This window comes from Drosophila serrata, unplaced genomic scaffold (genome assembly GCF_035046125.1).
Source record: "Drosophila serrata isolate PLE 108 unplaced genomic scaffold, ASM3504612v1 contig_292, whole genome shotgun sequence".
Lineage (NCBI taxonomy): Eukaryota > Metazoa > Arthropoda > Insecta > Diptera > Drosophilidae > Drosophila > Drosophila serrata.
The window spans coordinates 52,792-196,970 of record NW_028257190.1 but is presented as its reverse complement, the minus strand read 5'-3'; the positions used below and the strand labels follow the sequence as shown (position 1 = coordinate 196,970).

General features: G+C 34.3%; 2 protein-coding genes across 5 annotated transcripts; one reads left to right on the top strand and one right to left on the bottom strand.

The window, feature by feature from the left end:
- Positions 1 to 13,747: 13,747 nt before the first annotated feature.
- On the bottom strand, positions 13,748 to 14,869 carry LOC110178030 (uncharacterized). Its single transcript, XM_020945046.2, has 2 exons — positions 14,683 to 14,869; positions 13,748 to 14,621 (listed from the first exon to the last, which is right to left on the bottom strand). The coding sequence occupies exon 2, from the start codon at positions 14,613 to 14,615 to the stop codon at positions 13,851 to 13,853; it is 765 nt and encodes a 254-aa protein (XP_020800705.2). The 5' UTR covers positions 14,616 to 14,621; positions 14,683 to 14,869; the 3' UTR covers positions 13,748 to 13,850.
- Positions 14,870 to 55,181: 40,312 nt separating this feature from the next.
- ct (homeobox protein, cut) lies at positions 55,182 to 138,155 on the top strand. 4 transcript variants are annotated; one of them, XM_086836644.1, is made up of 7 exons: positions 55,182 to 56,891; positions 103,948 to 105,207; positions 121,217 to 121,767; positions 121,858 to 122,042; positions 123,814 to 124,824; positions 133,672 to 134,143; positions 134,243 to 138,155. In XM_086836644.1, exons 1-7 carry the CDS (start codon positions 56,769 to 56,771, stop codon positions 137,724 to 137,726), a joined length of 7,086 nt encoding a protein of 2,361 aa, XP_086692770.1. In that variant the 5' UTR covers positions 55,182 to 56,768; the 3' UTR covers positions 137,727 to 138,155. The 4 variants fall into 4 exon arrangements, with proteins under 4 accessions (XP_086692770.1, XP_086692768.1, XP_086692769.1 ...); XM_086836642.1 differs by having other exon boundaries at positions 123,259 to 124,824; XM_086836643.1 differs by having other exon boundaries at positions 121,855 to 122,042.
- The last annotated feature ends 6,024 nt before the right edge of the window (positions 138,156 to 144,179 follow it).

Genomic DNA, 144,179 nt, shown 5'->3' with positions numbered 1-144,179 from the left:
TTTTGGTGTGGGTGATTTAGTGTTAAATAAAAACTTTTAAATTGCCATTTGATCGTTTGTTTAGCGACAATAATGTCGTCGTTTTCCCGTTGTCATTCCACCAGGGTTCCTTGCCTTCAATTGAATGTGCGCCCTGGGTCCTGTGACAGGTTTATAGGTCGCTTTTTCCCTGTCTTAAGAGAATATATATATATATATATACACAAATATATATATATATACTATATAGAGAAAAGGGGTGAAGTCTCCTTGGCGAGGGCGTCGTGACAATGACATTGTTTCGCTGACAGTTGTAGCAAATTTATTGAAAAGGTGTTCCCCGGTTATCGAAATTTTCTTCGTTCCTTTTCTCTCTCTCTCTCTCTCTCTGACATCTTAACAAAAAAAAAAAAAAAAAAAAAAAAAAAAATTTATTGATATGTTGAAATTGCTTCTTTGCCCATAAAAAGTTTGACAGCTCCATTTTTTGCTGGCTTCATTGTTGTAAATTTGACAGCAATTGTTTTGTTTGACAGTTTGTCGTCTCCAGCAAAATGATGATGTCAATATGCAAAGCAGTTCTTTGCGAGGGTGATGTGTGGTATCCCGTCTCCACATCCCAATCCCAATCCCAATCAAAGGGTTTTTCTTTCCGATTCAAACTGAATGCATGAATGAATGAATGAGTGAGTGAATGAATGACTCCAGTCTCTTTTGAATGGGTTATTGGTGAGCTGACAGCGGGCGTTGATGGTTTTGCAGAAGGTTTTTGCATAAATTCCATAGTCATCTTTTTTTTTATATTTTGTAAAGAATGGGTAAGGAATTTATAGCTATTAAGGGGTATTATTAGATATTTATGAATTAAGACAGTCAATAAGGTTAATAAAGTGGGTGGAGAGTGAATTTTTGGGTATGTTTAAGTCTTGATAATATACTCATTATGATATATATGATGTATTAAAAGGCAGATTAATTATTAATTATTATATTATTATGATATCTATGTAATATTTTCTGCATTAAAAAGCAGATTCTTTCTTTTAAGAAATTAGTTAAATAATTTATCATAGCTTTTTAATAATAGTAATATTACAATTCTCTAGAATTTCGCTTCTTGAACTACATTCTTTTTATTTTTTTAGAAGCAAAAGTACTTCATTTTTCTCCAACAATTTTGTAGACTGTTTCTATTCTATTTTTTAAAATTTATATAGATTGTTACAGTTGCCAATGAACTTTCCACTATTTGCCATTGAACTTGGCCCAAGTTTGAGGCTAGCTCTGCAATTTAAGTTCCTTCAATTCCACCATTTTTCCCGGCCACAATTTTCCACAATATTTATGTATGAGCCAGTCAGTCGAGCGACATAGAGAGACGTAGAAGAGGTGTATTCTTTATGAGACTGTTTCGTTTTTCGCTTAATCGCACTAGAAAATCTCTAGAAAAGAAGATGGCTTAGATGGTAGAAAAATACATAGAAGGCAAAAAAAAAAAAGAAAAAAACGCGGCGAGCGTTCAACTTGAAAATATGCCAAAAGACAATTGGTTGTTCGGTTCTTCGGTTGTTTGGCTCTTTGGAACGCTAAGGGCACGGCCCAGTCACCAGTCTTCGTGGAGAGTCTTCTTAGCCAAGTCTAAAGTCTTCGTCTTCGTCTTCGTCTTTGGTGTTGTCTTCTTCAATGCCAAGCGAAGCGTGAACACTATTAGAGGGCATGGTCTGCGGGACGCAGGTGGGCAGGCATTTATTAATAATTACCACACAGAGATGGGAAAGAGAGTAAAAAAAATAGTACATAGTAGGAAATTTATTTGTTATTTATCTTTTTGGCATTATGCATGAATGGCAATAAAAAATACACGAACGTGTATATATAGTTTTATTCCAACAAAAACAAAAATATAATGAAGAGTAGGTTTGAGTTGAAGTTGGAGTTTGAGTAACATTAAAGCCAGTTCTTAGTTCTCAGTTCTCAGGTGTACGAGTCTTCTTTGATAGGGGAGTTCGTTGGTTCGTTCGGTCAATAGATTTAGATCACTTTGCTGGGGAAGAGGGACAGACACAAAGACTCATAAAAATAATGAGCTGGGCACGACGACGACGACGACGACGACGACGACGACGACGACGACGACGACGACGACGACGACGACGACGACGACGACGACGACGACGACGACGACTACGAACTATGACTGTGGCAATGGCGACAATCATGATGTAGATGATGTTGGTATGGCGATAGTGCGTAACGAGAGTATAAGGCATTTTGAAAGGGAACAAATAATGTTTTTATGTATATGGATTTATCAAGAAAGTCTCTTTTTGTAAATATACATTTCCAACAATCTATATTTTTCAACAATTCCACAACAAATGTAAGGTGTTGTTGTTGAACTTAACAAAAAAATTATAAAGATAAAAAGGGAAGAAGGATTTACAGAAAATGATTTTGGTTAGACATAGTTGGAATATATTTCTTACATTTCCAACAATGTACATATTTCAACAATACAACAACAAACCGAAATTATTGTTATTGAACTTAACAAAAAGGCAGAGTATAAAGAGAGAACTAGAATACAAAATTAAGAAAGAGTAACAGATAAAAAGAATATAATAAGGCATAGTTGGAATATATCTATTACCTTTATAGCAATGTAGATTTTTCAACAATTCAACAACTAATGTAATTCATAAGTAATATAAATTGTGAAGCCTTCAAAAGTGTAGTCTTTCAACTCAAACAAAGGCAGAAAATAAGAAGAAATACGTAAAGAGTATAGATCTTCCTCTACCACTGTCATAAAGATTCCTCCCTTTTAAGAAAACCCTAAAACATTATGGCTATGAAACCCTGGTTACCAGAACCTTTGCCAAATATGGGGGCCAGTCTCCAATTCAGATTTTGATTATGATTATGATTACGATTGCGATGATAATGTATGTACCTTGGTCTCGACTCTAAACGATGCTAATCTTATTGACTTTCGTAACTGCCCCCAAACCACATGTCAGAATCTTCTCCTCCGTCAGCAGAGCTTCCATTTATAGTACTTTTTCTTATCGTTGGCAAACAATGAAATAATTTCTGATTCCGAAATGTGAAGTGCTATTATTGTTTAGCCATTCCGCCTTATTTACTCAACTATTTGTGTGTGTGTTTATATTTATATTCATATATATACTATATCTTTAAGGGGAGAAGGAACCGAAACCCAAACTGAAAACGAAATCACAAACTATTCTTGGAAAATTGGCCTCATGGCTTTGGCATGCTGCGGTTTGCCTGATGAAACCTAAGCTGTAAGCTACAACTGAACCCAGTTTTTCTTCTCGCTTCATATCTTATCTTAAAAAAAAAAAAGAAAAACAGACCAAATAAACCTCGGGAGTACAGAGAAGCCTTGATGATAAGTTTCCAAAAAAACAAATGAATTTCGTTGGAGATGGATATGGGAGAGAGAGAATGTGGCTTATCAGACCCTGAGTGTGTGTGTGTGTGTGCACACCTCCTCCCTGCCTCTGGGTGTATGTGTGTACTTTGGGATCGCATTGTTTCATTGTCGGGAAACTATTTTTGGTATTTGCACAAGATCAACAGGTGCCATTGCCAAGCGACAGCGTCAGCATCCCGAAAAAATGAAAACCAAGTGGTGAAGTGGAAGAAAAAATGGGAGCGAATGTGGTGCAATCATCTCTGATTATATATAGAAGACTAAGAGATCCTCTGTCTAGCTGGGAATATATATTATATCATTATATCAATATGATATATGCCTTTTGAGATATCTACTTTTGATAGCAAAGCTGTAACAGAGTTAGTCACAGGTTTGTCATGCCTAAAAGAAATGATTTTCTTAACTTTTAAGCAAAAAGCATCAATAATTAGATCTAGCCAGGATTCAGATTATAATTTCCATTATAAATTCCTTAATTTTAAGCCACATTACATCTACTTTGGGATTTAGGAATTTCTAGACTATATCTTAAAGCTTTGTATTGAAGAGAGCGCATGGCTTGAACATCTTAGTTCTTAGTTATTCGGCTTTTAAGAACTTTAAATTGATAATCGTAATTTAAAAAATGCCTATGTCAGCCAATAAATCATTAATTTTAAATCGGAAAACGGATTTCTTTAGGTGAAACAATCTGCATGTTCAGTTTAAAATGTAAAAAATTTTTAATTTTTTTTTATTTTTTTTTAAATTAAAATTTCTTAAAATTTGTTAAAAAATTTTCGAAAAAATTTTATTCAAGCTGCATGTCTAGATGAACTCGTATCTTAATGCTGATCAAGAATATATATGGTTTATAGGGTCGGAAATGATTCCTTCAATAGTTTTCGAGTTTCCTACTCAAGTAAAAGGTATTATGAAGGGTTATTTTTTTCTTTAAAAATTTCCGATCGTTCCTATAGGAACTATATATATATATATATATATATATATGTATATGTATATATATAGTCCACCGATTCGCCATGGTCCGATATATATACCAGTAAAATTTTATAGAAGAATAACTCCATAGTTTCATTGAAATAGCTCCAAAACAAATCTCGCACATCTGTGCTTATAATTCCCAACTGGTTCAAACATCCCCGGAACGAAGTGCCTGCTGCTGCCAAGTATCAGCCATGTGTTGTGTTACAAAAGTTGCAAGTCATTGTTTATTAGTGTTCAAAGTTAGTCACTGATCATAAATACATACTTAATGGTCATAGTTACTTAATGCTCATAGATATTTACTGATCATAGTTATCTACTGATCATAGTTACTTAATGTTCATTGATACTTACTGATCACAGATAATTACTGATCATTGTTAGTTATTGGTCATAAATATTTACTGTTCATTGATACTCTTTGATCATTATTATTTACTGATCATAATTATTTACTGATCATAGTTATCTACTGATCAAAGTCAACTTCTAACTCAAGTTATAATACCCTGCAAGGGTATATCAAAAAATCCCCAAATAAATCTCTTAAAGTACATACACAATCTTTTGTCGATTAACAAAAATAGGAACAACAAACAGTCAGTTTATAATTTTGCTTTTAAGGAAATACACTCTAGCAACACCTCTCCGGAGACGACGACCATCTCCCATGGGCCGTTGCATTCGAGAAATTTCAATAATTGCGGCTCATTAAAAGTGTTCGGATATAATGGCAGCCCCAAAAACAAACACACAACGTCTAACACTTCCGATTATGAAATTTCGTTCGTTTTTCGTTGACAAAATGAGAGGAGAGAGGTAATCACAATCACAAAGAAAAACATGGAAATATCTATAATGTAATTACGGGCCGGATCGAGGTGACTGCAAAAGCGATCGTAGAAAATGCCAACCGGCAAAAGTAACAAGTAACGAAGAAGACGCACAGCACAGCACAGCAACTACGACTCATTAAAACAATTTTAAAAAATAATACAAAATAATTACAATAAATTATGATTACGCTTGACAGTGACAGTGGGTACAGTGGCTTAACTTACTACAAGATACAACACTCTGGGTGGTGACGAATAGTACCCAGTAATGGTTATAGGTTTGAGATTGAACAGCGGAGAGTGAGGACAGCAGAACAGGGTATAGAGTTGAGTATGGAGTACCGAATAGACCGAAAACCGGAGACCATAGTCCAAAGACCAGACCAAAAGATCCAAGACGATGACGATGACGACGACACCCGGGAATCACTCAAGTGTGGCCAAAAAGTTCGTTGTTCATTTGCGCTCGACTTCGGCTTCATTATGCTGAGCTAAATTTAATGGTAATCAAAGGGTATATTAAGCAGAAGATATAACAAACAAAAAATAATAGGAAAATAGGAAGAAATCTAAGGAACACAAAGAACCTCTTGGAATACTAAAGAACTTAGCCAAAATTAAAATATCATAATGCCTTTCAAAAAAACTATTAAAACAAAAATTTAAAAAAAAAATTACAAATAAATAGGTAAACAAAATTTTAAATAATTAATGATTAGTTAATTAATTTTAATGATTAAATAATTAAATGATCCAAAAATTCAAATTCTAATTAAATTCAAAAAATGTCTGAATATTTTTGATTAATATCTACATTTCTGTAGTTCCTTAAAATGTATACAGATTTAATACATTTCTTCAAAAATATTCAACGTTTCATCCAATTTTCTTTAGTCATGAAAATATTTTTTAAAACCAAAAAAAAAATCATTAAAATTCTTATAATTCTAAATATAGTTTTAATTTTTATATAATTTCTAAAAAAAAAAATACAACAGGTTCAAAAATTACCGAAACCTTTCTCAAAACGTTTTGAAATGTGTTTTAAAATTACATATTCAATACTAAAAAAATTTTAAAAATTAAATAACGTCTAATAAAACTTTCAAAAATTTTTTACATTCCAAAATAAAATCAAGAAAATTCTAAAACTGTCAGGAAATTTTAAAGAAAATGTATATAAAAATGTTTCAAATTTCACTTAAAACCTTTTAGAAATTTCATAAGTTTTCAAAAATATATTTTAAAAATTCTCTAATTTGTAATTGTATTTCAAAAATGTTAACTTTTGAAAAAACCCAACTAAAGGGCATTAGTTATTCGAAATCTTTGTTAGTTTTTTTTGTGGTGGAACCCCCCCAGACAGTGTCCAGTGATGGGTTACTGTCATTGCTCTTGCCATGTGTGTGTGTTGTGTTGTGTTGTGTTGTGTGTATTACTGTGTGTGCACTTCACCTCTTCGCCTTAATTCAATTCAATTTGGCCACAGAAAATAATTACAAACTGTCCAGGCTAACGCGCAGCGTGTGAGCCAAGGTAAAAATAGTGGCGCCGCCCAACGCTGATGACATGTAACCAAGGGCCAAGGGCAAGATGGTGGGGGGAGGGAGTGAGGGGAGTGAGGGGGCTCCCTGGACTCCCCCAAGACACCTTAAAGCCAGAGGTGAGGGGGGAGAATTTATCAAAAGGCCATTAAAATCAAATTGAGGCGCAGACAAGCGACAAACAAGTCCAAATAAATGGAGATTGAGATGAAGATGCCAGAGAGGAGATGGAGATGGTCCAGGAGGAGATGGAGGAGGATATAGAGATATATATATGTATCTGGAGAGGGAGGAGATGTGTCGAATGGTGATGGACTGATGGTTGGATGATAGACATATGTGTATTGGAACATACATCAAGACGACTCTCGATGCATTTTTCCCTGGCGACATAAAAATCCAACGTTGAAATCGTTAAAAATGCATCATCATCAATTTTTGATGCATATTTAATGTAACAAGAGGCTCGCGCGGAGTATCTTTGTATCTTCTGATCTCTGGATGGGGTGACACTGAGCAAAAAAATATGTAATATATATAAGTAAACATAGAATTAAACAAGCTTAAGGATTTTTAAAATATTTTACAGATAAAGATACTATTTATAGTAACATGGGAACATTATATAGCATAAGTAAAGTATTTATATTTGTTATTTAACAACAAAAGATTCTCTTAATAGTTAGATCTTTCTTTCACATTTATTTAAACTTTTAATTAAAATTTATTTTAATTTAATATTTATTAAATTTCAGTTTAATTTACTTCAGTGTAACTTAGTGTCTTTCCCTTTTAACTGCTTTAAGTGCAGCATAAAAATTGATTTACTTCCTAGCTTTGGTCCCCATCGTCGGCCAGACGAAAGGCAATATAATATATAGTATATATTTTTTTGGGGGGGGGGCATTTTTTATATATACTCTATATATCGATGGATCGGTCTGGTCTCAATTATATGGCTCAATTAGAGGTGTTAAATCGGTCCCGGATATCCTAGCCCAATTATCGGCACTCCTTTGTACCTGTTTCACTTCACAGAGAGGTTAACCTCAGTTCTAATCGTTGGTTAAACACAACAAATGCCCACGAAAATGAGTATGTGAAATTTCACAGGCAAACATTGAGAGGAGTATCTACTATCCTGTTCCGGGAATCCTGTTTGAATTTTAAGGAATCTCGGTATCCTTAGATCCTCGGCACTTGTTCTCTCTCTTTTTCTGTCGGTTTGAAAAGTTCTTTGGTTTAACCGACAGCTCTGGTTCATTTCAATATTTGCCTGTGAACCCTTCGGTGGTTTCCGATTTAGAAAAATATATATTAAAATATATATATAGAGAAATAGAAAAATCGAGTTAAATTGTGGAAACTTTCATAAATTAGTCATTGAACTTGCGGAAATGTTGGCGTGAAAATAAAACAAAAATCGTAATAATAATAAGCTAAATGTGAGCATAACAAAGAAGACCAGTGAAGCTAATTTTTTTATAGTGTGAATCTAGTTCAAAATAAACAAAAAAAACAAGGCTTTAAACTAAAACAATATACGCATCGAAAGCCGAAAGTCTACGCTTTAATAACTTTCAAATTTAGGAACTTGAGGGTTTCGCTACTGGAGTTTGTGTGGGGAGTTTTGATTTGTTCATTAGTTAAATATAATTTTAAAATAATAAATTATAATATATACTACATTTTATACAGCATATTAAATAACTATATAAATATTTATATATATTTTTTAATACCTTTTTTAATATGTATTTATTTGCTTAATTATTTTTTCTTCGAATTATTATTGGTTATCATCCTAAATAAAAGGATTATATAGAGAAGTTTTTATTAAAAATGTATACAAAATATATAACAATATAATGTAATATTATATTATATTATATTATATTATATTATATTATATTATATTATATTATATTATATTATATTATATTATATTATATTATATTATATTATATTATATTATATTATATTATATTATATTATATTATATTATATTATATTATAATATATTATATTATAAATATTTTTTTGTATTATCAAAATAATTATCACAGATAAATTTCTAACAATTCCCCATTAATTTGGAACTATATTTTTAACAGATTTTAAGTAAAAACTATCAAAAAAATTGAATATATTTCTTAAAGAATAGAATTTAAATAGAATCTCTTTGAATTATATTTCTAAAATTTACCCATACTATAACCCTATTAAAATCTATATATTTTCCAACCCAAAAGATATTATATATGTTAGTATATCTCTTTCTATAATCTCCCCGCACTTGATGATCTTCAATGGCATATGAATAATTATTATTAACCCCTGTCTTGTCAGGAATCTCTCAGCCAGAAACCCACACCAAACTCATAATTTTCCACCCCGTCCGATTTTCCACTATTTTTTTTCCCTCCCAAACTGAAACTCTTGAGATTCCCAAAATGCCCTCAACTCACCTTCCCAAAGTTCAACTTCAACTGGGCCAAAAAGCCACCCACCTGGCAAATGGTCGGCGCACCGAAAAAATATTTAATTTATGCAAAACAGCGGCTATAACCTGGATATATCTTACATATATATATATGTGGGATTATGTGTGGTTCAGGTTGAGCTGCGGGCGGAGGCATTTCCATTTCCACTTCCATTTCCATATCCATTTCCCAGGGGCCACGCTAATTAGCCAAAAACAAAAAACCCCCCAAAAAAAGAAGTAGGAAAAACTATAACTAACAATGAGCATAAAATTTTTGAAAAATGTTTTCATTTCTTTTACATTCTTTCTCTATTTTTTTTTTGTGGATATATATATATATGTATATATGTATATATATGTTTTTTGTTAACTCATATTAGAGGCATTCGTCCAGAAAACGAAATTCAAAAATGGCGCACACTTGAAAATAAAAAAAAGGGGCAGGTGGAAGCAAAGGTGAGCAGAGTTGCAGATAAGACAAGTTTGGGCATGGAGACGCTTGGCTGACTGACTGAATGATTGAGGGAGTGATGGAATGATGGAATGATGGAATGATTGAATGACAAGTGAGTCTAGGAATCAAGCAAAGAGCCGCGACTGTACGAGTCTTGGAACTTGACTTATTTTTGGGCTACTTTTGGGTTTCTTTTTGGAGCTCTTTTTGGGGTCTATTTTTTAAGGTCTATTTTTTCTGGCAGTGCTGTGATCCATGACCATGGCGCCATTTTTATGATTTGCCAAAAAAATAAACAAAATAGACACAACAAATAAACACAAAACTTTCTTTCTGCGTGAAAATCAAAGCGGCGATCAAAGTTCGCCCTGAAAATAAAAGTTGGAAAGTTTTTTTTATAAAATTTATTTGCATTTCTTTTTGTGGCCACAATTAAAGGGTACAAAGTGTAATGCTAATTTGTTTAAATTAAGTCAAGGAAATTTTTAGACAATTAAATGAAGTAAAGAAATATACAAACTAATTAAATAACTATTTTAATGTTTAAAATAAACAAATGTAATGCCTAAGAAAGGCCTAAGAAGTTTGTTAAAGAGATTATTTTAATAAAAAAAAACCCTATGTCCTATGTTTCTTTAAATAATTTTAATAATTTCTTTAAAAAAATTATTTAAATTACTTAAAATAATTTTAATAATTTCTGAAAATAATTTAATTAAATTTCTTAAAATAATTTTAATAATTTCTGAAAATAATTAAATTAAATTTCTTAAAATAATTTTAATAATTTCTTAAAACAAATAAGTGATAAAAATGTACCTTCTCCGTGTATTATTTAAATTTTTCAATTCCGAATTGAAGTTAATTTATTCTTTGATATTTAAAAATCTAGGACTTGCCCAAAGATAATAATTTAACAATTTAAGTTTCATAATTTTATTTATTAAGTTATTTAGGTTAATAGGTATATAATATTTTAGAAAAAAATCAATATATAAAGTATATTTTCTCTTAAATATATGTTAATTTATAATATATATTATAACTAATATTTTCTCTTAAATATATGTTAATTTATTATAAAATTATATATATTATAAATTATATTTTCTCTTAAATATATGTTAATTTATTATATATTTTCCAGAATAAAATATTGAGGATATTGGTGTCATAAATTAACCTTTAACAATTCCTCAGTAACTCAGACTTAAAATATTTTTTGAATATAATTTATAACTAGAATATAAATAGAAACAATATATATTTTTAAGAGAAATATAGCTTAACAAATTCGTAGTGCTGTATATATTTAACATAAATTTAATTAGTTCTATTTTAATACACTTTAGTTTATAAAATAACCCCAAAAGGATATTATTTCAAGAAATTCAAATAATATAATATATAATATAAATATAAATAATATATATTTTTTAGAGAAATATAGCTTAACAAATTCGTAGAGCTTTAAATATTTAAGCATATATTATATAAGAAGTGCTATTTAGTTTTCAAAATACCCCCAAAAGCATATCATTTCCAGAATTTCAAGAGGAACCCTTGCCCTGGGCCTTTCTGGGCTTTTCCCTTCTTCATTCACTTTTCCCAGCTTAACCGATTTTCCTGGCAGTATTTTTCCCCCCCTGGAATACCATAGATGCTCCATAGTTGTCACTTGTTTAAAAATAGCGCCATGATCGCATATAAATTATAATTGAAATTATCCAAACAAGTGGCAAGTGGCAGGCACTGTGGCGGCGCACGGCGGCTGTTTGTTGATGACTTGATTTGAAATCTGAAGTGATATTTTAGGAATGGGAATGCCTGTATAGAGGGGGTGGGGTGGTGTGTGTCTAGTGTGTGTGTGGTGTGTGTGTGGTGTGTGTCTTATCCACCCTCGGCTATATAGAGCTAAAGGCTGATGGCGGTGGGCATGTTAAATGTCATTTAATAGTTGACAGTTGCACACTGCAAATACTGCAAATAGTGCAATGAATATTGCAGTTTATTTTCTTTTTTTTTCTATTATTTGTATTTCGCTTTTTATATTGCAGTACGCGCTATCATCTAGCTAGAAAATTTATGTGTAGGTGGTTTTAAATTTATGCGGTCGACGTTGTCGTTGTCGCGTTGTCGTGTTTGTCGGCGAGACGCCAAAACAAGACGCGAAAAATTCTTTAGAATTTGGTTCGTTTTTGCTTTAATAAAAGTAAATTTTATTGCTTACACTAAAAATGCATTGCATTGCATTGCATTGCATCAGGCTAATGCTCTCGCAGATGCAGATACACACATTCAGATACACAATATATGGCAAGAGATACATTCTCATTTGGATGCCGCCGGTACAGTACAGATACAGATACAGATACGAATTGAAGACATCCTGTGGGTTGGCGGGAAACATCCGCTTATTTATTTGAGTTACCACATAATATTTAATCAAGTGAAGGAAATATTTTACATACATATTTAGCTATATTTTACATGAATTTCATTTGTTTATAAATATTAACACAAGAGAAAATTAGTTCTAGGTAAAAGGGATGAATAAATAATAATAAAAACTAAGAGAAAATAATATAAATATGAATACTACAACAAATATTTGATTAAATGTTGGAAATATATTAAAAAAAATATTATAATAAACTTTTATTTATAATAACACATAATTTATTTGAATTTCATTAGTAAATAAATATTAACACAAGGAATTATTATGTATTAATATATATAATATATAATAATGAATGAATGTTTAATATTATATAAATTATATTTAATTTTATTTATTCATTTTTTTTAATACATAATTATTCCTTGTGATAATGTTTATTAACTAATTAATAGAAAGTTACATATATAGAAATACTACATAAATTATTCTATGATATGTGAAAAATATATTACAACGATCACTAGGAATTAATACAATATAATATAGATAATAATATATATGTATTAAAAGACATTCATTCATTCATTCATTTCATTCACCGTTTTGCATTTTCCTCTATTTTTAACGATCGTAATCTATATGATATATTAGTTCGATTTTCATAAGATTTCACCAAAAAATCTAGATTATTATATAATTGATATATATTAAATTTAATGTAAATCTGTTGAAAATTGGAAAAGTTATAAATATTTTTCTTAAAATCGTCCGATTGTTCCAATGTCAGCTATATATATATGTATGTATGTATGTATATATATATTCAACCGATTCGCCATGCCCCGACTTATATATTAGTAAAATTATATAGAAGAAGAACTCCATAGTTTTCTTCAAATAGCTTGCTCTTTGTTCCAAAACAAATCTCGCACATCTGTGCTTATGATTCCCAACTGGTTCAAACATCCCCGGAACGAAGTGACTGCTGCTGGCCTAGTCTCAGACATGTGTTGTGTTACAAAAGTTGCAAGTCATTGTTTACAAGTGTTCAAAGTTAGTAACTGATCATACATACATACTGATCATAGATAGTTAATGATCATAGTTACTTAATGTTCAGAGTTACTTAGTGATCATAGATAATTACTAATCATAGATAATTACTGATCATTGTTATTTATTGGTCATAGATACTTAATGTTCAGTGTTACTTACTGATCAGAGTTAATTTCTGATCATAGTTAATTACTGATCATAGTTACTTAATGATCATTGATACTTATTGGATCATAGTTACTTATTTGTCATAGATACTTACTGTTCAGAGTTACTTACACCTCATAGGTAATATATACCAAGTGTTAAATAGGCTACGTACATGTCTAGAAAATATTAGAAGGATCCCTTCTTAAAATATAACAGTATGGCTCTATAAATTTTAATAAAAAAATTTAAATACTCATAGTAGGCCAAGGAGAAAAAAGTCTAAAAAGTCTAAAAAGTCTAAAAAGTCTAAAAAATATAAAATACGACGAATTCTTAAAATTAGCAACTGAAAATTGAAATGCTATTAAATCAAATCAAATTTCGATGCATTTTTGTCAACAATTAAATGTATATTGTCGAGAAGGCTTTGGGGAATACATCAAATTTAAAATGTCGATGAAGTCGATATTGTCCGTAGTTCCAGAAGACCCTTCACTTCTTATCGGTTTCAGTTTCGTCTTTCGTGGAGGACGAAGAAGCTTGGGTTTTTCCAGCCTTTTGCTCCTTTTCCAGTGCAGCCTTCAGCAGTTCGTTGTCCTTGAGATACAATTGTTTCCTCAATTCCAGATAGTCTTGAGTGATGGCATCCGATTTGGCCTTCTCGGCGATTAGCTCTGTCCTGAGACTTATAAATGCATTGGCCAATTTGAGAGGATCACTTTCTTGAGCCATCAGTTGCTCATTGTTGGTATTCTGGGGAATTTTCACAAAAGGCATACACTTGATGGTCACCGCCGATTTGGCTTTCTTGTAGATAACCAATTCCTTCAGCTCCTTGGCACACTGTGTCCTTCGCAATTTCCGCTGATCCAGTTCACTGCGCTTTGGATTTGATGGAATTTTCCGAGTTGAAGCCGCCGTCTCAGCCGCCGTCGGGCTCCTGTGTTCTTCGGGGATAAGTATGAGGCTTTTTATATCCTCCTCAGGGAGGAGGCGGAGGGGGCAGGAGGCCCGAACGGCGGCTGAGACTTTGGTGTAATCATTCACATTCTTGGAGTAACTGGGTACAGCTGGACGAATGTTCTTCACTTGCTTCCTATCCTTATCAATCCCGTCCTTGGAAGCATCATCCGTGGACGTGGTGGCCTTGGAATCACCGCCAATCTTCTTGGAAAAACGGGGGAAATCCCGTCCCACATGAAGCTGGCGGCGGGCAAAGATTGTGATCAAAGGAACGGATTCGGTAAACGACTTCATGGTGATCTATAAGAAAAAAAAACCCTTCATTACTTCTATTGATTTACAAATTTTGTTAAAATATTACCAAAAAAAATTAAACAAATACACACACGCGGTTAAGAGAGCGTAAAAAAAACAACTTGTATTGAAAAAAAACTGGAAAACTTGAAAAAACAATACTAGAAATTTTTATTTCACTTTTTTATCACACGAAAAATTTAGAGAGCAAAGTTGTTAACTGTTCGAAAGGCTTGAATAGAATGATTCCTAGCTGCTGGAATGCTTAAGCAGGTAAACTTAAATGTGACATTTAGACCAAGTTAAATTTCCAAAGCATACTGGGATGTACTTTTTTTTTGCATTTCAAAATCAAATTTTCCAAAGCACGCCATGTGAGCATTATTTTCCATCCCCCCCCCCCCCAGCTATGGAAAGATATTATGCACATTATTCATTATTCCCTGAACGACTTCATCAACAGGAAACGACAAGGAACTATAACATATTCGATGAAAAATTAGATTTACGTTTTGCATAAAAACCACCCAAGCACCACCCACCACCACCCCCTCCTGGAAAATTCATATAATAAAAATAAAAATACAGAGAGAGAGAGAACAGTTACAAGTCGCAGTCGCATTTTGATTGATTTGAATGTTACGTTGAGTGCGCAGCTCAGAGTTGGATATATAGGGATGTATATGTATATATGTGACTGATGATTGATGGACTTGCCAGTATCACCTCGCCCTGCACATGCTACTATATATCCTTATATCCAAATATTCCAAAAGAAAAGCGAAGAAGAAATACATTTCCAAAGAGTGAGTGAGAGAAAGTGAGGTGGAAAAAAAAATAAAAGTAATTTCCAGGGTCTGACAGGCGTATGTCAAATTCGACGACATGCGAATTTTAATAAACAACAAATTGGCAAAAGAAGAAAATATTCGGAAATATAAGAAATAAACACATATAGAAGAAGGTCACGACCAGCAGATACCCGGTAGAAGTTAGGGAAAGAAAGGATATGCAAAAATAGTTAAGAAATTTGAAGAAAATAAAAGAAATACCTTTAATAAAGGGTAGAACTACTCAGAATTAAATTATTATATAGATAATATATATAGATAATAATACATAGAAATATATTTATTTAAATATATTTATAATGTATGTTGCCTAGATATATATTATCTATATATTATTTTAATTCTGAGTAGTTTTACCCTATATTAAAGGTAGATATATATTATCTATATATTATTTTACTTCTGAGTAGTAGGTATTTAAATATACTTATTTATAATGTGTAATAATAGTGTGTAATTATTTTAATTATTTATTTTTATATATTTTAACTATATTCTTTATAAACAACCAAATAAGTAATAGAACAAAACGTTTAGAAATAGTAGAAATACGAATTAAAAAGACTTTAAGACGTTTAAATAAAATTTACATATTAAATAATTCAGCTTTCCAAAGTTATTTATATATATTATAATCATATAATATATACAATTATTAAAATATTTATTACATTATATATTAATATAAATATAATTTTATAATATATATATCTTTTAGCTTTAAAGGCCATATCAAATATCTCCATTATAAGAACTTTAAATAATAATTTAACCATATTATTTTTATGGAGAAATCAAGAAAATATGGAAAAATAAGAACTCTAAATCATTATTTACCCTTTTTTATTTTTATGGAAAAATCACACATTTAAAAACCCAAAAGTCAGCCAAAAATGAATTAATTTTAAATCGGAAAACAGTTTTATTTTTGTAATTTTTCGGCTAAATCTGCATATTCAGTTTAAAATTTTTTAAAATTCAAATTTTTGATGATATTTTTTTTACAATTTTAATGATAAAAATATCGAAAAAAATTTAAAAAAATGTTTCCCTTCAAAACATGGCCAGATCGATTTGGCTTTTTATGCTGATCAAAAATATACACGATTTATAGGGTCGGAAATGACAGTTTCACTAAGTTTTAAGCTTCTGACTAAAGATGAAATACCATTTTTTAATCGATATTAACAATATTTTTATATGACATTTTTTTCGACAAATCAAAATGTTAAAAACGCATAACTAAGTCAAAAATGCATTAATTTTAATTCGGAAAGCTGTTCTATGCTAGTTTTTGTTAGGTTAATAAATCTGCAAACTTATTTTCAAAATTAAATAAATTTAAATTTTTATCTTTTTTTTTTTAACTTTTAATGATGTAAAAATAACGATAAATTTTTGAAAAAAAATTTAAAATTTTATTTTTCTTCCGAAAATGGCTAAAAAGATTCCCCTGTTGATGCTGATTAAGAATATATATGATTTATATGGTCGGAAATTGATTCTTCACAAGTTATAAGCTTCTGGCTAAAATTAAACGTTAAATATTTAATGTAATGTTTTTCTGTAGTTTAAATTCTAAATTTCAAGGCTTACCTTGTAATTTTGATAGAATATGAAGCCTAATTTAATTTTTGCCATGTATTATAAAGGATTTTTCTTCACTGTGTTTCAAGGGTTTACGATTTTTAATGGTTCAATGTGGTATTTTTTTATAGTTAGAAATTCGATTATAATATTTTTGATATAAAATTGATCAGCATACTAGTGTCGCTTTAAGTTTTCCTTCTTCCTTATAAAATCCAAGAATATAGTATGTTCTTGCCCGGATATATCTTTCCCTGTTATTGATAAGCCTCTCTTCGATACCCACGGAAGTTGACATTAAACCAGAGAAGAGACCCAAACACCAGAGAAAAGTAAACATCAAGAAGAAAGGTCTGCAAATGGAGATTAAAAAATAAATAAAAACAAAATGAAATGGAATAGAGAGTTGGGGAGAGATAGGAAAGACATTCACCAAGAGAGAGAGACGAGAGACGAGAGACGAGAGACTTGAAACTGAAGACTGAAGACTGTAGACTGAAGACTGTAGATTCAAGACCGGAGACCCCAACATCCACCTTTTAATTGTGGTACAAAAAAATGGAGTAATGACATTTCGGGGGGCCCTCGGAAGTTGGCATTTTGACTTAGTATTATGTACTATTATTGTTATTATTTTTAGTTACCCGTAGCGGTGGTCTTTTGGACAAACAGAAAGTTGCCTTGCATGCCGCTGACATTTCTTTTTTTTTTGTATTTGTTGTTTTTCTTATGTTTTCCTTGTCTTTTCATATATATAACATATTTTCCAACTTGAGCTCCCACTCTGAGCTCTGAGCTCTGAGATCTTTCTACGCAACCACATCCGGCCCTTTGGCCAGACTTTGGGGAGTGAGTCTTGGATTTTGCTTTTGGTTTTTTTTGTTTTTTGAGTTCTCCTTCTCAGTTTGAATTGCAGTTTATTCTTCTTATTATTTTTTGGAGTTTTCCGCTCCCACATGGTAAAAGTTCACTGGGTCAACACAGGTGAGGGAGGAGAGGAAATCACATTCAGAACATTGCATTTTCCAACTTTTCTTTTTTTGAATGGAAATTTTTTTGTTTTTCGGTCATTCATTTGGCACTTTTGCCAAAGGAATCGTGGGAAAAGTGTGAACTTTGGTGGGCTAAAGCCAAGTAAAGGGGTTTTTGTATATGAAAAATATCAAAAAATAAATTTTAAGAAATATTTCATAACCTAAATATTGATATATTTTGGAATTTATTAATTTCAGGGGGAAAGGATTTTTTAAAAAGAATATATGATAATGAAATTAAAAGAAATTAATGAAAGTAAATAAACCAAATAAATTGTTGGTTTAAGATAGTGAATTTTTAATACAAAATATACATTAAGCCCTAAATTATTTTATTTATTTAACATCATGTATTTTTTCATTAATTTCTAGCCTTTAAAACTCTAAGTAAATACCCCCTTTAAACAAAATATTTGCTACACGAAATCAAAACAATCAATTTACAGGTAATTTCGAAATTAATAATCACATTTCCGACTCGACAATATTCGTGACTATAATGCTTTCAATAATCAAGTATTTATTGAATACAAAAATAGTTCAAATAAATTGAAAGCTGTTAATTTAAGGGGAAATACCTCAAATAACACCTCAATAAAAACCAAATTACAGGAAAAGCTGGAAAAGAAATACACACGCATTTTCCTGGGATCATGTCGCATCTTTCCCGGTTTAATTTTAATTTTTTTTTTTGTTTTTTGGTTCCCATCGCAAATTACCTAGCACGATGGGAATCCCCCCCGAATACTGATCCCAAAACCCCCACAAAATACCGACTTCGTGCGTGTAAAGTTTTGCTTTTGTCGCGGCATTGTGTTTCGAAAGTCGCTTAACTGACAATTTAAGCGAAAAGATGGATAGAAATAAAAAAATATATAAAACGCGATATCTCGCACGCAACACAAGTATTTTCCAGGTAAATCCGGTACTCTATCTATCTCTATATAAAATATATGTTTATAAATATATATATATATATATATATATATATATATATATTAAAAAGAAGGCGGTAAGCAAAGGATTCAATATAGAAATTAATGTTGAACCGCCTTGCAAATGAATTACGATAAGCAGCAGGCGGCCACCCACCAAAAAAAGAAAATAAAGAAAAAATGAAAAACAACAGGGATAAACACGGCAAGTCCTGCGGGGATTTTCCACCAGCCAAAAGGGGCGAAAAATTGCACCAAAAATTAATAAGAAGGAGTTGCTATATATCGAAAAAGAAAGAAAGAAAAAAAAAGAAACAGGAAAAGCTAAGAAATTTCAACTTGGGTAACAAAATCTTTGGCGGAAAATCAGAAAAGAAAAGTAGAAGGCCTAGGACACTTGCAGGATGAGCTACAATGGAAATTTTAAGGAAATGCTAATTTAATAATGGTGAAAATTATATTATTTATTGGAAAAATTAAACAATTATTAAAGCAAGAAGTAAAGCACATAAAATAACCATAAAGATATTTTTTTTTTAATATTTAAACCAAGATTAAATAAGAAATAGCCCTACAAAATATAAATATAATACAATTATTGAGCTTAAATATGTAAAATATATTTTTATTTCAATAGTGAGTCAAATTTTAAAACAAGAAAAAAATCCTCAAGAAAACGCCCCTAAAGATATTTTATAAATTATTTCAATTCAAAATTAAGTAAAATTTTAAAACAAGAAAAAAATCCTGAAGAAACCCCTTTAAAGAAATTTTTTTTAATTATTTCAATTCAATTCAATTCAAATTTTTTTTTAAATTATTTCAATTCAATTTAATTCAAAATTAAGTAAAATTTTAAAACAAGAAAAAAATCTTCAAGAAACCCCCCCAAAGATATTTTTTATAAATTATTTCAATTCAAAATAAGCTAATAATGACCCTAGAAAATATTTAATTATAAAAGAATGTAAAAGAATTTCCGAAATAATACTAATATGCATAAATAAAGATAAAATATATATCTTTTAAATATAATATAAATTATATAATACATATATTTAATTTAATTTTATATTTAAAACCCAAATTCCTTCAACACTTCCTTTTAAGCTCCATTTAACTTCTTTTTACTTCAGTAAAAACATCTTTTCTTATCTTAAAAAAAAATATATATATATATATACCCGCTATTATTCGATTACAGGAGTCGGTAAAAAAATGTATTGAAAGTTTATGAAAAATAACAAAGGAGTGAGAGAACAACAACAATAAAAAATACAAATAAAGAAAAAGGAAAAACCGAACCGAACGGAAAAATAAACCAAAACACAGCACAACAATTGCTGGTCGGTGTCGGTTGTGGCTTTCTTTCTATTCTTTACCTTTCTCTTTTTTTTTTCTTGTACTTATTTTTCCCTTTTTATTCTTTTTTTTTTTGGTTTTTTTTAACTACAGCAACAGACGGTGTAGGGTTAAGAGGGCTGGGATGGGGTTAAGACGGCGGCGTCAACATTTGCTGGGCGGCATATTGCAGCCTTTGATTCCTTTTCATTTACTTTTCTTCGCTTTTCTTTCCGATTTCATTTTTTTTCTTCTGGCTCAAAGGATACCCAAGTTAAAAAAAAAATATATACTGGTAAGGGAAGGAAATTTTATTGTTACACCAGAAAAATAACAACAAATTGAAGGGGGTGGTGATGGGGGGCTTTAGGGGGTTAAGCCACCGACTGCAGGGCGTCGCATTTTGGCTGCGTTTCCGTTTCCGTCGAAGACGAAGACGAAGGCATATCGAAGGCGATTACTTGGAGGGGGGGCAAAAAAAATATATAAAATAAAAGGGAAATTATAATAAACTTTCTTTCTTTTTTTCCCCCTAATTTTTCTTCTATATATATATCCTTTTTTGTGCTGGTCAAACGGCAGCTGGCGGCAGATTGTTAGTCTTGTTTAAGAATCGCTGTTTACATTTTTAATAATGCAAAAAGCAAAAATCGAAAGGCAACAAAAAACGTGCAGCAAAAAAAAAATCAAAATTAAACATTGAACATTGAGGCGAGAGGGAAAAAAATGCCAGGAAAAATCAGGAAAACACACGGAAAAAAAATGTGTTATTGAAGGGAAATATAATTTCAGTGCTTAAAAATGAGTTTTATGAAGAACAAATATTAAACACCCCAAATATTAATAAAAACCATGGCTTAAAAAATATTATAAAACAAAATAGAAAATTTATAGAAATAGGAATAGCAACCAAACTAAATTTTTTTTATTTAGTATTTTAATTATAAAATAGAATTGAAATTCGATCGATTTGCATTCTTTGAATCTGTAATTATGCATAAATTTATATGACAATTTTTACGACAAATCAAAGTTTAAAAAACTCATAACTAAGCCAAAAAAGCATTAATTTTAATTCGGAAAGCGGCAGTATGTTAATTTTTAGCAGGTTAACAAAACTGCTTACTTCATTTAAAATGTAAAAAATTAAAATTTTTATCAATATTTTTTGACAATTTTAATCCCTTAAAATATTTGTAAAATTTGGAAAAAATTTAATTTTTTTCAGACATAGCTAAATCCACTCGCCTGTTGATGCTGATCAAGAATATATATGATTTATAGGGTCGGAAATGGCTCCTTCACATTTTACAAGCTTTAAAAACAAAAAATGTTGCTAAATACTATATTCTTGTTTTGTCAGTAATTTCTTACCATTTTCTTTATATTTTTTATTTGTTATTACAAATTGTTTCCTATTTTTTCTGGTGTAAAAAAGGCTCAATAAGCTTTTAGAAAAATTGGCCTACCCTCCTCTTTAACGTCCCCCCTTTGCAAATCCTTCCAGCAACTAATGATTGAAGTCTCTTCAAGCCCAAAAAAATAAAAACCAAACCCAAACCCCTCCCTCTCTAGTCATAGCTGCTTTTTTTACAATTTTTATTACCCAATTTCTGCGAGTCAAATTAAAAATTAATTATATACAGCAACAACAACAAAAGGGTACTGAATTATAGCAACAACAAAATATATATAGAGCTATATATACATATAAATGTATATAAAAATCAAGTACAGCAATCTTTTTTGATTTCTTGACGACGTTTTTTCTGTGTTGATTTCTCGTTGAGTTTCTTCATCGCCATTATGATTATTGTTGTTGTTTTTGTTCGAAAATAATTCAATTAAATGACGCCACAGGGAGGGGGGAGGGGATAATGCCAGTTAAAACGTACGACGCAATTAAAAACTTCCTGATTAAAGCCCCAAAAAAAGCAAAAAAAAAATAACACACAAAAAACGAAAGCAACAAAATAATGAGACATCGCCGAAACAACAGAAACAGAAACAGAAACCGAATCTGTATCTGAATCCGTATCCAAAATCCGAATCTAAAGATCACAAAGCACTCGCATCATATATACATATATATAAATTAAGCATGATGAGTAAGTGAATGTGAATTTGTGACTTTATTTGAATTTGAATTTATGACACAAACCCCAATCCCGCATTTCGAATCCACATGACATGACAGTAGCCAAGTATTCAAGCTACTTAATAATCCCAAAGTGCAACTATATAACTTAATTAAACTGAAAAGAAGTAAGTAGACAAATAATTGAGGAAATATATACCATAGATTGGAGATTAGAGATAATAAATACAAAAAAATGACAGTTTAATACATATTATATACTAAAATAAAATACAAGTGGTGTAGATTTTAAATAGAATTTTCGATGTAATTTAATTATATAAAAACATTTAACCTGTGGTTAAGTATGAGAAGAAAATATATCAAAGAAAATTAAATAATAGCATTTCAATAAAAATTTTTAAAAGGTACAAAAATATAGAGACAAATAAATTGTAACCTTCGGTTTTAAATACTCACATTTAAACTTCTCTTTAACACCAGGATTTACATTTCTTAACCTTAAGATACTTAAACTTATGAAAAATAATCTAGATTATTAAATTTTTCTTAAAGGTAACTGACAATTTTCCTAATAATTTTAAATATTTCTGAAAACCGAATTTAAATAAGAAGAACACTTAACCTCCGGTTAAAAATATGTATAAATTACATTGAGGATCAGCGAAAAAGCGGCCTAAATTCCTTATTTTAAAAGGAAAAACAACAGAGTTTCCTGACTGATTTAAACTAAGGGTTAAATTTAATATCTGAATTATTTAAATTAACACCATATATACGTTTTGGGTAAAAATTAGAATAAAAGTGTCTATAATTTACTTTAAAAGAACTCTATTAAAACATGGCTAACCTACTAAATAACCTCCCTAACTTCAATTTTAAACAAATAAATGTAACCTTCAGTGTGTGGAATTTGTTACAAATATAATTATATTATATCTATCTTATTCTCATTATTGTAAATACAATTCTCTATAACTCTATCTTAACTATTTTAAGCCATAAACTAATTTCCTAAACGAAATCCCATACAATACCACTTTGTATTTTCCTCTGAGGCAACATTTTCCGTCAAATTAATCATTTAGCTGGTAATGCAATAACAATAAAATATTATTATTATTAACAACCAACCCACCAACCAACCAGTTTGCCCCCGGCGACTATTATTATTATTATTATTGTTGAAAAAAAAAAGTTGTGACAAAAGTACAGTCCCCCAGTACTTACTTATGTATGTGCACTCACACTGTTTTGTCTCAGTGCCTCAAGTCATGACAATAAAGCAAATAAGAGTGGAAAAAAGTCACCAGTTTATGACAGCAATTAAGTAATTTTTTAAACACTCTCCGCCACTTGGCCAATAGCAGTAGCAGCCAGGCCCAAAAAAAGTACCAAAAAAACCCAGTCCCAAGTAAAAAAATATAAAAACAAATATGGATCTCGTATCTCTCTTTCTCTGTGTGTGTTTGTGTGTCTTACTTAGGCAACAGCATAAAGCAACAAAAGATTGTCATAAAACTGCCAAAAATATACGTTAATTACCTTTTAAAGGTTTTTCAAATTAAACTCGTTAAAATATGAGCGATTCCCTCCGTCTCACTCGCTCTTTCACCGTTCGAATAAAAAAAAAAAAGATCGAGACGAGACGAGCACTTTGAATCCCCCCTTTAAAGTTTAAGGTTTTCTCGTCATATATATAACGTGTGAAGTTAATTAAACCCGTGTACAAGTTTATTACAAAATATGATTTTAGTTCACACACAACCAAAAGTTAAAGACACAAAGTTAAAGCCAAAGGCAAAGTCAGGGCCCTGACTCATCACAGACTTTATTTTTTCTTGGCTTTCTCGTTCTGTGTTTGTGTTTTTTTGGGGACTTGAACCATGGATTCTACATTTTGTTACGGGAATTCTTTGGAATTCTCTCTCTTTTTTTTCTGAAGGCGGTGGGAAAATTTCTGGCTTTGGTGAAAGAACCAGAAAGTATTCATAAATGTGCCATAATTATTATAAATAGCAACAAGAGATATTGTTTAACTTTCTGGTACATTTAATATAAAGCTAGGAATTTTTTTTAAGGGGTAAACATTTATTGAAACCCTTTTAAATAAAAGTATTTATTCATAGAAAAACAAAAATATTTGATTTTTTAATAATTTATTTTATTAACTATTCAAATTGCATACTGAAACCTTTCTGTTTTTAGTTTCACAACTAATTATATATATATTTAATGTACAAAAAATAGTAAATTAATAAATAAAGGGATCAATGGAAAATATTATAGTTATTCTTTCTTATAAAAAATATTAATCCCAGCCATTTAAAACGAAACATTTGTTCGTAGGAAATCCTTAACCAAGTTTGTGACTTAAAAGATTTTTAATCTTGCCAAAAATTTTAGAATTTAAAAGTCTTTTGACTATTAGTAAATTAAAAACTAATAGAGAATTCCATATAAAATGATAAACATACTTTTCTGATCAAGAAAATACTTTATTTTTGTATTAAGAATTAAAAAAAGTAAAGGAATATAATCACATTTTCTTCAGAAAACTTTAGCCAAATGCTGTTTAAGCCATATGAGAAAATACATATTAAATATTGTTATTATTTAATAATTATTTTCAATATTCTACAATATATAACATTATTATTAATACTATTTAATCAATAAATTATATCCTACCCCTGACCTTAAAGCTGCATAAAACAATAAAGCCATAAATATAAACTCAAAGTAAAAAGAGAGTTAAAAACTTGCAGGAGAAGAAATAACAAAAAAACTCTGAAAAGGATACAAAACACACACACTCATACACACATGACATATGCACACCAGCGTTATTAATAAATGAATTGCATGTTAACAATAAAAGTTAAGAGCGTGGCCAAAATGGAGCAAATGGGAATGAAAAGCAGGTGAAAGCCCGTGAAAACGTGAAAATGACGTCGACTAAGGGTACAAAATACATATGCATATATGCATATATATATATATACATATATATAAATATATATGTACTTGTACTTGTTACCGGGTTCCGTTCAGTTTTCGGTTTCGGCTATCGGGTTAAAGCCACAGCGAATAGTTGGTAATAATAATGAACGAGAAGGCCAGAAATGAAACGAATGGAAACGCTTGGCTTTTGCCTTTTCCCTCGGCACACGAAAAAGACGAAAAAAAGAAGTAGATTAATATCTCCCTCGAGTCCTTTTAGTCAAGTTTATACCCATATATACATATATAGGTAGACATATATATATAAATATATATAGAGATATATATGGAGTATGGGTTCGCTTTGCATATGAATTGTATGCGCTTCACATGTTTCGGGATATGGGTAAAAATTTGTGTCTCCCGGGTTCCTAAATTCATCCATTGGGTATTTTGTTTATATAATTCCATGGGATACATATCTACAGGATATATATCAACAGGATAAATAGTTATATGCTGCCAATAAGGAGATGAAGCCATCAGTTACAATTGATCTAAGTTTTCGGAAATGTTTTAAAAGGGAATATAGTAAAAATTTGAAAAATATCAAAAATATATCAAATATATCGATTAATTAGTTTAAAATGATCGTTTTAGCTAATATCGAAAAAGCAAGATATTTCTAAAATAACTGTTTAGCTTATATACATCTATCATATTGTTTCTTAACGTTTTATTAACTTAAATCCAACAATTTTTAATTCTAGTAATGCTCTTAGCAATCGATTATCATAATAATCGCTTTAAAAAGTTATCGTAGTGTTATTTTATGTTTTATGATTACCCTAAGGTTTCTGATTATTAGAAAATATGTATACACTTTATTTTTATATGTATATCTAGTTATTTCCCTTAAATGAAACCCACTGTGCATTTGTTGTTACCAAAAAATTGTTGAACTTCTTAAACAAAGGCTAACGAATGAGTTCTCACATGCAATATATTGTGTGAGGTGGCCAACATCGACTTTCGTCATCTATTGGCTTTATATGCAAACACGACACACTCACACACACTCCAGAAAATGTAAATATATATACGATATATATAGAGTCAACTATTATCGCCACTAAAGGGCAGTAACAGTGGCTTTAAGAGTTTTTGGGAGGGTTTTTTTGGTAGAATTATTATAAGAAATAAGAAAAATAAGAAATATATATAGAAATCGATAGTGTAAAGATAAGAAATGAGAACATATTTATGGAAATCGATAGTCTAAAGATATCGATAGATATCATATATAGATATTTTGTTATTTCATATATACCCTAAATTTCGATATATCAAAGTTTATTTATATTTTTGATATAATAAGAGGCTTTATCTTTCGATATATGTATATACCTTAGGCTTACCTTATGTAATCAAGAGTTAAAGGGGTTTATTATGATTAATTTTTATTTATTTAACTATTATATTATATGTATATTATATTATTAAAATTATTGTTGAACTATTTATTATATATTTTATATTATTTATTATAATATATAATATATATATTTTTATTATATATGTTATATTATTATTATAATTATTTAGAAACCCCCTCCTAAAACCCGCCACTGATCCAAACAACCAAAAGAAGAGTTTAAGGAGTTTATTATGATTAATTTTTATTAATTGAACTAATATATTATATTATTAAAATTATAGCTTTTTATTTATATATATATATAAAAAAATTTTTTTTTATATATTTATTATATCATTTATTTATATAAATTATTTTCAAACCCCCTCCTAAAACCCGCCCCTGATCCAACCAAAAAAACGAAAGAACGAAACTAACAACAACTATAACCTACAAAGGAAAAAAGTTTCACAAAAGCCATCGTTGTCGTTGTCGTTGACTTTATTCCTTATTCGTTATTCGTTTTAAATGAAAATTAATTTATGCGAATCGATAAGACGTCGGTGGTGGCAGAAGGGGAAGGTGGGGGGAGTGTGGGGGAGAGGGAGGGGTATCCATTGGGCCAAGTTATTTAGAGTCGTCGTTAGTTTAGGCGCCTCGATCATTTGCTTGGGCCAGAAACGACATTTAATTTCAGGACTCCCAAGGCTCGCAGGACTTGCAGGACTCTCAGGACTTGCAGGACCTGTCAACCCTTCAACCCCTATGCGACCTGCCGCCAGTGTGCGTGTCCACTTTCCATCCCCCATCCCCCATCCCCCATCCCCCATCCCCCTCCTCCTTGGACTAACAATTTTTTGGTTAGTCACTGGTCAGTCGAATGGTTAATTGAAGTCATTTTTCCTGGCCCTTAACCGGGGGGGGATTGGGTAGGGGGAGTCATGTGCATTTTATTATTGAAAGGTGATAACGGACAGAGTCCAGGGGTGGCTGCTAACCAGAAGTGTTAAACGGGGTTAAGTTCCAGTTAGGGGGGGGTTTGTGAGACTCATGTCTGGGCATACCAAAATCGGGCTATTAATTGGGGGGTGCTTAGGTGGGTTAAAGCCAAGTCAATCGGTCAGTTTTTTTAGGGAATTGTCTTTGGGATTTTGATTAGAGGGTGAATTTAACTTAATTTGATAATAAAAATAGTGATTATATGAATATTATTTCAATACATACTTTTCTCTTTACTGATTCCATAAAAAAGATATCGAGTTTAGTTGTCAAGTATTAATTTAATAATGTATACAAATATATTTTTATTTTGTAGATAGATAGATATAAAGATAAGTAGAAAGATAAATTAAAAGATAAATAGATAAATATAAAGATACATAGATTGATAGAAAGATACATAGATTGATAGATAGAAAGATAGATAGAAGGATAGATAGAAAAATTTATAGACGGAAAGATAGATAGATAGAAAGATAGATAGAAGGATAGATAGATGGAAAGATAGATAGATAGATAGATAAATAGATACATGGATAGATAGATAGATAGGTATATCGATACAGGAAAGATACATAGATAAATAGATAAACGAATCATTAGATCGATAGATTGGTATTGTTTTCAGTACATTCAAATAGTTTTACTAAATAGATATAGATGAAATAAGATAATAAAGATATTATTTATATATTGTTTCATTAATTTTTTAATAATTAAATTATTTATGTTCTTGTTTCCCATATAAACAAAAATAATAATAATAATAGTTTAATAATAAATTGAGTGTTTTTATTAAAAAAGCAATCACTATTATTGTTTTATAATAATTTAATAGCAAAAGCATAAAATTTTATCCCATTAAATATTTTCTTTTAAAAAAACATATTATTTTAAATATTTTAAACTATTTATTCTACAATAAAATTGTAATTTGTATAACTAAAATTCTTGTCCATTCTCAACTTTACCTAAAAAAAAAAGAAACGAACCAAAATTCGCGAGTATGTTGCTCTCCAATTAGAAAAGTAAAATAGTACATTTTGTGCCGCTTCCAATTGGTATTGAAGTGGAGTTTGAGAACCTTTGGGGCTACCATTAAAAATGTAAATACAATGAAATTGAACCGTAATATCTTAAGAGCTCTTAAAAATTGGAAGAACTTCCATTAATACTTCTTACTCTCTTCTCTTGTCATCATTGCCATTTTTCAATATGTCGATCAGAAGAGCGGAAAGAGAGAGAGTGTCGCTCTCTGGATCGCGCTCCACTTCCCGTTAAATGGCATTACCGTTTAATTTGCCGCATTCCAAAAAGTGACCACCATTCCCTTTTGCATTTTGCATTCGCTTTTGTTTTGTTCGGACGGAAAACGTGCAGCTCTGTCGGAAAAAAGTGCCTAAAGCGGGAAAACGGTCGGAAAAATCGACGAAAATTGCGGATTCTATTAACCGCCGTGAAAAACTAACTTTTGGATGGGTGAGCAACTCGATCAATGTGCGAAAAACCGAATTAAAAGCCGGTAAATCAATCGACGTTCGATTTTAGTCGTGTGTGTTTGTGTGTTTTGTTTTTTTTTTTAAGCCTAAGAAGAAAAAGAATATTCATGTGAAAAGGAAGATAGAAAAAGTTTTAGAGTTGCCAATAAGTGCCGCAATATACCTCTTCCTTCCGGGTTTTGTATTTATTTCATTTATTTATTTAACTTGATTATTTTATTTAATTATTTATTATTATTATTATTAATTTTTTCTTTCAGCTTTTACCGTTTCTGAGAGGGAGAGGGAGAGAAGCAAATCAAAGCACTCTCGCCTCTTGGATTTACCGCAAGAACAACAACAGCAACAATAACAAGAGAGTGAGTACAGATGAGCCATTGTATTTTTCTTGTCTCCTTTTTCGTTACTGCTTTTTACCGTTAGGTTATAGGTTTCTGAAATTGACCTTGAAAATTTAACGTAAACAAAAGAGACGTAACTGTTATCTTTTTCGCTCTTACGTGAAGTATGCAGATCCTAGAATGCGATCCACATTTGTGGATCGTAAGTCTTTAGCGGGGTTTGTTTTGATTGCTTTTGGATGGTAAAGAAAATGGAAATTATTTGGAAATAGAAATGGGAATAATTCAAATTAAAAATTCTTTATTAATAATTTATTTTTAATTACTATTTTTATGTCTCTTTTTATAAATTATTTAGATAAATACAAATTTAGTTAAATATATCCTTGCAGAATATTATATTTTTAGTCAGAAGCTTGTAACCCAATGATGGAGTCGTTTCCGACCCTATAAATCATATATATTCTTGATCAGCATTAACAGCCGAGTCGATATAGCCATGTTTTGGAGGGTACAAAATGTAAAAAAAATTTTTCCAAGTTTTTATCATTAAGATTGTAAAAAAAATATAATCAAAAATTTGAATTTTAAAAATTTTTCAACTGAGTATGCAGATTTATTAACCTAATAAAAACTAGCATAAAACAGCTTTCCGAATTAAAATTAATGCATCTTTGGCTGAGTTATGAGTTTTTAAAACATTGTTCATTGAACAAAATTGATTGTTTCAAAAAGTACAACATTTTAAGCTTGGTTACGATTACCTATTCGATCCTATAATTCAATTACAAACTGCAAGGTTTTTTGGCTTCCCTTAATTAGTTTACTTTCTTATATTAATTTGATTTTATTGGTTCCTAACAATAATAATATTTTATAAATTTTTTAAATAAAAATATAATATATAATATAATATTTAATAATAAAAATATCTCTTTATACTATATATGTATATCTGAACTTTAGTTATATTTACATTTTTTTTCTTACAAAAATTGAATCTTTTTCCAAGACTTTGTAGGCTTTCCTGCTTGTCAACATTTTGGGACATAAACAATTATCGCGATTTTGGCACGTTGATCGCTATATAGTAACCTACCTATGTCTGCACGTTGGCCCCGAAAAAATCAATATCTGAACGATCCCAAAAAAAATAAAGCCAGAAAAATCGGTGAGGAAGAATACCGACACGTGCCTCCCTCCCACTGAAAGCTCGCTCGAGTTCTGCGTAGAGATTTCCATCTTCATGGTTTTCCCAGGGCGATGCGATCCGACAGTGCATCTCACATAAGTCATAAGGGAATAGGGAATATGGGGAAAGGGAAAGGGGGAATATGGGGAAAGGGAGGTAGATAGGGGAAGTGGACTTAATAAAAATTATTACACCTTTATGGGTGATCACGTACGCGGAGGAGAGAGCGAACCATAAATTCAACGGCTAGAAGAGGCTGATGACAGATAAGCAAAGACCGGAGGAGAAGTCAAGAACAAGCCTCCGCTCCATGGTTTTTTTTCCCTTAATTACAAATAGCGATATATATACATATATGCCAGTTTATATAGTTTATATATAAATGGATATATGTGCATGGTATTGTGTCACGTAATGAAAATCCTCCCCAAATGGCATATGTCGGGGGAAAACACGGCAGTAATAACGTAATAAATATTCAAATTACACCTATTCCTTCTCCATTTGAGCGGCCATTTCTTTTTCGAATTTCCATTTTTCCACCTGGCCCTTTTTTTTAGCCAACAACCAAACGTCAACATTAACACAACTAAATGTATATATCAAGCGACTTTCCCCACCTCCTATATAAATATATATGTATATAAATACGTATTCGAAATAGCCACAGACCACCGATAAATGCACAGCAAATAAAATCTATATATTAATCTGTGGATTTATTGCGTATTACAATTAAATTTGAAGAAAATATCTATTTACCAATGAAAAGGCAAAGTCCGATACATAAATTTATATTTTAGATGTGGAATAAATTAATTATCTGCAAAAAAAGGGCTTAATCTTACTTTTAGCTATTATTGTAGAAAATAAATACTGAAAATATTACAATTAGTGATATTTATCGATAAATTTGTTGAACTTCGATATTTTAACATTAATTGTGTTATTTTTTGATATTTTAACAATAAATGTGAGATGATTTGTTAATAAAAAATACAACGCATCACAGTTTATAATACTTTTGCTAAGAAATTGATATTGAATATTTTTGAAAATTGTTGAATATAATATTTATCGATATTTTATCGATAAATGTATTACATTTCGATAATTAAGCATTAATTTTATTATTTTTTGTATATATTAATAATAAATACGATATGAGTGGCTCATAAAAAATGCAATACGTCACAGTTTATGATAATTTTGCTAAGAAATTGATATTGAATATTTTTGAAAATTGTTGAATATAATATTTATCGATAGATAAACTATACTGATATTTATTTCCAGTGCAAAAAAGCCGCTGAGGCGAGGCTCTCCAAAAGGTCGCGCGGTATTGGTAAAAAGTAAGCTATATGGCACATTTATAGTTGCATTATGCTAATCAAATGACACCCAATGGTGGCATATCGAGTGTTGGACTGACCCCTGGGCCTTTGTTCCATGGGCCCCTGGCTCCGAATTCTGGGGGTTGCTGTTGCTCTCTCAGGGTCTCTCCCTCTCCGTCCCTCCTCCTCTAGGTCGCATTTATTTTGACATTCAAGTTAATAGATCGGTTTTGGCCATAAATTAGCATTTTATATAGGCATACATAGGTGTGTATGGTTAACATAAGCCAGCTATATATATATATGTAGATTCGTGTGTGAGTGGTCAAGTGTGGCGATTCTCGGTGGCGGGTTTTCCTAAGGGTAAAAAATACCTTATATAAGGTATATCCCAAAACTTATCGGGGGGGAAAGTTGTTAACTCTGCTCTGGATATACGATAATTAGGTGGAAATCGAGCAAGCCACACGAGCTTCCAATTAGCCTTTAACGGGCGAGTCTTTAAAGGTTATTAATATATGTTTTAGTTGGGGTTTGTGAGATGATTATTTAATTTAGGAGAACAAATATTAGCTAAGAATATCTTGTAATAAAAATGTGGGGCTATTTATTTAAACATGTGCATTTTAAGCTTAAAATATATATATTCGAAGAAGTTTTACACTTTTGACTTAATTAAATATCTTTAATTCATAAAAAATGTATATACTTAAGTCATGTTGAAAATACATTTTATTTATGCGATTATTCTAAACGAATTTAAATTAGCATTTATAGCTAAAAATGTATGAAATTAAAATATATTTTGTATTTTTTACTTGATTAAATATCCTAAAATAGATCAAAAAAAGAAAAAAGAATTTGTCGATAGTTTTATATGAATATTTTAAGTTTAAAAAACTCGTAAGTCAAAAATCCATTAATTTAAATTCGGAAAGCTTTCCTATGTTAGTTTTTAGTAGCTTTATAAATCTACATACTTAATTAAAATTTAAAAAAATTCAGATTTTTGACAATTTTAATGATTGATAATTATGATTGATTTTTTAGATAGCAAGATCGACTCGATCGATCAAGAATATATGTGATTTATGGGGTCGGAAATGAGTCCTTCACTTAGTTTTAAGCTTCTGACTTAAAATATAATACCATTTTTTAATCGATATTAAATATGTATATTTTTTTATGCAAATTTTACGACAAACCAAAATTTAAAAAACGCATAACTAAGTCAAAAATGCATTAATTTTAATTCGGAAAGCGGTTCTATGCTAGTTTTTAGTAGGTTAATAAATCTGCATACTCAATTTGAAACTTAAAAAAATTTAAATTTTTATCAATTTTTGAAATTTTTATTAATGTGAAATTAAGGAAAAAATTATGACAAAAATTTGTACATTTTATTTTTCTGCCAAAGATAGCTAGATCGATTCGGCTGATGATGCTGATCAAGAATATATATGATTTATAGGGTCGGAAATGACTCCTTCACTGCATTTCAAGCTACTGAAATTATAATACCTTGCAAGGATATAAAAATGTGCTTCAAGCTTAGGTTTAATGTCTTAGAATATTTTGTATATTTATTTTTATTTATATATTTATTAGAAGCATAAAAATATAAATTTCACATTAAAAACTAACTTATTTAAATATATTGTATGTCTTTCATTTGATTAAACATCTAAAATACCTAGGATAATGTATTCCAAAACATGAAAAATAATTAACATGTTTTCTTTGTTATTGTTTAAAATTATATTTTGAAATCTTTTCTTGGTCAAAAAACATAAATACATTTAAAAAGTATAATTTCAAATTATTTAACATCTGAAATACATTTAAATTTTAGGCTAAGAATCTATTTTGTGTATATCTTTAACATATCTAAAAGCTCGAAAATACGTTTTACAAGTCCAATAAGTCATATCATATTATTATATATCCATTTTTAACACCCAAGCACTCATGAAATATTAAATTATTATGCCTAGAGCAGAACCTAAAGTCTATAGACATATTTTTTTAATCTCAAAATATGACCATCAAGTGGCATTTCTTTATTGCATTTCAGCTGCTGTGTGGGATTTACATAAGAAACAAACTGACGAAGGGAACATGTTATATATATTCTTTAAAAATGTTATAGGAAGGAAACAGAATGCGAACAGGGATCAATCAATAGAAGTTTCGGTTATGTAAATGATCCATTTCCATTTCCATTCTGGATTTCCATCTGGAAATACGTGAAATATCGACTCGACCTTAGACTTTCGAGCCTGCATTTATAATTATGAGAAAATCGCACTCATCATCGATCCAGGCACATCACACACATCTGCACCCATTACTCTGGCAAAATATATATTTTTATAAATCAAAAAAAAAAAAAAAAATACCTTTGCTGCTGCTGAACATAAATAATATCCGCCGTAAGCATTGATATGCAAATGATTCCCGGGGCATCGGAAGTGTATTGAAATCGGAATCAAGAGGCAGGGGAATAAGATCGAGATTTGAGATTCGAGATCGAGATGGAGAATCCACCCTTACGAAAAAAGGAAGTACCTGGCCTTCCCTCAAGATTATGATTATGCAAATGAATGTACCGATTTATCAAGGGGTGAAATTTTATATCCTTTCGACCAGAGAAAGGTTCTGTAGACCTTGGCGATTTGCGTAAATTTGCCAAAATCAAATTGATTGTTCGCATTGTGCGATTTGCGACAATTTCGAGTGGCATTTTGTGGTAATTGATATCGGCTTCAAAACCCAACACTAATGCCAAAAGCAAAACCCTTTCTTTTTTCCAATGTGTGCGAAATTATTTGAAGAATGGTAAAGTTGGCAAAACACCGAGCTAAGTGCAGATATATAGGTTTTTTTTTTTGCCAAAAGGGGGTGAAAGTGTCAGTCTAACCCTTTTCGGCAATTTGCAAGGATTTTCCCTGATTTCCCAGCTAGGGGAAAAACAGTATTATATCATGTAATGAGATCAACTTGGCATCGTTTAGCTGGCATTGTGATATATACGGATCACTCAGCATGTGCCAAAATGTTATAGATCCATAGATCCCGCTGGGATTGTGTCATTTTAGCAGTTAATCTGATTTTTACCATTTGATTTTTAGAGATCTTTTGTAGTTGATGAGGAATTTATGGGTTTTACTTGGTTATTTTGTGTGAAGGAATGTAACTTTCAAGATAGTATATAGATTTTAATGTTTTTCTACTTTAAATATGAATTTTTATTATTTTATTTTGATATTTATTACTATATACTCATAAATCGTGCTTTAAAATTAGTTAGAACATTGTATATAGGTTATATTAAAGATATGATATAATATGATATGATATGATAGGATATGATATAATATGATATAAAATAAAATAATATGATATAATATAATTTGATATAATATATGATATGATATGATATAATATGATATGATATGAAATGATATCATACATGATATATTTCCTACAAATAATAGCATTATTATATAAAATCATATATATACAAATTTAGGTTGTTAAACTTATTAAAATCCTCTTAATTTATTAACTTAAACTGGGAAAACAAACTCTTTAGATTAAACCTATATTACCTTAAGTCTCTTCAAGCTCATTTAATAGTTTATATCTCTTGGTATCTATCTCAGATCTACAGGTATTTTTATTATTTATTTAATTTCTCTGCATATGTTGGCCTGGTCTTAAGCTATTTTATGGCCATTTCCATCCATAATGACAATTGCGGCATGTACTTTTTGATATTCATACAAAGTTATCTCTCTCTTTCTCTGTGCAATTCCCACTTTATCTACGCTTTCATCTATATTTCACCGATGAGGCTAAGGAATGCCTACCCAGTATTATTATTCCCAGTAATCACACACACTACCGGATACTACTCTATTATTTATTTCTCTAGGGTTTACCTTTATTTTTTACTCTATTTTTTTACTCTATTTCTTTCCTTTTTTTATGACCGCTCTAGTTGCATCCATAACCAATCTGGTTTCCCGGCAGATCAAGATCCAAGATCCAAGATCAACAACTGTCGATGGTGTACTCTTGGCAAAAGAACGTGTGTGAATTTTTCGTTGTTGTAGCTTTTATTGAGTGTATCTATGAGATACATGTGGGGTGAGGGGAGGAGGTTTGAATTTAAGAGGGGGAAACCCCCGGGTTCACGTAAGCTTTTGTGGTCGCAACTGTTTTGTCTATTGTTCTAGACAACTCCGACTGTTGCACGAAAATTAATTTCCAACGGCAAGTGCAATGGTTCTACGGCAGGCATACAAGTGCACTCAAAAAAAAAATATATATATATAAATAAAATATACTTTTTAAATTACTAATAATGCTTGAAAAATCTTAGGTTTTTCTAGAAGCTTTAGGTTTTTTTATTTAAAATATTATTGAGATACTTTTGCTAAGTTCTCTAATTTGTGTTTCAGTTTTACATCGTTTATTGTTGAAATATAAATTGTAGGAATAATTTTTGGAAATTTATATTTATGCTAAAAAGTAATCTAAAATACATTTTTTCTTTATATACAATTTGCTCTAAAAGAAAATGTATAAAAAATTTTTGTTGGAATTATATTCACCAACGATTCTTATGCATCTTTAAGATTTTACATATTACATTTATAGTTAATTTAAATTTTATTAATTTTATTATGAGATTTTTATATATATTATATATTTTTCTCTGTGTATTTTAAGGGGGTGCTATGGCCAGAGGGGGGCCACTGGTGGGGAACTTTGGATTGGCGGAGGGCATTGCAGATTTGCCAGGCACTGATAAAAACCAGACGTTAAGGCTTGAAAAGGTCGACGTTTGTGGCTATTGTTGTTGTTGTTCTTGTTGCTACTGCTATTGTTGTTATTGTTGTTGGTGTTTTTCTAGTTGTTGTTGTTGTTGTTAGCTGGCATGGCTAAAATGCACCGTTATGCGAACACAGTGTGTGCACTGCACTTGCCTAGCTTGGCCTGGTCTGGCCGCGTATCTATGAGATACAAATACAAATACCAAAATACCGCGGCAAGTTTACATATGCCAGAGCCACGCCCACCTTCCTCCCCCTTTCCCCCCGCCCCCATCTTTCCTTTTTGGCCAATGTTATTTAGTAGTTAATAATGAGCATGTTGCCGCTGTCGCTGTTTGTTTTTCGCCTTTTCCCTTGATTTTATTTGGGTTTTTTTGTGTTCTTGTTTGTTTTGTTTTTGCTAAATACAGGTTATCTGTGGGGTATGCTGGACTTTTAAGGTATTTGTTGTGGAATTTTGTTGCTTTTTCTAAGGTTTACTTATAGTTTCGGTAAAAAGAAAGTGCTAAAAAAGAAAAAGAGTTTAAAGTTAATATAAATATATACAATATGTATTTATACCTTTGCAGGGTATTATAATTTTAGTTAGAAGCTTATAACGCTTTAAGGAGTCATTTGCGACCCTATAAATCATATATATTCTTGATCAGCATGAAAAGGCAAATCGATCTAGACATGTTCAGTTAACATTTTTTTTTTTCGAAAAATTTTTCATATTTTTGTCGGCATTTTTTCATTGTTTCAAATTTTAAAAATTGTCAAAATTTGAAATTGTGTTAAATTGAAAATTGAGTATGCAGTTTTGTTAACCTAATAAAAACTAACATAGAACAACTTTCTGAATTGAAATTTATGCATTTTTGGCTGACTTATCAGTTTTTTAGACTTTGATTTGCGTAAGAAATTGTTTAAAAAAATATAGATAAATATGAATTAAAAAATGGTAATATGATTTTAGTCAGAAGCCTCAAACACTGTGAAAGAATCATTTCCGACCCTATAAATCATATATATTCTTGATCAGCATGAACAGACGAATCGATCTAGCCTTATTTTATAGAACTTTTTTTTTCGTTTTTTTTTCATTTTTTTTTGTTAATTTTGAATGTTGAAAAATTGATAAAAAGTGCATTTTTTTTTTATTTGAAATTGAGTATGCAGTTGTGTTAACCTAATAAAAACTAACATAGAACAGCTTTCCGAATCGAAATTAATGCTTTTTTGGCTAAGTTATGAGTTATTTAAATTAAGATTTTGGTGTTTTATTTATAACCTATAATTTTCATATTTCTGAAAGAAAACAAGTTCATATGTGGCTTTAAAGTTTGTTATTTTTATTCCTACTTCTTACATTGACTTTTCTTTAGCTTACCAAACAGTTTTCCTACCCTTTTTCCCTAATAACTTTCTCTGTGTCAAGGGGTATCCTTTTGTAGGGAACACATTCCTTAAACCAAAGTCACGCACTTGTTGCCCTGCGTTTTTGCAGGCATATCGATGCGTGTATCCTGCCACTGCTGCTGTTGCTGTTGCACCTTTCCCCATCCATATTTTTTCCGTGTGTTTATATATCCTGCTTGATATTCGCTGGCAGAGTCCTGGCACAACCTCAGCCTGTCCTGGCATAATGTCTGCCTGTGCCTCTACATGTGCGTTCTACTCGAGGAACAAGGAACTCAAGGACAGGCCGCTTCTCACGGATGAGGAGGCTCTCTCCTTCGTTCTCCTGTGAATGGTTATGCAAATTTGGAGCCACCGCCGATACCCTACATATACATATACATATATAATGGTCGTAATGGGAACGCGTCCTGGCAATGGGAATTCCCACAGATAAAGTCGGGTTTTTGGAAAGTCTGGCGGGGCATTGATTGGCTCACGCACTTGTTGTTGGCCATTAATCAATAGCCTCAACGAGCTGACATGGGGCTTCTTATGCTAATGTCCTTTGGATTCAAGGACCCAGCAACAAACCCAGGCTTTTCTCATTCTCTCATTCTTTTTGTTTGCTAAATGCCAGAAAATGCCAATAAATCACATACATGTACAGAGAACGAGAACGAGAACGACTGCGGTTCCCTACACTTCACTTGTCAGCGGCATCATTAATAATCCTTTTACTTGCGCCATAGCCTACTACTTGCGGGGAAAAGTCGGTGGAAAAACCAGAGAAAATCGTAAGGTAAATGATGCAAATAAACAAATGTCATATGCGCTGCGCATCTGCAGAACAACCGAAACCCTTTTTTTTATTATTTTCTTGCTGTCAACCTCAAAAATGTCATTAGGCCCAAGACGTGCTCTGCTTTCTCTGAACAGTCACAGTGAGAGCCTTTCACATATGCTCGATTCGTGTAATTCGATTCGAAAAGGACTTTCGCTCACATTCCTTGATTCGGAATTAATGCAAATTAATGATGCCCAGAGAGTGTCCCAGTGTGTCCTGTTTGAAATCAAATCGTTTTTCTTCCGGCTTGCAAATAGTTTTTTAATGATTTCTCTGTTGTAACATATATATATATATATTTTTTTTTTAAGTTGAAAACTGGATCTAAATAATAGAGGAAAAATGTTAGGGAAATGTCTTGGGAAGTCATTTCTTAAAGAACTCAATTTAGTAATATTTTCTGTTATAAGTTATGCATTATTTCCTTAGTCAATAATTTTATCTAAATTTTAGAACATCATGTTAATAAAAATCTCCGTAAAAACCTTGGCTTGATAATAGTTTTGTAAGTAGTTTTGTGTTTTTGGAAATCACTTCTTTAAGAACTCAATTTAGCAACAATTCTTTCATAAGTTATGTACTATTTCTTAAGCTGAAAAAAATAGATCTTAATTTTAGAACATCTTTAAAAAAAAAAACAATGTGAAAGCCTTATTTATTTATTTATTTCATATTTTGGTAATAGTTTTGTAAACAAATTATGTTATTTGAAGTGACTTCTTTAAGAACTCAAATTAGTAAGATTTTTTTTCATAAGATTTTAGCTGAATAAACAATACAATTCAGCTAAGAACTGGATCTAAATTTTAGAACACTCTTTAAAAGACCTTTCTATGAAGCCTATGGTAAATAATTTATTTACTAATTTATCAGCATTTAATTTGATTTCAATTGATCTAAATATTATAAACATTGATTGAAATTGATCTAAATTGATCTAAACATCTTCAAAAACCTTGAAAAATGTCTCTCAAGTTTTCTACCACTTGAAAATTAATAATCCCCAGCATTTGCCTCACCTGGCAACAAGCAAAAAAATAAAATTAGATACTTGAACCGAACTCGTGTGCCCCCGAGTGGCACTTTAGAGTGATGGAAACCGAAACAATCAAATCTAAATTATTATATAAGCCATATAAATGGGAATTAACAGAAGCCGCGAGACTCCATATAAATATAAACATATATATATAGTTTCAAACTGACAAAACTGACAATCAAGGTGGGCCAAAAGGGGGAAATACTGCTGGCTGAGAGAGACAATTTCAAGAAGCCCCATTAACCTCAATTAGTGACTTGGCTAAACAATGGCTAGGCCATGTATCTGTATCTCGAAACATTCGAAACACTTGAAAACTCGAAGTTGCTAATTAAAATAATGTCAATAAAAATTGTTGTCCATTATAGAGTCTATGCCGAAAACCGAAAATTGCATCCGAATGTTGGCCGGAGGCGGGAGGGGCGAAGCCCGAGCGATTGCCAAACGCTGAGAGGGCCAAAAGTCGAATAACCAAAAAAATGAGTGAAAAACAACTACAAAAATACATAGCAAAAAAAAAACGTAGAAAAAAAAGAGAAGCAGAAAATAATCACAAGTTGGCCATAAAAGTCAAACTCAAAGTACAAAGCAAGCCATAAACGAAAAACGAAAGATGAAAACAATAAGTCAAGGAGTTAGCATATTTACTCACACGACGCGTCGGTACAATAGTATAGTACAGTGCGTTTCATGATGGGCAGAATGATGTAAAAAAATATATTTGTAACTTTGAAGAAGTCTGGGTAAAGTTGAGATGTATTTCAAGGGTTTAGATGTGTCCAAAAAGTTATAGAAAATCAGTAAAGGAATTAACTCATAAGATATATGTGTATAGGTTTTATTACGTTAAGAAAAATATAAAGCTGAAAAACGATATTATTTATTTTATATAATAAAGTATTTATTAGACTCTTTTATCTATTTTTATAATATGATTTTTATTAAATTTAAAATACCTTAAAAATCCCTGATACCCAAACTATATTTTAGGGAAAAATATATTAAAGAATCTAACACAATATAATGCTTAAGATCTTGCATACCTTTATTTTATGCGAAATCTATCAAAAAAGATCAATTAATTATATACTAAAAATTCTCTAATATTTGTTTATGATATAAATTTACCGAAAATGTTAATTTCCAGCATTATTAACACAGTTTAACAAAGTTTTTCTTTAACGATTTAAAATCAAAAATGAAAACATTAAAGGATGTTCAATTCCAGCTTTATTAACACACTTTAAAGGAGTTTTTCTTTAACGATTTTAAACCATAAATAAAAATTTTAAAGGAAGTACCTTAAGAACCAAAACTAAAGCTCCAAAAAGCCTTCATCTTCATAAATATTTAACCATATTTATTACTATATATTTATATTTTATATAATTTTAATTATTTATTTATCTGTTGTATATAGATATTTATATTATTTATTTTAAATATGTAATATATTTATATTTATATATTTAATTTACTTTATATTTCTTATACAACACAAATCCCCCGTTCTTAACCTTTTGAAACCCAATGTACCCCTCAGCTTCGCATCGTATATAAACTGAAACAATCGAACGGGAAAATATTCCCACAAATTTCGTAAGCTTAAAAAAAAAAAACAAAAAAATAAAAAAACAGAAGAAAAAACGCAGAAAAAGAGTCTGCAATTGTGGGGACGCTGGCAGAGAGCTAATTATTAGTTAACTTCTATCTTTAAGATACGCGGCCCCAGGTCGCAGGCATTGCTTAATAGACCAGAACACACTGATGGCTCTCCTCCATTGTCATAACACGTTTCCGTGCAGTTTGTCGCTTACTTTGCTTTTGTATCTCATGGATGCACAAAAAAAACCGACACACACTCATCCAATAGTACAATTCATTGGCTTTCCCAGCCCCTGTCAAAGGCATGATTTTCACATGTATCTATTAGATACGTTTGTATCTGGCCTTTTTTTTTGCTTCTCTATTTATTATTATTAGCTTTTGCAGGCGAGCGTCAATGCGTAGCCAACGACACAGTTTACTCCGCCAACCCGACACGCCCACCTTTCGGACAAATTACAGGGTATCCATATAATAATCATTTGATTCCCAAGAAAGTTTTCACTGTGGGAACCCAGCAATTTTTTAATCATATTCGGTCTTGATCTTGAGCTATTTTGATTTAAATATATATTATATATGTATAATATTAAATAACAAGTTAGGCTTGGGGTATTTATTTATTATTATTTCGAAACTTGAAAATTGAACAGCTTGCCGAAAGTATCCTCTCAGCGATCATCCTTCGAACGAAGGGAAAATTTGCATATTTCCACTGATAGCAGGACACACAGAGATATTTTTCAGCTGCTGGAGTGCACAGTGGGACAAAAGCAGTGAATATAGGGAGAGAAAAGTTGAACGAAATTTAAGGAGTAATTTTTGTGACAAATCAAAGGTTAAAAATTTCATAACTAAGCCAAAAAATCATATATCTTAATTCAGAAAGCAGTTTTATGTTAGTTTTTAGTGGGTTAATAAATCTGCATACTTAATTTAAAACGTAAAAAAATTAAAAATTTTTTCATTTTTTTTTTTGACAATTTTAATAACAAAAAAAATTGTTGAAAAATTAAAAAAAATGTTTTCCCTTGTATGATGGCTAGATCGATTCTGTTTTTGATGCTGATCAAGAATATATATGATTTATGTGGTCGGAAATGACTCCTTCATATCGAAATAAGCTTCTGACTAAAATTTTAATACCCTGTAAGGATATAATTAACTAAGACATGAGCATATAAAAAGAGAAAGAAACTAAATATATTTTAAATATTTGTTTAACAATTATAATGCAGAAATAACTCTTAACAATTCTAGAAGATTCTAAAAGTGAACATAAATCTAAATTTATTCTTAAATAAAAACTAAAAGCAAGATAGAATTTATTACAAATGTTTCATGTTTACTTTGGGACACAGAAACCCTTTACATATTCTAATATTAAAGTAATTTTCAATATTTATATAAATAAACAAAATTTTATAATACAATATTTAAATATAACAATAATAATTATGATACCACTGTTCCTGGGATACAAATCAAAAAATCAGGGGGTTGAGTCTGCTCATTAGGAAAAGGTCAAAGCTGGGTTGAAAAAATCAAACATTTGTGCATTTGTGATGTTCCCGCAGGAATCCGCCGCTATCTGGTAATATCTGTTAATATCTGTAATGTATCTGCGATTGGTAATTGCACATATATATATATACATTGTATATAATATATTGTATATATTGTTAAATGTTTCGCTTGGTCTTTGGGGCATATGCGAGAGTCATAAATCTGATTCGAAGTTTTCAAGTACTCTTGATGATGAGCTATGCTTTTTCTATGCAAATTTTTTTAAGGGGTGTGCAGAGGGGTCATTTTTTGCGCTTTAATTGAAATGCAAATGCAAATGCAAAAAGGAGCAAAAGATTTGTGGCTACTGTGGCCATAAGATCACGCTTTGGCACAGCACAAAACAAAAAAATTCAACAAAACACGATCAAAGGCAAAGGAAATCCTAAACCGCTGACGTCGGTTCTATATCTCTATCTGTATCTATTGCCTCTGCATCTGAATCTCTATTCTTGTTATATTATTACTATTTATTTTGTATTTTTTGTTGTCCCAGGTATCGGTGTCCATTGGACGTAATTAGAACGAAAAGCTCGAAAAAGATGCGAAATGCATCTGGCGGATTCCAATTAAAGAGGCGCTTACCCAGGCATGGCAGGAATATTACCAAAGCGTAATATGAGCCTTAGACAACCAAAGCACTAAAAGAAATAACTAACAAAGTTGAAATATTAATCAAAGAATTTTTGAAAAATTTTAAAACAATTTTCTAGGGATTTTCTAGATATATTTTTGAGGGTTAAACTATATACAATGATATCTAAGTACTTTTTGGGAGATATACCTTTTTTTCAAACACTTTTTATTCATTTTACATAAATATTTGTAAAGAATAGATATTTTCTGGACATATTTGTGAAGGTTTTTTAAGTTTTTTACTATATACTATGATATCTAAGTACTTTCTGGGTAACTTTGTCTTTTTGCAAAGACTTTTTATTAATTTTACATAAATATTTGTAAAGAATAGAGATTTTCTGGATATTTTTGTGAGGGTTTTTTAAGTTTTTTACCATATACTATGATATCTAAGTACTTTTTGGGAGATATTCCTTTTTTCCAAACCCTTTTTATTTATTTTACTTAAATATTTATATAAAATTATAGCTAATATTTACTTATTATTTATTTTAAATGATTTACTTTTCTTTCTTTTGACAGGAAATATATTTTTCTATATATTTTTTTTGTCTTCTGCCTCGTGATCAACATTCGAATCGGGATCAAGCAACGTTGCCGATTTTCGTTTGGCTATCGAAACTTGAGGCAGCTGGCCCAAAGATCGGGACTGGATATATATCTGCACCCCTTCCTTCTTGCACCCTAAAAACACCCCGCCACACCGCCGCCTGATTATTATAATTTAAGCCCGAAAGAAAACCGAACGAAGAAAAGGGGACAAGGAAATTGTTTGTGTTCCTAGGAAGTGGGATGGATGGTTTCCAGGAGGAGTCCGGCTTCCTCTCTGTCCTCTGTCAATATGCAAATTAGCACGAGCCGAATCCGATTCCAAATACGAAATATATATACATATATATATAAATATATATATCTACAATATCCAGTAACCAAAAGCGGTGAGTACTGTACAACACTCGGGGCACCCTTTCGATTTCCTTAAAGAGGCAAAGAAAAAAAAACCCTCAAGTAAGTCCAAGTTTCTTCCCTGAGTAATGAGCAAAAAGGTGTTTAATTGTCCGGGACAGGGGATGGGGAGGCAGAAGGCAGCTGGAGATCGGCAACAATATTACAAAATAAATTAAAATAAAATTGAAAAGGAACGAAAATGAAAATGAAAATATAAAAGCCAACCAAGAGGTGTCAAATTTTTGTGAAACGCAACAGAATACATATTTGTAATAATTTTTTAATTCAAATATTGGGAAAATTTTGGGTAAAATTAGGAAAATATATATATATAATTTAGAAAAAATATATAATAATATATATTTTACATATCTCAAAAAATATTTAACATAAATATTTAAGGTTTTATATGAACTTTTTGAGGGTTTTAAGAAGTTTAGTATATTTATTTTATTTATATACACATATATATGAACAGAATAAAGTCAGGAAATAAATAGAAAGAAATCAGAAATCAGAATATATATTTTACAGGTCTCAAAAAATATTGAACATACATATTTTATGTTTTATATAAACTTTTAAAGGGTTTTATAATTTTAGTATGCAATTTGGCAACTTTTCAAACCTCCATAATATATATAACACTTATATCTGTACAGAAAAAAGTCTGGAAATAAATAGAAAATCATAACCTATATATATTTCAATATATTTATTACTATATCCAAGTTACTGATGAATAAATAATTTAAGTGTTCTCTATGGCACTCTTTCGAGACTGTAAAGTATATAAGATGGAATTTAATGAATATATTTGTAAGCTAGTCTGCAAAAAGTCAAGAAATAAATATAAAAATAAATAATCTCCATAATTTTTAACACATCTGCAACTTTGTACGAGATAAACATAAAGAAACTCAGGTGTATTTGATTAAAAATCAAATATTTATCAATATTTTTATATGACCATTTTTTTCGACAAATCAAGGCTTAAAAAACTCATAACTAAGCCAAAAAAGCATTAATTTTAATTTGGAAAGCTGTTCTATGCTAGTTTTTTATAGGTCAAAAAATGTGCATACTAAATTAAATTTTTTTTTAATTCCAATTTTTTTCAATTTTTGAATTTTTTTAATTCATGTAAAATCAACCACAAAAAATTGGGAAAAAATTTTCAAATTTTATTTTTCTGCCAAATATAGCTAGATCGATTTGGCTGATGATGCTGATCAAGAATATATATGATTTATGGGGTCAGAAATGATTCCTTCACTTAGTTTTAAGCTTCTGACTGAAGGTCCATTACCATTTTTATACCGATATTAACAATATTTTTATATGAAATTTTTCGACAAATCAAAATTTAAAAATCTCATAACTAAGCCAAAAATGCATTAATTTTAGTTCCGATGGCAGTTCTATGCTAGTTTGTGTTACGTTAATAAATCTGCATACCAAATTTAAGATATTTTTTAACTTTAATTTTTTTCAATTTTTGAAATTTTAAATGATGTAAAATTAACGATAAAATTATGCAAAAAATTTTCAAATTTTTGTTGTCTGCCAAAAATAGCTAGATCGATTCGGCTGATGATGCTGATCAAGAATATATATGATTTATGGGGTCAGAAATGATTCCTTCACTTAGTTTTAAGCTTCTAACTTAAATTAAGATACCCTGCTTAAGAATTAAAGATACTTATAGATACATTTTCAAGTTTCTTACAAGGACCTACTATCTATTACTTTTCCTACTTAAAATCAATATTCACTCGAAAGGCAATGCAATTCAACAACAACAACCCCCCATTTTGAAGAGCAACAAACTGTTGCATTTCGGATTTAATTTGCATCGTTCGCGAATCGTTTATCTATTACGCAATTACCGCGGCGCAACAATTGCCGCCTGTTGCTCCTTTTTTTTTTGTTGTTGTACTCTCGGGGGTTACCCCTTTTCCTTTTTTTTTATTTTGCGAGAAGGAAACCCTTGTGCGAAAAATTCGCATTGCTAAATTTGGTGTAATTTTTTGTTGTTGCAAAAACCACCAAAACAATGCAACAACAACAACAACAACAATGGCACGCACCGTGTCTTTGGGAAAACGCACCCCACTTTTTTTGGTGGCAAGGTTCACCCCTTTTTTCCAGCAAACCCCCCTCCTCTCCCCCTCTCTCCCTGACACTGAAGTTTGGCCTTGCAACAAACAACACACTCACACGCACACACATTGCAACACCTTGACATCCCTTACACCCGCTCACCCCCTTTTGCGCTTTCTCCTCTCCCCTCTCTTGATGTGTGTGTGTGTGTGTGTGTGTGCAATTATCGCGCGTTTATTGCGAAACAATGCGAAACACACGATGGAAGCAACAACAATTACAACAGCAACAACAACAAAGGTCCAGTTGTATCAAACTGTTGCTGCCTCTTCCTTGGACTATGCACTGCAAAAAAAATATATACATATATATATATATATATTTATATAAATAAATAATTTTCCCTAAGAAAAAAAGCTGAATTGGGAAGGCCAATGTTTGTGTACTCTTTCCGTTTGCAAATTGTTTAAAAAAATTGGTTATAATTAACTGCATTAATAAGAAAAAAAAAAAAAAAAAAATCAATTCAATTAAAAATCAAATGAAACAAAAAAAAAAACCTTTTGAAAGACAAAATTTCATTAATTTTAAATCAGAAAAACATTTTTATGTTGGATTTTAATACATAATACATTTGAATTTAAATAAATTTTATTTATCCGAGTTTTTATTTATGCTCAATATATTCTTGATTTTAAATGCAATTTTAATTTATGCTTTTGAATACACAATATAATCTTGATTTTAAATGTAATTTTAATGTATACTCTTACAAAATATATATGAACTTTAAAGAAATCTATTTGATTTTTAATAATATTTATATATATTTTAAATATTTTGGGCTTATTTTCATTTATATCTCTATACTTTAAATAAAAATTCTTCTTTTAAAGCATTTGTTGCTAATTGATTTTCAATATTTAATAAATATTAATAAATACAACAATTTTTGAATGAAAATTCTTGTGAATTTTGAAAAGTTTAATAAGAAGGCTAGATTAACTCGTCTACTGATACTGATCAAGAATATATATATGATTTTTAGGGTCGGAAAAGACTTTTTTAATGCATTTCAAGTTTCTCACAACAATTTTAATAACCTTTGCAAGGATATAAAAAGGATACTTAGACTCCCTGCAGAAATAGTTCCTAAACACCAAAAAAATGACACTAACTTATAGTTTATATTAGTTATTTATATTATTTATTATTATATTTATTCCCTACTCTACATTATTTAAATGCACTTGGTCTTTCAATTTCGATATATATATACATATATATATATTTATATATGGTTTATTCTGGCTTCTGTTTTAATTTTTTGGCACAAAGGTCAAAGGGCAAACGATGTCCTGCGGCGCTGCTGACGCCGGCTGTGGCGTCTCCTGAAATTGCTGTCAATTTTGCATTGTTTACTTTTTGGGAAAGGGAAAGCCAGAAATTTTTTGGTTTTCGTTTTTTTTTTGTTTTTTGTATTGTGTGATTTTTTTCATGTTTACGTCTAATTAGCAGTAATTAACGCATTAAATGGGCGTGTGTATGGTGTTTTTCTTTTTTATTTTTTTTTTTGGAAGTGAGAGAGTGAAAGTGTTTTTTGGCAGACCCTTAAATAATTATAGAAATGTGTGTGAAACAAACAAGAAAAATAAATAGGTAACAACAATTAGAAAATAACAAAAGAATAAATGTGAGAAAATAAAGCAAGAAACATTTTAAATAATTAAATAAATAATTAAAACATAAACAAAAGCTAACAAATGCATTGAAACAAGTAGACAAAAATTTATGTAAGTTTATTTTTGATTTATAAAGAATAAAAATTAAATAAAACAAGGAAGCTATGAAAAACCGAAATATCTATAATTCTTACATGGAAAAACTTTCATAACTCAGCCAAAAATTTCTTAAATTTAATTCGGAAAGCAGTTTTGTGTTAGTTTTTAATAGGTTATCAAATATATGTACTTAATTAAAAATGTTAAAATTTTCAATTAAAAAAATTTTTTTTGACAAATTTTAACCCCTAAATTTTTTTTTTAAAAGTTCAAAAAAAAGGTTTTTACCAAATATAGTTAGATTGATTCGGCTGCTAATGCTGATCAAGAATATATATGATTTATAGGGTCGGAAATGACTCCTTCACTGCATTTAAGACTTCTGACTGAAATTTGAATACCCTGTAATGGCAAAACGTAAGAATTAACCAATGCATTAGATAACTAATTAAGTATTTGAGCAAATAATATTTTATTAATAGTTTTTAAGCTAAAAACCCACCAATAACCAATATTTAGTTTAGAAATTTTTAGTTTCGAAATCGAAATGGTAAGATATATAAAAAATGCAAATATTAAATTAATCAAAACTTAAAAATTAACCAATTAATCCATTAAATACAATTTTATTTAAAATTTAATTGGTTTAGAAGCTAAAAAACTGACAAAATACAAATCAAATCAAGCGAAATGATTCGTTTCGAAGTCAAAACTCGAAACAAATCAAATCAATTTGCGTCACACACACACACACACACACGCAAGCACGCACACACAAACACATGCTGAGGCAGCCAACCAAAAACAACGCTAATATGACACTTTAACAGTTAGGCGGTCGACGCTCACACACACACACGCAACACTAATAATAAAAAATCATAATTTCAATCAGCGACAATAACAACAACAACAACAACAACAACAAAAACAACAACAGTAGCGAGTCAAATAAAAACAACAATGAGAAGAGCGAGCGAGCGAGGAAGAGCAAGAAGTAGAAGTGGAAGATGAAGAAGAAGAAGGGGCAGGAGCAGCAACAGCATCAACTCATCGGCACCTGCATATCGCTCGCTCGCTTGCACCTATGCACTCGGCTTTCTGGGTGGGGGGGGAGGGGCGACAGAGCCTCAACGCTGTCGGCAGTGCAGTCAACGCAGCAGCAGAGCGCCCGAAAAGAAATAAAACAAAAAATAAATAAAAGTAAAGCAGCCAGGCAGCAGCAGCAGCACACGAAAAACAACAGCAACAAAAAAAAATAAATAAATATCACTCAAAAATGCCGAAGAGAGAGCGCTTGCGCGCGCACAGAGATAGCGGCGGTGAGAGGGAGAGAGAGAGCGAGAGTGGGCGAGGAGGAGAAGAGTGTGTGTTGGGGAGTGAGTGAGTGAGCGAGCGAGCGAGAGAGGGAGACAGAGTGCGCGCCCGACAGAGAGGGAAAAAAGTAAACTTGAAAGCCAAAGAAAAATCAAAGCCAAAAGCTGTTCGGAAAAAAAACCGATATGAAGAAAACAAAAAGCGAAGAAGATGATGAAGAAGAAGAAGAGGCGTTCAATGGCGTTTGGTGTGAGCGAGAGGGAGTGACATTAAACGCGCTTGTTAGTTTATATTCCCCTCCCTCTCTAAATCTATTACACTTGATTTTTTTTTAATTATTTATATTGATTTGTATTTTAGTTAATTTTATTTATCTGCATTTTTATTTATGCTCAATCAATTTTTGATTTTAAATGTAATTATAATTTATATATATATTTTTTTTTAATATTTGATCTTTGTTTTGTTTAGGTTTTAATAATTTCCATATTTATTTTAAATATTTTTGGTTTATTTTTAACTAAAATTTCTTATTTTAAAGCAATTATTTGCTTATAACCTTTCAATTTGGTTTTAAATTTCTAGTATTATTTAGTATTTCAAATTTCTTGTTTTAAATTAAGCATTTATTTGATTTATTATTATTATTTGTATACCCTTTAGATTAAGAATGTAAAATGAAGTTTAGTGAAAATTATATTTAAATATTAATTATGTAAACAAACCTTTTCTCAAAGAGTGCTAGAAAACCTTTGGGAAAAGATTTTCTTTCTAATTTATTTTATTTTAAAAATTAATATCCTGAGGTATACTTTTAATGTGAAATTATTTATAATCCTAACGTATACTTTTCATATTTTTCTAAAAAGAAAGGAAGCCTTTGAATTTGTTTAGAGTTTTTATTGTTTGTGTATATTTTGTTGTTCAAATTATTTAATTTCAATTGAACTAATTTTGTTTGCTTAAATTTCTTAACAAAACAATCAAATTCCCAATAAAAAAATATATTTAAAAATAATGTTATAAAGTATTTAAATATTGAGATTAATAGATAATATTAAATATAAATTATGAATAAAAAATAAATTGAATGGAATACTATTTTATTTCGAATATTTAAATCTTTTAAATATATACTAAATATTAAATATATTAATATTCAGATTATTTGACTTTAAATTATTAGTATGTCTAAAATATAGATGATAAATAAGCTATAATTATTTAATAATATTAAGCAATTGAGGTATAAAAAACTAAAATTACTGGACAAATTTGCTCCAATTAAATAATATTTAAATAATCTTCATTGATAAAAACATTTGCCATAAAGTTTTCTTAAAACTTGACTTATTTTCCTTAAATTATTGATATATTTGTAACTAATACATAACTAACGAAAAAAAAAACTAGAAACCAAACACATCCTTACAACTACTACAACAACTCCAACAACTACAATTACAACAACAAACTACAACAACAACAACAGATGCTGCGTCTCTTTTTCCGATGAATGATGTTGCGACGACCCTCCTCTGTCGCAGCGCAGGTAGCTGCGGGCAGCGGCCGAGGCAGAGCGCCAAACACACACACACACATATACTCATGTGTGTGGGGGCCAGCGCGTGTGTGTTTGTCGTTGTTGTTGTTGTTGTTATTGCTGTTGCTGTCCATTGACGTTGTCGTCGTCGTCGTCTGTTTTTCTGCCTTGCCTTCTTCCTTGCTTTGCTTTTTGCTCGCCAATCAAATGGGGCGGGGCTTAAATCGTTTGCTTCGCTTTTTTTTTGTGTGTGTGTGTGTGGGGGTTTTTTTTTTTTATTTCCCTCGCCTGTGTCTGTCTTGCTCTGCCTCTGCTTCGGCTGGCGTCGCCGTCGCCTGGTTTCTTCTTTGACTTTTTTTGTGACACTTGTGAGCGCGCTCGTACATGTGCGTGTGTGTGTGTGTGTGTGTGTGCTTTGGATTTGGTTTTGGTTTTTATTACGGGAATTATCGAAAATTGAGAGCGACTTGTGTCATTTGTGAGTGATTTTCTTGGTTGAGTGAAGTGAGAGCTTTATTTTTTTTTGTGGTGTTGCTGAGAGAGGGGTGGAGTGGGTAGCGAAGGGGAATCGAGTGTTAAGGAAACTGAGTAAAGGAAGAAATTCGAATATTTAATGCAAGTTTTTGAAGATTTTTTGGATTAAGTAAATATTTTTATATGAATTATATGAAAATTAAAAGAGTTTAATGAAACTAAATAAATAAATTGATCAATTTTGGCATCTGCCATATTTTATAGAATTTAGTTAATTGTATTAAACATATTTTTCTCGTAAATTTAACAGTTATTTTCTTTAATTATTAAGGGTTTTTGGTATATTCTTCATTTTTAATTTAATTTCTTCTAAATATTTGAATATTTCAATAAACAGTTGATATAAATTTCCAATTTTCCCGCTTTGCAACTCAACAAGTTCGAAAACGTTTCGAAAATCGTTTCGAACTTGCTGCGCGCCCCTGCTCACGCTTGCAACTGCAACTCAAACGGGGGAGAGACACAGTGTGAGGCACATAGAGAGCGAGAGAGAGAGCGCGCCAGTGTGAGTTGCGTGAGAGAGTGAGTGGAGTGCCTAAGCATTGAGTGGTTTTCTTTATTATGTTTTTTTTTTTGTTGCTTCGGTTCTCGGTTTTTGCGCCTGCATTTTTATCCAGTTGGAATTTTGCTGGTTGGCCGACACTTGTCCTGGCATTTCAAGGCATTCCAATTGCAGTCCATTGATTGTCAATCGGTGCGAGCGAGAGGGAATTGCATAGATTTTTTTATTTTTAAAATTTTAGTTTCACAAAAATTAGTTGTTTTTAATTAATGCTGTAAATATTTAAAGATTCTTATATGCATTTTATTTAATTTAATTTCGTTGTTGACTAAAAAGTTGCCTAAAAGAAGTGTTTTTATTTTTAATGATTCATATTTTTGACTTTTAAAATATATCTAAAATATTAATTTATTTTATAGTATTACTTTTAGAGGGTTAAGGGGTAGTGGGGCTTAAGGGTTAAGGGGATTTTTCCAGCGACGTCGACAGAGAGCATCGTTTTATTTTTTTTTTATATATATATTTTTTGTCTTCGTGTAGGTGACTGCTGCCCTTTCTCTCGGCCCTCGGTTTTTCGGCCCTCGGCCCTCGGCTCTCCCGTTATTTTCGTTATTTTTCACACTGCCGACGACGACAAAGTCCCCGAGCAGATTTAACCCCCAACCGGTCCCCGACCTCCCCCTAGACCCATACATTTCCTCCTCCTTCTCCCCCCCCCCCCAACAATTTTCTCAGATTTTCTCTCAGACTGCAGCAACGCATTCTGCGACTGCGACTTTGGTTCTCCAGTTCTCCAGTTCTCCAGTCTCCATCTCCGACTTAGGTTTAAGCCATAACCATAGCCCCCATTCCTTTAACCCTCCCCCTCACCCCCAATGGGTTAAGGTTGGCTGTAGGGGGTTAAGACTGCGTCTGCCTTGCACTTTGGCGGCGCTTCGATACAATTTGAACTTTTCTTTATGCGAAAATCCCACAACGGCAACGGCAACGGGACTATTTAATATTCCAAAGGATATTTACAAAGGATAATAAGCGCAGCAAAAAAAGTTTACAAATTTCAAAATTTAAGGTGCAGCCAAAGGAGGTAAGAGATTAAGAGTGTGGGAAATTGATTTTTTTGAGGAAGAAAAATGGATGGGAATTTTCAAAACAAAAGATCATAAAATATATATAAAGAAATATTACCATGAAGAGGGGAAAGTATAATTGTATCAAGGTAAACAGATTTACCTTTGTCCGTCTGTCCGTCTGTCTGTTTGTCCGTTTGTCCGTCATTCTGTTTGTCCGTTGGTCTATACTAATTCCTATATCTCAGAGACTTTAAGAACTAAAGTTACTAATGTAGAAGTTTATATTGTTAAAGATTTTATATTACTTGTTTAAATAATAATAATAAATGAATTTATAAATAACGCTGCATAGGGCTTTCCTCGAAGGTATTTTCGTCAATAAACTGTTACGATTACTAAAAGAAAATTAACACATAAAAACACACTTTACTTTTAATCCTTGTTTTCAATAAAAATGGGAAAAAATAACTAAACAAGTTCTTAGACATATTTATAAATTTAAACGCGTCCTGGTTTAACCCTTTAGTGGATCAAACACTTTAAAAAATACAACAAATAAATAAAAATATAATTATAAGTAAAGATTAGAAAGAAAAAAATTAAAGAGTTCATAAGGCTGGCTTTAACCTCTCAAGAAACGAAAACCCCTAAAAATAAATATAAAAAAATAACATAATACAAAATAAATTAAATTAAATTAAGGACACAAAATAAAACCCAAATCCAAACTTTATAAAACTTTCAAAATTTGCAATTCCAAACACGAGATATAATTCCCGAATCACCGAAATCCCCCAAGCACTCCCCTTCGAAAAGCCGCAGCACACAGGAAAAAAAACCGCTCAATTTGCGGCTCAATTTTTAGACCCCCCCCCCTCTCATAAGTTGTTCCCAATAAGAAAAAAGGCGAGCGTGCGAGCGAGTGCGAATGCGAGTACCTTGAATGAATGAATTTCAATACATGCAACTCTGACAGCGGCGGCGCAGAAAAATACTCAAAAAAAAAACCGAAAAAAAGAAGCAGAATATAAAAAAAAAAAATACAAACAAATGGGGAAAAATAAGAAACGAGCTGGGAAAAATCAAAATCTATTGAAGAAATCTAAAGCAGTGGCAGCGCCGCTGAGAAATTGAGTGAGTCTTTTTTCCCCTGATGGCGCCCCCCTCCTTACTCTCTCGCACACTCACTCATTCGCTCGCTCTCTCACTCTGCCTCTCTCTCACTCGCTCCTGCTCTGACTCTGGGCGCTCGTGTTGGCTTCGGCTCGGCTTGTCGGCAGCAGAACCATCGAGCAACAGCAGCAGCAACAGCAGCAGCAGCAGCAGCAGCGCAGCAAGCGAGTGAGCGAGCGAGCGAGGGAGCCAGTGTATGAGTGCGTGTGTGCGTGTGTGTGTGTGTGTGAGGCAGCAGCAGCAAACGCCGTTGTGCAGGGTTGTCGGCGCTTCGTTAGGGTTCGATTTGTTCAGTCATCAACAGCATTCGTGACTGAACACGTCGCCCCGTGTGAGAGACGAGACGAGACACGAGACGAGACGAGACGAGACGTCCGAGAGTTCGAGCCCCAGAGCCAGAGCCAGAGCCAGAGCTAGAGCCCCCCAAAAAAGAAAGAAAAAGAAGGCCCAGAGATTTGAGAAATAATAATATCGCACACGCCGCTTAGCCGCCTACTTCTTCGCGCTCTCCTTCCTTACTTACTTCCTATAACCTGCCCGTTATTTTCCCGGTAGTATTGTGTGTGGTGTGCGCTGCGTATGGTGTGTGTTCTTGGCGCGGCTGAGTGTGTGCGATGTGTGTGCGACGCGATTTGTGTGTTAGTTTCTTCGCGGTGTGATCACCAATAAAACAAAAATCATAAATATAATCAATAATCAATTATAATCGCTAATTATAATTAATTAAATCCAAGAAATTCCTCCGAAACACAGAAATCACGAAAAATTATAATAAATAAATAAATAAAAGAAACAAAGAAAGAAAAGGACACAAGGAATGAACGCTTTTCGCTGCATTTTTTTTCAAGTGATTTTTTGTTGTTAAAACCGAAAAATGTGCGCGTGTATTGGTGACAAGTGTAAACAACAACAACAACAACAACAACAACAACCTCAGCAACAGCAACAACAAATGCGACCAGCTGAAACATGTGCAAAATAAGCAACAACTACAACATAAACATCATCAACAACAACAACAACATCGATGGCTTGAAATTCACACACAACTACAACCACATCATCAACAACAACAACACCCATCACCATTCAACAACAACAACAAATCCCAATCCAACAACACATTCAACAACAACAACAACGATAACTCCAAAACCAAATCAAACTCCAACAACAAATCAAAAACCACACCTTTAATTCAACAATAACAACAACAACAACAAAGGCAGAAGAATTCTATAAAAAAGAATTAATACAAGTTAAAAAAAAAAAGGAAAAAGGAAATTGGCTTATTTATGTATTTTATGAATTTTTTTGGGCACGTAAAAGCAACAGTAACAAATAGAATACTTAAGGTGTAAATGTGATGACAAAACAGTGACAAAGAAACCACTAACAAACGAAAAGCTAAAACTATAACTAAAACCAAAACTAAAACGAAACTAACTTCCAAAAAAAAAAGAAAAAGAACAAAGTACAGAGATCAAAACTAAAACTAAAATCGAAAACTAACAAGCAAAAGCAGGAAGGAGTGTGTGTTTTAACCAAATGCCAGGCCTTAGCCAATCGAATATTGGCAATAATATTATTGGCTAAAAAACAAAACAACAACAACAAGATACAACAACAATCAACAACAACAACAACAACAACAAACTGACTGAGAAGAAAACTGAAGAAAGCAAAGCCCACGAATGCAGCCAACATTGCCACAAGCCGCTGGGACAGCCGATATGGATCTGACGGCTGTTCAATCAATCAACGATTGGTTTTTCAAAAAGGAGCAAATTTATTTATTGGCACAATTTTGGCAACAGGTAAGCAAAGCATCCAACAAAAACACCCAAAATGTGTTCTCCAATGGAAAGAAAGCAAAACTACACAATATTTTTGTGGATAACTCACAACCCAAAGTGGCACTCCGCATGCCAGAAAATCTTGGAATTTTTCCCCCGATGTCTTCTTTGGCATTTAACAGGGCGGGGTTTTCGTCTCTTGGTGAATTTTAAATGAATGAAATGCTCAGTGTTTATAAACAAAACAACAGAGAAATATATCTATATATATATATGATCTGATTGTAAGGGAAACCCATAAAGTGCTTATAAGAAGTTGTGTGGGAAAAGTTAAAGTGAACTTAATTAGAAAGGTGACATGTTATTTTATGAAAGGAAAGAAATCTAAATAAAGTGATTTATGAATTTATTAACAAGTGCAAAGAATATAAATTATAAATCAATTTTCAAATGTATATTTATTTTGTAAAAGAAATAAATGTGCTTTTGTTATGGAAAAGGTAAAACTAATTTAGGGAACTTAAGAAGGTTTTTCTTGGACAGAAAGTTTGTTAAACAAATTTTCAAGTGATTTTATTTACAAGTGAAAATATTTGAAAATTAAATCAAAGTGATTCTTATTTATATCTGGAAGCATTTTAAAACAAATGTCTAAATGTGTATTTATTTTATAAAAGAAATAAATATATATTGTTTAGGAAAGAATGAAATAGTAAATTTTTATGCAACATAAAAAAGCCTTAATAAATTAAGAACCTTTAATAAATTATAACAAAAATAATTAAAGAAATAAATAGGAAATTAAATATTAGTTTCTCAATTTTATAGATTTATATAAGAGGTTTTATAAATTAGAAAAATGTTACAACGAAAGTCCTGCTGGTGTTTTGTTATAAATTAAATATAAACTTACACCTTTAAGTAATAGTTTCTTAAACTATTTACAATTCTTTGCAAGAGCTTTTTATTTATTAACCAAATAAATAAATTGTTAATTGATACAATAACTTGAATGTGTATTAAAAATAAATACATATTCCCAAATCCTAATGTTTACTAATTAAACATTAATTCCCAACCTGAAATCAAGCCTTAAAAATGCTTGAAATCTGTTCAAAACTAGAGCTAATGTTATTTCCCTAAAAAATAGATATATATATATATTTATATATTCAGTGCGATCTTATATCCAACTCCCACAACTGACAAAAACAATAACACCACCACCCCCTTACCCCCTTTCGACCCGCCCCCACGGTAACTGCTTAACTTAACTTTAGTTAAGTTAACTAATTGAGTTTGCGTGTCTACGGCAAATGTGTTTTTATTGTTGCTGCTGGAGGAGCACCTCCCCTCTCCCTCTTTCTCCCATTATTGTTGTCTAATTTCTTGTTGTTAATTTATTTATTATTGATTTTTGCACAAAATTTGTTTACAAAACAAAAGGAGAAGTAAAAAAATGCAAAGTGCAACAAGCAAAATAGTAAATGAACAATTTATTGCTTGAATAACTGAGATAGGAAAAGCTATAGACAAGATCTGAGTCAGACAGAGGAGTGGGTGGAGGAGGAGTAGGTGGTGTGGGAGGAGGAGGAGGTGGAGGTGCTGGAAAAATCAGGCGGTAGGCGGCAGGGGGTTTTTCCCCTCCAGACGACGCTGCAAAAATTTCTTTGGCCAAATGCCAGACTCTCAACAAATAAGGCGGCAAAATAACATTAAAAAAACCAAACAAAAAATATATATATATATAGAAAGCCAGACCAGACATGGAAATATCAACTCATATCTATATAGTCTATATATATATATAGCAAGTTAATTAGGTTGCATTGCCTAAGCATTTTTAATTGGAGTTTTTCTTCTTCGATTGATCCTGAAAAGACACACAGAGAAGGGTGGAAAATCAAGGTGGAAAAATGCATTAGTTTTTTTGCCGTCGGTAAAATGCAAGCCATTTTTGATGCACCTATAAAATTAATAAAACTAAGCAAGAACTGGTATAAAGATATACATATATATATATATATATATCTCTTGTTATTCCCAACAAAAGTCAAAAAGCAAAAAGCCGCAGAACTCGTTAGGATGGTTAAAGATATATGAGGTTCTTCTCCTCCTTTTATATTTTTTTAGATTTATAATAAATACTCGCTAACGATCGTTTGAAGAGACCCCTTTCGACTTTTGATCGATTGCAATCAATGAATCAATATTTGAGCTTTTGACTCTCCTTGTTCCATAAATACTTTCTTGTAGCATATATTTTTATGAATTTGGCAAACCAAAAATAGAAGTTTATTAAGTAAACTAAAGAAATACAAAGCCGCAGACGCCGTCTACAGCTGTCCAAATGAGTGTCGATGAAATGAAATACTTTCTTGGCTTATTTATTTATTTACTTGGAACGAGAAAAAGAACAACAATACACAAAAAAAATTGACACAAATCGAAATCGAAATGTGCTTGATTAACATAAAGTTTTCTTTTCCCTTATTTTTTAACCATTAAATATAGAACGAAGTAAGAAAAAAAACTGAATTTCCGTATAGACCATCAGGTAATGCAATCTATAAACTTGACCCATTAACATCGAACCAAGTTTTTTGTTTCTTATTTTCTTTTTTGGCTTCTATAATTACTAGAAGTATGATTTTTGCTGATCTCAGGGATGGGGAAAACTGGAAAATGGAAAGAAAACAAAACAAAGCTAATTGCCAAATGCATTTGCTGACAAAAACAAAAAACAAAAAAAAAAAAATGATGATAGAAATTCGAGTTTTGGGTTTTAATTTTTTGACGCTTTGGGTTCCGTTTTAATCGAATTGAAACCGGTTATATAGGGTAGGCCACCACCAGATGCAGATGCACAGATACAAAGATACATAGATACGGATACGGAGCATTGATAGTTTATAGGGTATAAAGTTTATAATTTTTTTTTTGTTGTAATTTCAAAGATGGCGTCGCCGAAAATGAGCAGCCTGTGGACACAAAAAAAAAGGGGTTGTGTGTCTCTCGCTCTAAGCCCTTAAATACATAGAGCATAGATACAAAGATACAAATGTACTGACTGAGATACTGAGATACATAGATACGGATCGGCGTGTGTCGTATAATTTTTGAGCGTTTTAAGTGCACAGAGCACCCCCCAAGCTAATGAGTCACACACACAATAATAATATTATATATATATATAAATCGAAAAATATACAATATAAAGGGGTTAAATATTAAGAATCACAGACCAAAGACCCAGAGACAACTCGAAGTGAATTCAACCAACCACCCACACACTCAGATACAAATACACATATTTCAGTCAGTTCAATCGTTCGATCGCTGGAAAGATATGTTAATATAATTAAATTAATTTGTCAGCACGGAAATTAAAACACAACAGAAGCAGCAGCAGCAGCAGCAGACCGAAATATCCGCAGCGCCTAGTAGTCATAGCTGCGCTGTATCTTTGTATCTCTGGCAAAAGTATCTATAACAACGCGACGAAACGAGACGAATTCGAAATGAAAATCGAACAATTAAAAGCTTGTGGGGGTGGAATGAGATGCCCGATCTATCGCTGAACTCGAACTCGATCCGGAGCCACGCAACACACAACTAATATAATGTGAAATAAAAAATCATTTGGAAATTATTATTAAAAATTGAGTTCATGAACTGTGTGAGAGTCCGAGTGTGTGTGTGTGTGTGTGTCTGTTGATCAATTTTTATTATGATCATTGGTCGTTTCCCCTCCACACATTTTCCGGTTTTTATATGGCATTAATTATGAATAGCCATTGAAGCTAATTGAAGTCCTCCAGCTAACTTGGGTTAACTAATCATCGAAACGCAATTCAAAACTGTAATTAGGTGATTTTTTTCCAATAACCGGGAGAGTGACCTCAAAGAACTTGAAATCAATTGATTATAATTTTTATACAACTTCAAATTTTCATTAGTTTTTCAATAATTTTGTTCAGAAAATCATGAGATATGTATACCAAATATTGTTGAGTTTAAGCTGTTTTTAACTATAGTTACCAAAGAATAACCTCAAGTAACTCAGCTTGTAGACATCAAGTAGAGCTGAAACTTTACATACTTATTATAAATTATATAAAATGTAAATATACTAAAGTATTTGTAAAAGATACTGATCCCAAAGCCTTCATATCTGCTATTATATTATAGTATTCCACAGAAACCTCAAGTAACTTAGCTTGTAGCTGTCAAATCGAGCTGAAACTCTTCATAATTATTATAAATAATATAAAATGTTAATATACTAGAGTATTTGTAAAAGAAAGTCATCCTTAAGTTTTCATATCTGCTATTATATTATAGTATTCCGCAGAAACCTCAAGTAACTCAGCTTTTAGACATCAAATCGAGCTGAAATTTTGCATACTTTTCGTAAATAACCTAATCTATGAATATATATGAGTATTTGGGGGGAAAATCTTCTGAGCAACCTCATGTAACTCAGCCTGGAGCCATCAAATCCAGCTGAAACTTCACACTTTCGTAGACCGGGGGAACGACGAGAGTCTAACACTAATTGAGCATAAATATCATAAATGCTAAATGCGCTTTGCGTGGTGTGCATCAATTGTCATTGCATCATTAATTCCGCATCTAGACATCAGCCTTCCTTCGTCTTCGTCTTCATCTGTCTCACAAAAGCCAGCCTGGCGATGCCAAAAAATTGAAGAAGCGGCAAAAGAAAAGATTCGACGGCTTTTGTGTACAACTTAATAACAACTAATTGTCTTTTTATATGCATATATATACAATCATATATATATTTGTGTACACGGGAGGGATATAGGAAAAGTAAAGTAAGATGAAAAAAAAAGGGGTACAGGAAACCTGTCTTGAAAATCTCTCTTTGTGAACGCGCTGGTACCTCTTTCATCTTTCAGTTGTCAGTAATTTGTGCAGCTCAATATATCAGTCGATATCTTATGAGTTTTTAATTTCAGGTTTCTCATGTGCGCCATCAATGGCAGTCAACGTTTTTTCCACTTCCCCCTCTCTTGGTGTCCATCAATTTGATTTCCTTTTTGCTTGAAAAGGACAAATCGTTAAGGGGCGAAGCACAGTCGAAGAAACTCTGAGGATATTGAATAAAATATCATTTTGTGCACGCCCCTTTTTCGAGAACCAAACTGACCGAACTGATGTGATGTGATGTGATGATGATGAGTTTCAAGTCTAGAGAGGAGCAGGAGCTGCTCCTTGGGGTTTTCTTTTTCTTCTTTGTTTTATATTGGCAACATTTTGTGTGGTGATCGATATGCTGAATGTCTTAAAAAAAAAAAAAAATGTAAAAATATAAAAAGCAGGCTAAAGCTAAGGCTAATGACCAACGCCTGGGGAGTAGGACATTAAAAAGGAATCATCATTATTGGCAGTCAGGAGGGGATAAAGGATCGGGATACCGATGCTCCTCCATTAGCCTTTTTTGATCTTGTAGCTGAATTCTTTTTAACTCAAAAAATTTTTTTTTTGCCAAGTTACATTTACAGTTTTACAGCATATATATTCCGTTTCTTTATTATTATTATTTTTTTTATTGATGCCTTAATTAAGTTGTTGGCTTTTGCGCCCACACGCCACAACGCCCCCAAAAAAGAAAAAAAGAAGGAAAAGACGGCTCTTCAATATGCATTCCGTCTGCCGTCTGGCATGGTTCTTTATGTATTTTTTTTTTTTTATTATTTTTGGCACGACATGAAAATTAGTTTAGAATTTAATTCGCTTTGACTTTTGAGTGCTTGTTACCATTTGCAAACCATTCGCAGTCGCGCTTCTCTTCCCCCCCTATGCCTTCTGCCTTTTGCAGTTTTATGTTTAATTTGATGTTATTGAAATATTTGATGTGGCATAACTTTTGCTGCCGCTGCTGCTGAATGTGTGTTTACCTATGTGTAGAATCTAGATTCAAGCTAAATCAACAACATACATATAGTTTTCAATTCCCCCGTCTCATTCTCAGTCATTCAGTTCTTTTTTCCTGCGAATTCGACAGACGCTCGATTGAGCTTTATAGTTGCACAAAAAAAATAAAACACGAAATCACTTTTTGTTTATATAATTAATTATGAGAAATTTGTAACCAAAAGATTCCGGTATTGGATTTTTGCTTGAAAAATCTTTATTATTATAAAATTTTAACAACTTAAGCGACTGATTTTTGGTATACATATATTGTTATAAACCCTAAAAGTTGGTGTTAATTTTTCATAAAAATCCATAGAGATTTGAGGGTTAATTTTGAGTATGTTATAGGGTTTTTTCATTTGTGATATTTGTAACTAGTTGAAGTTTTTATAAAAAATTTTCTCTGGTTAACCTAAGCGAATTAATTTCATTTGTTAGAGTTATAGAAAGTTTCCCTATGATTTGCATGATATATGTGGACATATAGCGAGGGTTGACTATAATCCCTTTTCGAAGGTTTAAAGGAGAACCGGTCCCGGGTTGCATCTTGTCGATTAATTCTCTCTCACTCTCTCTGTGGGATTTCTCGGGTTCAAGAATTGGGGAATCTTTGTCGCTGCTGTTTGACCCTTTCGCCTGGGTGGTTGCTCTTTTTCCCCTCCTGCCGTGAGACAGTGAGAGATTGAGAGCTGGAGGAAGGGTTGATCCTGGGGTGGGATTGGATTGGATTGGATTGGCTTCGGCCCTATTCCCTGTCCCCTGTCCTCTGTCCTCTGTCCTCTGTCCCTGGGCTAGTTTTGTCAATTGTCGGGCCTGTTTCGCTATAATTTATCAGTTGGTATGCAAATGAGTTTGATTTATTCAATGAGCTGAGCAGAATAATTCCACAAAAAAATTGAGAAAAAAACGAATCAAATGAAATTTTATATGCCGACCCTTCTGCGTTTCTATATTCTCTATATAGTGTAGTTTTATGGACAGCTGGGTTTTAATTCTTGATTTTTTTTGGGTATATTTTTTTGGTTCAATTTTTTGGGTACATTTTTTTTGGTTAAATTTTTTTTGGGTAAATTTTTAGTGTGCATTTTTTGTGTGTAATTTTATGGGTACAATTTTTTTGGGTATAATTTTTTGGGTAGCATTTTATGAGTATAATTTTTTGGGGCTACTTTTATGGGTATAATTTTTAATGCATATTATTTGAGTATTCTTTTTAGAGTATATTTTGTAATGCATATTTTTTGTGTATAATTTTTTTCCTCATATATTTAGTGTGGATATTTTAAAGTATATTTTTTTGAGTATTAGTTTTAAAGTATATTTGTTTTAGTATATCATTTAGTGTTCATTTTTTCAGTATCATTTATGGAGTATAACTTTTTCAGTAAATATTTTAAACTAAATTTTATTAGAGCATATTTTTCAGTTCACATTTTTTAGAACATATTTTTTATGTACATACATATATATTTTTTTGTGCATATTTTGTCTTTCTGTTATGAGTTTTTTGCATTTTCTAGCCTGTGCAGCAGTTGCCACAAAATGCTGCGCCTCATTGCAAGGCAACAGACGTAAAAATATATATACATATGTATGTTTTTTACAAAACAAAAAATGGGAAGAGAAGAAAAACTGAGGGAATATATATCTGCGGCATATGGAAGATATGGGAGATCCCGATCCCGATTCCGATCCCGATCCCGATCCCGATCCCGTTCTCGAGTAAAATAAAAACACATTTATGCGTTTTATCTCCGGGGCCCCCACTCAATCATAAAGCATTGGCAGGCGTAAATCAAATCAAGTAAAGGAACGCTCAGCCTTGCTGCATGTTGCACGCACACAGACAATGATTAAGTAGGCAAAATACCCTTTCCTTTCCAGTCCCTCGTTCCAGTGTTCATTCGTTCATTCGTTCGTTTTTTTATGTTTTTAATTATTGCCGCACGGTGGCTGAGAAAAACACAGTGACAAACAATGCGCACATGTGGCTGCTTCTCTGGGCTCCTCTTCCCCTATATTTAGATTCTTTTTCTTGTCGGGGCTCCCTTTTACTTCTTCCTATATGTATATATAGTATTGTATAGTATAGTTTAGTTTAGTATAGTTTATATATTGATCACACGATTTTTTGTAACTCTTCCTCTTTATTTTTTGGCTGCCACCATATCGTTTTTCATCTCTGTGTGGTTTTTTCCTGTGAAATGCAACTTGAACGATTGATAGAAGCAGATACTTGAGAAATAACTCAAGAGTTCGATTTTAAGATCTTTTTGCTGTGATAATAATAACGCCCCCGGAAAAATTCTGATTTCAAGCTTCTTTACAACTCTCAGAACAGACTTTTGAGCTGGGAAGAATAGAGAAGACTGGAAAAAGATTGGAAAAGACTCTGGACCCCCTTCTTTTATTTTTTTTTTGCTGCTGACGCGGCTTTTCTCAAGCTGTGCCAGAAGATCATCTTCAGTTTCAGTTTTTCTTGTTGTTGTGTCCAAAATAATGCTTAAACATATGAATTATTATATAGATCAGAGCTGCAAATGTACAAAAGAACAATGACAGGGGGGGCAGATCACTAGAAAGCACTGAGAAAATTTTTGGAATAGAGAAAGATTCATGGATTATGCAAGTAAAGTAAAAATTATATAATTATATAATTTATATAAACAAATATTTTTGGAAGCATACAAGCTAAATTTAAAAGATTAAACCTACTGGAAAATATATTTTTGGACAATGGAAGTAAAATATTTATAACATTATAAAATTTATATAAACAAATATATTATATTATTATTTTTGGGAGCATACAAGTTTAATTTAAAAGATTAAAAACTACTGGAAAATGTATAATTTTTAACTTAAAGAATAGTATAACAAAAGTTAAGAAAATTCAAAACCCAAAAGGAGTTGCTTCTACTTGTGCTTGCTTGGCACTATAATTCTCAAGTGAGGTTTTGGCATCAGGAAATTTTTGAGTTAGTTATACCTAATAACTACTTAATTAACTACTGAAAAATTGTTGTATTTTGACCTAAAAAATTATATTAAAGTAAGTAAATATTATATAATTTTTTTAAATAATTTTTTGGCTAATTAAAAAATGCTTTTAAAGCTCTTTCAAAAATGTTTCTTTCAGTGTCTCACAGCAGTACCAGTAGCAATGACAGCTCTTCTTGTGAATATTTGTTGGTGCTTGTGTTTTACTAAATACTTTGTCTGTTTAGATACACACTCTAGCACACACTCGTACACACTCACACACACTTACACACACTCAGCTTGGCAGCTAGCGATCAATGTGATCAATCGTGCTTCAATTTTTCTTCTCTTCTTGTTTTTTTTTTGTTTTCTTGAAAGAAGAAAGAGATTTTGTACGCTGGCTGCTGTTTTTGTCAGCGGAAATCTTTTGTGCCACTCTACAAGAGATATATATATATACACAGATATATATATATGTGGCCTCAAGTGGTCTTTGGCTTCTTGTTGTTGTATTATTAGCTAGTTTGGTTTCTTCTTTTTGGAAAAAAAAAGAACAAAAAACATAAAAGAATGTGGGATTCTCCTCCAACAAGTGGCAGTTGAACGGTTGCTAAGTAGCTTGGATAATGGCATAGCGTAATGTGTGCCCTACTATATCCGATATATATCCCTCGCAATAATTGAGTGTCAATTATACACACAGCACACACACTGAGTGTGTGTGTGTCGTGTCAGCTGTTGAAAATATTAGACAAAAATTATGAGCGTAAATATTATGCATTTTCATTGATGATTTGGTTTTTGGTTTTTCTCTATTTTTCCGGTAGGGGCGTGAAACAGTTTTCTTTTTAATGTGATGGGGGGGGAAGAAAAGGAAAAACATTTTCATATATTAATTTATGAGTTTTTTTTTTTGGTAGGGAGAAAATGTTGGGGTTTTGAGGGGTAAATTTTTTGGAAAGAGCTACGAAATATTTAAAAAGAAATATAAAGGAAAGAAAAAGGGAAACAACTAAGGGCTTGAATTTATACTAATTTTAAGCTTTTTAAAGATCTTTCAAGAATATTTGAGCTTCTTATAATTTAGTTATAATTTTAAGTCTACAAATTGTAATCATCTCAGTTTGTTACTAATTTTTTGTTGTTCCCCAAAGAATTCCCTAAGAACAAGGAACCCAAAAAAGCACACAATTTCCATATAAATATACTTAATATATATATAGAGTAGATGCATAAAATCAAATTGCACTTGTTGGCAGCCATCGTCGTCGTCATTGGGGAAAATGAAGAGGCTAATAAAAAATTTTCGCTGCTTGGCCATATCGAACGACATAAAAACTGATCGACAACGACAAAAATATAAACTCTCGGTGGCTGCGCTTTCTGTATAATGTACATATATATATATATATATATATATGTATATATATCTGGGGGATCGGGAATCGGTATCGGGTATGGGGTATTGGGGTATCGGGGTATCGGGGAGGAGTGTTGTTGTAAATTTTAATGATCTGTCATTTCGATTTATTTTATTTTCTTTCAACCGAAAAACCCGAACGATATACACAACACACAGAGACAGAGAGAGAAGAGCACGTCAGCTGCATATTAAATTAAAAGGTATTATATTGTACTAAATATATATATATGTACATCAATTTATATATATGTATGTATATAGCTCTCGATTTCAAAGAGAAACAGAGAGGAACGAGAGCATTTTGGGGACATGACACATGACAAAGTGTGGATCATCTGATCAGCTTCGAACTTTTTGATAAAAATATCCAACACACATCAATAGAATTTGAAATTTTCGGTTTTCGGTTTTCGGTTTTCGGTTTCGAGTTCTTTCCAACAATTTGGCATAGTTTCTTCCATGGTGGGAACCAGAAGAAGCCAATTCTTTTAATTCTTCGATGATGGGAACTAGAGCGCATTGCATTGCTTTGTTCTGTCTTCAGTCTGAGTGTGTGTCTCGTTTCTATAATTTTTTTTTTCTGGTTTCTATATACATTCTACATTTAATTTATTTGTTTTTTTGATTTCACAATATTTCGATTGGGCCAAGCAAATAAATTTTCAAACACCTCGCCTAATAATAATTTCCTCTCTTTTTTTTTACTGAAAATTTATTGAAAGTCTTTTCTGAACCGAAACAAAGGAAAGCAAAGTTTGTCATAAAATTTTATAACTTTTTCGCTATATATATTGTATCTATATCTATATCTATAAGTACCTAGCTATATAGTATATATATCTGTATTCAGCGCCATAGTCTAGAATATCAGTTGTGACAATTTATGGTGATTGCCAATACTATATATGCAGCGTGGGCGTTGGCCCATTGTTATGTTTTTAGGGGATTAGTTTTGCCACTGTTAATTTGTTAAAATTTATTTCAAATAGTTTTTTCCTTGTGTCTTTTTTCTTTATTTTCCCCGGGTGAAGTAACACCGAAGGGGGGAAAGGGAAGTGTTCGTTCTTTGACTTAATGGCCATGTCCATGATAGTTTTGCTCATTTGGCTGCGGTATCGGGGCATCCATAAATATTTAAGAGGTCATAAAAGCAAAAGAACCCGAACCCATCTCCCTTTTTACACCCCCTCCGTCTCATAATTGGCAAGCACTGATAAGCACATCCATATATAAATATATATATATATATATAACTCGTATTCCCTTTAATTATGATATAATGTTTTTTTTTGGGGGGTTCCAAAAACTTTGCCCGCTTAATTGCCAAACATTTTTGGCATCCGTTTAAGAGTCGGGGTGTTTTTTTTGGGTAAATTTCTATTGAATCCTCTTGTAAGTGCATGGTGTGTGTTTATTTATTTATTTATTATGATTTTTCGCTTCGAGTAAACCGTTTATGAAGCCATAATTTCTGTCATATCATGCTCTTGGCCCAGATCGGTGGCTTATGATAAGCCAAACTTCCATAAAACCAACAATACGGAGAGGGTCAAACTCTGATGAATCTTAAGTGGCCGCCGAAGGGTCTTTTGAGTGTTTAATTTGATTTTTTTCGGTTAGTATTTTTTCTTTTCGGCCGAATTCATAGGGTTTTAGGTTAATAGTTTGATAGTTTTTATTGTTTGTTCAACAAGTTAAATTTAACTAGATTTAATTATTAAAATCAAGGATTTGCTCTGAGGTTTAGTGTGGCCAATAGCCTTGTTGTAGCAGTCAATGTGACCAGGTTTTGAAGCTTGCTTTTTAGCTTTACAAAACTCTGCCTTAAAAGTAATGTTAGCTTTATTAGTCCTCTCAAACCCAGTGTGACCAGCTGCTTATTTCATTCCCCAATTGTGTCATTAACCTCCACTCTCGCACACACACACACAAACACACACGGCATAGAAGGTTTTTAGAGAGCATTAACTGCTTTGGCCTGTGTTTTGGTGCCAGCCAAAAACTATGCCAAAAACTTTCAAGGACACATCCAATGCAGTAGCAAAGGGGGCGTGCCAAAAGGGGGGCGGCTGGCAGAATCATGCGTTTCATGCGGCATTTTCCGAGACGCGCACATGCAGCAGCAGTAGAAGCAGCAGAAGCTGCCACCCATCCCTTTCGCACAGCCTTTGGGTGGGCGCTCTACCTCTCTTTCACTCACTCTCCATCTCTTTCTGTCGCCACCGCAAAACGTGCGTAATTAAAAGTGTTTCAGTGTGTGTATTTACAGTTAGCTTTTAACAGTAAAGTCTTTAAGGAAATAGTTTTAGAAGAGATATAAAAATAAATATAATATAATTAGTTTAGTTAGAATAAATAGAATATATAAAGGTATAGTATTAATCCTTAATATAAATTTATTATCTCAATGACAAGACTTAACTTGTTTAAAATACAAATTTATGGTCACACTTTTTCCAGAAACTGTACTTAAAAGCATTAAAAGGTCTTTAATTGGTTTTCATTTAAGTAAACGAATTTGTAACTAAAATTAGCCTAGTTAGCTGATGTCCTAGTGCCTGTAAGCTGTTGCTTTTTGGCTTTAAAGTTGTCTCTGAGCCTTTTTAGATGTAGGCTCAACCACACACTTGCTCTCTCTCTCTCTATCTCTCTCTCTGTGTGTGTCTCCCTCTGATTATATATGTATATCCTGGCATATTGAAGCTCAAGGACGTGGTCTAAGTTTAAGACAGCAACAAACAAAAACACAAAAATATTTGAAAAAAAAAAGCAAGAACAAGAACAAACAACAACGAGACTAGTACAAAGCCAAAAGTTCCTTGTCTTTGGGAAAAAGCCCTTCGCATTTTCCACTAAAACTCCAGGTTGTCTTTCTCCCTTCCCCCCTTTGAGTTCCCATGTCTTGTTCGTCTTTTGCTTCGTTTCTGCTTCTGCTTTTTGCTTTTTTGCTACTAATTTTGCTACTTTGCCTGCCACACACACATACACACACTCAGAGAGAGAGAGAGAGAAGAGCGTTTAATTTACTCCATGGGCGCCTTACACTAGGCTATGTTTTCATTTTTGTGTGTGTGTTTTATTTTTTTCGGGACGTTCTCATTTTCCTTTAAATTTAATTTCTTTTGCTAGTTTTTCGCCAGGCCAGCAGCTGACGACGACGACGACGTCGTTGTCGGCTTGTTTAGAATTTTCGTTATTGTTTTGTTGTCTGAGGTTAGTTTTCACTGCCGACGACGACGACAGCGACAGCGACGGCGTCATCATCATCGCCCGGCATTTGCCGTTGCCTCTTGGCACATTTTCCCCGTCTGGTTTTTGGCCCTCTCTCTCTCTCTGTGTGTTGGTGTGTTGTTGTTGGTGTTCTTGTTGGTGTTGTTGTTGTTGGTGTTGTTTGTGCCTTTTTACTGCTGGCTTTAATTAGAACATTTCACTCTTTTTTGGGGTGGCAACAGTTGGGCTGGCTTAAAGTCTTCAAGTGAAATAGAAGAAGAAAACTCCACTCAAGGCCTCGAACAGAACTTTAAAAGGTATTTTAAATTGTAAAGGGGAAAATTGTATGTTAAAAGGGAGTAGTAAGAGCACTTATTATGTAAATAAATTAGATAGAATCAGATTAAATATATATAAATTAAACTGAAATAAAATAGTAAAGGAAAACCAGAAAGCAAAGCCAAAGTTTGCAATTGAATTATCGGATAAAATCGGAAATAGATCATAACTTATCATAAAATGTTTGCATTCTTTGAATCAATGTTTATCGAAATTTTTATGGCACCTTTTTCTCGAAAAATCAAAATTTAAAAAACTCATAACTCAGCCAAAAAAGCTTTAATTTTCATTCGGAAAGCGGCCCCATGCTAGTTTTTGATAGGTCAGTAAAACTGCATACTCGATTCAAAATGTAAAAATTTTAAATTTTTTTCCCCCTTTTTTCTTAAATAAAATTATGAAAAAAATGTGCAAAAAATTTTAAATTTTTTTTTTTTCTGCCGAAGAGGGCAGATCGATTCGGCTTTCGATGCTGATCAAGAATATATATGATTTATGGGGTCTGAAATGATTCCTTCACTTCATTTTAAGCTTCTGACTGAAATTATAATACCATATTTTAATCGATATTAAATATAATTTTACACACAAATTTTACGTAAAACCAAAATGTAAAAAACTCATAACTAAGATAAAAAAGCTTTAATTTTCATTCGGAAAGCAGTTACATGCTAGTTTTTGATAGGTTTATAAATCTGCATACTCTATTCAAAATGTAAAAATTTTAAATTTTTTTCTTCTTTTTTTCTTAAATAAAATTATGAAAAAAAATGTTGAAAAAATTAAAACTTTTTTTTTTTATTCCGGAGATGGCTAGATCGATTCGGTTTTTAATGCTGATCAAGAATATATATGATTTATGGGGTCGGAAATGATTCCTTCACAGAAAAAATCTTAATTTTTGTGAAGGGAAACAGAAAAAATTAAAAAACATTAATAAACTTATTTACTATTATATTTATTGATACAAAATAAACCCAAAACTAATATAAACTCTTCTTTTCTTTTCTTTATTTACAGGTATGTGTACAAATCAACCTTTAAATGTTTCCCTTAAAAAATCTAAAGAAATATCGAAGTAAGTTCAAGTTAAGAAATATTAAGCAAGCCTTTCTTACCACCTTAATTCATTGGAATGTGTGTTTGTATGCAAAAGGAAATGCCAGCTATTTATTTGTTTTAAGTACTCCCCTCAGCCTTAATAGTTTTTTATGAGACAGAAGTAGTAGTGAGTAGGGGGGAGGGAGAAGTTTGCTATTGTTTTGGTAGCACTTATCGAACAACATCTGTTGGACATAACACTTCCCACACAGACTCCTTGGTTCCCAGATCTAGAGGGATCCCCTTCTCGATCCCTAAAACCATATAACTCCCTCGTATTCCTTGAGGCCCAAAGCGCATCTCATTGAATTCGTCGCAGACTAGCATATAAACATATATACATATGATATGATATGATATATGGCCAGATCCGTGGCACACACACGCACACCTTTTACACCCCGAAAATGTGATCTGTAATATTCCTTGAGGAAGCCAAAAATAGACAGCAAGAGAGAGGAGAGAGCATTTAATTGGGAGGAAGTCATTGAATCACATATTTCATTGTTGAAGAAACATAAGTCCGCATTTTGATTTATATGCACGCCCGCGCACTTAATACCCCGAAACCAACCCAAGGAGGATCCCCACCAACTCAGTATAATGTTCGATCAGAGTCTGAGTCTGAGTCTCTGTTCCTGTGTCTTATGCAAATCCAAAATTCAACTGAAAGAAATCAAATTAAAGGCGGGCGCGAAAATGCATCTGGGGTTAGAGTAGTGAAGAGCAGGAACCAGCATATATGTATACAGCATCATCTACATCTACAGGCATCATCATCATCATCTCCCTTATGCCCATTCAATTTTTAATTTGAATTTCCGTTGAGCATAAAAACATTGTTGTTGTTGTTGTTCTTTGGGAGGGACTCCTCTTCAAATAGTACTACCAACTAATAAATCTATAAAGTGGCAAACGCAAAAGTACACGCATTATTACTTTGATTTTTTATGATGAAGACAGGAAGCGAGCATCTACCCACACACACACACTCTCTGGGGGTAGAAACAATAAAAATGTTGGGCCCCGCTTCTGATTTTTATATATATATTTTTTGGAACTGAAGCTGAGCTCTCTGGCTTTGCCTTGCTTTCAATTTAGTTTGGTTGTGTTTTTTTTTTGGAGCGACTTCCGTTTGTTCTACATTGACATGTAGTGGATATAGTGGATATAGTGGCTACTAGTCAGTCATCAAATCGAATTCAATTAAGTGTCTTTCCGCTGCCAACGTCCGGCGTGAATCTCTGAGTCTCATCATATCTCAGTTTCGAGTCTCGAAGACTCCGAGTCTCGGGTCTCGAACTGATTTACCAGTTAAACGCAACACTTTTTCTGCTCTCCTCGGTCTGCCTTAGCAATTGATCATACTAATGATTATTATCTGACCGCCGGACGAGACACAATCCCCCAATCCATTCTCATTCCCATTCCCCAAACCCATACCCAAACCGAAACCGAAACCGAGTCTTTGATAATTGAAGTCAACTTAGCTGAAGCTTATACTCATTGTAAGATTGTTTAACTACCGGATGTTTTAAGCTCTGCGATTGCCATAAATGTGGCTTCGCTTCTCTATTTGATTTTGTTGCCTTTTTGTTTTTTCTTTGTTGATTTTGATATAGGTTTGAATCAAATTATAATGGCTTTGCATGTGGCGATTTCATTGATTTTGGTTAAGGTTTGTATAAGCCAAGTTTGAACTTTGTACCTAGAGCAAAAGTCAAGTTACTTGGGGTTAGTTGTTTTTATTAGCGATTCTCAAGTAGCTATCAATTTAGTTTTTTAATAAAATGTTTTATATCAATTGAAACTATTTTAGTACCAAAATTCACAGCTTTAGCTTTTAAAGAAGTCAAGTTCCTACAGGTTAGTTGGCTTTGTTTCATGTTATAATTAAGGTTTCTTATGTGGGAATTTTTCTAGTTTTCTTATACAATGTAATATATAAATTAAAGCTATTACTGTACCAAAATTCAAAACTGTAACCCCTGTAGAACCCAAGTTCCTAAAGGTTAGTTGCAACAGGCAACTTCCTGCACACTCACACACACACTCTAACTAAGCCAGTCCAAAGATTCTCAGTTATTATTGATGGACCGACTGGTGAGAGGTGCTTAAGCCTAAGTCAAGTCTCAGGCTTCAGAGCCACTCAAGTAACCGAGTTATGTGAGGTTAGTTAGGGGGTTTCTAGGGGGGAGTACGAGTTTGGATTTCCAGGAAGTGGATAGGGATAGGGGGATAGGTATAGGGAGTATTAAAAATCATCAAATAGCGCTGGCAGAGGGCAATTTATTGCCATGTACACGGGGCCAAAGCTATTCAGAAAAGTGCTTCATGGTATATAATGGCATGCACACAAATATCTATATATCTAAATACATATATATAGATATATAGATATATATACACAAAGCTATGTATGGATGGTATATAGAAAAATGGCAAAAATCCTGCGCGCGCTCCAAAAGAAATAAATTCCCTTATTTTTTCTTTACTTTCTTCTTTTTATTTTTATTTTTTTCTTATATGCCGCGATTGCTTCTTCTTCTCCAACTTCGTTTTTCTTTCATTTTTCTCTCGTTTTTATTTTGTTTTCTTTTTGTTGTTTTTGTATATATATATATATTTTTTTTTGTATATATATTTTCCTCCCGATTTTCATTTCTGCTAACGCGCGCAATCAAGAACAGGAGCTCCCCCCTACACACATACGAGAGCGAGCAAGAGAGAGCATGTTCGACTCCTAGGACCTCCCGAAGTCCACCCATTCCCATTCCCATCCCATTCCGTTCCCCATCCTGTTCCCCATTCCCATTCCTTTATTTCTTTCGAGCTTCTCTTTATTTTATTTCTTTCTTTTTTTTGTGTTGCCTGCTCCTGGCTCCATCTCTCTCTCCTCCTTGCCTGGTCTCTTCTTTTTTTTTTTTTTTTACACATATCGGGAAATATCCTTGAATCGGAATGTACGACGGGCTCCTCCTCCAGGCAAAGCCCCCCTCCTTTTGGCCTGGCAATCATCCCTACCGAACAAAAATCTATACACGTCAGAAAGAAAGAAAGAAAACGAAACCCGAAAGTGAAGATGAAATGAAATAAAGCAGCAGCCGAAAAAAGAGTAGGGTGTATGTAGGGTGGCAGGTGGTAGGTGGTAGGGTGTATACATGGAGAGTGAGGTTATGTTCTCGGCGAAAAGCGAGAAAAAAAAGGAAGAAGAAAGCAGAAAAAATAAAAAAGAGAGACGTAGGGAGCGCATAAAAATTGGCAGCAGTTTGGGGCAGACAGCATCGCAGACAAGTAAACTTTTTTATGCCAGGCAGCAGCCACCACCCCCTCGCACACACACACACACAGACAGTACACAGGATATGAAGGGAGGGACAGGGACAGGGACTAAAGCTGAAGCCATCGTCTCGGGCAAAACGACAAATGTGAAAGGACATTGTCGTCGTCGTAGTCGTCGTAGTCGTCGCAGTCGTCGTAGTCATCGTTGTCGTCGTCCTTCGTCCTCAACGTCCTCGTCATCATCATCGTTTGTAGTCCTCCTCGGCAGAGGAGCCTCCTGCCGTCCCTTTCAATGGCTGTGAATCCCCCTTGTTCCGTTATTACGAATATACGTACGAAGGACGACGACGACGACGACGCCTCCTGCACTGGCACTGCTCTCCATGGCTGTCCATGTCCATGTCCATGTCCTGTTCAGTTCTGTTCTGTTCTGAGCTGTTCTGAGTGCGTCGACACTGACTCCCTGGCAGCCTCATCCTTGCCAAGACCTTGCCGGTATCCCTCTGCAGAAAATGAGGATGAGGATGAGGATGAGGAAAATGGGGTACTGACTCTCAGTACAACGCCTTCTTTTTGTATTGGCAGACTTCGTTTATGGCCATGGGGATAAAAAGATGGGATTTGTGTGTGTTTCGTGTGGAGGAGGACTCTCGGGCAATCGGAAACCAATCGGAATTGGTAATCGGAAATGTTGGGAAGGAACAAAAGGACCTTACCCAAGATGCAACACAAAATAGCTGCAGCTTAAGAATTGACAGTAAAAAAATCTTTGGAAAATTCTCAAGTCTTTTGGAAAAGTTACTTTAAGTTAGGTAGATTAATAATATTACCAAAAGATAGGTTTATTTTAGTTGAAGTTAGAAAATTTCCCTTTTCGAATAAGGAGGGATTTTAATAATTTCCCTTCTAAGATATAAGTTATAATCATTTCTAGAAGATTGGAATATTATTATCTCAGCTTCTAAAAAGATATAATTTGAATATTAGTATTTAATATTAATATTCTCCTTTTTAAATACAGAATGGTATTAATATTTTACTATTATTTGATCCTTTATATAGTAATCTCCTTGGTTATTCCATTTTCTTAAGTATAAAACTGTGAATATATCATAATTCTCATAAATTCCCTTTGAAAAAATGTCATTCGATGGGTCCTTGAACTCTAGGAATTCTAGATTATTTTCCCTTACAAATCGACATTAAGCTTACAACAATTACAACAACAAACTTACAACAATTACAACAACAAGTGGTGAATATATACCACTGCTTGTATATACATGATTTATATATATACACACATATATTTCGATATATATATATATATATATATAGAAAGTGGCAAACGAAGCGAGTCCTTTCACATCCACTTTACTCCATACGGTTTTTTCTGTTTTTTTTTTTTTGGCCCCGAATGTCCTTCGGTATGTGTGTGTGTGTGAGTCCTGGGAGGGATCTATGTACGAGCCCTGACCCCCTCCCCTCCCCCCTCTGTCCATTACATTTTCGTACGTTTCGTTTCGATTCGTTTTGCTCCGTATTTATCGACCAATGATATTGGAAATATGTCAGAGATGCGCACAAGGAGCCGGCACTTGCTGCGCTCGGACCTCATGATATTTCTGGGTGAAGGGAGGGGTAGGGATTGGGGGGGGGGATAGGGGTTGGGTCCTTGTTCGTGGAATTTTAGGGGTGGGGTCTCCTTTATGGGCCAGAGAGGGATATGGGTAGTATTGGTTGAGTTTAGTATGGAGTTGATAGTAGTTGTGGATATGTTTTTTGGTAGGGAACTAGGAGGTTTAGGGATATACTAGAGGATAAGGGGGATATAGCAAGGAGCTTAGAGTTGAGATATAGTAAATATGGGATATAATTTACTATAAAATATAGTATTGTGAGTACTTAACGGGTTTTAAATGGATATTGGATAAAATTATTGGAACAATGTAAGCATAATCCCATTAAAATAAGGTAAATGAACTATATTAAATGATATAGTAAGGAAAATATTATACAGAAACCTTATTAGTTATATTATAAAAAAGATACAAGGATATTCTAATGGATATATGAACTAAATGAAATGATATAGGGTTCCTTAATATGATAAAATTGAATATAATAGGGAAATACAAAGATAATACCATGATATTGGTTATAAAAATGTATTTTATGATATGATATAGGGTTCCTTAAATCACTAGAAGCAAATATAGGATGTATAGAAGTAGTATATAATATAATATAACATATAGAAATATTATAGTACAAAATATAATATCTTTAAAGATATATAGTAAAAAGCAAGCTTAAATTTCAAACTAATATCAATATGCTGAGGTATAAATAAAAAATAAAAGGTTTTCTTGCCTCATAAAAGGTAATATCAGTTTTATATAAATTTTCAAAGGCTATATATAAAAGTAAGGAGGTTTAATATTCTTAAAATTTAAGATTTACTACTTAAAGAGCTTCTAAAAAATATTAAAAAAATATATATATATATATACATTATATTTTATATTTTATATATTTTAACATACACACACGTGTATATGTGTGTGTGCTTAGGAGCATCCCCTCTGCCGCACACACAACGTTGGTTGTCGTATTATCGTTGATTTTCTTTGTGTGCCATTTTGATTGGAAAATCGTACGCAATTGGAAATTTTTGCGATTGGCCAAGAGTTCAATACACACACACACACACACATATATAGAGGCACACAAGCACACTCACTCACACACACACCCATACGCAGCGCTGCCGCTGCCGACTTCGCTGCCTGGGGTTGGATATTATGGAAAATCAATCAGTAAAAAAAAGCAACAAAAAGAAAAAAAGAAAAAAAATCACTCTCTCTCTCTCTCTCTCTGTCTCTCTTTTGACTCCTTCTCCCTCCCTCTGGCTGCTGTCTCTCTTGCACTCCTTCTACCTCCACCTCTCTCTCTCACACTCTCTTTTGCGAATTGCAGCTGCAAGTTTTGGGCCAAGAAACTGCAGCAACAACAACAAAAACAACAACAACAATTGTTTTCTGGAGCCATTGGGTGCGGGAAAGAGAGAGAGGGGGCCCGCATCCCGTGAGCAAGTGAGAGAGCACTCAAAATAAGGCTCAATACCAAGCGAATCATTGAGTGAAACTGCCAAAGCGACTGAGAGAGAGAGAGAGAGCGGGTGAGCGCGAGAGAGCGCCTGCTCGCGAGAGAGAGCCGCTGCAGCTGATAAGACAGCACACACACACACACACACACACACAGAGGCACACTCGCATGCCGTTGTTCAATGTGTGTTCGATAACCCAGAGCAAATGAATGAAAGAGCCCGTCGTCGACAGCGACGTCGACAGAGAGTCAGTGGAAACGGGAAGGGGAGCACGCCTGCTGCTGCTGCTGCTGCTGCTGCTGCACTCGTGAGGGGTCTCACTCGCACTCACACGTGCACGGTGGCAGGCAGCGGCAACGACTGCGAGTGTGTGTGAGTGTGCGGACATCGACTGCGTCGCCGTCATCATGAACATCATATATAGATAGATTTTTAACAAACCTGATTGGATGTTATTGACTGGCGCACACACACACGCTCGCCGAACGGCCACCGGGCGATGATTCGTTCGCTCCGCCTGACTGGTTTCCACACACACTCGCACACACACACACACGCATGTGTGTATCAGCTATCGACAGGCGAACCGAAAAAGAAAATATATATATATATATATAAAATAAAAGAGGGGCGAGAAAAGAAACGAAACGAAGGCGAGGTGCAAGGGAGAAAGAACTAGGCAGGCGGAGGGGCCAATGGACAGGCGGCGGACGAGAGCAACAAAAAAAAATAATAAAAATTGACGAGTTCAATACGATGCGATTATACCGTTACGATGCGATGCAAATATCGTTTACGCTGCAATATCGTCAGCATTACGATCTCTCTCTCTCTCTCTTTCTCTCTTGTTGCATGCCATTGCTCTGATTCACGATCGATATTGGGTATCGCGAGTAGCGATAAAGCTGAAATGAATCATTGATGCTTGCTTAACACTCACTCGCTGGGTAAACTTAGCGAGTTGAAGTAACGAGCTTTGCAAAAAATAATCTTAAATCATTTTGATATACCAAATTTTAAATAAAATTCTATACAAATATTTAAAAAAGTAAAAATAGTATATATAATTTGACAAGCAAAAATATTGTTGTAAAAACAATAAATACCAAAAAACCAAATATAATTTGCAGTTAGAAAAACTACCTTTTAAAATTTAAAAATATATATATATATATATTTTAAGGGGTTTCAAATAATTTCTGCATCTTTTTTAGGATAGATTAAGATAAAATATAATAGAAATAATATTGATTATCGTAAGGCTTTAATAATGAATTATTATATGTTATATTTTGTATATTTTTATATATATATTTTATATATTTTTTTTTTTTATATATTGCAAAAAAAAAACATTATTTGTAGCATAAAAAAGGCAATTAACTTAAAATAAATCCAAGAAATATTGTATAGATTTTGTTTCTATTTCTTAATAAATAATAAACATAAACGGAGCTTAAAATTAACTAAGGATGGCTTAAACAAGTTTTTAAAATTAAATTGAAATATGAACAGTTAATAATAATCACTGTAATTTCAAATCAATTTGAATTTCAATTTCAATTTCATTTTCAATTTCATTTTCAATTTCATTTTCAATTTCAAGTTCAATTTCCATTTCAATTTCAAATAAAATTTCAATTTAAATTTGATTTAAACAAATGAATAATGTTTAATAAATGCCAGCTAGAACTAAAACCCCCCCCCTAAAATCCCATAAAAAACGCCTTGATTTTAATTACAACCTTCAAAACCTCGTAAAATACTAGGGATTAGTCTCCCCTACTCCTACATATGTTCATATATATTTATCTGCGATTATCTTGCCACCCAATGGCCGCCTTTTGGCTTAAATTCGAGGCATTAAGCCTGGCTAAGGATCCATCTAAAGTTTCATCTGCCCAGCTCTAGGAAAAGTCGAGTTACTTGGGGTCAAACTACTGTTACTCCCTCTGAATATATCTCCTTTACGCTCCCCACCCCTCCCAACCTAGGCATTATATACATACGCTATATATATGTATGTATGTGTGTATGGTGTGCGTATGTGTATGTGTGTGCGGTGAAAACCAATCACAAGTGGGGCCCCGAAAGGCGTTGCCAATATGTATTGAAAGCAATCCATATAAAGCACACTCTGTGTGTATAAGTGTGTGTGTTTATGTGCGAAAGGTTAACAGCTTTTGGTAGCTGCTGACTGCGCTGCCAGCAGCGCTGCCTTTTTTTTCTCTTCGCTTTTTTTTCTCCTGGCTCCCTACACACACACACACACACACACACACACATACACATACAGAGGCAAGAGAGCTCACTGGTGCGTTTCGGGATTCGTCCAATCGAATTCAATTGACGCACAAATTTTTATGTGCGAAAAAAAAGGAAGGAAAAAGGAAAAAAGAAAGGTGAAGGAGAAAACCCTCTGTGTGTGTGTGTGTGTGTGCGACATCCAATCACCCAAAAACCAACCCCCCTCCCCCCGGACTGAGCACCCAAAATACCTCCCTTTCCCCCCCCCCCCAGAAAAAAAACCGAACCCCAAACGAACCGAAACTGAAACCAATCCAATTTTGGTATTGCCCGTATGGGGTTTCCTTTTTTTTTGTATTTTCCTCTGTTGCTGCTTAGCTTTTCCTTTACCTCCTCGTCAAAAAAAAAAACCGCCCCCTTTTCCTTTTCCCCTGCTTTTGGGAAACTCTCTCTTGCTGTCCTTTTTCATCTTGGCACCCGAACCCAAAAAACCGAAGCTTTGGCGTCACAAAAAAAAGAGGAAATAAATATATATATATAGAAAAAAAAGAAGGAATAAAATGAGTGAGAAAAACCAATGAAGGGGGGTGGTGAAAAACCAGACAGCCATAAAAAAAAAAAAAACAGAAAACCCAGCACAAGGCGGCACTTTCACTCGACTCAATGCCCCCCCCCAACTTTTCGTTGAAGCCTTAAAGTTGCCCAAAGGAAATGTCAACCCAAAAGGCAGGCACCCAACTTCCCCCCCCTTTGAGAGGAGCGAGAGCCCCAGTGAGAGCGAGAGAAATTCCACTCGTCGGCTCTATCTTTCTCCTTATTTTAGGGTGGCTTCGCTTTGCAAAAAAAAAAAGGAAAAAAATCATATATATATGTATAAAAACCGAAACGTAACCGAGAAAAAGGAGCGAAATATACATACGAACATCGATTTCGATTGGGAAGCCATCAACAGCTAGAGTTCGGAGAGGGGAGGGGGGAAGGGGAGGCTGAGGCCCACCCTTAGGACCCCCCATCCTCCACCTTCTCCCTCCCCCCCTCTGCATTGAGAGGGAGCTCTTCGGTTTTTCGGGCTCTCGTGTGTTCGTTCTGCTGTCGATGGCTATGAGTCTCTCTCTCACTCACTCACTCACTCATTCTCTCTCGCTCCTTTGCTTGGCGCCCTTAAATCTTTACTTTTTTTTCTTACTTGTTTTATTTTTTTCTTCTCCCAAACCTCCCCCCCCACACACTCTTCTGTTTTTTTTTTTTTTTTGGGGCATTGAATTGAGGGGGGGTTGGTTATAAAGATTGGGTTTTGGGGTGGTTTAGGGATTGGGGATTGAGGATTGGGTGTGGAAGGTTGACAAGTTCCAAAGTTCTCAAAGGCGCCCAACCAGCGATGAGCGCTTGGTTTGGTATGGTTGGGGGGTTACGTCAATATATTATATACATGTGTAGGGAGCGAAAGCGAAAAAAAAAGAAAATCCACAAAGAAGGAGGAAAAAACGCAAGCTGTAGCTCTCCGAAAAGGAGCTGGGAAAATGTAATCAAGTGGGAGAGAGGATATGTTGGTGTTAGTTGTTGGTGTAGATGTATAGGTGCTGGTGTTAGTTGTTGGTGTAGATGTTGATATCCTCTTTCTCTGTGTTGTTGTTGTTGTTGTTGATAGCCTCCTGCTTCCTTCTTGTTGTTGTTGAAACCCTCTTCCTCCTCCTCCTCCTCGTTGTTGTTGTTGTTGTTGTTGTTGTTGTTGTTGAGCGCTCGACTGTATAAAAATAGTAGCATGCTTTTAGGTGCTAAGCAGCGCACTCAACAAGCAGCAGTGGCAACAGCAACAACATGCAACAGCAGCAGCAGGTGTGGAGCGAGTCAGGTGCGTGCTTGTATATTTATGTCATTATTGAATATGCGTTCGAGGCACAGGCAGCAGCCAGTAGCCAACCCAAAGCCAGCTTAGACATGTGTATCTTATGGATACAGCAGCAGCATCGTTTGCTTATGTACTCCACACACACACACACATTCGCATGCGTTTTTATGCTTATTCGATTTTATTCGAGTGCTACAGATACAGATACAGCCACAGCTACAGATACACACATACACACAGCTTCAGCTTCAGCTATGGGCCACAGATACAAATACAGATACAGAGATACTGAGCGAGGAGCATCAGGATTTGCTGAATGCCTCCCCCCTTTCGTGCTTCAGCTGGCTCCGATTTCTTTTCACTTGGCAGATTTTTCTTTACCATTTCCCATTTCCCCATTTCCCATTTCCCATTTCTTTTTCGTTTTGCTTCTGATATATTTTTCTCTTCTTTTTTTTTATTGCTGATTTTTTTTTTCTGCCACTTGTGCTCCGCCCCGTTTTATTGTAGGGACTTTGCCTGCCACATGTACATATAGATGGATTTTTTATATATATATATATCTGGTTTATATGCTGTATAGATATATAGATATATAGCATTCTTCTTTCATTCCTTTCTATATTTTTTTGTTGTATTTTTTTTTGGGCTGTATTTCATTTGATGTCATCTCGTTTTTGGTTTTGGTTTCTTATTTATTTATTGGTCAGAGGTGGTCAGGAGTTCAACATGATAACCAATATATTAATATTCTAGGGGGGAATCTTTTATAGCTGTGGTTAATATGAGTTTTTGGGGTTTTTTTTAATATTTAATAAATAATATTTGTTATATTTTGAGGTGTTTATTGTTTAAAAATCAAGGAAAATGGTGATAAATCATAGGAAAGATTTTGAGTGGCGGTTTTTGGGTTGCTTTTGCTAAATAAATTTTGTATAAACAATAAAATAAGGATAATCTCTATTTTAATTTTTTTTTAAGATTTATTTGATGGTATTTTATTATTGGATTTATTATTAAAATAGCTAAAAACAAAGCTTTTTCTATGAAATTCCTAGATTTTGTTAAGGGTTTTTTTTTGGGATGAGTTCTTGTTGGTTTTTAGTTGATTTTCGTTAAGGTTTTGGTTGGTTTTTCCTGTATTAAATCTTCTATAAACCCTATAAAGATAAACTCACCATTTTCTATTTATTTTCTTATTTTCTTTGGTCGAAAAAAACCTCCAGACGTTGTCGTCAAAAGGCAAACACCATTGTCGAGATGATGAAGATGATGATGATGATGGCTTGTCCCAAGTAGCTCAAGGTTTCCAGTTTTCACACCCAACTAACTAGCCAGAGACAACGCCATTGCCTAATCAGAGCACACGGCACATAGTCACCTCGCTAGATATATATATACATATATATATATATCTGGCCGATTTCTTACAAATCACTATATGATCGCGTATAGCCCTACCATAAATCTTTCAACATGTTTAGCCAACAACTAAACAATTTATGATCACTGTGTGTATGAGTGTATGTGTATATGGGCCGCCGATTAACTGATATCATGGCTATATCTTGACTATATCTTTGGGGCCTGCGCTCGTCAGCAAAAGATATGGCAGCCAGTTTTTTTTTCATTATTACTTTCAAGAGGGGGCTGCCTTTCTAGGTTCTTATCATTCGCTCATTTCATTCTTGTTGTAATTCGCCTTTATTTATACACCTATTTGTTTGTCCACTAAGCAGTCGGGGCGATATCTTGGCCCAGATAAGGTAGATACAGATACAAATTGTTATCTCTTAACTTTTTATAGAGTATATAGTATGGGGGTACAGTTTAGCGTGTATCTTCGACCAATTGGAGGACTCAGGCCACTTGACTGACTTGATTATGTCTCTGTTTAAATATGGCAGCTATATGTCTTTGACTTTAACTTGTTATCTTCAAGTATCTCCATCTGTATCTGTATCTTAAGCTGTATCTTGGGCAATATTTTAAATGTGTACGTATGTGCCTGGCCTTTATAACACCTGATCCCCTATCCCTCAGTTACTGCTGCTTCTGGCAACAAATAGAATTGATAAAACAAAATGATATATATATGTATATATATAAGCAACAGGAATTTAATTTTATAATTATGATGATGATGATGTATTTGTTTAGAAATTGTTGCTGCCTCTCTCTCTCTCTCTCTCTGCAGCTTCTGTCGCTGCCTTGTGATTATTTTATTTCATTCTCTGCCCCTTTTTTTTTTTTTTGGGAGCTTTAGATTTGATTTTATTTTGTGTTCGTTTATCACAAAAAAATGCTGCGGCCATTGCGTGACACAAACACACACACTCTCGGTGGGATTTAATATGAATTTGATATATATATATATATATATTTGTGTATATATGTGATGTGATGTGTGTGTTTATATGTCTCTCGGTGGGCTCAAGTTTTTTTCGCGCTCCGAATATTTTGTCCAGTGATTATCTACATCAGTTGTTAATTGCTATTTGACGCGTTATATCGGCTACCGACGTGTGTTACTCCCCAAAAAAGAAAAGAAACCCAAAAACCGTCGCAGAAAAGGAAGTTTTCTTTGTCGGACCACACGGCGTATGCGTAATGCAAGTTAGTAAGGGAAAATGTTTGAAAATGCCAAAGAAAATGTGTCATCTTAAACGTATTGATTCAGTGAGCTAATAGCGGAAGCGGAAATGAAAAATTCATTGAAAAGTGATTCACTTTTTGTGGGATTCTTTGTAGATTTATATAACCCCAGAAAATGTTTAGGATTTTAGTTCAATATTATCTTAAAAGTTTAGTTTATTCAACTTGATTATTCCTAGACCTCCTCTGGCTTAAATATAAATACTTAAAGTTTTACTAAACTGAAATTATTATTATTTAAAAGTTATTTTTAAAGGGAGAAATATTTTAAGTGTATTAAATTATTTAATTAAAACTTTCATAAGTAATTTAAAAATATTTAAAGGAGTTTTTAAATATTTTTTTTTATAAAATAATCAAAAAAAAATGATTTTAAGAATGTCTTTTAAATTAGGATATCTCTCAATTTTATTAAATAAATCAATATTGATTCTTACAAATTATTTTTAAATATTTAAAGATTTTTTATAATTATTAAAAATTTTAATACAAATGGAAAACTGCTTTTAAAAGGTTAAACCAATTTGTAAAATATTTAAAAATGCAGATCCAAAAATAAATATTAATGAAATGATAAATAATAAATTAATAATTAAATTAAATAAAATAGTCAATAATAATAATAATAATAATAATAATAATAATAATAATAATAATAATAATAATAATAATAATAATAATTAAATAATGATAATAAATAAATAATAATAATAATTAAATAATAATAATAATTAAATAATAATAATAATTAAATAATAATTATAATAAAAATAATAATAGTAATTAAATAATGATAATAAATAAATAAAAATAATAATTAAATAATGATAATAAATAAATAATAATTAAATAATAATAAAATTAAATGCGAATTTTGGGCTTCTATAAAATGTTTTTTAATTATTTAAAAAATATTTTTAAAGTAACAAAGAAAAGTTTAAGCTAAAAAAAATTAATTTATCACTTTGAAGTGAGCAGAATAATTTGTAAATGTACTTGTAAAAATCAATTTCAGTCTTAAGAACTTGCATTTTAAAATATTAAAAAAAAAATATTTTCAAAGTGAAACTAATTTTGTATCTCTTAGGTATATAAATTTACAATTCAAAAGTTATTACTTTAGTTATTTTAAAGCATTTAAAAATTACCTATTGTTCTTCAAAACAACTTTAATTCAAACTTAACTAATCATTTTTGTATTTCTTCTCATTGCAGGTAATATTCCCCAAATAAATTCGTAAGTTTAATTTAAAACTTAATTTAAATAAATAAGGTATAGTAGAGATGAGGAATAAAACCAAAATTAAGAATTATTATTGCCCAGATACACACACACCACACACACGATGCTCTCTCTGTGCTCCACTTAAGACGGTGAGGAACTAATGATGTTTGTCGCGACTGGCATTATAATGATAACTACCTCATGCGGGGTCCTGTTTTCCTTCTACCTCTACTTCTTTTTTTTTTTATTTATTTATATTTATATATATATATATATGTGTGTTTTTTTTTGCGCTTTTTGTTTGCCAGGCTCGCTTCGAGCCGCATTTCATTCATTTGGGTTTCATTCATGTCGCTGCCGTTGCCACTGGCTCTTGCCGCCTGTCCTCGGCATCCTCTCCTGCAACAAAATATGTCAAAACTTGTCTCGTCTGTCTGCCATTAGCAGCACCACCAGACACACACTCACACACACAACACACACTCCTGTACACACACATCGAGCCGAACCGGCAAACAACAATACGCCCACACAAAGTGGGCGCAACGGCAACAGCATCATCATGCTCATTACGAGATGATCATCAATTTGCAGACCAGTTTTCTTTTTTTTTTTTTTGTGATTTCGTTTAAGGTTTAAGGTTTTATTCCGTTTTTTTTAGTATTTATTTATTTCAAGGTGAAGAAGGCAGGGGGGGCCTCAGTTACTTCACCTTAAATGTAATTTATGTTCCGGTGATCACAATAGACTGATCCTTTGGGGGTCGCCAAAAGAGTTGGCACACGACTTGATTGCAGCTACTGTGCATTAAATGATTCATTCACGAAAAAAATATATATTACAAGCAGGGCTAAACAGAAAAGTGTGGAAATTATGAGGTAGAAAAATTAAAGGAAAAAATTTCAAGGTAAAAGAATTAAGTAAAAAATATAAAGTTAAGGGAATCTGAAGGAAATTTAAAACTAGTTTCAAGTAGTCAAAAAAATATAACAAGTATTAAAAAGTTTAAAAATAAATGAAGAAATTCAACAACAACAAATTAGGAATGATTTTTAATGAAATTTAAATAGATTATATTATGTTTTATAAATTTTAAAATACCTAAAATGTAGAGACTTTACATAAAGTTTTTTTTATATAATAAGTATAAACAAGATTCTCATAAAATTTAATACAAAATTCTAGAATAATATATAATGGCTATATATCAGATTTGATGAAAATCTGTTGAAAACTGGAAAAGTTTTAATTTTGTTCTATAAATCGTCCGATTGTTCCTATAGGAGCTATATATATATATGTATATATATAGTCCACCGATTCGCCATGCTCCGACTTATATACTAGTAAAACTATATAAAAGAATAACTCCATAGATACATTGAAATAGCTTGCTCTTTGTTCCAAAACAAATCTCGCACATCTGTGCTTATGATTCCCAACTGGTTCAAACATGCCCGGAACGAAGTGACTGGTGCTGGCCTAGTCTCAGACATGTGTTGTGTTACAAAAGTTGCAAGTCATTGTTTATTAGTGTTCAAAGTTATTAGCTGATCATAAATACTTACTTATCATAGATACTTGCTGATCAAGGTTTCTTACTGGTCATAGATAGTTACTGCTCAGAGTTACTTAATGTTTATTGATACTTACTGATCATAGTTAATTAGTTGTCAGAGATACTTACTGTTTAGAGTTCCTTACTGCTCGTAGTCAATTGCCAATTATAGGTTCTTATTAATCATAGTTAAAAAATCGTCCGATTGTTCCTATATCAGCTATATATATGTATATATATAGTCCACCGATTCGCCATGCTCCGACTTATATACTAGTAAAACTATATAAAAGAATAACTCCATAGATACATTGAAATAGCTTGCTCTTTGTTCCAAAACAAATCTCGCACATCTGTGCTTATGATTCCCAACTGGTTCAAACATGCCCGGAACGAAGTGACTGGTGCTGGCCTAGTCTCAGACATGTGTTGTGTTACAAAAGTTGCAAGTCATTGTTTACAAGTGTTCAAAATTAGGAACTGATAATACATACATACTTACAGATCATAGTTAATTACTGGTTATAGATACTTAGTGATCATAGCTTATCACTGATCATAGGTACTTGGTGTTAATAGATACTTAGTGATCAGAGTTACTTACTGGTCTTAGATACTTAATGTTTAGAGTTATTTAGTGATCATAGGTAATTTACTGATCATAGTTAATTACTAATCATAGTTACTTAATGATCATTGATACTTAGTTATCAGAGTTACTTGCTTGGCATAGATACTTACTGATCATAGATACTTACTGTTGAAAGATACTTACTGATGCTCTACATTTAACAACCGCAATTATATAAAATTGTATTCCGATGATCATAAAACTAAAAATGAATTTCTATAATATTAACATTGTGAGAGCTTAAAAGTATGCAATAATTTCTATCAATTTAATTTCAATGAGATTACTTTTATCTAAGTACCTTTTCTCCCTGTGTATTGCCTTCATTATATGCAAATTTCAATTATTTGCACAAATCAGACGCTCAAGATCTGCCAGAGAGATCCCAGAGCTCCAACGACAACGAAGACGACGACGCATTATTATCAGTGAGCCTCTCCCCCGCAACAAAATACAAAAAAAAAAAAAAATAAAGAGCAGAGCAAAATATTGTTCAATTTCGAATTTTCTGTGCCTCGTTTTTTTTTATCGGAGCAAACAGGAAGAACCATAATATAATTTATTGTATTAATGCTTGTCCCGCATAACGTCAGCATCATCATCATCATCATCGTCGTCGTTGTGGGTTCAATGGAGAACCATTTCATTGATACCTCGATATATATATATATAAAAATACTTTAGCTTCGGTCTCTTGTATTATTATTAATTTAAACATAAACATGGATTTCCTGTTTTGCCCTTGTCGATATGCAAAAACCAAAGAGAAAATAATACAAAAAAATACAGAGCTCGCCTTAGCTTTTGAGCGATTCTTTGTTTTGGCATCAGTTTTTTGTTTCGATCGAATTTCACATTTTTTTTTGTCTGGAGGAAATTAAATTAAGCGTTCGCCTCGTTTTTGAATTTTTTGTCGTTGCTTTTTTTTTGTATAATTTTTTGTGGCTGGAAAGATCATCAAGCATTCAGCCATTGAATGCGTGGGAGCATTCGATTTTGATTTTGATTTTGCATTGAAGGTCATCAGAGCTCAGCGGATGCCCGACGACGACGACGACGACGGGAATGTCGAATTGATAAACCATTAAGATATATATATACATATGGTATATAGAATTTCCATTGAATGCAGTTTTAGGGAAAGAAGAGGGAAATTGATAGAGGGAAAGTGAGGGAGATTTGTAAAAGGTTAAAGGTTAAAGGTTAAAGTTATTGATATGTGGGAGAAATAAAGAGGTGAAATTAATGAGAAATTAGGGAGAAATTAGGGAGAATTTAAGAATTTAATGAGAATTTAAGAATTTAAAAAGAATTTAAGAAGTTAATGGGATCTTAAGAAGTTAAAGAGATTTTAAGGAAGTCTTAAGAAGAACTTAAGGAAAACTCAAGGAGAACTTAAGGAAAATTCATGGAAAACTTAAGGAAAATTCAAGGAGAATTTATAGAAATCTCAAGGGGAACTTAATTAGAATTAAGAATAAGAGATAATAAGAATATAAAAGGACTTAAACTTGCCTTTCAGCTGGGCTATTAAAAACATATTCTTTTAGGCCCAAGGAATCTATTTAAATAGTAAATAAAAATAAATAAATAGTAAAATAAATTTGAAATACTAATTTAATCAAAAGTAAATTAACATGCTCCTTAACCCTAGGTAAGCTTGACATTGAAAAGCCCCCGGAAAACCCGCGGAAAACCCCCACCAACTGACCAAGAGCAGCGCTGTCTTTCCCAGTCTCATATTTTAGCTTTTTGCGAAAATTTTCGCGCAACCTGCGCATGTTGTTGACATTGCGTTCTGTGTGTGTGTGTGTGTGTGACTGAGAGTGTGTGCCTTTGATGGGTAAGGGGGGGTGGTGTGTGTGTGTGTGGACAGCGGCCACTGCAATTGACACAATTTTCGCAGGGAGACAAGGCCGACCAGGCAAAAGGCACTCCTCGCAAATGGGTTTAATATCTGTGTATGTTACACACACACACACACACACACACTCGCACACACTTGCAATTGATTTGTTCTTTTGGGGTCAAAAGCACACCAAAAAGCATGCCAAACGCAACAGTTTGTCTACCTCCTCCCCCTCCCTTGTGTTGTGCGTGAAAAACCGCAACATTTGCAGATGAAAACCACCCACCTTTATTGCCACCCAACCCCTTAACCCTATATTAAGCCTATATAGCTTTCCCCTCTCCCCCTTTCAGTGTATGTTTGCTGGGGGGGTTTTTCCTTTGTTTTTCCGCGATTTTGTATTTTTTTTTTTTATGTCGAGGCTTAAGCGCATTCCATGTGAGTGGCTTTAAGTTGGAATTGGGTCAAAACATAAGCCAGGATTGGGAGCCACTTGAAGAGGGGAAAGAGCTTAAGGAAATCTATTGGAATTTGGGTTAAAATATCGATAATCATATATATTTCAATAAACTGATTAATTTAACTACTAAAAATTAAAAACTTAATCGTAGTCTTTGAGGGATTTAATTTTGTATAATACATTTTAATTAATTTATTACTTATATCGATTTTATACTTCAATAAATATATCTATCTTCGATATATATTGATTATTTCTAACCATCTCTAATTTATTACGTTATATCGACCGATACTCCGATATATATCGATTATTTCCACCCATCTCTAATTCCGTTTGCCTTTTGTCTTGTCTGCTCTTGTTCTTCATGTCAATTAGTGAAAATCGAATTAATATTGTAATACTTTAATGAAATAATGCCTGCCCCAAGACCAGACAGAGAAATCACGAGACAAAGAGAGAGAGGGAGAGACAGAGAGAGGGAGAGGGTGAGAGATAGAGAGTGGGACAGTTATTTATGCGGAACGACAAGATGAATCTGAATATGCGAAATGTCTCCACTTTTCCCCATCTCTCTCTCTCTCTCTCTCCCTTTTCTCTGTCTGCCCAAAAAACTAAAGTTGATAAAAATAAACATGTCTCTCTGTGTTGAATGCAGGAGACTGCGTAGATATATAGGGAAATTAGGAAAAGCGTCAGAGAGGAGTGCGCTCCTTGTCTCGTCTCAGCCTTTGTGCAACTTTGTCAATTGTTAGGGCGGTGACACTTGAATTCTGCGGGGGTTTTTTCCAATTCCTCTTCCCTCTCGCTCTCCCCACTCTCTCTCTCTATCTCCCTCTCTTATGAGACAAGGTGTGGAATGCATGTATGACAGGAATTGGTTATAAAATATGCTAATTGCCAGGCTAGGAGATAGACAGGAACAGAGGCAGACAGGCAAACACTATGGGTGTTCTCAGAGTTTATTTGTATAAAGAGAAAATATAAATAAAAAATGGGAAATTAAAAATTTTTTTAAAATATTTAGATAAAAGTAGTATATAAATACAGTTTAATATTTAATACTTTGTATAATGTATAAATTCCTGCACTAAACTTTGCATTAATCCATCATCATGACATTATTCCATTTCATTCCCAACATTTCCAACACCAATTAAAATAGCCCATTAAAATAGCTCTAAATTCTGTGTAAAGTTTTTCTTTGCTTTTGCCACAATGTTGCAACTTAAAAGATATATATATATGTATATATAGAAAACAATTGCAAATTGTCTGTTCGCTTCTTTGCCGTTTATGTGAATTATTGGCAAAAATGCATAACGGCAAACAATTGAAAATGCAATCAAGTGTTGGCCAAAATGTCTCATCAGTCTGCCAGCTAGCTCCTTCTCACTCTCTGTCTCTATCTCTCTCACTCTGTCTCTCCATCTCCCTCACTCAACGACGGCGGCAACAACGTTGCCAATTAATCAAGAAATTCTTAAATAATTATTTGCCTATTTTTATAGCCGTGGCGACACAAGGAGAGATTCGTACAGGGAATATGAAGACACAAATGCATAAATACATGTACTCTATTTTTTTTTTTCATATATATATATATGTATATATCCCAGCCGATATGGGGCTTATAGACTGCATTATAGACAGCCCGAGCCGCTTTGGCTGACTGAGTGACTGGCACGACGACGACAACATCGTCTGTTGGAGTGTAAATTTGTTGTTGCCACACATTACACATCCCATACAAAGTATATAGTATTTTGATATATATATATATGTATATTCACAACGCAGAATATAGCCAATATTGTATATAGTATGAGGTCGATAAGGTGAACTTATAGAAAATATCGTAGTATAAATAGGTTTAACCTTTAAAAAAGATCGAGAAAGTAAGCTTAAGTCTATTTTCAACTATAATTCCCAATTAGTTTTAGCTAAGGTTTAACCAAAATCTAGGAAACAGAGGTTTATTTACTTGATATATTGATTTTCTAAGTTATCCCTTAACTCTATCATAAAATCTCCCTAATAATCGTATAATTCCCAACCACTTAAAGCAAGCTTTAAACCAAAACTTCTCCCTTATAAGTGATTTAATTTTTTTCAAAGTCTCTACTGTAAATCCTATATGCATATCTATAGCTTATATTTATGCCTGTTCCTTCGTCCGATATTATATGGAAGAAGCAGAAAAGCATGCACTTTTCGATTTTCATTTCTGTGATTTGTGTGTGTCTCCGTCTCCCTCTTCGCCTCTCTCCCTCTCTCTCTTACACTCTCTGTCTCTCTAGTTCATTGTTGTTGCAAAAATAAGTTGCCCGCCAGCCATTCCCATTCCCATTCCCTTTCTCCTTCCCCCACCCATTCCCGTTCCACTACCCATTCCCATTCCCCTTCTCCTTCCCATTCCCATTCCCACACAAGACCCCCTTCCTTAACCCCATAAAATGCTGCTCCCTTTTCCGATACACGTTCCTCCATATACAAACAAATTTCTATGAAGCATTGCAGTTAGATGAGCCGTTTAGTGACAGTCAAGTCGTTGAGGGGGGCACAAAAAAAAAGAAAAAATATACATATATATATATATATAAAAAATGCAACAAAAAAAATATATAAAAGGAAAAAAAAATAAAGGGGGGAAAATAAGGAGAAGGAACCGGGAACAGTGCAAATCAGTGGCATGCATTTTTATGCAGATATATATTCTCATCATACACATATACATGCCATATATCGAGTGGCTGTCCCGAGTGCATTGCCATCACCATTTGCGGGACGAACTAATAATAATAAATATTTTTACAGAAATTAATTAACAGCAGCAGCAGCGGGCAGCAAGAGCAACAATGGGGCAACAAAGTGTTAAAAGAAGTCTGTGTTGGGTAGAGGAAAGGCCAAGAGATATTGAGTGCTATTATATTCTTAAAGGATGGCGATAAGTATTTCTTGGGAATGTTAAAATTATTTTATAAAAAGGGGATTTTTCATGAATATATATGTGTAAAATTATTTACAAAAGTTTTATAGATATATGAAAATATATCACTAAAATATATTATATAATATATAGGAAGAATATCTCTTGGCTCCCAAAATAATTTTAATTACTGGTATTAATGATAAACTCCTTAAGAACTCTTTAGTAGGAAAGCTAGAATTTGTATACATAAATTTTGCTTAAAATTCCCAACTTGTTTTGTAACTATTTAGCTTTAATTCTTGCCCCAAAAACCAAAATCAAATGAAATTGGAACGACGTTTACTTCGTCTCTTTGAATGCTCTCCTACTTTAGGCCAATTACTCAAATTCAAATTAAGTGGCAGCCACACACACACACTCGCACACATGAGCACAAAAGGAAAAGCTTTAACCTCCCTCCCTCCCACTTTTGTGTAGGGAAAATTCGGAAAATGCCGCCGCAACTTGTCTCGTTTTGTAAATAACAAATCAGGCATTTATAAATGATGTGAGCATACAATTTTTGGCGCCACCCCCGTCAGGGAGAACTCCTCAAACCCACCACCCCAAAGGGGAAACCCCCTTTACTGGCAGAATTTAACCCACTAAAGCCATGCCTCACTTGAAACAAAAGCGAACTCTTTGGCAGCTGACACGCGCTGTTGTTTCATTTTGCCAGCAACAAAACTGTCGCCCAAATCAGCCCCCAAAATTCTTGTCTTTAGATCACACCCCTCCCCCCCCCTCGTCGAGTTTTCCCTTCCCCTTCCCCCCCACTTTTCCTTGATTTTCCGCCAACGTCTTGGTGTTGTGCCTTCCTTTGCCTTGTCTTCCTTCATACGTCCTCCTAATAAGACATGATTGTAATTAATTAAATTAATTCGTTTCGGTTTTAATACACGAAATGTTTTTCGATTTTCCAAGGACAGCTAGCAACCCCTCAGCATTTTCCTAGCTAACATTTTCGCCTCTAAGGAAAAGTATACAAAAGGATTGCCAAATGAAAGCAAAAGATTTCTGATTTAACGTTCTCAAATATTTGTTTGTCACACACACACTCTACACTCTACACTTTCTTTAAGCCAAAAGTTAAAGTGGAAATGGAAATGGAAATGAAAGTTGAAGGTGAGTTTTCCCTCACTCCCCCCAAAAAACTGGAAACTATAAAATGTTGTCGATTTTGATTAGGCCGTCGTCGTCGTCGTGGCTTTTCATTAAAAATGCCAACAGAGTTTTGTGTCTTTTGGGGTTGCTTTATATATATATATAAGAAGAACCCTTTTGGTTGCCTTGGTTCTTGGTTTTTTGGTTGGCAACACAGAACATCATCTCGTTTTTGGGCATAATGAATTGACATTGATTGGAAATTTTGATTGAAAAAGGGTCTCCCCACTCCCATTCCCACTCTCTCTCACTCTCTTGTCTTGTTTCGCAAATAATAAATTGCTTCAATTTCAAGTTTAATTAAGAGAAAGGAGCAGGAAGCAGAAGGAATTATTGATTCTGTTCTTTTTGGTTTGCCTTAAACATTAATACATTCATTTATATTAATGCCTTGGTCTGATTAAGGTTTTACGGATTTCACAATGTGAAAATGTTCACATATTTTAATTAGGTGACCCATGTTTTGTTGCCAACTGTACCGAGCTTTTGTTTTTGAGTTCACACAGAACCCTTTTTTTTTTTTTTGTTGTTGGTGAAACTGAAATCATTAATTTCGTTTAGATTTTAAAATGTCAAATTTATGTAATGGACAACCCTTAGGTAAGCTGCTCCATCTCTTCCTGACTTTAAAAGCATTTTGAGGCCCGCATAAAAATGTCAAAAATTACACACACACACGCACACACATGAAGGATTCAGGATTTCTAATCATTATTTGTATGGCAAAGGAAAGAAAAAAAAAGGGAAACCCCCAAAACAAAGCCCACATATGAGTTATATTTATTTGTATTTGTCTGGGGCATTTCTCTACCCCCTTTGCTTTTGTGCTATTTGGTCAGTGTAATGCTTAATTATTTACTTAGCTGGGCACACACACACATATATATATACTTTACTATATATATATATATATATATAAATAAAAAACAACAAAACAAAAGTCCTTTGCCTTGGCTTTGCCAAAAAAGGCCTACAAAGCAAAAGTGACCAAAAAATTGGGGTGGTGTGAACAATGGGTACTCTGTGTGTGTGTGTCCACCTTCTCACACACACTCATTAGAGTAAAAAAAAAGGGTCATCACACACACACATGAACATGTTCATTTTTGATGTACGATTGCTCCCGTTTTTCCCCCCAGCTTTTCCCTACAACCAAAAAAAAGGTATGCATACGTTATGTAATAATAAGGATAAGCCAAAAAATTATTATTACTTTTGGTCACTCAATGTGAATGGTTTTTACTGCCCAGAGAGAGGAGTGAGGGGGGGCTAAAAAACCCCTTCCTTTCTGAAAAATATCCCAAAAAACACAATGAGGGTTGCATATAGAAAAGGCTGATTTGTTAAGTCTCGTCCGTCCGTTCGTTAATCACCAAATGGCAAAGGAATTACCAAAAAATTTTTATATCTAATGAGGGGGTTTTTTTTTTTGTTCTTTTTTGAAAATTTTCAAACTAAGCTGGTTCCTGGAGATATTTATTTTAGAGGGTTTAACTATGAAATATGAAATATTTTATGTTAAATAGTCTCTTTTACATTTTAGGTTATTATATAGTTTCAAGTTATATTTTTATTGATAAAAGATAGATACAATTTTATTTTAATGATTTGAAAAAGGTTTTAAGAAATAATCAGTTGGGAATTATAGAGCCATCTAACTGCTCGATGGCTTTATAATTTCCAACTATTTATTATGGCTCTATAATTCCCAACTATTTATTAGTTAGTTCGTTTTTGAACTATATTTTCAGCTGTTTATTTTAAAAGCTTTTTTTTTATTAGGCTATTATGTATTTGATATATGGAATCCTTGAAAATTGTTGTATTTTCAGCCTACATTGTCTCTGTCTCTCTCTCTACTTCTATATCCTTTCCCATTTTCGCCTTTGGTAATTAGAAATCGTCCAAAAACAGAGAGAAAGAGGGAGTTGCTTCAAATCGTGTTTTATGAATGTGTAACTGTATCCTTTGAGTGGGAAAAAATGGCACACATACACATACAGAAGAGAAAGAGATGGAATGAGAGTCTTCTTTGACACTTTTTGGCATTTTAAAAAAAAAGGAACTTGAGCTTCTCCATATAGCATCCCCAAAACCCCCTTTCCCCACCCATGAATGTGCTGTCATGTGACGCATTAAAAATCGAAAGAACCCCAACCCTATATCCTTTAGTCTTCTGTCTTGTTCTTGCACGCATTAATCCTTTTTTACAGCATCTTTTCACAGAGTGAGAGAGAGAGAAGGAGAGAGAGAGCAGGACAGTTAGACAGAGACACATATGCAAGGCACGCGTGTATATAATCCTTTTTTTGCAGAATCAGAATCAGAATCGGTATCAGGAGCAGGAGCTGTGGGAGGGGTGGTGGGAGAAAAGGGGTAAAAGCAAGGACTCATCTTCTTCGTCAGCAAAAGCTTCGCATATCAAAGCTAATTTATATTTCGTATAAGCATACATTTTCAGTTTACAGTTACACCAACCCCCCGCCGACAGAAAAATATAAAAACAAGATGAAGAAGAAATACAACCCTACAAAACCCCCCCTTTTTTTTTTGCGCCTCTGATTTTTGATAAGTAAATAGAAAATGTTATAAATTTACATGTGTGTGTGTGAGAGAGAGAGGGGGAGCAATAAAAAAGAAACAGAATTTTAAATTAGAAAATATTAGTTAGTTGAGAGAAGAGAAGGCAGAGAGACTTGGCAGAGAAATGAGAATATGGGTACAGTTATGTATTTGCATATCTACCTCGCCTTCTCCTTCTCCTCCTCCTTCTTTTTCCTCTTCTTTTTCTTGTCTTGTGTGTGTGTGTGTGTGTGTGTGCAGGATCCCCACATGGCCACCTCTTACCCTTTCTCTTTCTCCCTTTCTCCTTCTCATTCTCTTGGTTCCTGCATCAATACATCATTTTCGTCTTTTCTCTGGCTCTTGTTTGTGTGTGTGTATTTGGGGGGATTTCCCTCTATCTCTCTCTCTCTCTGTTGATTTTATGCCACTCTTTTCACTTTGTTTTTTAGCTTTTTTCGGTTTTCCCTCTTTATTTTTGTTTTTTTTTTCTGTTGCAGTTTTGTGTGTGTTTCCTTGCTCTTTGTGTGTGTGTGTATTTTTGGGTATTTTTTGTTTAATATTTAAATAAATAATTAGCAAAAAGGGATATACACACATGTGTGTGTGTGTGTGGGAGGGAGGGAGGTGGTTTTTTGTGTACTGTGTGCGTTGCTAATGATGTTTGAAATTGTAAAGCAAATGCAAAGGCATGCCCCGAATCTGAACTGTGCAGAATAATGGGGAGCCAGCATCTCCTTTTTTGAACTCCTTCTCCTTTTGGATCTCTCGAGTTTTCTGGCATTTATATGATGCTTCTTCTACTTTCAAATGCTTTTTTGGTAGAAAGGAGAAAGGAGTTTTCCTTTAGCCTCAATTAATGGGCTTAAAATAAAAGGGGGATTTCTGGGGGATAAGGAAAATAGAGTTTGCAATGAAAGGATCAAATCGAAAATTAATCCTAACTAAGCTTAGAAATTCGCAATCGAATATATATTTATTGATATTTTTATATGACAATTTTTTATGACTTCTGAAAGTTAAAAAATCTCATAACTAGGCCAAAAATGCATTAATTTTCATTCGAAAAGCGTTCCAATGTTAGTTTTCATTAGGTTTATAAATCTGCATACTCAGTTTAAAATTGAAAAATTTTAAAATTTTTTTCATTTTTTTTCTGGACAAATTTAATGAAAAAAAAAGTGAAAAAATTAAAAAAAAATTGTTTCTTTCGGAGATAGCTAGATCGATTCGCCTGTTGATGCTGATGAAGAATATATATGATTTATAGGGTCGGAAATTACTCCTTGACTTAGTTTTAAGCTTCTAACTGAAATTATAATACCATTTTTTAATCGATATTAACTTTATTTTTATATTAACAATTTTTCGACTTTTGAAAGTTTAAAATACTCATAATTAAGCCAAAAATGCATTAATTTTCATTCGGAAAGCTTTCCCATGTTAGTTTTCTTTAGGTTTATAAATCTGCATACTCAGTTTAAAATTGAAAATTTTTAAAATTTTTTTCATTTTTTTCTGGAAATTTTATTGGAAAAAAAAGTTTAAAAAATTAAAAAAAAATTTTTTTCTTCTAAGATGGCTAGTTCGATTCAGCTTGTCGTGCTGATCAAGAATAAATATGATTTATAGGGTCGGAAATGACTCCTTAACAGTATTATAAGCTTCTGACTGAAATTATAGGGTATAATAAAGAGAAAGCAAATATTTTGAATGTTTTTATTATATGGAAGTCGGGTTACATTTATAGATACTTTCATATTATTAAATGAAATAATAAATATTTAAGTAAATATCTTTCCTACATTATAAAGAAAACTATATATTTTGTAGTACTTAGAAGTGTTTTAGTATTCTGTATTTTGTTAAGTTTTTCATTTGAAGTCCTTAAGGCATTTTTTGTATAAACATATCCCTGCTCTTAAGACTGTCAAAGCTTCTTTTCTCTTAACTGTTTATTTGTTCTTTCTTAGAATCAGGCTATAATAATTTAACCTCCTTCCAGGACAACCTCTTTGGATATATATATAAATATATATGTATATCTATTTGTAATTTCTGCTTAATGTGTGTTTAATTGTCTTGGTCGCTGGTTTTATATCTACATATAAAGCTAAGGCTAGGCAGGCGTTTAAGTGGCAGTCCTGCCAAGTCCTTTGAGTTCTGGAAGTATTAAAAAAGGGGAAAAGGGATACAGCTGAAGGATACTGCTGGAGTAGCAACGTGTGCCACCTTAACCCACATTGTGGCATTGATTTGCTTTGATTTATTGTCAAAAAAAAGCAAACCAAAAACCGCACAATGCAGTCGCGTTAACCCTTTCCAAGTTCAAGAAAAAATACAAAAAAAAAAGGTTGATATCAACCGCAGGGGGTTGATACATCCATGGTACATGTACATATTATATATTGTATATATCCCCTTTTCGTTAAATCAGAAGAAGCCCGGCCACTCGAGCTTAAGTTGAAGCACAATTCATAACATTGCCTTCGTACTAATTACAAAAAGTGCTTGCCCCCCCCCCCAAAAAAAAAAAAAAACCTCCTGCAGGAATCCAGAAATAAGGTCCTGACGAGAAGAACAACAGCTGCTGCGAATCTTGAGCTTTCTCTCTGAGCCCAAAAACCAAAAACTCACTTCAGACAAACAGCTTGAGACAATGCCGCCGCGCATGCTGCAACCTCAGGAGGGGCAACAAGCACAACACACACACACATGGGCGGCGGCAATGGTGCCGAAAGGGGGGAAGCACAACAACAATAACAACAACAACAACAACAATAACAACAACAACGACGACGACGACGAGTGAGTTGACATGTGCCAAGCACACGACAATTGTGAACAAACACGATGAGAAAAAAAAGGGGGAAAAATTATATACAATATATATATCACATATATATATATATATATATATATATATATATATATAAATCAGGAACAGCAAAGCTTAGAAATGAGGGAGAGGGGGTAGGTAGGGAGGACATTCATTGATACAATTGCCAATGAAGTGGAAAAAGTAAAGGAGTATATCCTATACTTAACAATTAATAAATATATTTCATTATAAATATATGTGAATAATTCAAAATGTAATAAGAAAGTATATTTTAGTTGCTATCAAAATTTAATAAATATATATAATTTCAAATATATTAATTATATAAATATTACTATGTATAATAAATTATACGAGTTCAAAAAAAAAACTCGCTTAGAGAGGTTAAAATATATCAAAACAACCATTCTTCGATTTGTCCTCTCCCAAGTGCTCTCTCGCTCTACATCTCTCCCACTCTTTCCCCCACGCTTAGCCTGCAATGTGCCAGCAAGAGAGAGATCGAAAGAGAGACTTTCTTTTAAAGCTGAAATTTTGAGAAACGAGAGAAAGATAGAGAAAGGGAAAGAAAGATAGAGAAAGGGAGAGAAAGAGAGAGAAAGAAAGAGAAAGAGAGAAATATAGAGAAAGAGAGAGAAAAATATAGAGAAAGAGAGAGAGAAATATAGAGAAAGAGAGAGAGTTTCCTTTTAGGTTTAGCTTTGAAAGAGTTTAAAAAATTTTTCAAGAAAGACTACAATATACTAAAGTTACTACATTCTAATAACTCTTTCTTAAATAATAAAAATATACAGAATTTACATATGAATTAAATCTATATGGATAAAAACCCAAACTCTGTTTTTCCTAGAAAGGTCAATTATTTTTTGGTAAGGTTGGAATTTTAACATTTCACTTAACATTTTTGTTTCGCGCGCAAGAGATTTTGAACCCGTTCGGGTTTTTATGCAATTCTTCATGGTTTTTGTTGTATTTTTTTTTTTTCAAAGCTCCTTTGAAGTGGCAACCGGGGCAAAAATATTAAATGAAACCCAAAAAATAAAAGGGGAGCTAGGAAAAGGGGAACGCTAAAAGGGTGCTCAATACGAGAAAGCCTTGCCAGCCATAAGCTGACCACACACACGGACTGTGTGTGGGGGGCCGACCGACCATTGAAGTGGGCACAAAAACCCAAAATAAAAATTTCAAAAAATACCAAAAAAAAAAAAAAAGAAAAAAACCCTCCAACTTTCTGAAAAAAAAACCCAGCAAAGCCACCCGCATTTTAGTTAATTAACTCATTTGGTTTTTTGGCAAATGCCAGACCCCGCTTCTTGTATTAATTGATTTCACAGAAGAGCAAAGCAAGAATAAAAAAAAAGAAAATAATAGAGGAGGAAAAACCTGGCCAAGAAAACTATTTTCCAACCAACAAGTGCTTGGCTTCCCACGGGGATTTCCACTGCTGCTGCTGCTGCTGTTTGGGCCACTGATCGATTTTGGGCCCAGCAAAAAGTCAGCGAAAGAAAATGGGGAAATACCTCTGGCGATGGCGGCGGCAGGAATCAAAAACTGAAACTGAAAAGTATCCTTTCTGGCCCCACTCTTCTCTCTCTCTCTTTCTACCACCCTCCTCTCTTTTTGGCCATTATGAAAACAATTTTCAAGCTTAAGCAGCTCACGGCAGCGGCGACGACGGTCTTAAAACAGAGTCAGGGAGAAAGGAGAAAGGGGAAAGGAGAAGGGAGTCTGGGAGAAAGGGAGAGCAACCACTGAAAGCCACCCATTGCCACAGTCTCTGTCTCTGTCTGAATGTCTGGGAAAAGGACTCGTGGCCAGGACTCGTGGATATTGCAGCAGCTTCCCGCACTCGCCTGTCTGTTGTTTGTACTTAAGAGCTTTTAAATATCATAAATATATATCTATGCGAATCTCCCTACCTCAATCCCATCGTAATGAGAACGATGATGTTGACAAATATGCCTGGCGGGGCCAAGGAAAAATGATTTGCTTTCAGCAATAGCGCATAGAATATACATTTATTTCTGGGTATGTATTTTGTCATTAAGGAAATGTTGTTCGTTGGTTTTTCTTCCAGATAAAGCGCTTTAATATCGCCTTTTTCTCAACCCCCCTTCTGTAAACGACTTCCTGCTTAAGTTCTCCAACAAAAAAAAAACAAGGAGGAGACTGGGTTTTTAGCCACTTCCTTCGATACTTCGATATGGCCAAGGGCTTAAGTTCCCAACCACCAATAGTTTTTGGCAGAGCCAAATCGACTAATTTCCAAAGTTCTTTATTGCCTGCAACGCCCCCTTGAAGGATCCTCCTTGGGCGTCCTGCCCCTTTTTTTGCCTAGCCTTCCGGTATTTATACAAATAAAATTGCACAGAAAATGCCCAAAAACCGAAAACCGAAAACCGAAACAAGTACAAATCAACAGAAAATCGAATCCGAGAAAAGGGCCCCGGGACCAGGGACCTAGGAAAAGTCATTGCCATTTCGGGCTTAGGAGGAAGCCTTAAAACTTGGCTCACTCTCTCTCTCTCTGTCGTTCAGTCTGGAATCCCAGACTAATTTGCCAAAAAAGTTTGCACCGCATATTTTTGTAACCTTCTTCCTGGCTGTGTTTTGTTGTTTTAATTTCTCATTTGGCATTTGATTCCGGGTGGAAAACCACCCATCGCGCCACACCCCCACCCCTTGAAGGTCAGCACTAATAGCAGGCAAACATTTTCAAGTCAAGGCTTATCGATACGAACGATAAACTATAAATTTGTTCCCCACTCTCGGTGTGTGTTGTTTTTTGTGCCGGTTGCTAATGCAGACCGAGCGGGGGGAAGTCCCGGACTCCGGGACTCTGGAATGTTTTTTAAGCCTTCCGACAGAACCCGGGTTTGGTGCTACTGCTGCTGTTGTCGTTGTCGGCCAACAAAAGTTTTTGCAACGTATTAATTTGTCTAAATTTAACCCGTAATGACTTTAAAAGTAAAATTAATGAGGGTCGATAGTTGGCTTTGGTGCCCCAAACTTTTTGCAACATATGTGGCTGACGTTAAACGAATTTTTAAAGAGGGGAATATGGGAGATGGCCCCTTAAATATATATATTTGTATACATATTTATATATATAATTATTATATCATATAATATGATTTAATTTTATATTATAATCATAATTTCATATAATATAGTAAAATAAATAATACTATAATAATAAATAATTATATAAGGACTTTTATAACTGCATTATTTTACATTGAAAATAATATTTACCAGTAGTATACGCTTTATTAAAAAAAATTATATATTAAATGTAACCATACTCTCCTTAGCATACAGTGTCATAGTGCTATAATTACCAATAAATAATACTATAATAATAAATAATAATTTTAGGACATTTATAACTGAAATATTTTACATTGAAATTAATATTTACCAGTAGTTTAAGCCATATTAAAAAAAAAATATATATTAAGTGTAACCATACTCCTCTTAGCACACAGTGTCATAATGCTTAGTATCCAATAATTCAATGTAAAACCTGCAAAATATAAGCTAGAAAGTTGATTCTTTGGTACTTATTACTTACTGGTATTTATTACTATATTTATATATTCAAATTGAATTTAAATGTAACTTAAAAATTAAAATTAATCCTTACCTATTTTTCGTGATATTTATTTATTATAGCGCGCTACCCAGGCCGAGAAGGAAGTGAACACACTCAAAGAGCAGCTATCCACCGGCAATAGCGATAACAGCGATAACAGCGACACAGGTGCAGCAGCAGCAGCGGCAGCAGTTGCAGCAGCAACAGGAGCAATCACAGATAACGAGGAGGAGCAGCAGCAGCTGAATAGCTCCATCGTTGCAGCGGCTCTAACGCTGCAGCAGCAGAACGGCAGCAATCTGCTCGCAAATACAAATACGCCGTCGCCCTCGCCGCCGCTGCTCAGCACCGAGCTGCAGCAGCAGCAGCAGCAACAGTTGCAGTTGCAGCAGAGCGGCGGCGTCGTCAGCGGCGCCTGCCTCAATCCGAAGCTCTTTTTCAGCCACGCCCAGCAGATGATGATGGAGGCGGCTGCAGCGGCAGCAGCGGCGGCCTTGCAACAGCAGCAACAGCAGCAATCACCACTCCACTCACCGGTCACCGATGTTGCAGCAGCAGCAGCAGCAGCAACAGCAGCAGCAGCAGCAAACGCTGCAGGTGCAACAGCAACAGCGGCAACGGTCGATCAGTCGATAACCAATGAGACCATGGCCAGCAGCAATAACAGTCATCAGGATCTGCAGCTGGACGAGGATGAGGACGAGGATGATGAGGAGGAAGAGGAGGAGGATGATCTGGCTCAAGAGCCTGAGCAGGAGCATGAGCCAGAGCAGGATGATGCTGGCGATGATGATGAGGATGAGGAGGAGGAGAATGCATCGATGCAATCGAATCCAGATGATATGGAGACCGAGACCAGAACTGAGCCAAGTGCGACAACGCAGGCGTTGGAACTTTTAGAGGACAACATCAAGGAGGAGGCTAGTTTAAATGTAACCACAACAACAACAACAACCGATAATAGCAATAATAGTTGTAGTCGAAAGAACACCAACAACAACAACAACAATGAAAGTAATACCAACAATGAGCAACAAGTTGCTGTTGTGGCTGCCAATAGTGCCGAGGATGATGATTGCGCCAATAACAACAATACCAATACCACCACAACTAGCAATAACAACAACAACAATAATACAACAACAACAACCAGCAACACAGCCACCAGCAATACCAATACCAATAATAATAACAACAACAACAGCAATACCAATAACAACAATACCAACAACACCAACAACAACAACAGCAGCAGTGGCAACAGCGAGAAGCGCAAGAAGAAGAACAATAACAACAACAACGGCCAGCCAGCTGTCCTATTAGCTGCCAAAGATAAAGAGGTAAGTTGAGTGTGTTTAAGTTAAGTGTAGATTACTCTCTCTCTCTTGCTCTCATTCTCACTTTCTCTGCTCTTCTCTTTGCTCGGAGGGTATAAATAGAGGCATTGCTTTCTCACGGCCCTCAGTCTGTGCGCGGCCTCCCCGATGTTCACTTCTATGGTGATAGTGTGTACGCCCCTTTGGCCCCCAAAAAATATTACCTGATGAATGAAATGCATTTTGATAACCAGGAATTAATTGCAATCGTATTTCTTTCTTGTTATAACATTTTTTTAAAGTGTTGTTGAAAAGTAAAGCTAATTTGGAGTTAGTTAGCCAATGGTTAGGAGCTTAAAGCAAGCATTTTCGGTTAGCATACCAATCAGCTCTAAGTAAAATATCCTTTAGCCTAATGGGCACTCTTTAATCCTCACATTAAGCAAACTCGCAACCCCTTTTTCGGACTTCAAACACCACAAAAATGTTACAAAAAAAAGGAGTAACAAAAAAATAAAAGTTCTCCCCCGACTTTAAGTGACTTTTTAATTTAATAAACTGTAGCGGACTAAGGTCGAATATCCCTCAGAAAAAAAAGGGGATTGCAGCCGAAACCAAAGAGGAAAACCCAACCCACTGAAGGACAATTACCCGGCGCAATGAAATGTAAAACCGTTAAGATTAGACAAACGTCGCCGCTGGAATGCTGCGAGTGTGTGTGTGTGTGTTGGTGTTGGGGAAAGTCGAGAAAACTCGGGGAAAAATCCAAGTAAAAGAGCAGGAGCTAAATTCCAACCGCAGACGGCGACGCACGACTGACCGAGGACCGACCTCCGTCTACAGATTCTCGCCACTTCTCGGCCATCTCCCTCCTCCTGGCCAGTACGCACAATTGAGAAAACACTTGCACAAATAAACAAACCGCCCCCCCTGAACACCACCACCCACTTTTCCGGGCACTTTTCTTGTAATTTTCTAGCCAAACAGAAAAAATGTTGCCCGAGTACGAGAGCGAGAAACCGAGACCGACCGAAAAGGAAAAAAAAAAAAAGGGAAACAAGGCAAACAAATGAGCGGCGGGACTTTTGACTTCTTCTTTACACGCCCAAGACAGCAGCCAAAAGGGATAGCGGGAAAAAAATTCGGAAAAAAAGAAGGAAAATATATGTATAGGGGGGAAATTTCCAGCCTTTTTCCTGGGGACAACAACAAGGGAACACAAAAAAGTTGAAGGGAAACTTTTTTATTTTTTGTGCCACAGACAAGGACAAGGACAAGGACTAAACGGGGGGTGTAAAGTGATATCATTAAAATATTGACAAGACAATTTTTACGCCTACAAATTTGTTGAATGCCTTTGTTGTTTACACAGCACCAGAGGAATGATGGGTTAAAGGGGTTTTCCAAGGGATCAAATTTGCCTAAAATAACTCAAAAACTTGAGGGGGAGGGATTTAGATACAGATATTAAGAGGGTATAGATTGATAATTATTGTAATATATATATTACAAGATTGTTTTTGGTTTATAAGCATTTTTAAAACACAATATCTCAGAGATACAAAACCTTTTTAATCTTTTTAAATGCTAGAAGCAAGATATAAACTCCCCCCCCAAAATGATTTTTTGCTTTTGTTTTATATATTTGAAACCGCATTGAATGATTGCTTATCGCCCAGACATCAACCCTAAAGAATGATATAGAAGCTAAAGCTCTTTGACTTGCTACTCCCAAGTGCTTCTCGTGTGGCTTTTTGTGAAGATGTTGAATGCATAGCATATTTCCCTTGCATTTCAGCATCAATCATTATCATTTGCCATTAAGTGCAGCAGCTTCCTCCATTAGCAACCCCCAAGGTGTTGCAAGAAGGCGAAGCAAGCGCATTTCTTTAATGTTTTATCACTTCACTTCACCACCTAAGCAGTGGAGTAGTTAGAGGGGGTATATATATGGTGTTAAATGGAGTATTTTTTCCCCATTTTTTTTTTTTTGTCATTATTTGAAATCCATTAAAAGCTATTTTTGCCACCACCCAAGACCAAGCTCATTAGTTTGATTACTGGCGCCCTGGCAAAGCCAACCCCTCCTCCCTGTCCCCCCCCAAAAAAAAAAACAGCTGTGATAAATGCACTCGCCTGACAACTAAATCACTTATGTGTTTGTGCTCCCCCCGCTGCTGTTTGCCACTGGTTGTGCGTGTGTAGATTCAGATTTATCTGTTACACATGTTCATAAATATGCGACAATATTTTCTGAGTTGTCCTCTCGGGACAGCAGCCAAAGATGATCGACAGGAATATGAGCAGCGGCAGTGCCATAAAGAAGAAAAAACGAAATTACAGTGTGGTCAGCCTAGGGAAAGTCAAAGCCAGTGTGACCTTGCTGCTTTATAATGCAATCTAAGTATGAAAATATGAATAATATGAGAGTATGAGACTTACCCTTGCACTTTATGCAAAAGTATACACATTTCTTTTGTTTAATAAGTACAATAACAAATCTGTTGCTAATATTTCGAGGGCCCTCTGTAGATTTGAAAGATTCGTTGCCCAGAAATCATGTTAAATGGAATTGCAACAGTTGTTTGTTGTTAGAATCCAGAGTGCAACAGCTCTAGCCGCCAGTTTTGTGCGTTTGTTTTGGCTATGAGGCATGTGTTTATTTTTTCGCAGAAGTGCATTTTTATAGACAAAGTGCTTTGGGCCGTCGCATTTCCAAAAATAAAACGCAATACAGCACAAAAAAAAAAAAAAATGGGAAAAAATTAACAACAACATGCAAATAAAAACGAAAAGAAATAATCGAAAAGAAAGCAAAAATTAAACGCTTCTTGACAGCGCAAACAAATGAACAACAAATTAGCAGCCAGCAGCCAAGCTATATAGAGCAGCTTCCGCTTCGATTTTGCTTTTATTATTATTATTTTTTGTTACTAATACTAGGCAACCTCTCTTCTCAAACAAAACGACACGTTTCATTGCTTATTTTTGTAGTTTTTTATCACGCCACAAACAAAAACAAACCACAATGTATTTATTAAATAACAAAAGTCAACTCGATTTGGGTTTTTTTATCCACCGGAAAATATATATATATCGTCTGTATATATATTTATAGAATTTCTTTATCGACACATTTCCACATATTTGTGCATAAACAACGAACAAAAAATACAAAAAAAAAAACCACACACACACAAACCAAATCAATTTTTTTATGACCTTTGTTTTGCGGCTAGATTTAGTTGTTTATCCTAACACTAGAGACCACAGAAAAAAAGAAATATATATATTTATATAGTTTTATATATATTCGAATATATCTGATTAGCAGCCACATACATTTACGAGTCATTAGGGGGAAATTCATTGATAAGTTTCAACGATATGGGAATGTTTACAATTAAATTCTTCTAATTTAATAGACTTTTTTTTTTTTAAATGGTAATTCTAATAATAATTTACTTAGCTCTTTATACATATATATATATTTATAATATCAGCAAACATAATATTGAGTTTAATTTTGGAAACCTTTTCCGATGATAAGGGAACCGATTATTGAGCACCCGCATCTCCTCCCTCTCTGAGCTCACTGATAGATGTATAGATGTATAGATGGATGGATGGATGGATGGATGGATGGTTGAATGGATGGAATCATAATAATAATAATCATAATTATTCGATTTAGGCTTATCATCGCGTGACTTGGGTGCCAAAGCCAAAATTTAATAGCATTAATGCTCGACTTTTTAATTGGGGAATTGGACCCACCGAAACCGATCTGCGTCAGAGGCAAAACCCGGCAGAAACTTGAATTATGAAAGGGTTATATATGCTATATGCTATATATTTCAAATCAAATATTTAGATACACGCTCCACGACAAAAGACAATGGGCTTAAAGTGTTATTTTTAAATGCAAATCGAGTGGAAAATCCATCTAACGCAGAAACCGTTTCGCTTCTAAAATTAAAATCAACTGTTTAAACAATGTGAGAAATAAAGTAAAGTAAAGATCGATTCCCAATGACACTCTCGCTCTCTCTCTATCAGTTTATTGCTTTCGTAATCTTAAAGAGCTTCAATTATTTTAGATTTTTTTGCTATTAATTTGAATCTCATTATGATTAAAAATTTGTTTATTTTGCCGCCGCTGATGATGATGATGATGGGGAGCCAAAAAAAATTTATTGGCGATTATTCGAATTTAGTATAAGTTATGCCAATCGAAGCAAAAGTTTGACTCGGTGCCGTTGAAAAGTCTGGATTAAAGCAAATAATAATAATAATGAGACGACGTCGGGTGAGAATTTATGGAAAATTTAGTAGGGGTTTTTCGTCTGGACAAATACTACAAATAATAATAATAATAATAATGCCGCACAATTGCAATTATTCAATTCAAATCAATCAGCACACACAAATACCACTCAGATCTGAACTATATATACAATATATATATAGTATATATCGCTGGAGACATTGAGCTTAGTTAGGACAAGCCTGCAATGATTGCTGACTCTCTGGTCTGTCGTGCTTATCATCGTATCGTTGCTATTTGTATTGCTGCTTAAAGTGAACAAAAAAAAAAAAAAAAAAAAAACAACTACAAAATATACACACAAAACCCACACACCCACACACATCCCCTAGTCATCCACCAATTGCGGATAAATTCAATTTATTTATCGCATATGGATTCTGATCGGCGAGAGCAGTCCAGCCATAGATTATATGGCTATCTGTGCCTCTCTGTCTCTGGCTCGTACAGACTGATTGTTGCTTGTGCTTTGCTGCTTCTGCTTCTGCTTTTCTGCTTCTGCTTCTGCTTCTGCTTAGTATAGCTTTGTTGTTTGCTCTCGAAATGGGTAAATGTGTGATTTTGATTTTTTTAAATTGATTATTTCCTTATTTTCGTTCGCCAGTGGCTTTTGTTGTTGCGTGAGCTAGTTCAGTTCAATTTGGAATTTAAATTCATTCGTAGTATAGTCATAGTTGTAGTTATAGTTGTTGTTGTTGTGCCTGTTGCATCAGTCATAAATGCCTAGATTAAGGCTGATGTTGGCACTTTTTTTCGAAATGGGGAAAATTCTATAAAGAATTGGAATCCAACAGAGTTTTGGTTTCAAATTTGCATTGATTTCTTGAAATGGAGTGTGACCTTACTGGTAATCAATAAAACGCAAGGTCACACTGGTTACAGCCTGGTCACATTAGTTTTCTATTATGTCTTTCAATAACTATTATTTTTGCTAAGGCTTTATTTTCATAGGTACTTTTCCTGTACCTCATTAAGCGAAAAAATCGAATGAGAAATAATGAACATGCACATGGCTACCATCTAATTGGAGGCCATTAAAATGGTGACAAGTCGAAAATGCAATTGGCATAGCAAAAAAAAAAATATATTACGAAGGAAAACCTAAAATCCGCCTGATTTATGGCCAACAAATAATCGGCAAAGAGTAGGTGGGCTCTGCTCTAAATGAAAAATCTGCCAAGTCTTGGCCCAAAGTCTTGTAGCCATCAATTTCGGATATATATATATATATACTATATAGATATATGTATATGTAGTGCACACACTTTCTGGCAATTTGAAAATTGTCAATTTCGATTCCACATCGCACCTCTGAGGGAACTCAATTACAGGCATGAACGGAAATTTAGCATTTCAATTAGCAAAAGGAGCTGCCGGAGACGACGAATGTGTCGATAAATCAAATTGCATTTCTATATATATTTAGTATATCTATCTTCTTTTTTTTTTTTATTAATTTGCCATTAAATTGAGTTGAATCTGAAGCTGAGAAATGTGTGTTGCTGCCCGGCAATTAATTAAGTTTGCATTTGAATTTATTATCTTGCAGATATTGCGATACACTCGTACAGAGATACTTCTTGGTTTTTTTTTCTATATATGTAAATATAAATATATATATATTTTTTGTAGTTTTTTTAGCAGTCATGGCTAAAGTCGGTGTTGCTGATGTTTGATTAGCCTCCGTTGGCGTTTTTGTTTGCTAACCTTCGACGTTGTTTGTACGTGTGACAGTCCACAACGATTATTATGATAGATTAGCCAAGAAGAAAACTCTGAAACAAAAAAATAAAATACGCTCTTGAAGCGATTTAATCAGCAAAACAAGACAATTGAATTTTTATTAAAAAGTCACATTACTTTGAAGAAAGAAAGAGGTGGGAATAGAGGAAGCTAGCTTTAATATATATTTTTTACCTTTACAAAAATATCCTTAAAAGTCTGCTTCGGTTTTCTCCTTATTTAAATTCTCCCCCACAAAAAAAAAGGAAGCCCAGCAATTAACTAGATCATTGATTTCAAATTAAAAAACACCCTGATGAAATGCCATAAAATGCGAGGGAAAACCTTTAGTTAAATATGTCTGCATTTAAGTTTTTTTCCTTCTCGTTTTTTTTTTGTGCCATCAAACGCAGGTCTTAAGGTCTTCTTGTCCCCCCTCTTAAAAAATTTGGACAATTAAAAAAGGCTAAGCGTAAAAATCGTTCAATTTTTTTTCGGGAGGGGCGCGGTAAATGGCCGGGACTTTAATTAGTTTGCCATGCTGTCGCTTCAATTTTGATGCAAGTTAACCGCAACGTCGCGACGTCTCTACACTCCTCATCATCTATATAGAATCTATATAGTATATCTTCAACGCCATCGTCTCCGTCTCCGTCTCCGTCTCCGACGCTTTCGTTTTCGTCATCGCCATCATCATCATCCGCATCCGAGAAATCTCCAACTCAACGCAAATTAAGCGTCGTCAAAATAATTGCCGTGGCTCGGTCAAAATGCGACCGCAGACGCACAGTGGGCGTGGTGGGGTTAATTTTAAATGCTTTAGCCCCACACACAAACAGCAGAAGCAGAAGCAGAAGCATCAGCTCACACAAATTAGTAACACTCGCTTTTCCGGGTTGGCTTTTCTTATTTGTCTCATTTTTTGTGTATTTTGTTAATAATTAAATTCTTCTTTGAGGAATACAAATTATTGTTACAGGTTTTACTATTCATTTATGTGGGATTTTAAATTAATTTAAATAACGAATAACTAATTACTAGGTCTTAGTTACAAGTTACTAGTTAATATATCTTGTGACATATAATATATAATTTATATGACATTTTAAAGGGGTGGAATATACATGAATGTTAAATTAATTTAAATAATGAATAACTAATTACTAGTTCTTAATTACACGTTACTAGTTACTAGTTATAAGTTACTAGTTTCTTAGTTTCTTATTCGTTAGCAATTGCAAGACTCGTTACTAGTTGCTGTTTCCTAGTTTTTAGTGACTAGTATTTTTTTAGTAACTAGTTACAAGTTACTCGTTACTATATACTGTCTACAACCTCCTCGTTACTCGTTACTAGTTCTCATACTTTTTCGTTTCTATTTCTTCTTTGTCAACATTAACCCACTGTTTGCTCTAACCCAAAAACTTAACCCTCCTCCTCCTCCAAGGGTAATTAAAATAAGCTGGCCATATCTTTTTTTATCTCTCTCTCTCTCTCTTTATTTTTTGCTAAGTTTCCTGAAAAAAGGGGGGAAAATTCATAGGCTTGGGGCCTTTTTTTTATGCATTTCCAGTGGCATTTAATAGAAATGAAATTGTCATCAAACGAAGATTGAGTTTTCGGTGGAAACTGAAAACGAAGGCGAAGTTAATCGATGCACAGACACAGCCCTCCAATGATGATGATGATGGGGCCGGAATTCAATTAGAAGTTGACGCTGATGTCCAAATCAAATTAGTGTCTGCCCCAGCTCTAGAAAATCATTCATTTTAGTCAAGTTTCTTTGCAGAACTTGCAGTGTAAAGCTCAATGCGATGAGATACCTGACTTTAACCCCCCCGTCCAATAAAGCTGATATATAAAGCTGGCAAAAAGGACAACGGCAAGCGGAAGGAAGTTGAAACCATTAGAAACTGCCAAACTCGCAGTCGAAAAAAAATTTCATATTTTTATAAAACAAAAAGCTAAAAAAAAATGCATACACACACAAAAGGCAAAGAGGCACTGGGAAAACAATGACAGACCAGCAGGAGTAACTGAGGCCGAAGCTGGGGCAGGATCATCATCATCAGACAGGACGCGAGGACTTTCCGTTCGAGCCTTACGAATGTTTGCTCGAGAGATGTTGATTGGCATTCGCCCGGTGAAAGGGGTTAAGGGGCCGAATCTCTGGATCTGATTCTGAATCTGCCCGGGACTCATAAATTATTGTCTAGACTATGATTTTAACGTTTTTTGATTATGAAAGAGAAGGAAGCCCTGGCCGAAAAGAACCCGCAATATATACATATATAAAAATAACCTTTTTTTTTTTATTGTTTCTCTTTTTCTGGGTATGTTTTTTTGTTTTGTATTTTTCAGCAATTTTTCTGTGGGCTGTGCAGATATCATATCAATAAGCAAAGGGATTAGACATGTGACTGGGCTCTGCCCCGGAGTCGAGTGCTTATCTGTTGGGTAAAAATATATATAAATGAAAAACATAAAACATAAAACACATGACACAAACGTAAAACAAAAAAATGTGAAATAAAATTTGCCAGGTTCTCTGTTATTTATTTTTTGCTAAAGGATGAGAGAGCCAGACAATTATTAAGCAAAAGTTTAACGAATTAGAAACAAAAGGGGTTAGGGGGAAAATATACAAATAGATATATATATATATATGGAAGGGTTGCTGCTTCCCTTCACGCACAAAATTCTAGACAATAAAATCGAAACATAAATCGAAAATTGTAAAATTGTAAAATTCTAATAAGAAAATACTCGCGGGGGTAGGCAAGATTTCCACACTTTTGAGTGATTGGGGGGGTGAGGAGGGAATCCTGGGAATTGTAAAGCTGTCAAATTTTAATTACAAAACTTTATAATCCAAAAAATACAACAACAGCTAGAGGGAGACAACAGCAGACAGAGAGAGAGAGAGAGAGAGGGAGAGATGGGGGAAGACTCGAAGGAAAACCAAAGAACGAGTTGTGAATTGCGTGCCCCAAGGGGGCAGAGCACAACAAAACCCCCCTCAGAAATAACCCTTACCCCCCCGCGAATCAATTCAATAACTCTGTGTGTGTGTGCGTGTGTGCGTAATGACTGAATGACTGAATGACTGTTTGACTGACTAACTGACAAAAAAAAAAAAACGTTTTTCCCCCGCCCGCCACATTTTCCTTCGTGCTGCCCCAAAACTTCAACTTGCAAAATGTTTGATTTATGCCTTTGAATTGTTGTAAATTGCTCCTCTCCGGTGCTCCATTCTCCTCCCTCCTCCCTCCTCCTCACCTCCCTCCCTCTCTCCCTCTAGCTTTTCAAATTTTCCAACCCCTTTTCCACTTCTCGTTTTTCCCCCCCTCTTAAATGGCCCGCAGCAATTGACAAATAATGCAAAAATTCTGGCGAAATTACCTGCGATTTGAGGTCTTTAAGTTGATGAATTGTCTGTCAGTGAGGAGAATGAATAAGGGAAGGAATGAATGAATGAATGAATGTAGGAAGGAATTACTGAAAAAATGAAGAAATCAATGAAAGAATGAATAGGTAAACGGAATTCGACTATTGATTGAGGGTATAAGTGGGTTAAATAAGCAATTTTAGGTGTTTTATTATTATAGGAAATATGAAAGATACCAAGTGAACAAAGGGTTACAAATCTATAAAATATAATATAATAAATAGTAAATAAGAAAGGAAACTAACAGCTGGAAGCCGAAGTTTATATATTTAAATTTTTTTATTCAATTATAGATTATAATTGGAAATCAATCATAACTAACTTTAAAATATTCGGGTTTTTTGATGAATATATATTACAATTTTTATATGAACATTTTTCGGAAGATCAAAATTTAAAAAATTCATAACTAAGCCAAAAATGCATTAATTTTAATTTGGAAAGCTGTCCTATGCTAGTTTTTATTAGGTTAATAAATCTGCATACTAAATTTAACATTTAAAAAAATTCAATTTTTCATCCATTTTTTATGACAAAATTTAAGATGAAAAAATTATAAATTTTTTGAAAAATTTAAAATTTTCTTATTTATAGCTAGATTGATTCGGCTGTTAATGCTGATCAAGAATATATATGATTTATAGGGTCGGAAATGCTTTCTTCATATCGAAACAAGCTTCTGACTAAAATTAAAATACCTAAAAGGTTATTAAGTCAGAAACTAGAAATAGTTTTATTTTCAAGTATCAAGGCTTGGTTTTTAAATTCCCAAGAATAGCAATTTAAATTTAAATAAAAACTGTAATAATTTAAAAGTTAAATAGCACCATATTATTATTATTATTATATCATTTAAAAGGGACTTCCATATGTGACCTCTTTCATGCTTATGTCTTTGTTTCAACTTTGTATGTTTGTTTCCTCTTTTCTCCGCTTTTATTTTACGTTGCTTTCTTTTTTGTTTTTACTGTTTTTGTTTTCTTTTTTATTTTTCGTATTATTTTTCCTACACTTCTTTGTTTATCTTTTGTTGCAAATTGCCAACTTGGGCATTGCAAAAAAATGCAATGCAGCCAGAGAAAACAAAAGCCTTGGCTTGGCCCGGGCGTCAAAGCTCTGGGGTGCACTTGGCAGACTTTAAAGCGGAGCTCTGCCTTTCTCCTCCTCCTCCTTCTTCACCACCTCCTTCCTCCTTGATTCCTCCTCCTCCTCCTTCTCCTTGTTCCCTTATCACACCAACCTTCATGCAGCATCCTTGGTCCCGCATCGCCCGCGAGCTACTCCTTTGCCAGAAAACACTTGAAACAATCAAAAATCAATGACAAGCAGCAGCAAAAGCAAAATAATAAAACAAGTAAAGGCATATTACACTGCGGGAAAATAAAATTAAAGAAGAAAATTAAAGATAAAGAAAGCAAAAAAATAAATGGTAGAAGAAAATTAAAGATAAAGAAAGCAAAAAATAAATGGTAGAAGAAAATTAAAGATAAAGAAAGAAATATAATAAAACAAGTAAAGGCGGGAAAATATTTAACTCGTAGAAGAAAATTATAGATAAATTCATTTAAAGTTATGAAACTTTATAGAATTAAATAGTTTATATTTACTTAAGACGGTAAAATAGGTCAATAGGTAGAAAATTTTTCTAAGAAGTTTATAAGGAAAGTCTGGGAACTCCTATTCAACAATTTTATTTGCTAAATTTTAAATATTATAATTATTATTATTATAATTATTAATATTAGGCAGACCCAAAAAACTAATAATATATACAAATATAAAATATTTACAATATATGATATATGATATATGATATATATTATGACAATATATTACTTTACATTTTAATTCTAATATTTTTTTTCTTAATTTTATTAACCAAAATGCGCCCCTTATTTTGCTCTCTGCATTATCACATAAAATCCAGCAAGGAATATAAAACATAGAAAAAAAAAACAACAACAGTTGACGACATTGAGACGAAGCTGAAGCTTCTTTTTGCCCATCCCCCCCTCTTGGCCAACAGTGTGTTGCCTTTTACTCATTTGTCTTTTGGCTTTTTGGAAATTAACAACAGAGAGTCAACCCCCTTTTAGAGTCAGCCTCCTTCTTCACAGCCTCCGCCTCCGCCTCTGGGCTGCCTTGGCAAAAAGTTACCCCTTTTTTATATATATATAAATATATATATATATGTGAGCTATCTCTATCCATCAACGCCCCCCCAAACCCCACCCCCCTTGTGTCAGTCATATATATATTTTAAAATTTTTATGCCCGAATGAATTTTAATTCCTTTGACGGTTTTTGCCTTTGCCATTGGCAGCTGACGGGCCTAAAAAGTCTGCTGAAAAAAAAACATTAACAAAAAAAATAAAACAAGCTGAATTATTTTATAAGCAAGCCCTGAAGAGCTTCTCCTCGGAGTGTGTGTGTGTGTGGGGTGTGGGTGTGTGTCTTTGATTGCTTATTGTTAATTTGTATTTGTAGATTGGTGTCTCTGTGTGTGTGTGAAGCTGCTGCTCGCTGATTAAACCCTTTTTTTACACCCCCAACCCCATGAGGGAAAAAAGGAAAACCCTTTGCCTTGGCCTCATGTGGAATAAATGCAGAGAAAGAAATGAGAGCTCATTTAAGTAGATATTTTTAATCAAGTTTTTAGGGAAATTTGAATTGAAAAAATAGCATAACTTTGTCAAAAAAGCCTTAATTTCAATTGGGAAAACTGTCCTGTGTTAGTTTTTGTTAGGTTAATAAATCTACATACTCCATTTAAAATTTTGAAAAATTGAAATTTTTTCAATTTTTTCTATGACAATTTTAAGCCTTAAATTTTTTTAAAATTTTACAAAAATTAAATTTTGTTCGGACATGGCTAGATCGATTCGGCTGTTGATGCTGATCAAGAATATATATGATTTATAGGGTCGGAAATGATTCCTTCACTACGTTTTTAGCTTTTGACTGAAATTATAATACCCGGAAAGAGTATAAAAAAATAACACGAAGAATTAAATTAGTTAATAAATTAATAAAATTATTAAATGAAATAAAATTAATTAATTTAATAATAATTAATTTAATAATAATTAATTTATTAATAATTGATTCAATTAAAGTTAAGCAACACAAATACTAAAGAAATAGTTAAGATGTGTTTCATAGGATCTTCTTCAAAAGTTTTACCTTTAATATCTTTTTTTTTTTTTTATTTGTTTATATTTCTATATATATTTTTTTTTTGTAATTATTACTTTCTCCTCTAAATTTTCTCTCAGTGCATACAAGAAAGGCAGCAACAGCAAGCGGCATTGCCTTAATTCCTTTTGGCATTTTATGCTTCCATCTTCATCTGCTAACCAAAACTCCTCACGCGCTTCATGTCTTTTGCCTTCGAGTGTTTGTTATTGTTGTTTCCATACACATATATATATATTTATATATATTACAAATATATATATACAAAATATATGTGTATCGACTGCTTTTGTCAATTGTTATGCAAAAAGGGTAAGACTCTCTCTTGGCTGCTTGGCAATTTTGTTAATTACAAATCGTTTGCTTTTGCCTTTGCTTCACGGTTGCCAGCCCGTCAGTCTTTACCATAATTTTTTTTTGGAAAAATTATTACCCAAAAAAACAGCGAGTGAGGGATGCTATGTTAGAGTATCCTTTGTCCAGCTTTGGTCCTGGGGAAAAATGTAAATTTTCATAATTTACAAGCAACACACCCGCCCGAGAGACGCAACGTTCGAAAGTATTTGTTATAGTTTGTTTGATTGCTGTTAGATGCTACACCCAGGACTCTGCACACACACACACACGCACTCTACACACACCTCACACACCCATCACAGGAGCAGCCTCATCAACCACAGAAGAGTTGCAGAAAGTTTCTACTTTTGCAACCCTTGAAAATGAAAATGATTTCTGCTGTCTCCTGCTCTCCCTGTGTGTGTGTGTCCTCATCCAAAAAGTTGATTTATCGTTTTAATATTTCTTTCATTTTTCGGTTGGCTTTCGGCGTAAAATACTCGAAAAGTCCGAAAAATCGAAATGACAGTTTTTTAGTCCCTCCGCCTTTGAAAATTTTCTGGCATTAATTTGCATACGAAAAAGGGGATCAAGCGGCATTGTTGCCAAACTTCAAAAAACTTCAACCTTCATTTACGTTTTACTAATTAAGTTTTGTGTATATAAATATAAATATTTGCAGGGTATTTATTGCCTTAAGAGGTTTAGTTTAAATGCATTTATTTAAGGCTTTACTTGAGAGGTGAATTTGTAATTAAAAATCAGGTTTTATAGTAATTACTTTTTGGGTTAGAAACTATCTTTTGATATATGAATTTATTTTGAGGATTTTCTGGCTATATTTAAAACTTGTAAAGTTAATTTTAACTAATTTAAAACAAGGTTTACTAGGTGATAATATTGTATGTTGATTTTCTGGTTTAAAAAATATTTTTCAATTTTTTTTACTTGCTGATAATAATCTATGTTGATTTTCTGGTTTAAAAAATATTTCTCAAAAATATTTCAGAGCCTTGCAATGAAAGTACAGTTGCCACCATGTGTGTGTGTGTCTCTTGAATATAAGTTGAGGGAAATCCATTCCCTTTGGCACCCTCAACTTGTGCGCTAATTACGTTTATTTAAGAAAAGCTGCGAAAAATTCTCGTTTTATTTTTTTTTTTGGATAAATGAAGCAAGGAAAGACATGGTAAGAAGGGGTTGGCTTGGTCTGGATTGTCTGGCAATTAGAAGCCACCCTCACGGGGGGACTCCCCGAGTTGCCTTACCGCACCCATAAGATTTTTATGCAATTAATTTGAGTCGTTTGTCGTCTTGTCATGTCTTTTTCCTCCCTCCAACTCCCACTCCCACTCCTCCTCATATATGCTAATGAAAAATCGAACACGCATGCCGGCAATTTCCCAACCCTTCTTGACATGTGTGTGTGAGGGGGTTGGGTGTCCTGGATCCTGTGTGTGTGTGTGGGGGGTCCTTTGATTGATAATAGAATTAACTGGCGTCTCTTGGCGGCTGTTTTGCATTTTTTTTTTTTGGTTCGGCACATGCCACATGCCACGCATGTTCTTGATGCTTTTTTAATGCCAATTATATTGTTCTTGCCTGGTTTTCTTCTTTTTTTTTTTTTTGTTTATGGCCAATAATCATCAGTTTTGGGCTTTTGTGCCCATCCACAATTATTGATAAAATAGACACGTGAAGGTTTACCTATGTATGGTGTTCCCATGTTGATGAAATTATTGTTTATGCCCCATGTTCGACACAAATCACGCAATGACACGCAAATTTGTAGTTAGAATTATGTTGATTTTCTCGTCTATATATATAAATTTGCATATGGGTTAAGGGGATACCGCATATAGCTCGATATTGAATTTTCTTGCACGCATATGCATATATTTATTATATTTAATTGGAATTAATTATTAATATTCATATAGATTTTGGAACTTTAATTATTTGGTTTATTTGTGATCGGAAAAAGGAGTTGGCTTAACCTTCATTTTGAAAATAAAATTTAAAGATGTCTCAAACTGCATCTATTCTATCTGCGCTTATGCTTGAACATTGCAGGCAAAGCGTAGAGAGCGAGAGAGAAAAAGAGGCAAGAGTGCTGAAAGCAGTAGGAAAAACCTGAAATAAGCCTTTCTATCAAATGTTATAACTATAATCTTGAGAAGAAAAGTTACTATACCCATTAAGGCATTAAAAAAAACCCTTAAAAGCTACTTTACCCCATGAAAGTAATAAGAAAATCTTCATAAAATGAACACATTCCCAAATAAAATCAATCGATAAGAAATTTTAAAGGGGTAAAACTTTTGCTTATGGCATCTGCTTGGCGTCAATTAAAAACCGCGCCATAAAATTAATTTTAATCACATAATAAGAGATATACACACACAGGCTTACATATATGTCCGTGTGTGTACCTGGGCTGTCATTAAAAAATTTCGTTGCATACCACAAGGCGGAGCAGAGCTGCCGAAAAACTTTATCTTGTCAACTTTGTGGGGGGTGTGTGTGTGCGTGTGTGTGTGTGTGTGTCGACGCACTTAAGAAAAATTCCCTTGTCAAATTTGCCAATTATCATATTTTCATCAAACAAACAAAGTTCCCCAAACAAAAGGGGGAGGATGCTGATGATGTTACCTTGGGGGTGGGATTGGGCCTGATTTTCTTACCACCTGGAGGGGGAGTGTGTGTGTGTGTGTGTGGCAGAGGCATGCCTCACGACATTGACGTCGTTGTTAATTTTATTAAAAATTATTTTATAACTCTCGGCAGAACTTTTACAGCCACGAGCTTAACATTGTATGAACATATATGTACTTATACCCAGGGGGTTCAAGGCAGAAAAAGCCAGCAAAGTACAGCCCATTATCAATAAATATTAAATTCTTTTATTATATTTGCTTTACAATGTTCAGCTTATATATATTTTTGTAATCGATTGAAAATAAACTAAAATGTCATGTTTTTTTTTTCTTAATTTAATTGTACAGATTAAAGCACTTATGGAGGAACTGCAACGTCTGCAGGCCCTGGAACAGACGCACCTGGTGCAGATCCAGCGCCTGGAGGAGCACCTGGAGGTGAAGCGTCAGCATATTATCCGCTTGGAGGCCCGCCTGGATAAGCATCAGATCAATGAGGCTCTGGCGGAGGCCACTGCCTTGGCAGCCGTTACCGCTGCTGCCGTTGCCGCTGCCAATAATAACAATAATAATAATAATAACAATAGTCAGAGCAGTGATCATAATAAGCTAAGTGCCGCCGCCGCAGCATCCTCCAGTGATCCTGTGGAGAGTGGCAAGAATGTGGAGAATGCGGAGGAGGAGGATGAGGAGGAGGAGGAGCATGATGAGGCCATGCTGGTGGATGCCAGCGCAGAGGTGAAGTCGGAGGAGAAGGCCAACGCGGTGGAGCGACAGCGGAGGAGAATGGACATTGAGGAGGATGAAGAGGATGAGGAGGATCAGATCAATGAGGATCGGGCTGCAGATCGAAGGATCATCAGCGATAGCAATGAGATCAAAATTGAAAAGGAACAGCAGTGAGTAGATATTTATAGAAATCAATTAGAAAGTTCTTTTTAGAATTATAATATTAATTATATATATTTTTTTTCAACTTTTAATAGCAGTCCCTTGGACCTCAATGTCCTTAGTCCGCAGTCGGCCATTGCCGCTGCCGCTGCGGCCGCTGCTGCCGCCGCCTGTGCCAATGACCCCAACAAATTCCAGGAGCTGCTCATTGAGCGGACCAAGGCCCTCGCCGCCGAGGCGCTCAAGAATGGTGCCAGCGATGCCGTCAATGCCATTAGCGAAGGTGAGCTCCAAAGTCGCAAAATATCAAGAAATCATTTCAAGCTCCATCAAGCTCATTATTTTAACAAGGGTGGATCAGTTAGAGAAAATATAAAATAAAATAAATGGGATTCAATTTAAGTAAATAAAAAATAAATTAAAATAGAGTGAGCTTCTAGTATTTTCTATTTAATTTTCTTCTTAAAATATATATCATTTCAAGCTAAAGTAAAGCAACGAATGTCTTATATCATTAAAAACGTTTTAAAGCTCTCTAAATATCTCTTTAAAAATCTCTGTCATCATAAAAAATCGAAAAAAAAAATCATTTTAATCATATTTTTAAAATGGTTGTAAGAATAGTTCTACAACCTTTTTAAAGATTCTCATTTTTAAGGGTATTATTATATCTCCTTAAAAATCATCATGAAAATCTCTACATACCTTTAAAAGTTTCTATAAGAATCTCTTCAAAAAAAATCACTACAACTCCCCTTATTGATCCACCCTATAGCTAACTATATATTTCCGGTCCTTCTTCTCTGATTTCTTGGCTTTATCAATTTGTCTTTGATTTGAAACCGACACGCGCAGGCTTTGCATTTATTATTTTCTCTTTTTTTTATGGTTTATTGAAAGAGCGATAAACCCTGCAAAGAAGAAGGTTATATATCGCATACGATATAAATATATATATATAGCAGAAATCAGAAATCAGCAAAGAGGAGACTTGGACTTGGCGCCAGATTTTATGGCTTGAAGACGCGGCGAGAATGCTTTTATTTCCACAATACTTTTTCCTTCTTTTTTTTTTTTGCTGTGGCTAAATATTTGCATTCCGGTCATTATTATCAATCATTATCATTATAATAACCAAGATCATTGTTGTTGTTGATGTTGTTGTTAATTGTTGTTGTAGTTGTTGAGTTCTGCATGTGTTTATCGATAGCAGAAAGAACTACTTCTACCACCACCATTCTCTCTCTTATGAATCTTTAACCTATATAATATGATATATAAATCTATATTTGTTATTTTGTTGCACTTACAAAATTGGCGAGAAAAAAAATAGCAAACAAAAAAAAATATGATAAATGACAAAGAAAGTTTTCGATTAATTTTTGGCGTTTTGTTCCCTGGATGTGTTGTTGTTATACATAAACAAAAAAAAAAATATACAAAACAACAAAACAAATAGAGCCCCAAAATATTTGTTTTCGTTGGTTATCCCTCCGCAGAGAACAACCCCCAGAAATCGGATGTTGTAGCTGAAGTTATTGATGAACCTATTGAAGCCTCTAAAATGGCAACCAAAGTGGAGTTACCCGATGATGATGAACCCCAACCGGAAACGGAAACTGATACCGAAACGGATATAAGGCTGCAGGAGCAGCTGGTCAATAAGTATTGGCGTCGCGGCTTCGATACATCGCCTCCGGGGAGCAAAACGCCAACAATTTATCAAGGCCTTAGGCCAGCCGATCCTCAGCAGCAATTGTTATTGCCGCCTCCACCGCCTCCGCCGCCTCCCATGGCAACAACGGCGCCTCTACCGCCTACCCACCACCATCAGCAACAACCACAACAACAACAACATCTCTTTAATAACCCAATTCAACAACAACACCAACAACAATTACACCAACAACAGCAACAACAACAGCTACAGCAACAGCAACATGGACCCTCGTCCACCGCCTTGCTTAGCCAACTGGTTAACTCAACCTTTTCCAATTCCAATTCCAACTCAACCTCAACCACAACCTCCATCTCCACCTTATCCTCTCGCACAGATGCCCACCAACACCAACGTGAACGTGAACGTGAACGTGAAAGGGAGCGGGAGCGGGAACGTGAACGTGAACGGGAGCATCATCTGCACAGCAACAGCAGCAGCGGGAACAGTAGCTCCTCGAACCATCACCACCCACATTCACACCACCAGCAGCAGCAACAGCAACAGCAGCAGCAGCAGCAGCAGCATTCACATCAGCCTGATGGGCTGAACCACCATCATGGCCTCAATCATCACCTGCATGCCGGTTTGCTTCATCCTTCAGCGGCAGCGGCAGCAGCTGCTCATCATCACCTGCATCAGCATCAAGAGTCCAGCTCAAACTCCAGTGCCACCAGCACACCCACCGCCGGAGCTGGAGGAGCAGGAGCAGGAGCAGGAGCAGCAGCATCAGCAGGATCAGTATCAGGAAACGCCTTGAATGGCAGCAGCAAATCCTTGGTCGAGGATGCCGCCACCAATGGCTTGGCCGCCGCTGCCATGGCCGCCCATGCCCAGCATGCGGCAGCCGCTGCTGTGATGGGTCCTGGATTTTTACCTGGTCTACCGTCTGCCTTTCAGTTCGCTGCCGCCGCCCAGGTGGCCGCCAGTGGCGGTGATGTTGGCGCCCGCGGGCATTATCGTTTCGCGGATGCGGAATTGCAATTGCCACCGGGTGCCTCGATGGCCGGTCGCTTGGGTGAATCGCTGATACCCAAGGGTGATCCCATGGAGGCCAAGCTGCAGGAGATGCTGCGCTACAATATGGACAAGTATGCCAATCAGGCACTGGATACCCTGCACATCTCGCGACGCGTACGGGAGTTGCTCTCGGTGCATAACATTGGCCAGCGGCTGTTTGCCAAATATATTCTGGGCCTGTCCCAGGGCACCGTCTCCGAGCTCCTTAGTAAGCCAAAGCCATGGGATAAGTTGACGGAGAAGGGAAGGGATAGTTATCGGAAAATGCATGCCTGGGCCTGTGATGATAATGCCGTGATGCTGCTCAAGTCGCTGATACCCAAGAAAGGTGAGTGTGGTTATCCATTCAAAGATTATTTCAAATCCTTCTTGAAAGCAGTGCACAAAAGTAGGCAACAAAATTAAGTTCACACTTAAAATAGTTCCTGGGTATTATAATGTCAGTCAGAAGCTTAAAAGAAAGTGAAGGAGTCATTTTCGAGCCTATAAATTATATATATTCTTGATCAGCATTAAGAGGGGAATCTTTCTAGCTATATCTGGAAGAAAAAAAATTTTCAAAAATTTTCAATATTTTTTTTAACCTTAAAATTGTCAACAAAAAATTGGTAAAAATTTTAATTTTTTTTACGTTTCAAATTAAGTATGCAGATTTGTAAACCTAATTAAAACTAACATGTGAAAGCTTTCCGAAATGAAATTAATCAATTTTTGGTTTAGTTATAAAGATTTTTATGATCATAAATACAAGGATATACAATCTTTGCTTTCCTGAAGTTATCTTTCTTTCTTTCTTATAAATTCACATTTCAAATTTAAAATATATATATATTTAGCTGGCTTTTAAAAAGGTTTTTGATATCCTATTTTGTTGAAGTAATCGAAGTGTGTTAGGATACACCAAGGTTCATTGACTGAAGAGACAACCACAGAGAGACAAGAGTCCTTCAACTCGAACTTCAAACGAGGTCCTGCCAGCTCCTCTCCACTCTCTTTCGCTCTCTCTCTCTCTCTCTCTGTGGAATATTTTCCTCTTTTCCTTTTTTTTGTTGCATCTTTTGGCGTTTTTCATTTCGTTTGGCCGCCGGCCAAAACATTAAATTGTGAAATTTTAATTATTTTTGATTTTTGCGTATAATCAACGTGCCAACAGCACCGCGAGTCGGCGGCGACAAACTTGACGACGCTGCCAGGGGAGTAGTGTGTGTGTGTGTTACCAGAAGCAAGGGGGGTTAGGTAGGTGCAGGAAAAAAAAGAGAGAGAAAAAAAAAGAGACATTTTGCGGTGCAGTTGGAGCGGCCATTTGCCTGTCGCCATAAATTTCGGCAAATTCGCACATTAGGCGTGAAAATGAACAGGAATTCGTTTCATTCTGTCGCGATTTTTTTCTCTCTCTATTTTGTTATTTAAAAATTTGTTGTGCATTTTGTTAACTGAGTTATATATAGTAATATTGTAAATAGTATTTCAAAATCATACCCAACAACTTGTTATATTTCCCTGTTGCCTGGGTTTCCCCCGCTTTTCTGATATTGATTAGTCATCAATTTGAATGGTTTAAAACTTTGACCGGGAAATATGTCAATGGAAAAGTATGTTTAAAATGTGCTAAGCACGCATTGCATTGCGACCCCCCTTCAACACCCAACCCTCCTGCTCCGCCACTGCCATAGGTGCGTGTGTGTGTGTGTGTTGGTCTAAGTGCATGCAAATGTTGACAATTAATTTATGACGATTACTCATGGCAGCTAAACTAACTGTGACTGTTTATAGAGGGTGCGAGAAGGTAGGGGAGAAAGGGTAGGAGAGAAAGGTGGAATGAGAGGGATAGCAAGAGGGAGTAGGAGAAAGAGAAAGAGAGGACAACAGGACGAGTGCTAACAGGGGCGTAGGAACAGGGCACTCGAGCAGGGGTTAAAGTGTAAACGAGGTTATAAAAATAGGGTTTCTCTTATTTTTAACATATTTCTCTACTTCTTTTTTAAGTAAAAAAAAAGTTTAAATATTTTAAAATACTTAAAAAAAATTACAAATTTATTTGTTCACTAAATACTTGATAAATGAGAGAGAAATGAGGAAATAAATACTCAAAAGCAAGTTAAATTAATATATTATATCAATGTTAATTCTTTGCCCTTAAAAATATATTTTTTTGCGATTGCTAATATATAAAGTAAAATTAAATAAAATATATATAATAATACAGAAAATATATTAAACATTTTAGGCAGCAAAAAATCAACAAAATCAATTTAATTAGAAATGTATAATTAATTAACAATTAAAAGGTTCTATCAAAAAGGAATCTTAGCTTTTTTTAAGCCCCCCTTTTTTTTCCTGTGACAACTAATTCCTGCAATGATTCTCCCCCCTTTAGAAAAATGCAACCCCCCTTTCCCCACCCCTGTGGTAGGAAACTCAGGTAGCTCAGGTTAACAATACTTTGAAGTCATTGTGGCAAAAGTTAACCCAGGATGCGCGTCAATGAATTTTGAATTGTAATTGTTTAAAGCGCGCTATGTAAAATCAGAGGGGGTTAGGGAGGGGGATCAGAGGCTTAGAAGGGGTCTGCCAAGGGGCGAGGTACTTAATAATAAATATATATAAAAAAAGGTGGCAAAGGTTAGGGGGAACCACGACGACTGCCGTGACAATTGGTCTGTGAAAAGCTTGAAACAAAATCAGAAAAAAATAAATATATACATATATATATATATGTATAGTCGGGCAACATGAAGTTGAATTAAATGTAAACAAGAAGCACGGCAAATAATAATAATAAAAATAATAATAATAATAATAATAATAATACGAGGCACAACTGCAACTCTGCCTTCAACGAGCCATGCAAAATCGGCTGACGTGCCGAGCGTTTGAAGTCGTCTTTGTGATTCCCCTTCCCCCCGGAAAGAAATCCATGGGGGGAGGTAACAAGGGGGGTTGGTAGTGTAGCCCCAATCCCTACCCCCTTTGACGCAAAAGTTTTTGCGTTTTCGGTTTGTTTTTTCGAACCCCTCCACGCCTTTGAATTTTCTGCCTTTTGCCTTTCTTTTTGGTTTATTTTTAAGGACAATTGTTGCTTTTTGTTCAATAGAGGGTTAAAGTCTGGTTATATTAGCAATACAAGGGTTAAGGTTTAATCAATAGGAAATTTTAGCAAAATAAAGGTTAATTTGATAGATAGAAAAGTAGAAAGAAAGAGTTAAGGGAAAGTATTACAAATATAAATCAAGAAACTTATTTATTTTCCTATAATTAAATAAAATCGAAAAAGATTTTATTTGAATATTAAAAGCATTTTTTTAACTTGCTTTAAATATAATTTAAAAGCTTCGTAACATCACTTAAAGATACTTTTATAGTGTTTAACCCGCAGGACCTTTAGCTCCCTCTTTAACCCTCTTACACTTGACTAAAGTTTACAAACGCAAACAGCAACAAAAAAAATCATAGAAAAAAGAAGAAAAAAAATTACTGTTGACAGGACTCTTTGGTAACAAAAAAACAGAATAAAAAAAAGCAGGGAAAAACAGGACTAGAAAACTGAGGGGAAAGCCAAGTGCTCAATTGAAACTCAACGCTGAAAAGCAGGGGAACCACACGGCGTATACGTAATGACTGCAAGGCGGGGGGTGAGTACTCACTCGTACTTGTGGAGTACAGAGTGTGAGCCATTATAGCAGCTAATAATACTAGCATATTAACACATAATTCTCAACAGACACCACCCTACCCCCCCTCTCTCTCTCTGTCTCTGTCCTTTATTTTGGCCAGGCCAACAGAGAGACAGAGGGAGAGAGAGTGTAAGTGCGAGTGCCTAAGAATAGCACCGAAAATTGGCTGGGAAAAGGGGGGGAAAGCGGGAAAAGCTTCGACAAAACAAAAGCATTCCAAACGCCACAAGAAGATGCGGCTGAATAAAAATTGAGGAAAAAAGAAAAATAGGAAAGGAAAAACATACGGCAGACTGCCACACATTTATTTGCGGCCGCTTCACAAATTATTTGTCACAAGCCATAAAGCGGCCAAAAAGTGTGTGTAAAAGTGTGTGTCTAAGAAAGAATAGAAAAAAAAACACAAGAAAAGCATAATAATATTTTTCTAAAAATTTAAGTTTTTATTAACGAATCGTAAATACTCTTTTGCCCAAGAAAATATAAAGGTTTATAAACCCTTAAGCTAAAAGGGATATATATTTATATCAGAAAGAGAGAAAGAGTTTTATAATTGCTTTACATATATATTTTAATTAGTTAACTAATTGGTTAATATTCAAATATATATTTTATTTAATTACTTAAATAAAAGAGTTTTATAATTGCTTTTAATATATATTTTCATTAATAAACTTATTGGTTATTGGTTTAATATATATTTTATATAATTATTTACTTACATTAAAGAGTTTTATAATTGCCTTACATATATATTTTAATTACTTAACTAACTGGTTAATATTTTTATATATATTTTATTTAATTACTTTGCTTGTCTAAGAGTAAAGCAATTAATTATTAAATGAAATCTTAAAAAACAAGTAACAAGTAAAAAGAAGACTTGTATTATAACAAAATGTTTTTACATAAATAATTTAAAATATTTCTTACATCTTTCTTTATATTCTATATATTATTTAAATATTATAAAGATATTTTAAAGATATATATTGAATCCAAAAAAGATTCTTAGAGTATCCCAAAAGTCTTTAAGATTTATTTTTTCCGTTCTCACTAAGTGAGCCAACGGGGCGTATCAATGCTTTAGCTTTAACGCGATTTTTGGCCCCATATCTTGATTGTATTTTGATTTTATTTGATTTTATTTATACACAGGTACACACACACCACACACACTCTCCTTTTTTTTTTTCTTTTTTTTTTTGCTGATGCTCTGCAACCATTAAAATTGTTCATTGAGTGGCATCGCATCGTTCATAAGTGTGGCGACTCATTGCGGTTCCCGCTTGTTTTATTTTATCTTATTTCATTTATTTATTTATTTATGTATTATTACTTTTCGTGTGATCAGGGGATTGCCTGAGTGCGTGGGCCTGGCAAACAATACGCATAAATTAGCATAAAGCTCGCTCAACAATTTTCATAAATCTGACTCGATCGCAGAAAGGGAAATCTTAGCCACCGACACAAATTTATTTTATTTTGAATTTCTTTTGATATCTTTTGTGATGAACGAAATGAGGCAATCAGGAGGGGGAAATGGAAGAGCTGCCGCCACAAGAATAGGAAAAGAATCTGAATCAGAACGAAGACCGAAGAGTCTGAAGAATCTGAAGACAGAAGACTGTAGACTATAGACCAAAGACCAAAAGAACCAAGAACCAAGAAGACCGAAGAGTAATGGCCCCCGATCAGGGAGTGCTAATAATTTGATGGGGACTACTAACCGAAAAAATAAAAACAACAACAGCAACGCAAGAGACTATAATAAAAAATAAATAAAACAGAAATGGGTAATAAACAAAATAAGGAAAACTGGTGGGGAAAAGATGAGGTTAAAAAGGGGGGAAATTTGAAGGAAAATGGGAGGAAAGTAGGAGGAGGAAACTGAGGTGGCAAAGGAAAGGGGAAACAGACAGAGAAATATATATTTTTAAACAAAAAAAAATCAGCCAGTAAATGGTTAAATGTTGCACATGTCGTGTTCGTGCCTGGTTACAATTTTTTGTAATTTTTATTTTGCATATAAGCGGGCTAATTACTTTGTAATAAACTTTGACAACAGCAGGGTTAAGGGGGTTTTTGGGGATAAGGATTGGGGGTTGAGGGTTAAGGGGTTAAGGGGTTGTGGAGTTGCAAGAACAAAGCCAAATCCATGACGAAAACAAATTAAAATGCAAGACAAAGTTGCCTCTGCATGTTGCCCATTCTCTAGGAGTCTCTCCATTCTCCAGGATACCTTTTCTCCACTCTCCACTCTCCAGTGCTCCTTTCTCCATATTCCCACTACCCATACCCATTCCACTTGTTCCAGTGTCTATATCTCACATAGATATACATATATAAAATTTTCTGCTTAATTGCAAGACAAACAAAGGTGGAAATAAAGCGTTGGGAATGGGGTGGCAAGGAATGCAGGGAATGGGCATAGGGTATGGGGTATGGGGTATTGGTTTTAAGGGGAATGGGTGAAAAAGTGAAACCCCTTTTGATAACAGGTGAGACCCAACTCTGCTGCAGTGCAGGTCCCTGAATAAGAAGCTACCTACCGCCCTGTGTCGAAACTCTTCAATTTGCAATGCTACGTTTGCTTTCCGCTCAGCTGGAAGAAGGAGGAAGAAGCCCCCAATTCCACAGTTCCTCCCCAGTTTTCCTTTTTCTTTTACTCCTTTTGTTTTTTTTTAATTGACACTTTTGCTAATACACGAGGAACAAATGGTAAGAAAGAATGAAGGGAAGAGCAAGTCGAAATGACTGGCATTTTAATTAGAAAATTTTTACTTGCAATTAATGCAAATTGCGTGCGTGTGCCAATTTCAATGTGCCAACAGCCGGTTCAATTCCGTGCGTTCCCTCAAACCCCGCATCGAAACGAAAGGATACCCTTTCAGATCGACGCGACGCGACATGTTGAAGTATGATTACATATTTGTGTATATGTGTGTGTGGAGCCAGCAAATATTTATTGTATTTAGAATATATATACGGAGAAAAAAAAACAAGAGAAAATGGAAAATGGAAAGCGAAGCCAACCCCACAGGTCTCTGTCCTTCTCCTCCTTTGATTTGTTATAAAAGGCAAATATTCATCAGGCAAAAAGGGAAGCAGAACAAAGATTGTCATATAAATATAGATATATATGTATATATAGAAACGGATAACTGGGTAGACAAATATGATAGCTCATATCTTTTGGTGGTCCGAATATAACAACAAAAAAATATCCCTTTTTGAATGACAATTTGGTCAACATGTTTCTCTCTAATAAATTAAAAAACAAAAAACACAAAAAACCTACAGACAAGAATAATGTAAATCGCAGACAAAACAAAAAAATACACGGGGGCTATCTATATCTCTACATATATTTCTATATATATATATATATATAGTAAAAAGCTGAAAGGTTGCTAACGCGAAAATATAAAAAAATGCGGGCCTTGGTTGAGGATAAAGATGTTGAATTTTGTACTTTTTTTCGGTGATGTCTGACTGCCACGTGAAAGACTCTTGAATAATTTTTTTGGTCACAAAAATATATAGAAGTTAAGGCTTAAAGTTGGCTTCAAGTATTAATTGCGAGTTTCTAGTTTATAAATTAAAAATTTAATACCAAAGTTTGAAAACAAAACAAAACAAGAAACTTTCTTCAGAAAGCCAAAGTTTATATATTTGTGCAGTTTGGAAATGATTTATGGAATCAAATCGGAAATCGTTTATAAGTAAGCTTAAAATATTCACATTATTTAAAGCGATATTTTGTATGTGACAATTTTTTCGAAAATTTGATTTAAAAAAAAAAATATCAAATCAACAAAATGTAATTTTTCTCGAATATAGCTAGATCGATTCGTCTGTTGATGCTGATCAAGAAAATGACTCCTTTACTGATTAAAAGTATAAAAAACCTTTGGAAAAATATATAATATAGGAGTTTTCTAGTCTATAAAAAACCTTATAAATCCCTAACTTCTCTGCTTAAAATCCCCACAAAACATCAACTGCCATGGTCTTTAAAGAGTGCCACTTACCTTCTCTGTAAACCAATCGATATATACCATATATATGTAGAGAGATATATACGGATATTTCCCGGCATAGTTGGCCACAATCTTTGGCCAAATCCCTGGCTAAGCTGTCTGTGTCTGACCAGCCTCCTCCAACTTTCACTCTCAGAAAAAATTCCCGTCATATATTCCCTCATATTTCCCCTCTTTTGTTCGATCCTGCCAGCAAATCCTGATGCTGGCCCTGGGTCATTCCAGGTGTCATCAATGTCATCTTCGACTTTATAACACAAAAACACTTTGTAATCCCCAAATGAAGCGACGACAGGGGGGCGAAAAAAAAATGAAAACTCCCCCACACACACTTACTTACTCGGTGAAAATGATTTTTCCAATTTTGATGGTCCTAACCTATTGTAGTTGGCCATTTGATCGCCTTTTATCCTTCGCTTGCTTCACTTTTTTTTGCACTTCTATTCTCCCATTTGGTACATTTGTCATTCATGTGTTGATTTCCGTTTCCGCTTTTGCCAAGTCGCCAAGTGTTTGCTCCTTTGGGGCATCGATTATGCTTTTGCGGCAATTGTAAAGCGATTTTCAGTTATTTCATTTCATTGCTTGGTTGGCGAAAAACGTTTGATTGATGTTTGTTGCCACAAAAACATGCCGCAGGACACATCACACAGGATGTACACCTAACCACTTTGTGTGTTTGAGTGATTATTTTGCAATTTACCACTCGATGCTTTTGTCAAACAAAAAAAAAAAAAAATATAGAAAAGAGAGTCTGAAAAGCACAAGGACTTCTCCATTACCAATTTTGTTTTTTCGAAAATGTGGAAATTTTTTATTGCCAGGACTTGTATTTTTGTTTTTTGTTTGTAACCCGCTCTCAATTGCAATTGAATTCATTCATTTATTCATTTCGTTTGGTTTTCGTTTGGCTCTCGTTTGGTTTATTCAACTCCACGACCAGGACCAGGACCAGGACCTCGCTTCGATGAGCAGTAGGAGGAGGAGGAGGAGGAGGTCCTGGCGCGTGCCAAATTAGCGCAAACGCTCTTTTTGCATCGAACAACTATTTGAGGTCCTGTGGCGGTTAGGAAAAAAGAAAAGCATCAAAATAATGTATAGCAAGGAGTGTGAATGCCACACGAAAAATTCTACGTTTGTCGGTTTTTTCGGTTTTGATATATATATGTATATATGCACAAACATATATATAATTGGAGCAAAAGTCCAGTCCAGTCCTGTTGAAACCCATCGAAATTTTACGTAGGGATACGTAGGGGGGAGCGATCCCTTTCAACTGCATTGCCGCCTTTATGGTCGCAAATTCGCTTTGGCTTTTTTGAACGCTTTATGGCTTAATTGGTTTGAGCTTGGATTGATGTTTGATTCCCTTACCCCCCATAAAGTTTACAGCATTTAATGGGCTATGGCCCTTTATGATCCACCATCTCCTAATCGAATATATATCTTCTCTTGCAGATTCTGGCCTGCCGCAGTATGCTGGTCGCGGTGCCGGCGGCGGTGGCGGTGATGATTCCATGTCCGAGGATCGCATCGCCCACATCCTCAGCGAGGCCTCGTCCCTGATGAAACAGAGCAGCGTTGTCCAGCAGCAGCGGGAGCACGAGATGCGTCGTCATGGTGCCGGCCTTGTTGGTGATGATTCGCACAGCAATGAGGATAGCAAATCGCCGCCGCAGAGTTGCTCATCGCCCTTCTTCAAGGTGGAGCATCAGATCAAGCAGCAGCATCAGCAGCATCAGCAGCAACAGCAGCAGCAACAGCAGCAGCAGCAGCATCTCAATCCGGAGCAGCAGCGGGAGCGGGAGCGGGAGCAGCGCGAGCGAGAGCAACAGCAGCGTTTGCGGCACGAGGATCTGGCCCAGGATAAGATGGCGAGGCTGTATCAGGAGCTAATAGCACGCACTCCACGTGAGGCACCATTTCCCAGGTAAAAGATAATTTCAGAGGCATCTAGAGCATCCTCTTTTCCTTCTTAACCTATCCAAGAGTTACCTAATAACCTATTCCATTCTCTCTCCCCCCACAGCCTGTTCTTTTCACCCATTTTTGGTGGAGGTGCTGGGATGCCTGGTGCCGCTGGCAATGCCTTCCCCGCCATGGCCGATGAGAATATGCGACATGTGTTTGAGCGTGAGATTGCCAAGTTGCAGCAACATCAGCAGCAGCAGCAGCAACAGCAGCAGCAGCAGCAACAGGCGGCGGCCGCTCAGTTCCCCAACTTCTCCAGCCTGATGGCCCTGCAGCAGCAGGTCCTGAACGGTGCCCAGGATCTCTCGCTGGCCGCTGCCGCTGCGGCTGCCAAGGATATCAAGCTGAATGGTCAGCGTTCATCGCTGGATCACAGTGCCGGCGGCGGTGGCAGCAGCAGCAGTTGCTCCAAGGATGGCGAACGCGATGAGCCCGGTTATCCATCATCGCTGCATGGCATCAAGTCGGAAGGTGGCAGCACACCGGCACCAGGAGCAGCATCAGTGCCAGCTGTGCCCTCAGCAGTGGCCGGTGGAGCAGGTGGAGCCGGAGTCGGAGCCAGTAGCAATTCGGCGGCGCCCAGTCCATTGAGTAACTCGATTTTGCCGCCTGCTTTGAGCAGCCAGAATGAGGAGTTTGCGGCCACCGCCAGTCCCTTGCAGCGAATGGCTTCGATCACGAATTCACTGATCACCCAGCCGCCGGTGACGCCGCATCATAGCACACCAACGCGTCCGACCAAGGCGGTCCTGCCGCCCATCACCCAGCAGCAGTTCGATATGTTCAACAATCTCAACACGGAGGATATTGTGCGTCGTGTGAAGGAGGCCCTCTCCCAGTACTCGATCTCCCAGCGTCTCTTTGGCGAATCGGTGCTCGGACTGTCCCAGGGTTCCGTCTCCGATCTGCTGGCCCGACCCAAGCCCTGGCATATGCTCACCCAGAAGGGACGCGAACCCTTCATACGCATGAAGATGTTCCTCGAGGATGAGAATGCCGTGCACAAGCTGGTGGCCAGTCAGTATAAGATTGCACCCGAGAAGCTGATGCGAACGGGCAGCTACAGCGGGAGTCCACAGATGCCGCAGGGATTGGCCAGCAAGATGCAGGCATCGCTGCCCATGCAGAAGATGATGAGCGAACTGAAGCTGCAGGAGCCGGCGCAGGCGCAGCATCTCATGCAACAGATGCAGGCGGCGGCCATGGCCCAGGCGCAGGCACAGCAGCAGCAGCAGGTGCAAGTGCAGCAGGCTGCCCAGCAGCATCTGCAGCAGCAGGCCCAGCAACATCTCCAGGCGGCTGCACAGCAGCATCTCCAGCAGCAGCAGCAGCAACAGCAACAGCAGCAACAGCAGCAGCAGCAGCAACATCCACACCAGCAACACCATCAGGCAGCGGCAGCGGCAGCAGCGGCTCTGCATCACCAGAGCATGCTATTGACCTCACCGGGTCTGCCGCCACAGCATGCCATTAGCCTGCCACCGGGCAATCCTGGCCAGAATCAGAGCAACTCCGGCTCGGTCCAGAGTCCCGCCAACAGCGATAAGAAACCGATGTTGATGCCTGTCCATGGCACAAATGCCATGCGCAGTCTGCATCAGCACATGTCGCCCACCGTCTATGAGATGGCTGCCCTTACCCAGGACCTGGACACGCACGACATCACCACCAAGATCAAGGAGGCCCTGCTGGCCAATAACATTGGCCAGAAGATCTTTGGCGAGGCGGTGCTTGGCCTCTCCCAAGGCTCCGTTTCGGAGCTGCTCAGCAAGCCCAAGCCCTGGCACATGCTGTCCATCAAGGGCCGTGAGCCCTTCATCCGGATGCAGCTCTGGCTGAGCGATGCCAACAATGTGGAGCGATTGCAGCTGCTCAAGAATGAGCGAAGGGAGGCGAGTAAGCGTCGCAGGAGCACCGGACCCAATCAGCAGGACAATAGCAGTGATACATCCAGCAATGATACCAATGACTTTTACACCAGCAGCCCCGGCCCGGGATCCGTGGGTTCGGGGGTGGGCGGTGTGGGTGGTGCTCCGCCCAGCAAAAAGCAAAGGGTACTCTTCTCCGAGGAGCAGAAGGAAGCCCTCCGCTTGGCCTTTGCCCTGGATCCCTATCCGAATGTGGGTACCATTGAGTTCCTGGCCAATGAGCTGAGCCTGGCCACAAGGACGATTACGAATTGGTTCCACAATCACCGGATGCGATTGAAGCAACAGGTGCCGCATGGCCAGCCGGGTCAGGACAATCCCATACCCAGCCGGGAGAGCACCAGTTCGACGCCCTTCGATCCCGTCCAGTTCCGTATTCTGTTGCAGCAGCGTCTCGTTGAGCTGCACAAGGAGCGCATGGGTTTGAGTGGTGCCCCCATTCCATATCCACCGTACTTTGCAGCGGCTGCTTTGTTGGGACGCAGCTTGGCCGGCATACCGGGAGCAGCGGCAGCGGCCGGAGCGGCAGCAGCAGCAGCAGCAGCAGTGGGCGGTGGTGTCGGTGGTGCCACCACCAGCGAGGAGCTGCAGGCCCTGAATCAGGCCTTCAAGGAGCAAATGAGTGGCCTGGATCTATCGATGCCCTCGCTAAAGCGTGAGCGTAGCGATGATTATCAGGACGAACTGGAGCTGGATCATCATCAGCAGCAGCAGCAGCAACAGCAGCAGCATCATCACCTCCAGCTGCAACAGCATCTGCAGCAGCAGCACCAGCATCAGCAGCAGCAACAGCAGCAGCAGCAGCACAGCGACAACGAGTCCGAGCAGGATCAACTGGAGGATAACAAGAGCAGCGAATATGAGAAGGCTCTGCACAAATCCGCCTTGGCCTCGGCGGCAGCGGCTGCTGCTTACATGTCCAATGCGGTGAGGAGTTCACGTCGCAAGCCAGCTGCCCCACAATGGGTGAATCCTGCTGGCGTTGGTGGTGGTGGTGCCACGCCCACGCCCAATGCTGTCCTTGCAGCAGCTGCAGCAGCAGCAGCAGCCGCAGCAGCAGCGGCAGCAGCAGCCACGGCGGCCGAGAATGAGAGGATTATCAACGGAGTGTGTGTGATGCAGGGTTCCGAATATGGACGCGATGATACCGAACAGGCTGGCAAGGACACGGCCGGCGGGGATTCAGATCATGAGCATCCCCAACTGGAAATTGATCAGAGCTTCATGGAGCCAGAGGTGCACATCAAACAGGAGGAGGAAGATGACGAGGACGAGGAGGAGGAGGAGCGACAGCAGCCAAGTCTGGCGGGTGCTGCAGATGAGGCACAGCAGCAGCAGCAGCAGCAGCAGCAGCAGCAGCTCAAGGTGGTCAACGAGGAGAAACTGCGGCTGGTGCGTGTGCGTCGATTGAGCAGCACGGGCAATGGTTCCGCCGATGAGATGCCAGCACCCACGGCTCCTCTAGCTGCCTCGACTCCAACTGTTGATGCAACCAACAACAACAACAACAACAGCAGCAGCAGCAGCAGCAGCACCGCAGCCAGCACTAGCAGCAGTCCTTTAGCACCGCCACCTGTGACCGCCAGTCCGAGTCCTGCAGCATGGAATTACTAAGAAAGGAGCAGGGAGCAAGGAGCCAGGATCAAGGAGGAGCGAAATAATCAGTGCAATGTGTTGAGTTGAGTCGCGTTTACTTGTGATTAAGTTTGAAAATGTTTGAATGAGACCAGGGAGATCGATATCCACAGATCGACTAAGAGAGAGAGCAGACACTCTATATACATTTATATATATATCCATATATATATATATTATATATTATATATATTATATTATATATATTTTTTTTTAACTACTAAATAGGCGTTAGTTTTGGTTTAGACCTAAGGTTAGTCTGTAGTAGTTTGTAGCTAAAAGTTTAGAGACGCTATGCGATCGTTGGGTGTGGAGCAGCGCAAAAAGTATTAATGAATGAGAGAGATGGGGAGAGAGAGAGAGAGAGAGAGAGAGCAGTTCCCTCCAGAAAGAGGAAGATGAAGGAAATGTAGGAGAAAACCCCCCCTGACTTGCCGAAGAACTTGAACCAAAACACATGTGTGTCGGAGATCCAAATGTTAGTGAAAAGAATGATCAAAATCTTGCAAAGATTCGATGATCGATCAAGCGATTCTATCGATTTTTGATTAAAGATTTTTTTCGATTAATTCAATTTTTCGAATAAGAATTTTTTTGTTCAACTTATATATTATTTTTTGGTATAACAATTTTTTTGATTTATAAATTTATTTTTTTCGGTGAACGAGTTTTTTGTTAAAAGCATTTTTTCGATTTTTTGATGAATTCAACAAATTTTCTATTTATTCGTTTAAAGAATTTTTCGATTAACGATTTTTTTCGTTTTGTTTCTACTTGAAGACTGTAAAAGCAAAGGCACACACACGTAATTCTATACTATTTTTTTTTTTTTTTATATATACATATATCAACTCGATAGTTAAGTGTTAATTCGTTAAGTGTAAATAAATAAATTAAAGTGTAAATAGAGAGAGTTTCTGTCGTTCTTCCTAAAAACAAAACAAAACCCTTAAATTCTTAAACCGCAAACCGACTTGTTTTTAACTATCTTTTGATCTCAAGCTAAATAAAAAATACAAAATAACAAATAACAAAATAAAAACAAAAAACAAAGGAAAATAAAAGGAAAAAGAAAGAAAAGATATGAAAGCGAAAGGGAAAGAGGGAAATTATTGAAAAATCCAAAGTAAAAGATAGTTAAAGGGCAACAAAAAAATAAATGAAGGAAATGAAACAAGTAAGAAGCGTGTTTTTCCCATCTTTTTGTTTTTCCAATTGATTTTGAGATGAGAAAAAGTAAACATAAATATAACAATAAATTTTGTAAATTTTGAATTTACATAAAAAATCACACAAAAACACACACGACACACAAACACTGATACATTGAGTAATTCATAATTATAGCAAAAATAAACACACATGCAAAATGCACTAAATTATTTATAATCTAATTATTCGATATATACAATAATTATATATATACATATATCTAATATATAATTAAACATATATATATATGAATATATATATATGTATATATATATGCATATGAAGAGTGTATCAACTTAGCCTTACGCTAAATATAAATTTACATTTTGCATTAAACCCTAGCATAAATAACAACAATTTTTTTCTGTGAATCTAAATAATATTATATTAAAAACAAAACAACAAATAAAAAACCCGCATATCGTACTAAAGAAATTACACACACGAAAAAATAATAAAAGAAAACAAAAAAAAGAAAAGAAAAGAAAAACCAACCCTATGCTAAGGAAGCCAACTTTTTTTTTGCCTAGAACCTAAGTTTATATATATTAATCGTAATATTAAATAAATTACATTACAATAATAATAAAAACACAAAAAAAAAAACACAAGAATCTGTTTTCCTACAACAACCCGAAGCAAATTTTTAAGCAAAATATTTAAACGTTTTTTTCCTAGGCTAAATGTTTAAGCTAAATAAAACCACAACAGATTTCTCTAAATAAATAAAAACTATAAAAAAAACCAAGCACAAAAACCATTTTTGCATAGGCCCAAAATTTGCCGCGTTATTATTATTATTATTATTATGATTATTATTATTATTATTACATACATACATATATATGAGAAGAAAGCGAGAAAGAGAAGAAACAGAGACATAAAATTTGCGTCTTCAAGCGAAATTTATTCATGAAATTTCACTCAAAAAAATTTAAGCGAATATAAAGCAAGTAAAAAATATTTTGAAAAAATATATGCAGACACACAGAGAGAAAAAAACAACGATCTTCTTTAATTTATATATATAAATATATATAATTTCCACCCGAGTTTAAATACTTTGCATTTTCATACGCTTTAGCTAAAAAATAAATTATAAATTATAAACCCAATATGGATATGGAGATAAACGTAAAAGAGTAAAACTATATATAAAATATATACAAAATATGGAATAACTTTTAGTTTTAATTTATAAAAAACATTTTTTTTTTCTATTATTATTATGATTATTATTATATATTATTGTAATTATATACAAACAAAAAATACACATATAAATCTAAAAGAATGAGAAGACGGAGGAAAAGCATGAGCGACAACATACCAATAATACATGAACATGAACGAAACTTTATCAAATAAAAATGTTTTCTTAAACGAAAAAAAAACAAAACACCCATCGATATCCTTTTTTTATTTTCCGCCAAAAAAAAAGAAAAGCCCACAGAAAATCCCTGGAAAATCCCTACCCCAGGCCCAACGCCCTGTATAGCTTACCTTTTTAGTGGGGAGTCCAGCAGGTGAATATCGAATATATATATATGATCAGCATTTTATACACATACAGAACATATATATATATAAACAAATATGCGGTGCTAGCCAACGTAACATATATATATATAAATATATATATTAGGAGAGCAGGACATACGTAATTAATTTTAATAATACAATTAAAATTAAAGCAAGCAATTTAAAAACGAAACTAAAGTAAAATCAAAAGCAAGAAGCTGTAAATAAAATTAAACAGAAACAAAAAATAATATATGTAATCCGGAAATTTCCACAATTTAAACAGTTTTTTGTTTAATTTTTTTTGTGGCCCAAAAACCAAGCGAACCCTAGCTGTATATAATAAATAAATGAATAAATAAAATAAACATAAATAGCAGAAAAAAACACAACAACAAGAACAACAACAAACCAGACCATATCAATATTATGTTTAAAGCGTAAGAGGAATAAATAAAGTTATTTTAGCAGAAAACGAAAAACGAAACACCCAAAAACCAGCCATGACTTGACATAATTAATCAGCCGATATATATAGTACATATACTATATATATATATGAATAATATAACATATATATAGAAAAAACCAACCAAGATATGGACAGAAAGCGGAACGAGAGCGAGTAAAGTTAACACAGACACACAGAACCCAAGCAGATCCAAATTCCTGTCCTCCCCCCAGGCAGGATAGATACAAAGATACAGATACAAAGATACAGATACAGGATGTATCTCTCCGTTTTTTCAGTTTGAAATCCGCCCAATAAAGCAATGCAAAACCGAAGATGGAGCAAAGCCAAGCGTTTATTGACAAGAAATTAGCTAAATGTGCCCAAAAATTAACATACACAATTATTAACAACAAAAGCAGCAAAAATATCAAAAATATACATATAAACAAATATAAAACAAAAAGCAAATACAAAAGAAAATAAAGATTATATATATAGAGATATTAAACTTAAGCACACAGACACACAATTTTCGGCAAAGAAAAAAACCTCGAAAAACCATTTTCTAATATCTAAGCGATGAAAATTTAATCCCAAAAATTACACGAGAAAATACATTTTTTTGTAGCGCATTTCTTGTATAAATGCACACACGAGAGCATTCAAAAATTAAATAAGAAACCGAAAATAATAATTAAATAAATAAATGGTAATATTTTTTTTAAATTAAGCTAAACTGTAATTGTGTTTTTTTTATTTCAACAAACGCGTATTTCCGGGAAATGCAAAAATTGCAAAAAAAACAAAAACAAAAACAAATGGAAAAAACACCAGAAAAATCAAAGAAACGCGAAAAACAGCCACAAACAAAACACAAAAGAAAACAATTATCAAAAAAAAAAACAAGAAATAAAATTGAATGAAAATGGAGTAAGAATGGAATAAATATGGAGGAAAGGGAGAAAATAATGCAAATATAAATAATAACAATATATGATTAATAAAACTAGTTTATATAGCATGTAAAACTGAACAGAAAAATCAAATTCAATAAAGACGAATCTACTGTATTCCAATCCGAACGGTTTGTTTATTTTGTTGGGACTCCTAATTTGTACTGAAGGTAAGTTTTTTTGTTGTTGTTAAAATCTATGCATGCTTTTTGGCAACAACAACAACCAAAAACAGGTACAACAACAGCAGATTAAAATAACAACAAGAAATTTAAACTAAGCGCCAAATTTGAATTTAAATTTGAATAGAAGATAAGTTCCCTACACTTAAGGCCAAATTAGAATTTGAGTTTAAAAAGACTGGCACTTACCCCCACATCATTTAGTTTAGCGGCTTATTTATATGGCTACATACTCTACATGTTCGCTTTTTTCATGTTTTTATTTAAATGTAATGTATGTAATTTAAAAGATAATGTGTCGCCCCCTGTCGGGTTATGTAGGAACCCATCGACAAAGTTTGTGTTAAATGTCAAAGCAGTGCACATTTGCATGAACACTGTCAATGAGAAATATGAAAGTGAACTGCTTTCAACTGTGTAAGCAGTGCAATTTATAATTTAACATACTGCTAAATTACAGAATTCCAAATTACTATCGCCACAAACATGTCTCTACTATAAAATGTCAATTATCATCAGCATTTTTATTTTTTAATCAATATTTGTATATATATAACACAATTACCAGAAATTTGTAAACCGATATTAACAATATTTTTATATGAAATTTTTCAACAAATCGAAATTTAAAAATCTCATAACTCAGCCAAAAACGCATTAGTTTCAATTCGGAAAGCGGCAGTATGTGAATTTTTAGCAGGTTAACAAAACTGCATACTCAGTTTAAAATGTGAATTTTTTTCCGATTTTTGCAAATTTTCATGATGTAACCCCTTTCCTTTTTTCCGAAAAATGGGAAATTTCTGAAAAAATTTTTTTCGGCCGGATAAAGCTAGAACGAAAGCCCTGTAGATGCTGATCAAGAATATATATGATTTGTGGGGTCGGAAATGGCTCCTTCACTTATTTTTAAGCTTCTGACTGAAGGTCCATACCATTTTTATACCGATATTAAATATTTTTATATGAAATTTTTCGACAAACCAAAATTTAAAAATCTCATAACACAGCTAAAAACGCATTAATTTCAATTCGGAAAGCGGCAGTATGTGAATTTTTAGCAGGTTAACAAAACTGCATACTCAGTTTAAAATGTGAATTTTTGGCCGATTTTTGCAAATTTTCATGATGTAACCCCTTTCCTGTTTTCCGAAAAATGGGAAATTTCTGAAAAAATTTTTTTCGGCCGGATAAAGCTAGAACGAAAGCCCTGTAGATGCTGATCAAGAATATATATGATTTATGGGGTCGGAAATGGCTCCTTCACTTATTTTTAAGCTTCTGACTGAAGGTCCATTACCATTTTTATACCGATATTAACAATATTTTTATATGAAATTGTTCGACAAACCAAAATTTAAAAATCTCATAACTCAGCCAAAAACGCATTAATTTCAATTCGGAAAGCGGCAGTATGTGAATTTTTAGCAGGTTAACAAAACGGCATACTCAGTTTAAAATGTGAATTTTTGGCCGATTTTTGCAAATTTTCATGATGTAACCCCTTTCCTTTTTTCCGAAAAATGGGAAATTTCTGAAAAAATTTTTTTCGGCCGGATAAAGCTAGAACGAAAGCCCTGTAGATGCTGATCAAGAATATATATGATTTGTGGGGTCGGAAATGGCTCCTTCACTTATTTTTAAGCTTCTGACTGAAGGTCCATTACCATTTTTATACCGATATTAACAATATTTTTATATGAAATTTTTCGACAAACCAAAATTTAAAAATCTCATAACTCAGCCAAAAACGCATTAATTTCAATTCGGAAAGCGGCAGTATGTGAATTTTTAGCAGGTTAACAAAACTGCATACTCAGTTTAAAATGTGAATTTTTGGCCGATTTTTGCAAATTTTCATGATGTAACCCCTTTCCTTTTTTCCGAAAAATGGGAAATTTCTGAAAAAATTTTTTTCGGCCGGATAAAGCTAGAACGAAAGCCCTGTAGATGCTGATCAAGAATATATATGATTTATGGGGTCGGAAATGGCTCCTTCACTTATTTTTAAGCTTCTGACTGAAGGTCCATTACCATTTTTATACCGATATTAACAATATTTTTATATGAAATTTTTCGACAAACCAAAATTTAAAAATCTCATAACTCA

What these genes read in the sequence shown, in the direction of transcription:
- ct (XM_086836641.1), top strand. Translation starts at nt 56,769, where the DNA reads ATGCAGCCAACATTGCCACAAGCCGCTGGGACAGCCGATATGGATCTG. An exon ending in TAGCTGCCAAAGATAAAGAG is followed by an intron (nt 105,208 to 121,216) that starts GTAAGTTGAGTG and finishes TTAATTGTACAG; the next exon opens with ATTAAAGCACTTATGGAGGA. An exon ending in AAAATTGAAAAGGAACAGCA is followed by an intron (nt 121,768 to 121,854) that starts GTGAGTAGATAT and finishes AACTTTTAATAG; the next exon opens with CAGTCCCTTGGACCTCAATG.
- LOC110178030 (XM_020945046.2), bottom strand. Translation starts at nt 14,615, where the DNA reads ATGAAGTCGTTTACCGAATCCGTTCCTTTGATCACAATCTTTGCCCGC.